Source organism: Rhinoderma darwinii, chromosome 1 (assembly GCF_050947455.1).
Source record: "Rhinoderma darwinii isolate aRhiDar2 chromosome 1, aRhiDar2.hap1, whole genome shotgun sequence".
Classification (NCBI taxonomy): Eukaryota; Metazoa; Chordata; class Amphibia; order Anura; family Rhinodermatidae; genus Rhinoderma; species Rhinoderma darwinii.
This window is the reverse complement of record NC_134687.1, coordinates 318,436,215-318,580,393: the sequence shown is the minus strand read 5'-3', so window position 1 is coordinate 318,580,393 and position 144,179 is coordinate 318,436,215. Positions and strand designations below refer to the sequence as shown.

The window sequence follows — 144,179 nt, the reverse complement described above, 5'->3', positions numbered from 1 at the left end:
AGCGGGAAAGGGAAGTCCGGTCGCTGGAGTTACCCCAAAGGAAAAAGGGGTCGAGGATATCTCCTTAACCCAAATAATTCATTCCAGCCCTCAAAGCAATGACGCCAAGAGTGTGGGTGGAAGACTCCTACAATTTTATCCCGAATGGTCGAGAATAACCCAGAACCCCTGGGTTCTAAAGATAATAGAAGAAGGATACAAAATAGAATTTTCCTCCATTCCTCCAGAGAAATTCCTAATAACCCAGTACCAAGCAAAAGATCTTCATCAGGTACTTATCCAGGACGTCCAGAAATTACTCAGATTGAGAGCCATTTCCCCAGTTCCCCACAACGAGATATGCAAGGGCCACTATTCGAAAATCTTCTTGGTCAAAAAACCAGATGGTTCCTACAGGACAATAATCAACCTGAAGTTCCTAAACAAATGGGTGAATTATCGGAAATTCAAGATGGAGTCTATCAGATCGACTATACCTCTAATAAGGGAAGAGGCATCAATGTGTACGATCGATTTAAAGGATGCGTATTATCACGTTCCTATCCACCCCGCGTACCAGAGATTCCTCAGATTCGCAATTCAGGACGGTCCTTCCATTCTCCACTTCCAGTTTGTCTGCCTCCCCTTCGGCCTTTCCTCCGCCCCCAGAATTTTTACAAAAATTATGGCAGAGATCATGGCATTCATAAGAAGTCAAGGTATAGTAATTATCCCATATCTAGACGACTTCTTGTTGACAGCAGATACTCCTGCTATCTTAGTCAGTCATCAGTCACAGGTTCTTTCCCTACTACAAAAATTGGGATGGATAATCAACTTTCAGAAGTCGAGTCTTCCTCCCCAGAAACAGAAGGTCTTCTTAGGAGTACTGCTAGACTCCTCCCTTCAACATTCCTTCCTCCCAAGAGAGAAACAAATACTCCTACTGGCAGAAGTAAGAAAATTTTGGGGGAAAGACGCCTGTTCCATAAGGGAATGTATGCGGATGTTGGGAATGATGACATCTTGCATCCAATCTATTCCATGGAGCCAATTTCACTCCAGACCCTTACAGAATCTGATCTTGTCCCGGTGGGATCGAAAACAAAACTCCCTGAATTTAAAAATGCAAATTTCCGAGACTGTGAAATCATCTCTCCTGTGGTGGCTCTGCACAAACAACATAGACAAGGGAGTCCCCTGGAGAACTTCTCCTTATGTAGTGATTACCACAGATGCCAGCAAACACGGCTGGGGGTCAGTAATCCAAGACCAACACTTTCAGGGCACATGGACTGGTCAAATGAAGATGATGTCTTCAAACTTCAAAGAACTAAGAGCTGTATGGGAGACACTTATAAGAGCTTCACCCACCATAAAAGGGAAGCATATAAGAATTTTATCGGACAACACGACAGCAGTGTCCTTTCTTCGCCATCAAGGGGGAACAAGACACACTCTTCTTCAGGGCCTCTCTGCACAAATTTTCAGTTGGGCAGAAGAAAACGTCCTATCGGTCACGGCAGTCCACCTAAAAGGCTCAGAGAACCTATCAGCAGATTTCCTGAGTCGGGAAAAAGTAGACCCAGGAGAATGGTCCCTAAACAAGGAAGTCTTTCGTTGCCTAACCCGAAATTGGGGTTATCCACAAATAGACCTGTTTGCCACGAGGAAAAACACTCAAGTAGAGACATTCTTCTCCCTAAATCTCAGAGACAACCCATTGGGAGTAGATGCATTGTCCCAACACTGGGACATGGATCTGGCCTATGCCTTTCCTCCGTTTCCTCTAATACCAATGGTATTAAGAAAAATCCAGGAAGATTTGACAAAGCTCATCATTATTCTTCCCTATTGGCCGAAAAGAAGTTGGTTTCCAATCGTACAATACCTAGCGTTGGAAGATCCTATCATGCTCCCAGTCAAGGAGAATCTTCTCTCCCAGGGTCCCTTATTCTTCCAGGGAATAGAGACTCTGAAATTGTCAGCCTGGATCCTGAAAGGCAGATCTTGAGGAACCACGGTCTGTCAGACGAGGTAATTTCAACTATCTTATCAAGTCATAAAGAAGTTACCTCAAAAATCTATCAAAAGATTTGGAAGAAATTCTGTTCCTGGCATGGAATCCCAGGACCAGATCCCTTTTCTCCCAACATTGCAAAAATCCTAGATTTTTTACAATCGGGATTCAAAAAAGGACTTAGCCCTAGTACCTTAAAGGTACAGATTTCAGCCTTAGGTAATTTTTTTAACACTCCTCTGGCTGAACATCGGTGGATCAGAAGATTCACCCAAGCGGTCTCTAAACTGAAACCTTCCCTAAAGAAATCAGTTCCTACCTGGGATTTGAATGTGGTGTTAACGACTCTTTGTGAGCCCCCCTTTGAGCCGCTCGACAAAATTAGTATGCATTTTTTAACTCTAAAAGCTGCATTCTTAGTCGCTATTACTTCAGCAAGAAGGATTGGAGAAATCCAATCTCTGTCAATCATAGAACCGTACCTAAAAGTACAAGAGGATAAGATCACCCTAAAGCTGGATCCCTCATTTATTCCAAAGGTATCTACCGCTTTCCATAGAGAACAAGAAATAATTCTACCTTCCTTTTATCCAGATCCAAAAAACCAACAAGAAGAAAAATTCCATTGCCTGGATGTCAGGCGAACAATTCTTCAGTATCTGGATAGAACCTCCTCCTGGAGACGAGATAAAAATCTATTTGTCCTATTCGGGGGAAAGAATAGAGGAAAGAAAGCCTCAAAAGGCTCTCTAGCGAGATGGGTAAAAACCACCATACAAGAAGCCTACAAGTCCCAAGGACTATGTGCCCCACAAGGCATCAGAGCCCATTCAACAAGGGCAGTCTCGGCATCCTGGGCAGAAAGAAGAGAAGCCTCTATTGACCAAATCTGCAAAGCTGCCACTTGGTCAAGCCATCATACGTTTTACAAACATTATAGACTCGATGTGCTGTCCGATACGGATTTAAGTTTTGGACGGAAAGTCCTCCAATCCATAGTCCCGCCCTGAGCATTATAATCTGGTATTGCTCCTGTAGTGCTGTCATGAGGGATGTACTGGAAAATAGCAATTAGACCTACCGGTAATTGTATTTCCAGGAATCCATCATGACAGCACCATTATATTCCCTCCCTTATTGAATTCTGATTTGTGCATTTAACATGTCAGTTATTATCCCTAGAAATAAAATAGGGTTGCATCCATCCTGGTGTAGTAATTGAAAAACACTGGCAAGTGGGTGGTGGGAGGGGCCTTTTAACCTCTCTGTCTTCCTGTCCCTACAGAGGTCAAGAGGGCAACCTCCTGTAGTGCTGTCATGATGGATTCCTGGAAATACAATTACCGGTAGGTCTAATTGCTATTATATATATATATATATATATATATATCCACATCTATATATAATATATATAGCAATAGCGGTTTATATTTTTGTTAGCGGTAGTGTGTGTGTGTGTATATGTATGTATGTATGTATATATATATATATATATATATATATATATATATACACACACACACCAGTTAGTGTAATGACAGGGATAGGGAAACAGACAAGTGAGCCCTAATCTACCCGCCACTCAGTCCCTGCCTACTTGCAACGACCCGCCCTAGGCGACGGGGTACAACTGGGCGACGGTCCCTACACTCAGTAAGTGCATGACAGACAACCAGACAAGGAAACACAGAACAAAGGGAAACGGGGCAGTTGCCCACGGCAACACCGTGAGCAACAAGAGAAGTAAACGAGCCGAGTCAAACCAGGAGAGTACGAGGTGCCAAACGCAGAGCAGGAGAGTAGTGAACAAGCCGAGTCAAACCAGGAGTGTACAAGGTACCAAACGCAGAGCAGAAGAGTAGTCAGTAAGCCAGGGTCATATGAAGCAGGGTCAAATAGTACAGAAGCTGCAGTAGGGCCAGGAAACCAACAGAGAAGAATCACAAGCAAGGAGGAACAGGAAAGGCAGGTATAAATAGACAGAGGGCGGGAGCTAGCTCCGTCTGGCCAGACTGTGATAGGCTCTCCCACTCCTAAGCCTGCCATCCTGAGTGGTGGAAGATGGAGTCAGTCTCACAGACATAGAAGCAGGTGCAGACTGATTACCTATGGGCGTGGATACAGAAGCTGTGCCTGGCAGATCCTTAACAGTTAGTTTGTGTGTTTATAAAAAAAAAAATACCAAAAAGTTTTTTTGGGGTTAGTGTTAGTGACATTATGGTGAGGAAGTTTTTTAGTGCTGAGGAGGCATATGCCATGCTGTGGTCAGAGTCTGAGACCGCAGCAGAGACACATACCTGGATTCACAGGAGAAAATTATCGAAGGCCTCATATTTGACGTTAAGAGAATGCCCCCAGTCTGGGGATGTCACGCGACTGACTGAAAGACATTTCATCACTCGCATTCCCCCAACACCAACTAGAAGCAACTCCCAGAAAAAGTGCAGCGTCTGCAGAAAAATGATAAGACTGGTTATCCACAGCACTCACTTGATTGGAAAACAGCTACTCAATTTCAGCTGGATGCAAATTCCAAGTCCAGTGATCCCTCCTGTACAATCAATTGTAGCAAAAAACTTGAGGACAGCATCCGTATGGCAAAAGTAAAAAAGTGTTTATTAACACATCCCAATATCAATAGTGCTACGTTTCAACCCCGCAGGAGTCTTTATCAAGCGTCTGCAGAAAAGACGGGCACCACAAAAATTCCCGATATTTCTGTCACTTATGTCCCTCGCAACCAGGCCTGTGCATTCACCCATGTTTTAAAAAATACCACACTGTTTTGAATTATTAGATTTTAGTTAATTAGTTGAAAATATATTTGCCCTACATTACATTTCATTTTATTTTTCCAATGATTTTACTCCAAGGGTGAGGGAGGGAATGGGTGGGGGGTGGATGTCATGTTTGCATGTTTTCTAACGTTCATCTGCTAGAGAGCTCCATTTGCATAAACCTGCAACTTCTTATTTTAGGAAACCCCAAAAAATAAATTCCCATTATACCCCTAGATTAATATTTTGGGATCTCTGCTTCAAGAGCAGATACTTTGGAAGTGTTATAGAAACTCTGAGTTTTGTAAAACCAGCTTTGAAAAAAGGTGATTTGTGAAATAGGCTTCTTCTATCGTAAGCCGTCCTAGATCTCTATGTGATAAATAAGGCCCACATATTTGGTATCCCCATGCACAGGAGAAGTGGCAGAATGTGAAAGGAGATGAACTTTGTCTGTGGTCTATACTATGTGTGAAAAATGCTAGCATAAACTGATGCATTTGCCAAAAAATGCTAATTTTATTTTGTTCCATCTTATGCAAGAAACTTTCAGAAGAAAACTAACTTTCTAAAAACATGATAAACCCCTTGAAGAAAACCTTGTGGGGTCTGCTTGTGTGAATGAAGTCGTTTCTAATGTTTCAGCAGCATTAGGCCCCCCAGAAAACCGTATGCTGCTATAAAATCAAGTGCAGAATTCCAAGACCGAAAAGGCCAAAAAGCCTCGTTTTATGCCAAGCCCTGGCACATGCCCGCACAGTGAATAAAGCACACATATTTGGTATCCCCATGCACGGGAGAAGTGGAAGAATGTGAAAGGAGATCAATTTTGTCCGTGGTCTATACTGTGTTTGAAAAATGCTAGCATAAACTGACGCAATTGCTAAATTCTTGAATTCTTTTCCAATTTTGCCCACTTTAGAGAAAAAAATAATAATGATGTATACTAACAAATGCCATTAAAACAAAGCCCTATCTGTCGTTTAAAAAGAGGGTCAAATTCAAAGAAGAAATTTATTCACCTGCAGAGTTATAATCATCTAAAGAAGCGCATAGCAAAATTGTGACATTTTCTCTGGTCATTTAGCTGTAAAACAGCCTAGTCCTTAACCGGTTAAGATTAACTCCTCCAAGTCTGAGGCTTTGAATGTATCCTTTCCACCCTCGACACTATCACTCCTCAAAAGTAATTTCCCCTTCTCCTGGCCTGCTACGGGTATAACATATTTGGGTGCATGTATAAACTCTGATCTCTCGCAACTGTTTGCCAACTTCACCCCTTTACTAGCCAAATTTCGCACAGATCTCGCCTCTTCGCATAAAAAGGAATTCTCCTGGTTTGGCCGTATTAACATGATTAAAATGTCACTCCTCCCCAGGTTGCTGCAGCTCCTGCAGACGATCCCTATCTCCATCCCATCCTCTTATTGGCTACGTATCCAACAATGTTTTGGATCCTTCATATGTCCCCGTCGGAGTAGGACAATTCTTACTCGCTCCAGGGAGACAGGTGGGGATGGTCTGCCGGACTGTCGGCTTTATTATCTGGCGTCGACTCACGCTCGTGTCCTTGACTTCTTTCATAATCATGACTCTAAACTTTGGGTTCGTCTAGCCCAACAACTCTGTACTCGTACCCTATCTACTCTGCCATTGACCCTGCCTGGGAATAGAAAGACTTCCGCCTCCTTTTTTGTTCTCCATACCCTCTTGGCACTGCGGTCCCCTGGGGTGGGGGGCTCACTGGTTGACCCACTGACCCCTATTACTGACAACCCTGCCTTTCCTGCTGGGGAGGTGCGTCTTTCCTTCCTGAGTAGGTCTCCTGCCAACCCCATGTACTTCACAAAGGTTCTAACCGATTCCTCTCTACTCCCATTGGCCAATATCTGCCCGACTGTTATGTCCTCACCACGTCACATATTTGAATACTCCCAGTTAAAACATTTCTATAGTGTTACTAAGCGCCGTGCTCACCTTCACCGGCCGCTTACTGACTTCGAGCGTTTATGTGTATCCACCCTGTCCCCTACGCACGCCAATTCCATACTCTATAAAATACTCATCTCCCAGCAATCTCCTCAACTCACATCCTTCTGCAGGGCTTGGGAGACAGAATTGAACGAGACTGTAAAGGATCTGCCAGGCACAGCTTCAGGGTTAACTTCTTTAGGTAATCAGTCTTCACCTGAGTCTATCTCTCTGAGACGGACTCCAGCTTCCACCACTCAGGCTGGCAGGCTTAGGAGTGGGAGAGCCTATCGCAGCCTGGCCAGACTCAGCTAGCTCCCGCCCTCTGTCTATTTATACCTGCCTTTCCTTTTCCTCCTTGCTTGTGATTCTTTCCGTGTGGTTTCCTGGCCCAGCTACAGCTCCTAACAATTTGATCCTGCTCCATTCTGACCCTGGCTTTCTGACTACTCTTCTGCTCTGCGTTTGGTACCTCGTGCTCTCCTGGTTTGACTTGGCTCGTTCACCACTCTGTTGCTCACGGTGTTGCCGTGGGCAACTGCCCCTTTCCCTTTGCTTTATATTCCCTTGTATGTTTTGTCTCGTGCACTTACTGAGCGTAGGGACCGCCGCCCAGTTGTACCCCGTCGCCTAGGGCGGGTCGTTGCAAGTAGGCAGGGACAGAGTGGCGGGTAGATTAGGGCTCATTTGTCCATTTCCCTACCCCTATCATTACAGAGACATTCTCTGACGCACAATGGAGAAGATGTTTTTCCCTTTCCCAGAAAGCTTTGATAGTCATACAAGCTCCGGAAACTAGCTATAAAATTATTTCTAGGTGGTATCGGGTCCCCACTGCCCTGCATAAATGGTACCCGTCTGTACCTGACACATGCTGGCATTGTGGGGCGATAGGGGGAAACATGTCCCATATTTGGTGTTGTCCCACATTGCAGCGTTTTTGGGAGACGGTTCTTCAAATTATATTAGAAGTTACTGGGGTCTCGGTCCCTAGCTCACCTGAGGCGGCCCTCTTATTTATGTTTCCTATGCCATTACCCATTTACAAACGCTCTCTACTTAGACACCTCCTCCAAGCTGCCAAATCGGTTATTCCCTGGAGGTGGCAAACGGCAGTCCCTCCACTGCTGGATGAGTGGTTTCAGGAGGTTGCCTTACTACAACGAATGGAGCACCTTCTGGCCCATTCTGCGGCTGCTTCTACCACATACACGGACACTTGGTCTCCATGGCTTATGTTCCTTTCTTCTTCCACCTACCGTAATGCGGTGACTTGAGATACACTGCATATCCTCTCCCGTGGGACTTCCTCGGGGCGGGGGCTACATACAGATGTGTGGGGATTTGCTTTCTCTACTCATGTCTCTGCAAGGTGCATGGCTGCTTCTTATTTACTTATGATAATCTGAAATCGGAGTCCAGGTTCACCATGAACCACCCCCCTCCCTCTTGCTTCTTCTTTGCCCTTGTCTGTTTCCCATTCTATCTTCTCCTTCCCTTCTTGTGTCTGTCACAAGGGGTCATTGGCTTCCTGTGTTTGCGCTCACCCACTTTTGGCATTGCATTCTAGGACGTATGAGAAGCTGAACTGTTGTATTTTTATTTTCTTTCTTAAGCAATGCTCCTTTTTTTTTTTTTTATAACATCGTTTTATTGGTTTTCAAAATAAAAAGAAACAAATGTTCAGCAGTACATTTGACAGTATAATGAAACAATCAGAAATGTCAGTATAATATCTCATATACCATCCATAAGAATATAATATGATCCCATGACCAAATTTGCCGAAGCAATTTAACAAATTTAACATCCTCCCCTCCCCTCCCCCTGCCCCTTGACATCCAGATAATGCAATATCAGGGTTATATAAAGAGAAAAAGAAAAAGGTACAGGTATATAAAAGCAACTTAGACTTAGATCACATCCAGGATAGCACCACCTACGGCCTAAGTGCGGCCTGGCTTACTCTTACTCCTTCAGAACTCCCAACGTCCCTGCCACTGCCCTCGTCAAGTACCAAGAAGTATAATAGAACGGTGTCATTAGGTCTTTAATCTCAGTGGGCTGGAAATGCTTGCATATAAAAGTTTTCCATTTTTTGAAAAAATTCAAGGAACAGGATTCTGCTGTACGTTCAATTTCCAGCCGATCCATATATATACACTTTTTCATTTGAGATATAACCTCAATAATTGATGCTACCTGTGGTTTAAGCCAAAGGGTAAGTAGGGATCTTTTGGCCACTAGAAGGAGGGAATGTAGAGCGTCTGGAATGCTCGGGATAACAGGAAATACGTGAAATAGAAGGGGTAGCGGCTCCATGTCAAGAGAACCCCCATGTATCCATAATGACCTCTACTATCTTCTTCCAATATGTAAATAATTTAGGACAGGCTCACAACCCATGGAACAGATTTGTCTTGGGTGAATGACATCTTGGGCATGCCACCAGTCTATCTGGAAAATTAGGATGAGGGGGTATGTCAAAGTCATAGATAGCCCGATGAATGAACTTGAAGTGTGTTTCTCGCCATTGTTCACAAATGACTGCTTTACGCACCTTTGCCCACCCCACAAAAAGTTGCTGCGTAAGATCTTGAGAAGGGATCTCCCTATTCCATGCTTTAAACATTGTGGAAGAGGTTGCTTTGGTAAGTGCTTCTCTCAGTTTGCAGAAAAGAAAGGACAAGGAAGATTTAACAGGTGGGGCCATAATTAAAGTATCTAAGAGGTTCCTAGAGCATTCCGGAGTAATATCATGTATCTTTGACATCAAAAAAGACATTAATTGGCAATAAGCTAATGCCGTGAGGAGACGTTCTTTGAGACTTGCAACTCTTGGAAAGTCATATAGTGATTATCAGTGGAATGTAACAAATGGCTAAGCCTGGAGATTCCCAACAAGTTTATTTCACGAAAATGTTGATTCTCCCTCCCTTGAGGAAACTCTGGATGACCCCATAAACTCATATGTTTGGAGATGTGCTGAGGAAGACCAAGAAGGGATCTAATAGACTTCCAAGCCATGATGGTATCTCGAAGTAATATACGATGTCTAACTGCCGGTACGATGTTTCTAAAAGTATGCAATAAAGAAGACAAATGCAATGGAGCCACCACCCCCGCCTCTAGAGTGTAATTAGAGTAGAAATTCGAACCTTGCAACCAATCAAGGCCATGACAGGCTAAGCAAGCTAAATTGTAGCTGCGAATGTCAGGAATATTAACCCCCCCCCATCTTTCGGGACCATAAGTTTCCTAAGGGCAATTCTAGGCCGCTTTCTATTCCAGATATAGGAGGAGAACATTGAATTCAATTTCATGATGTCAGTGTGTTTTAGAAGGAGAGGAATTGTCTGCATTGGGTAGAGTAATCTTGGGAAGCTAACCATTTTCAGAAGATGACATCGTCCCATGAAGGAAAGGGGTAAATGTTGCCAGCGCTGAAGGTCCTGATTAATTTTATTTATAACAGGTGGATAGTTGAGAGTACATAATGTATCAGGAGTGCGTCCAATATGTATTCCAAGATACTTAATGGAAGACTTGGCTATAGTAACAGGAATATTCCATGTAGACAAAGAGGGCATAATACCTTTTTTGGACAAGTCTAACAATTCGCATTTTGTGACATTAACTTTGAAACCCGAGTGACATTCAAAATCTTTTAATAAAGGTCAAATATATGAGAGAGATCGTGGAGAGGATCAGATAAGAACACCAAGACATCATCAGCAAAGTAAGACGCCTTAAGTATTTCGGTTCCCACTTTAATGCCTTTAATGTTATCATCAGCCTCCAATGTGCGGATAAAGGGTACTAAAGCAAGATTAAACAGGAGTGGCGAAAGTGGGCAACCCTGACGTGTCCCTCTAGATAATGGGATTGAGGAAGAGAGAAAGCCTGGAGTATATATTTTTGCGGACGGCTCTGAATAAAGGGCACGAATAAAAGAACGAAAATGTCCCACTATGCTTATAGAGTCCAATGTTCTACCCAGCCAATCCCAATTAACCATATCAAAAGCTTTTTCAGCATCAATAGTGAGGATAGATGGGGATGAGTGTGCAGAAGGATTGACTTTAAAGGGATCCTGTCATCAACATCTTACCTGTTAAACTCGCCTGACCCCTCAATGGCCACAGCTGTCCAGAGTTTGTTCCTGTTCTCTTCTTTCCTGAAGTCCTCCTCTGTCGGTAAATATAGTCGTTTAAACTCTTCCCGCCTTTTATGGTAATTATTTTTCCCTCTGGGATGCAGCTTCTTAACCCCGGTTACCGCCGCCACCTGTCCGGCCCTGTCTGGCTAAGGAGCTTTCAATCAAAAAGAAGGAGGTGGAGTCCACTTTGAGACGCTGGAGCAATGAAAATCTGACTCTTTTCAGATGAAGATTTGACTCTTTTCTGCTCATTTGCATACAGTTTGGGACCACTGAAAAACGGAATACTAAAGGTACAGAGCTTACTTAGAACATATTTATAGCTTAGATGACTGATTTTTCACCCACTTTCACCAGGTATTGCTGGCTTTATAGCTAAAATGCTGGTGACAGGTTCCCTTTAATGTCGTCAAGGACAGTAAGTATTTTGCGAATGTTAGACACTGCAGAACATCCCTTTACAAAACCAACTTGACTGGGAGAGATTAATCTAGGGAGTATAGTGGCTAGTCTATCCGCCATAATTTTAGAAATCAACTTTAGATCGGAATTAATTAAAGAAATAGGGCGATAAGAGGAGGCTAATTCAGGATCTTTTCCTAATTTTGGTAGAACCTTTATGTATGCAACATTGGAGGAAGCAGGAATTTTTTGTCCTGACAAATAACCATTATATAAACGAAGCAAAGAAGGTGTAATCTGATCCCTCAGGATCTTAAAATATTCGCTTGCGTAACCATCAGGACCTGGTGCTTTCTGGTGTTTCAAGGCATTAATACATGTTTTCAGTTCTGTGTCTGTAATAGGAGAATTTAAAAGCAATTTTTCCTCTTCCGTGAGAGCAGGTAGATTCAAGGACTCAAAAGCGGAAGGGAGCGAGTCTGAGATATGTGTTTGTCTAGCATATAAATCATCATAAAATGGAATTAATCTGTTGTGGATATGTATGAGATTGCCCAGCTTTATCCTTCAAAGTGGTAATATGAGACTGTGATCCAGCGGGTCTGGACAAACGGGCCAATATCTCCCTGCTTTATTACCATAACGAAACAATTTAGCTTCAAAAGCAGAACGTTTCTACTTTTCCCCCTTGTCCAGCCACAACTCATATTCCCCCTTTGCTTTCTGCCAAGCTTCTTTATACTGAGGAGTTGGAGTAACTTGAAAACGGGTGTAAGCCTGTCTTAGGGCGAGGCCAAACTCCTATTTTTTTTTGGGGTCTGATTTTTGAGTTTTGAGACAAGGTGACCTCTCATAACGACTTTTGAGGTTTCCCAAAATAATTGAGAATCTTGTGAATGAGCCCCATTAGTAGATTCAAATTCTAGCCACCATCCATTGAGTAGAGTTTGGAACGATTCATCTGATGCCAGATTGCCTGGGAACCGCCACAGAATATTCGTGCCCCTAGGGAAGCAATCGTGTATATCTAGAGTCACCGGAGAATGATCCAAAATAACCATAGGTTCAATGTCACAATGATGCACCCGCTGAAGGAGAGGGGCCGATACTAAAGTGTAGTCAATACGTGACCAAGATTGCTGAGAGTGTGAGTAATGTATATACTCCCTACCGTCCGGATGATGAAGACACCAGGAGTCATGTAAACCCGTTTCTGCGAGAAAATTTTGTAATGTGGTTTCTTTAGGCTGCACTGTTGGGAGTGAGGGTTTATGAGGATTACTCCTATCTTCTGCGGGTTGTAACACTACATTCAAATCTTCACCCAAAAGTTTAGTTGGAACAGAATCTGCCGTGAGCACATTGCTCAAAGCTTGAAAAAAATGGGGGACTACGAATATTCGGGTCATACACATTATAAATACTAATAGAATCTGAAGGACCAGTAAGTTGCACATATACCCATCTCCCCTCTAAGTCAGATGTAGTACTCGAGACCGAATAAGGAAGATTCTTACGTAGGAATATAAGAACTCTGGCCTTAGAATGTTGGGCAGGGGACCCATACACATGGCCTACCCACAGCTTTTGCATATTTTCAGTCGTTTTAGATGACGCAGAACCATCATGCGCTTATGTGGCGACCTGAGACCTTTAACGTTCCACGATACTATTCTCATAAAAAATTAGCATAAGTGGCATATCTTTGTGGATGTCTAAGAGCAAAAACCCCCCCCTTGAACCAGAAATATATAACCAAATTGGAAGCTAACAATAGAAATACATCACAACATGGTAGTCGATGTAAAATTGTACCAACCATGTGCTTGTGTCGTTGAACTTCACTTATTTCCGACATATAAAGACACATTTGTCTTACAAATAACAAAAGCAATATAGAAAAGCTGCTCCTATCTATCTAAACCGCTGGTTTGAATGTAATGTTACATAATCATGCACGGAAGGTGATAACAAAGGAAAAATCATCCAACATATGGCAGAAATGCCATGTCGATCATGCAATGTAACAGATATGACTTTTTCAAATATCTTTAACCACAGAGCAATATGATCTTATACAGTGAAAAGGATATCCTGCCCAAGTCTTGGTCTTCTCCGAAAACTTGGCCTCGTCCCAAAAAACGTCTTTCATGTAGGTTGTTGTGGGAGATTTCGAAGTCTCTGTGGTTTGGGTGTCGAAGAAGAAAAACCCTCTGATTGAGAGTTGTCAACTCTGGACATCTCATGAGGCTCAGTAACCGGACTGTGTGGAGAAGAGAGTACAGGAGATGTGGGTTTCAAGATGGCCACTGCTGCTTCCGGTGAAGAAAAGGTATCATATGAGCCATCTTTGTTAGCAACCTTGAGAACTGCTGGGTACAATAATGCAAATTTGACATGGCGTTTGTACAAGGCATTATTGTACCCAGCAGTATAAGGATTTGGGAGAAAGCTCGTCATTTTTTCGTGACTTCCGCAGAAAAGTCCCCGAAGATCAAAATGCGATGCCCTTTATAATCCAGACCCTAACGTCTGCTTTTAAAAGCCTTTAGCAAAGACATTCTGTCCGAGTAATCAAAGTATTTAACAATGACTTGACGTGGACTATTTCTCGCCATCTGCATATCCCCAGCGGCGGGACGAAGGTCACGACCGACCCTATGAGCACGTTCCACCTTACATGGCTGACTAATCTCCAAAGCTTCTGGTAAGTCTAATTCACACAAGCGCCGGAGATCTTTTGCCAACACCGACTCTGGCAAACCTAATATGCGTAGATTATTTATGCGAGACCTATTTTCTAGGTCTTCAACTCTATCCCAGAGCTTTTGATTTTCTAGTCTCGTGTCTTGAACTAGTTGGCGGAGACCTATAAATTCAGCATCCACGTGGTGCATGGCTATCTCAATAGTATCCAATCGTTCCCCCTGCTTCGTCACCGTATCTTGCAGTTGAGACAAAGAAGTGGTTACTGTCTTAGAGAGGGAGTCTTGTAAATCTGGGGATATCAGCTGTGCTACTTCAATCGCCAGTTGCTTATAATCGATGTTAAGTGTTGACTCACCAGAAGTCGAGGCAGACGAAGATTGTGGAACTTCAGGCTCAGCAGGGATATTTTGCATGGAGGGTTCGTCCACCATGATGGGTTGCTGGTCGACCACGCGGCTTTGTTTGCTCTGCGCTCTGGATTTGCCCATAATATGGACAACTCTGTCCATACACCCGCACGGTACACTCCCGTGCTGATGAAGGCAAGGTTCAGGCGTCCCAGCGGTAAGTAGTGAGATCTGGCAGAAAGATAGATGATTCTAAGACAGGAGCGCTCTCACCCGTGCGTCCTCACATGCCGAGGCCAGAACCGGAAGTCATGCTCCTTTCTTATATGCTTCCTCAGACTGCTGTAGTATTTTGCGCTTTCTATAAGATGTGATGTTCACCCTCATGTTTGGGCTGTGCCCTTATTTGTCATGTTCCTTCTATTGTGGGTACACATTTTCCCTAACTGTGTTTGTACCTGTTTGTATTAAAACCGATAAAAATTTTGAATATGAAAAAAACAACAAAAAACAATAGTAGAATTGCTGCTTTTTAGTCACCACACCTCTTAAAAATTGAATAACAACTGATGAAAAACCCCATGAAAACTACAATGAATTCCTCAAGGGCTCAAGTTTCCAAAATGGGGTCAGTTTTAAGGGGTTTCTCCTGTCCACGTACCTCAGAAGCTCTGCAAATGCGACATGGCGACCAGAAACCAATCCAGCAAAATCTACATGCCAAATAGCGCTCCTGCCTTTCTGAGCCCTGCTGTTTGTCCAACCAGCAATTTGACCACATATGGGATATTGCCGTAATCGAGATAAATTGCTTTACAAATGTTGCAGTGCTTTTTCTCCTTTATTCCTTGTCAAAATTAAAAATTTGTAACTTTTATCTGAAAAATTTGATATTCAATTGCACAGCCTAATTCCACAAAATGCAGCAAAAACCTGTGGGATCTAAATGCCCACTATACCCCTTGATAAGTTCCTTGTGGGGTATAGTTTGCCAAATAGGGTCACTTTTGGGGGGTTTCCACTGTTTTGGCACCACAAGTCCTCTTCAAACCGGTGCCTAATAAAAAGGAGGCCTCAAAATCCTCTAGGTGCACCTTTGCTTCTGAGGCCGGTGCGTCAGTCCATTAGCACACTAGGGTCACATGTGGGATATTTCTCAAAACTGAATAATCTGGGCAATAAGTATTGAGTTGCATTTATCTGGTAAACCCTTCTGTTTTACAGAAAAAAAAAATTAAAGGATTATCTGATAAAAAAATAACATTTGTAAATTTCACCTCTAGGTTGCTTTAAATTCCTGTGAAACACTTAAAGGGTTAATAAACTTTCTAAATGCTGTTTTGAATACTTTGAGGGGTCTAGTTTCTAAAATGGGGTGTTTGATGGGGGTTTCCAATGTATAGGCCCCTCAAAGCCTTTTCAGAACTGAACTGGTACCTAAAAAAAAAGAGGCTTTTGAAATTTTATTCCAAATATGAGAAATTGCTGCTTATGTTCTAAGCCTTGAAAAGTCCTAGAAAAAAAAATGTTCAAAAAAAGATGCCAACATATAGTAGACATATGGGAAATGTGAACTAGTAACTATTTTGGGTGGTATAACCCTCTGTCTTACAAGTAGATGCATTTAAATTCAGAAAAATGCTATTTTTTTTCAAATTTTCTGTAAATTTTGCTATTTTTCACAAATGAACACTGAATTTATCGACCAAATTTTACCACTAACATAAAGCCCAATGTCTTACGAGAAAACAATCTCAGGATCGCTTGGACAGGTTTAAGCATTCCGAAGTTATTACCACATAAAGTGAAATATGTCCAATTTGAAAAATGGGCTCTGAGCCTTAAGGCCAAAAGTAGGCTGCGTCCTTAATAAGGGGTTAAAAAATTACATGTAAAAAAGTCATTATTTTAATACATTTTTTTTCAAAATAGTGTATTTTAGGGTATGTTCACACAGCTTATTTTCGGGCCGTAAACGCCCCGAAAAACGGCGTTTCGGTCCGTTTTTTTACGCGGCCGTTTGAAAAAGCAGCACATAAAAAAACGCCCCGTAAAAAGAATGCATGTCACTTCTTGAGCCCTTTTTGGAGCCGTTGGAGGCTATTGTCTCAATAGAAAAACAGCTCCAAAATGTCCGATAAAAACGCATCAAAAAACGCTTGTTGCTTTAACCCCTTTCCCGCAAATGGGCGTTACTGTACGTTTTTTTTTTAGCGGTGCGTTCCCGCAAATGGGCGTACAGTAACGCCCTGAGGAAGAAGCGGGCACAGGAGCTGTGCGCGCTTCATCTTCAGCGCGTCAGCTGTAATATACAGCCGACATCCCACTGCAACGGCGGCATTTACAGTTATCTCTGATCGCCGCCTCTTAACCGCTTAAATGCCGCTGTCAATAGCGACATTTAAGTGATTGACACAGAGGGAGAAAGCTCCCTCTGTACCCCGTTGGCCCCCCATGAAAAATCGTGGGGTGCCGATGGTTGCTATGGCAACCAGGAAGCCTAACAACGGCTTCCCGGTTGCCAGGTGGAAGCCTCTTAAGTCCTGCCTAAGGCAGGACGTAATAGGCTTAACTGTCAGTTGTAAAACAACAGTTACAATACACTGCACTACACAAGTAGTGCAGTGTATTGTACTGGGGATCAGAAGATCAGATCTTCAAGTCCCCAAGTAAGTGTAAGAAAAAGTTAACAAATCGGGAGAAATTGCTTTACAAATGTTGGGGGGCTTTTTCTCCTTTATTCCTTATAAAAATTCTATGTTTTAGCAGAAAAAAAAGTAGATTTTCATCTTCACAGACTAATTCCAATAAATTCAGTAACAAAAACTGTGGGGTCAAAATGCTAACTATACCACTAGAAAAATTCCTTGAGGGGAGTAGTTTCCAAAATGGGGTCACTTTTGGGAGGTTTACACTGTTTAGGTCTCTCCAGTGCGTTGCAAACGCGACATAGCACCGAAAACCATTCCAGTAAAATCTGCGCTCCAAAATCCAAATAGCGCTCCTTCCCTTCTGAGCATTGCCGTAGGTCCAAACAGCAGTTTATTACCACATATGGGGTATTTCCGTAATCTGGAGAAATTGCTTTACAAATGTTGGGTTGCTTTTTCTCCTTTTATTCCTTGCAAAAATTTGAAAATTCAAAGTTTTTCCAGAAAAAAAGTAGATTATCATTTTCACAGACTAATTCAAATAAATTTAGCAAAAAAACTGTCTGATCAAAATGCTAACTATACCCCTAGATAAATTCCCTGAGGGATGTAGTTTCGAAAATGGGGTCACTTTTGGGGGTTTCCACTGTACTCTGTTGCTTCTGAGGCCTGTGTATCAGTCCATTAGGACACTAGTGCCACATGTTGGATATTTCTAAAAACTGCAGAATCTGGGCAATAAATATTGCGATGAATTTCTCGGGTAAAACCTTCTGTGTTACAGAATTTTTTTAATGAAAAAAGAATTTTTCTAAAAAAAATAAAATTTGTAAATTTCACCTCTACTTTGCTTCAATTCCTGTGAAACGCCTAAAGGGTTAATAAACTTTCTAAATGCTGTTTTGAACACTGAGGGGTGCAGTTTTCAAAATGGGGTGTATTTATGGGGGTTTCTAATATATAAGGCCCTCAAAACCACTTCAGAACTGAACTTGTCCCTGAAATTATAGCCTTTTGAAATTTTCTTAAAGTACAGTTAAAAATAGTGTAGTACCGTGTTAGCCAGAGACAACATGAAATGTTAAATACTTTTGTGTCAAAAAAGACAAAAGTATAATAGGTATGATACCTTTATTGGCTAACCATAAAAGTTCTATATGCGAGCTTTCAGAGCACAGAGGCCCCTTCTTCAGGCAGTTTACAAATGAATGACTTAGAAAAAAGCACAACATTTAGATGTTACACGAAGACAATCAGTACATGAGGTGATACATCATTAAGATTAGCCGGGGCAATAAAACTGAGGTTATAGGGGTGATGACTTAGGAGTTAAGGCATCTGGAGTCAGTCTGATGGGGGACGTGACGTGTGTCCATGTAGTGGCTCATAAATCCAGGTGTTAGATTGAGGCCTTGTGTCAATGACTGGAATTTTATCATCATCTTGAATTCCCAAATTTTTCTTTTTCTGTTGTTTTTAAAATGACCCTTCAGAATGAACTAAAGTTCTAAGCCCTGTAACATCCTATAAAAATAAAAGAACGTTCAAAAAACGATGCCAACATAAAGTAGACATATGGGGATGTTAATTAGTAACTATTTTTTGTGGTATTACTATCTGTCTTACAAGCAGATACATTTAAAATTAGAAAAATCAAAATTTCTTCAAATCTTCTCTAAATTTTGGTGTTTTTCACAAATAAGCAACGAATATATCGACCAAATATTTCCACTTACATAAAGTACAATATGCCAGGAGGAAACAATCATCAAATCACTTGGATAGGTAAAAGAATTCCAAAGTTATTACCACATAAAGTGACACATGTCAGATTTGAAAAAATGGGGCTTGTCCTGAAGGCCAAAATCAGCTCGGTCCTGAAGGGGTTAAAAACGGCTGAAAATCAGAGGCTATTTGCCCTTGGAAACAGCTCCGTATTTTACGCCCATTTTTAGTTTGCCGTGTGAACATAGCCTTAGAGTACTTGTGTTTTTACATGCGTTTTTTGAATGGCGTTTTTCACATTGCACATTATGAGATTAAAAGTCATGTGATTCAAAGATTGCTCCTTAGAACACATGATTTATTCTGAAAAAAATCCCACAAAAAACATAAAGAAAAACACAAGATACATTTACATGTGAATTCACAATAAGTTTTTTGCATCAGGCAAAAAAAACAACCAAAGAATGGAAATTTGTTCTTTTGTTCACTCACATGCTGTATGCTAATAAATCATGAAATCTTCTGAGTTATTGGCGGCAACCCCTACCGAACCCATCCACTCTTGATTCACATCCCCTGTAAATTACCTAAGCATCCGAACCCCGCACCAACCAACTGTTCCTGCTGCCTCCGGAAACTATGCAGGGTCGGTGCCGGAAGCAGAAGGCTCCGACCACTGTATAGCGCCGTGCTGGATTACTACAGCTCTGCTCCTATTCACTTGAATAGGAGCAGGGTTGGTGTACAGCAGCTATACAGTGCAGGGTTGCCAAACGTCTGTAAATTTACGGACAGTCTGCAAAAATAGGTGCTTTTTTCTGCCGTCCGTAGCATCTAGCAGAAGAAAGCACCGTCCAGGATTTTTCCTTATTTTCCCGGAACTTTGCACTGCGCATGCGCCAAAATGTACAAGCGCAGTGCAAAGGAAGAGTGGCCGCGGCCGTGCATATTTTCAGATTCTGCTTGACTTCTGCAGAATCTGAAATTATGCAGGCCAGCCGCAGGCAAGTGAGGTCGGTGCCGGGAGTGGACCAAGCTAGTCATCTGACCTGTCACCTGACCTGACGTCCGCGACATGAGGTCAGGTGACTTGACTGGTCCCCTCCTGGGTGGTCACCAACCCCAGTCAAAAGTGGAACACCGCCGCTGCATGACCTGACCTCCTCGGCTCCTCCTAACGGTAAATCATGTTAGGCAGAGCGGTAGTCTACCACTAAAGCTCTCCGCTCTGTTTGCAGTGTGGAGTTTTTTGTCAAGGTGGGGGGCTGTGTGGTTCTATTTTCAAGGTGGGGAGCTGTGTGGTGCTATTTTCAAGGTGGGGGCTGTGTGGTTCTGTTTTTAAGGTGGGGGGGGGTTGTGTGGTGCTATTTTCAAGGTTGGGGGCTGTGTGGTTCTGTTTTTAAGGTGGGGGGGCTGTGTGGTGCTATTTTCAAGGGGGGACAGTGGTGCTATTTTCAAGGGGGGGGGGGCTGTGGTGCTATTTTCAAGGGGGGCTGTGTGGTGCTATTTTCAAGGTGGGGAGCTGTGTGGTGCTATTTTCAAGGGGGGGCAGTGGTGCTATTTTCAAGGGGGGCTGTGGTGCTATTTTCAAGGGGGGCTGTGTGGTGCTATTTTCAAAGGGGGGCTGTGTGGTGCTATTTATAAGGGGGGGGGCTGTGTGGCGCTATCTACAAGGGGTCTGTGTGGCGCTATCTACAAGGGGGGACTGTGTGGTGCTATTTACAAGGCAGGTTGTGTGTGGTGCTATCTGCAGGGGGCACGGTTACTGTGGGGGCACTTTTATTTTGTCGAGCACTGAGGGATCATTATTAAAGGAACAGTGTCATCAGAAATTATTTTTTTATATGTTAAAGATGTTAGTGCTTTATTAAAAACTTTTATATTTATTTGTGTGTTTTGTGTTTTACTTTTTCTTATTTTTACACTTTTTCTTCCCTATGGGGGCTGCCATTTTTTGTTCCATTTCTGTGTGTGTCGATTAACGACACATACAGACATGGAATACGGCAGCCACAGTCCCATAGGGACTGCGAACGGCTGCCGTCCCATTGACTGCAGTGTACGGCGTCTGTGTGGGAACTGCGCATGCGCCGCTCCCACACAGTCCTATTCGAAATTGGCGCCGTCCGGCGCCATTTTCCTGTGGACCGGAAGTCGCGGCCGGACAGTAATATTACTACTTCCGGTCGCGGCTTCCGGATTTCTGCACTTGCACCAGCGGCAGCAAACGGAGCGGACGGGCCGGAGGGAGCCGCGGCGGCAGGAGCAGGTAAGAGATTTCAATGTATGTTCGTGTTTGTGTGTGTTTACTACTGTATGTAAACCTACTACACTGTGGGTTAGCTCAAAAAATGGCGACACACAGTGTAGGAGGTTACACCGTTCAAACCCCTCGTTTATCCCGGCACTAGCCAGGATAAAGGAGGGGGGGATGCTGAGAGCTCACTAGAGCGAGGGCTGTTAACCCAATGTTGCAATGCTGCAATTTTGGGAACAGCGCCATCTAGTGACCAAAAATGGGTAGTATTATAAATTAGAAATAATTTATAATATTTCCTGGACTCGTGCAAAAAAATAAAAAAAATTTGAACAATGTTTAACCACCCACACACTAAATGTTTAATTTTTAAAAAAAAAACATGTTTTTCTGGCAACACATTCCCTTTAAAGTCTAGAACACTGTGGGTTACGAGTTTGTTTAGAGGATGGCGTATAGGTGTGGAGGGTGCTAGAAAAGCGAGAAACCAACATAAATCGTCACAGCGGTCAGGGCTGAATGGAGAAAAAAAGGGAAAGTGAACGTCTCTAATCAGAGAAAACATCACCTGAGTTAGCGGGGAAAGCTACAAGCGGCGCTGTGATTGGTGAGTCACTCCTAGCACACTGCACACTGCACAGGAAATGATTTTGTAATTTGTCCGTAAAAACTTTGGTCTGTCCGTGATTTTTAACTCAGTTGTCCAGAAATTTCTGAAGTGGAGGTTGGCAACCCTGATACAGTGATCGGAGTTATCTGCTTCCGGCACCGACCCTGCATAGTTTCCGACGTCCAGAGGCAGCTGATCGGTGCGTGATCCGTGTGTCAAACCATATACTGATGACCTACCCACAGGATAGGTTATCAGTATAAAAAAAAACAGCCCCCAGCATGGACAACCCCTTTAATTCCTGAGTTTTGTTCACAAAACTGCATCAGTGAGATTCACTAATGTCATTGAGTCTGATGTTGACACGTCATCACTGGAGGCCATAAACAGACTAGTGAAGCATCATGGGAGCTCCGGGAGATTGGTAAAATGAGTGTACTGCTTTTTCTTATTGCAGATTTTAACTTCCCCATTGAATTCAATGGAGAAAATCGGCAACAAATCCATGCCCATTCTGCGACAGGAATTGACATGCTGCGAATTAAAAAAATCTGCACCGCAAATCAATGTCCGCGCTGAAACTTTCCGCAGCATGTGGATGAGATTTGTTAAAACGTTATCCACTTGTCCGCTACTGTTTTCTGCTGCGGACTTTGTCAGCAAATCCAGACAGAAAATCTGCAGCATTTTCTTCCCTTGTGGACTTATTTGTCCCAACACTCCTGAGAGAAAACCAAATTGTGGTGCAGATTTTCAGCCGAATCTTTACTGTGGTAACAGTGCTAGAAAAAAAAAAAAAAAAGGTTAATACTTACCCCCAGGGCGTTGTCGTAGCGACACGTCCATCTGTTGCGGGCCGTGCGGCACGGCCTCCAGGGATGACGCGCTACAGTCCATGTGACCACTACAGCCTGTGAGAACAGAGGAACACGCTACTATGACAACTCCAGTGGGGTAAGTAGTAACCTTTTTATTATTTTTAAACCAAAAAAAGTTTTTCTTTGGATTTGCAATTTTTGCGGTGGAATCGCAGTTTTTTGTAGCAGGTTTTACATCCTCATAGAATTCAAATGGGGAAAACCCGCAAAAGAAGAGCACCGATTCCGCAGCATAAATTAAAGAATTAAAGATTAAAGAAACACACCGCATGTCAATTTGTTGAAATCACATCCACACTGCTGCTACTGGACTACGCTGCGGATTGTCAGCAATGAAATCCGTTGTGGATAATCTGCAGTGCTTACTCTGTGTGTCCTAAGGCTATGTTTACACGTAGAGTCAAAAACATCTCAAAATACGGAGCTGTTTTCAATGGAAAACAGACCCTGATTTTTAGAAGTTTTTTGAGCAACTCACGTTTTTCCGCTGCGTTTTCTACGGCTGTTTTTGGAGCTGTTTTCATTGGAGTCTGAGAAAACGGCTCCAATTACGTCCCAAGAAGTGTCCTGCACTTCTTTTGACGAGGCAGTCATTTTATGCTCCGTCTTTTGACAGCGACGCATAAAATGACAGGTCGTCGGCACAGTACATCGTAAAACCCATTGAAAGTAATGGGCAGATGTTTGCCGATGTATTGGAGCCGTTTTTTCAGGCGTAATTCGAGGCGTAAAACGCCTCCATTACGTCTGAAAATAGGTCGTGTGAACCCAGCCTTACCCTCAAATAGATAGTAACTTTCAAACCATTTACGCTAATCTAATAGTAGACCTGATATATATCTACTTTGTCATTTGGGCACCATTTCAAATTTTGCTATAGGGCCCCATGGAGCGGTGTATGGAATGGGACTCTGTGTGCGGCCATACAGCCTCTGTGCTGTGTGAATGAGGCTTTAGACGCCCCCAAACCAGCCGCACCGACCCTTTTTTCAAAAAGTAATAGGACCCGACTGTATCTCTGACATTGTGATGAAGGCATCGGCTACAACAAATGGACAAGGGCCAGGCCAGGCCCGTAAGCAGTGGCTGATCCAAAGGATTTTCTTCAAAAGTGGTACCAGGTTTTACAGGTAAAATTTCTGCTCTAAACCATCAAAGTCAGAGAAGTGCAAGTGCCAGAGGAGCCGAACGAAACTACCGGAATGTGCCGGTTCCCTTGCACGATAGACACCATCGGCGCCCGAAGAAACCCATTGACTCTAATGGGTTTTGTCAGGTTTCCGTCATGGTGTTGGTGGTTTTACCGGAAACAATAGCGCAGCATGCCTCGCTATTGTTTCTGCCATTTTCGGCCGGATCTGTGACGCAGGCCTCTGATGCAGATGTGAGCACGCCTTTACAGAGAAGAGTAGACTAAATACAGTCTTTACATATTATGTCATATTCTATCACCACCTTCGTGCTGTGTGATACTAAAGAGCACCACCCAGCATTTCCTATCCTGCTAGGAGTTGTATTCTTTTGTTGGGTAGACATGTCGTAGACTCTCCTGTCATCTGCAGTGTGAGGATCAATAGCCCCGGTACAGCAACCTCTGTACGCTCCGCACCGACCTGCTCTGCAGCATTAAGATAAGACCTGGTGACAGGGGGGGCGTGGCGAGTCAAGCAACGAGTGGGCGTGGCCTGTCTCATCCTCACAATACGTTCATTGACTAGAAGCGCGCACGAGCGGCAGAAGGATGCCGCCCCTGTAAACGAAGCTGTGCAGTGCTAAACATTGACAAGTCGTTGGGTTTTTATTTTTTACTAGTCACGACCGGTGGCCACGACCTCTAGCCCGCGTTCTTCTATTATTGTTAATTCCGTGCGGGAGCGCGCAGTTACCGAACCGAAAACAACTATAATCTCGCGATATCCCCAAGCGGACGAGACCAATCAGTGCGCAGCATTGTGGCTGGCGCTTGTCCCGGCTGTCAGTACACAGGAGGAGGTCGCCTGTCTGGAGCCGCTTGTGTCTGTATTATCCTCCCGCCCCCACCCGCCGGCTCTCCTCCCCCCTGTCTGCTGTGGTACCTCTCTCTCCCGCCCCGGGTCGCTCGTCACGTCCGGTAGCTGGAGGTTGTGGAGGAGGCCGCGGCCAAGAGCAGCAGCACCCGGGGGAACCGTGAAACACAAAGAGGCCGCTGTGTGACCGAGGCCTTGGGCCTGAGACACAGGTGAGACGTGACTTGGTGCTTGAGTGACAGCTCGTATTTCTCCAGAGCCCTGCCCCCCCCTTGTATGTTTACATGCCTCTTGTATGTACATTGTATGTATTGGTGGGTGATACAAGCTTGTTGAATGTTTTAGATGTCCTGTTATCAAAGCCTGAGACACTAATGATGGACATTTCATGGACACACACGTTATATATATATATATATATATATATATATATATATATATTCGGTAAAGATGGTATAGCCGGCATCAGTGGATCTGTTCGCACTTGCGCTACGGTGTTCTGGCAGGTTGCGCCAACCTTTACGGTATTTTTAATGTCAAGAATTGCGTACTCTGCAATACTATCCTTGCCGTCAAATATATTGAAAACCTGATATGACAGTAATGTCATAGGAGATCTGTCTTGGCTCCATGGCAAATGGAAGTTCTGATGTTAGTGGGTTCCGAGCCTAAAGCTCCTTTCACGCTAACGTGTTTTTCATCAGTATTCTTTCAGGTTTGTTTTTTTGCTTTGTAATATGGCGCTAATATTAATGAGTATTTACATGAGTGTATAAAATAAGCGCGTATTTGAAAAAAACGTTTATCCGTCTTGCGGATTAATAATGCGCATTGAAGTCTACAGAGAGTGATTAAAATACGGATGCCTCCATATTTGGTCCTTGAGTAATTAAATGATTTCCCTTGAAGACAGCCCATCAGTCATAGGGACCTATAATACAGACGTACTGATGCAATATCATCCAAGTGAAAGAGGTCTTGGGCATTGTTCACATCTGCCTGGTGAATTCCATTTTTCTATTATGTCCCAAGAGCAGAAAAAGGCAATTCTAGCTGTAACGGATGGGTCGCAACACAGGGGTATAGTTAGCATTTTGACCCCACAGGTATTTTGCAATATTTATTGGAGTTAGTCTGTGAAAATGAAAATCTACTTTTTTTCTGAAAAAACATAGAAATTTGTAATATTTACAAGGAATAAAGAAGAAAACGCAGCCCAACATTTGTAAAGCATCTTCTCCCGATTACGGAAATACCCCATATGTGGTAAACTGCTGATTGGACCCACCGCAGGGCTCAGAAGGGAAGGAGCGCAATTTGGATTTTGGAACCCAGATTTTGCTGGATTGGTTTTTAGTGCCATGTTGCGATTGCAATGCCCTTGAGGGACCAAAACAGTGGAAACACCCCAAAAGTGACCCCATTTGGGAAACTACACCAATCAAGGAATTTTTCTAGGAGTATAGTGAGAATTTAGACCACACAGGTTTTTTTGCAGAATTTAGGGGAATTAGGCCGTGAAAATGAATATCAACATTTTTGTCCTCTAAAATGTTGATTTTTTTTTTTCCATTTTCACAAGGGATAAAGGAGAAAATGCCTCTCCTGAGTAGGACAATACCCCATATGTGGTAATAATAGTTTTTTTCTTTTTAATAGAAATGAATTAACCTTTGCAGGACCGATCCTGTTTTGCTTTTCCATTTTAGTTTTTCACTCCCCGCTTTCCAAACGCCATAACTTTTTATTTTTTCATCAACAGAGCGGTGTGAGGGCTTTTATTTTTTGCGGAAAGGGTTGTAGTTTCTATTGACACAATTTAAAGTACCATATAATGTACTGGGAAACTGGAAATAAAATTCTTTGCGGGTTGAAATTGGAAAAAACTGTGATTCCTCCATTGTTTTTCGGGTTTCGTTTTTACCGCTTTCACCGTGCAGTAAAAACGAGAACTTAACTTTTGTTCTGCGGGTCAATACGATTACGGTGGTAACAAATGTATATAGTTATTTTTATATTTTACTACTTTTACAAAAAAAAACGATTTGTTTAAAAAAAAATAATAATTGTTTTGTATCACATTCTGAGAGCAATAACGTTTTTTATTTTTTGGTCGATTGAGCGGTGTGAGGGCTTATTTTTGGCGGCACGAGCTGTAGTTTTTATTGGTACCATTTTTTGTACATACAACTTTTTGAACACTTTTTATTACGTTTTATTTAGCGCTAAGGTGACCAAAAAAGTGATTTTTGGCGTTTTTAAATTATTTTTCTTATGGATTTCGTTATGCGCTAAAAATTACTGTTTTACTTTATTCTGCGGGTCGATACGATTACGGCGATATATGTATATAGTGTTTGTGTTTTGCAGCGTTTGCACAATAAAATCACTTCTTTTTAAAATAACTTTCTGTGTCACCATATTCTGAGAGACGTAAGTTTTTTTTTTTTATTTTTCAGTCAGAAAATATGTGTAAGGGCTTCTTTTTTGTGGGACGGGTTGTAGTTTTTATTTATACTATTTTGGGGTACATGCGACTTTTTGGTCACTTTTTATTCTATTTTGTGGGAGGGTGGTGACCAAAAAATAGTGATTCTGGCATTGTTTTTCGTTCATTTTTTTGCGGTCTTCACCGTGCAGGAAAAATAACATTATAGCTTGGGTCGTTACGAACGTGGTGATATCAAATATGTGTACTGTTTTTTTAACGTTAATTTTTTTCCTATAATAAGAGACTTCTTATAGGAAAAAAAAAAATCTCTTATTTTTACACTTTTTTGTAAAACATTTTTATTAACTTTTATTAACTTTTTTTTTTTTTTTACTTTTTACACTTTCTTTTTTTACCTGCAGCTCTGATCGCTGCTTTAATACATTACACTACCTAGGTAGTGTAACGTATTCCAACTGTCAGTGTGACGTCACAGTCACTCTGGCAGTAAGTCTACGAGGACCAGCCAGAGTCCGGTCCTCGTAGGCTTCCATACATGGTAGACCCGATGTCCAGTGGCGATGAGCCGCTGATCGGCAACAGTGGAATGTCAGTTGTCGTGGACAGCTTACCTCCCGGTTCCCAATGCACACTATCACTGACAGTGACTTCCTGTCAATCAGGAGGCTGGTCCTGATAGGCTTCCGTACATGGCAGACACGGAGGCCATTACTTGGCCTCCGGTAGCCATCTGCAAACCTCACGATATTCATTGTGAGGTCTGCCGATGTGCTAGAAACCCCTAAAATGCGGCGATTGCAACTGATCGCCGCATTTAAGTGGTTAATTTCCGAAATCAGCGGAAATGAACCACTGATCGGCAACAGTGGAGTAGGGATGCACGGTGCATCGAAACTTCGATACTGTTTCGATACTTTGCATCCCTAAACGGTTCGATACCGCTATTTCCTGTATTTCGATACTTCGCTGCGCAGCCGCACAGCTCAGTATAGTAATACATGAATGTATGGGAGCGCGGCTGCGGCTGTGTAATTCAGCCACAGCCCCGCTCCTGAGTCCTGATAACATGTGCGCACGGTCAGGATGATGCGATGTGGCCAGCGCTGTACTTATGAGCGGCGGCACTGGAGACAGAACATGGCGGGCGCTCTGCAAAACACCCCTATGTTCTGTCCTCAGTGCCTGAACTGCCGCTCATTAGTGCAGCGCCGGCCGCTTCTCCTCATGCTGACCGCGCGCGCACTTCCTGTCAGGAGCGGGGCAATGGCTGTATTACACAACCCCGCTCTATAACGGCGGAGATCAGGGAAACCTCTAATCTCCGCCGTTATTCCCCTGAATGCTGCGATCACAGCTGACTGCAGCATTCAGGAGAAAATGAGCAGGGGGGATGCCCCTGGATCGCGTCACAGGGAATTCCTGTGACGCGATCGAGGGCCATACCATATATGGGCAGACAGCCCAGGGTCTATTGACGGACCCCAGGGCTGTCTTACCATATTTCATGTTGTTAGGACATACCCAAGTATGTCCTAACAACTGCCTGTGTGCTATTCGTCCACAGGCTAATGTACTGGCACATATCTGATATGTCAGTACATTACAGTTTAAAAATAAAGTAAAAACAAAGTATTGTTAAATGTAAAAAAAATACACCTTCACCTTTTTTACAATAAACATTAAAATAAGTCTCAATACATAAAATACACACATTCAGTAATGGCGCGGACAACAATGTTTTTGCATCATTTATGATGTGTACGCTGTAAAAAAATGAAATAAACACGGCTTTCTATCACTTATTAATGTGAGGCGCGAGGTGCGATGAATTTAACCTCCATGTTCCTCACATTAATAGTAATTAACCCCATCATGTACCTCGCACATTAACCCATTATGACTGAGAAACATGATGGGATTAATTACTATTAATGTGAGGCGCGTTCAAAATTCATCACACCTCGCGCCTCACATCAGAAAACGGAAGAATTTATTTTTTTTATTACTGTTGGCAAAAGTATCGAAATTGGTATCGAAATCGCAATACTAAACGAAGTATCGGTATCGAAGTCCAAATTCTGGTATCGTGACATCCCTACAGTGGAGTGTCAGCTGTCGGGGACAGCTGGCCTCCTGGTTACCGATGCACACTGTTGTCGACAGTGTGCATCGGGAACCACTCAGTAACTGTACGTCCTCGTGCGCTAAGACACTGACCACCAGGACGTACAGTTGCGTCGTGCTGCGCCTAGTGGTTCATTTCTGAAAGATTTGTTCTTTGTTTTGTTTATCAGATTTATCTAAATTTTGATATGTTAATGGTGGTTTAGACAGGACGATTATCGTGCAGACGAGCGCTCGTATAACGCTCGTTCACGATAATTGCCCAGGGCAAATCGGCAGTTTGCTCGATCATCTGCTGCTCATGTCGTTTTAAAAAAGTAAAATATGTGTAAACAGGGAGACGCGCTGCAGATATGATAATAATGTATGGGGAAGAGTGAACAGAGTAATGACCGCTCGTCCCCACCATAGCTCCGTGTGACAGGAGCAAACGAGCGCCGATCAACGATGTCTCGTTGATCGGTGCTCGCTGCATCGGCCGCTTGTCGGCCAGTGTAAAAAAGCCTTAAAGCTAGTCTAGGGGATGTCAGTGTGCTGATCTAGTGTGTTTTCCTACAGAATTCAGTGTATAACGTACATAAAGCTTCAAGGGGTATTCCCAACTTAACCCTTGGCTATGCCATAAATATCTGTTTTGAGAGATGCGGGTTTCACCCAACCCCAGTTCCGCCTGGTGTGGCGCCCATAAGCTGCCTATTTCAGACGAGGACTAGTGGAGAGGGGGCTACGCATGTGTATGGGAGTTACTGAGACATTGGAGCAGCATTTGCTGAGCTGTTTCCGTAACCCCCATTGAACCACCTATCCACAAGTTCTCTCCTGAAATCTACGGCCAGTGGCAGCCTCACGAGGTACATGGGGAGGTGGGGTTGAGTGACCCCCTGTTGTTGATATAGGTGCGGGTCCCAGAGCTGGAACCTGCATCTATCAGACATGTATGGCATATCCTGTGGAAATGCCATACATGTCTAAGTTGCGAAAACCCCTCTAATACAGTAACATTCTTATAATTGGACATCCTTGGGACTGGTGAGGTGTTAAAATATTGGACATTCCTAACCGTTGGACTTGTAGATTTGTGTCTATACAAACATCCACTCATACACAATGTAAACGTGTGTGTGTGTGTGTGTGTGTGTATATATATATATATATATATATATATATACTTACTTGCCTTTTCCTGGCAGTGTGGGTCAATGTCGCCTTTTTCCCTTGCCAACAGTGATGATGACATGACTGGTTCATGTTGGAGCACTGAAAAACTGATAACATGGACCAGTCCATTAGGTGCTCAAGTGCCAGTCTATGATACTGTCTTTGTCTATATCATCAGGTGCTGAATAAAAGGAATTTTACTGTACTTTAGTATTGTGGTGTTTACTGCGAGTTAGTTATTTTTCATGTCTATATAAATTCTGTGATTGAAAGGTCTAAAAAAAAAAATATCTCAACCCTTTTAGGACCAATGGTTATTGATACTTCAAAGCTGAGGTGAATGTTTGTACTTTTGGTATACATAGTGACATGTCAGAAGTTTTGATCAGTGGGGGTCTGAGCACGGAGACCCCCACTGATAGCTAAAATGAAGCCTCAGAAGCGCATAGGTGAGTGTTGTGGCACTTTGTTTCTTTTTGGCTCCGCTCGGCTTTCTTTGAAAAGCCTAGTGAGCGATGTATGGACCCAGACTTTCTATTGAGCCCATACACCACTTACTTGGCTTTCCAAGGAGAGCCGAGCAAAGCGGATCAAAAACGAAGCAGCACACCGCTCACGTAAGCACTTCTGACACTTCGTTTTAGCGATCGGTGGGGGTCTCAGTGCTCGGACCCTCACTGATCAAAACTTATGATGTGTTACTGTGAAATGTCAAAAGTTTTATGAAAGTTTAGTTACACTTGGGAAAAAATATATATATATATATATATATATATGTATTATTTTTTTTTTTGTTAAGGCCTCATGCACGCAATTACGGACCTGCCCGTTTCTATTGGTGGCGGACACCTTTCCGTAGCGCTACGGAAAGGTGTCTGTGCCCTAGAACCATGCCGGGAAATATGGAGCATGTCCTACACTTCTGATTTTTCGGTCCGTGCTCCCATACTTTGTATGGGAGTACGGCACGCAAATGCAGCCCGCGTGTGTCGGCGGCCGGTTGTGTCCGCAATCGCGGGCTGTGATTATGGGCACGGTCATGTGCATGAGGCCTGAAAGCAGAAAATCAGTATGTACATACATATATTTAAATATGCTGGCCTATTTCTTGTGTTTACAGGAACCACATATTTATAGATTTTATTAAAAATATACAGCCATGTGGAAAAAGCATTTGCCCATCACTCGATTTCTTCTATTTTTTTTCTAATTTGTCACATTTAACTGTTAGACCATTCATAATTTTATCATAAGAAAAATACAACACGCGTAATCACAAAATGCAGCTTTAAAGGGATAATTAATTTATTCAGGATAAAGATTTGTTCAAAATCTTTATCTTCCATGTGAAAAAGTAATTGCCCCCCTACACCTAATAACGCACTCGAACATTTGCGATAAGTCTTTTACATCGCTGTGGAGGAATCTTGGCCCACTCTTTGCAGAATTATTTTATTTGGCTACATTTGAGGGTTTTCAAGCATGAACTGCCTGTTTAAAGGGAATATGTAATCAGAAAATTGTTTAAGTAAAGTTTTTATGTTAAACATATTTTTAAAAGATTTGTTTGGTGATATTACATTTTTTTTATGTCATATATTAAAAATAATAATCCTAAAATCTTGCAGTTTTCACTCTGGGAACTGAGCCTCACAATAGACTGACTCTTCCTGTTCTCATTACTCAGCAGTCATCTCATTATCATCACAGGCAGGATTACAATGATAGGTAACACCTCTATATAGATAACACAGAATCCACAATTCATAATAGACTGACACTTCCTGTTCTGTATAGATCACCTCTCAGCAGTCCTCTCATTATCATCATAGGTAGGATAACAATGACCGGTAACACCTTTATATATAGATGACACAGGATCCACGATTCATAATAGACTGACCCTTCCTGTTCTGTAGAGAGAACTTCTCAGCAGTCATCTCATTATCATCACAGACATCTATATATAGAGGTGTTACCGGTCATTGTAATGCTAACACAGGGTCCACCATTCATAATAGACTGACACTTCCTGTTCTGTAGAGATCACTTCTCAGCAGTCATCTCATTATCATCACAGACAGCATTACAATGACCGGTAACACCTCTATATAGATATCACATGGTCCACCATTCAAAATAGACTGACCTTTCCTGTTCTGTAGAGATCACTTCTCAGCAATCATCTCATTATCATCACAGACCGGATTACAATGAAAGGTAACACCTCTATATATAGATAACCCAGGATCCACCATTCATAATAGACTGACCCTTCCTGTTCTGTAGAGATCACTTCTCAGCAATCATCTCATTATCATCACAGACAGGATTACAATGAAAGGTAACACCTCTATATAGATATCACATAGAGCTGGGCGGTTTTGCCCAAAAATTTAATCTAGATTTTTTTTTCAACCCTATGGCCGATTTTTCAATTTGAATCTCTAGTTTTGTTATTTTTGTTAAATAAACCAAAAAAAAAAAAACAGACACAAGTCTTGGTGTGGGGAGGTGCTGCTAGTGACAGCGAGTCACATGGTGAGTGGGGAAGATCCTGTTGGCTAGAGGTGCACTGTCCGGTACAGTGAAGCACCTGGGGCATGGAGATGTGCCATCAGGGGCCTCAAGGCACTATGTTGGCAAGGAGACGTCTGGCAGGTAGGGAGGCATTACCAGAGCTGCCAGGCACACGGTGGGTCAAAAGGCACCTGGAGGGTGGGTGAGCTACATCAGGGGCTGCGAGGTGACTATAGGGATGATGAGACAGCAGCAGAGGCACCTGGAGGTGGCGGATGAAACAAATATGAAGGAAGACAGCCATTTAAGCGCTATGTAAACCTTTTGAAAGGCTTTTATATATATATATATATATATATATATATATATATATATATATAGCTAAAACTTTATAATTAGTTTTTATTAAAAAAATTTTTACTTTTTGAGATACAGCTGTTCTGCATTCTCTATACAGAGCAGCTGTATCTAGCACTAAATCCTATCCGGTTCGCGTTACAGACGAGTTCAGTGAAATCGGGTTGACACGTAGGATTCACCTGTAATCTATGACCTCTAAATCATGAATTTAGATGTCATAGATTACAGGTGGATCCTGTGTGTCAGAGACACTGAACTTGTCAGGTCCGCGGGACTGACTGATTCAGGTCTTAGTGAACGATACAGCTGCTCTGAGATACAGCTGCTTTGTATTTTGTATACAAAGTAAAAATATTTTTACAAAAAATTCTTTAAAAACAAAAAGTAATTAGAAAGTTGCACCAATCACACTGAACTTTTTGAGATATATATATAAAAATGGTTTACATAGCCTTCAAGCTAACCTGAGGCTAACGTAAGCTGCTAGCAGGAACAGTAAGTATTAGGAGGTTAGGTGTAACGGGGATACAGTGAGGGTACTGATTTATGTGTTGGTGCACAAACACATGCTTAAAAAAAACTTCATTTTAGCTAACCTGGCCCTCTAAAGAACTCCTATAGCCACTCCAAGCCTGTAAAAAGGCCGAAAGAATTAGCCCTGCCTCCCATTCCCTTATATACAGCGAACCAGCCTGCCCACCAATCTCCGTTTCCCCCTCGATATGCCCTCGGCTGACAGCCTATGACTTCATAAGCTGCCAGGCATTAGAAGAGTAATAGCTGCAGTACTGACATGCCGTGCCAGTACTGCAGAGCATTCTGGTCAGGAAGCCACCGGAGGTGGGAGGAAACGTCATTGTTACATGCTGTAAGCGGTCTCCTCACTCACAAGTAAACATTGGAAGAGAGTGACGAGGTGGCGGGGCGGAGCTTAGTTTTGTAGCTCTGCCCGACGGCGCCATTATTAAAGGGAATGTGTTGCCAGAAAAACATGTTTTTTTTTTAAATTAAACATTTAGTGTGTGGGTGATTAAACATTGTTCAAATTTTTTTTATTTTTTTCACGAGTCAGGAAATATTATAAATTAATTCAAAATTTATAATACTACCCATTTTTGGTCACTAGATGGAGCTATTCCCAAAATTGCAGCATTGCAACATTGGGTTAAAAGCCCTCGCTCTAGTGAGCTCTCAGCATCCCCCCCTCCTTTATCCTGGCTAGTGCCGGGATAAACGAGGGGTTTGAACGGTGTAACCTCCTACACTGTGTGTCGCCATTTTTTGAGCTAACACACAGTGTAGTAGGTTTACATACAGTAGTAAACACACACAAACACGAACATACATTGAAATCTCTTACCTGCTCCTGCCGCCGCGGCTCCCTCCGGCCCGTCCGCTCCGTTTGCTGCCGCTGGTCCAAGTGCACAAATCCGGAAGCCGCGACCGGAAGTAGTAATATTACTGTGCGGCCGCGACTTCCGGTCCACAGGAAAATGGCGCCGGACGGCGCCAATTTCGAATTGGACTGTGGGAGCGGCGCATGCGCAGTTCCCACACAGACGCCGTACACTGAAGTCAATGGGACGGGAGCCGTCCGCAGTCCCTATGGGACTGTGGCTGCCGTATTCCATGTCTGTATGTGTCGTTAATCGACACAGACAGAAATGGAACAAAAAATGGCAGCCCCCATAGGGAAGAAAAAGTGTAAAAATAAGAAAAAGTAAAACACAAACACACAAATGAATATAAACGTTTTTAATAAAGCACTAACATCTTTAACATATAAAAAAATAATTTGTGATGACACTGTTCCTTTAAATCTATTCGGTCTAAACACATTCGTCTGAGTCCTCAAAGGCAAATATCACATGATCCACCATTCATAATCAACTGACCTGTTCTGTAGAGATCACTTCTCAGCAATCATCTCATTATCATCACAAGCAGGATTACAATGAAAGGTAACACCTCTATATATAGATAACCCAGGATCCACCATAGACAATAGATGATGGACACATCTTCCCTCCTATTCCTCCCTGCACAATGACCTCTGAACAGGTTACAGAGCATGCCTTGAAAACTTCCATTGAAGACAATGGGTTCCCTCCTGTTCACAGGCTCCTATCGTCCATGTGGCTGCTGTAAAGCATCTCTTAAAGAGGCTCTGTCCCCACATTATAAGTGGCCTATCTCCTACATGAGGAGATCGGCGCTATAATGTAGGTGACAGCAGTGCTTTTTATTTAAAAAAACGATCTATTTTCACCACGTTATTAGCGATTTTAGCTTTATGCTAATGAGTTTCTCATTGGACAACTGGGCGTGTTTTACCATTGACCAAGTGGGCGTTGTACAGAGGAGTGTATGACGCTGACCAATCAGCGTCATACACTTCTCTCCATTCATTTACTCAGCGCATAGGGATCATTTTAGATCGCTATGTGCTGTCTTATACTAACACATTAACAATACTGAAGTGTTTAGACAGTGAATAGACATTCCACGGGATGTCTATTCACAATCCCGACACTTCGTTAATGTTTCGGTGGTAGTTACAGCAGAGGAAGCATGATCTCGTTGTAACCTGTCATTTACAGCGTGAATGGTATGGTATGATCACGGACCGTGCACGCTGCTACAGTCGTGTGCATGAGGCCTAAAAAGGAATATACACACACCCCCCCATATACACCACCACACACCCATACATCAATCTAACATGCATATAACGAAAAAGTTTTTTCATGGTATGGACGGCTCGAGGAGTGTCATCCGCGGGCTGTCCGCAATGACGGACCGTGCACACGCGAGTTGAGAAAGTAGAATTAATACTTACCGTTAATTCGGTTTCTACGAAACCATCCATGACTGCACCCTTATTACCCTCCCTAAAAAACTTTTTAGTTATATGTATGTTAGATTGATGTATGTGTGTGTATATATACACACACGTGTGGGTGTGTGTATATGGCTGTGGGTGTGAGTATATGGGTGTGGGGGTGGGGGGGGGGTGTGTGTGTGTGTGTTGTATTTTATTCCATTTTAGGCCTCATGCACACGACTAGCAGTGTGCACGGTCCGTGATCACGGTATGGACGGCTCGAGGAGTGTCATCCGCGTGCTGTCCGCAATGACGGACCGTGCACACAAGATGTGCATGGACTTTAAGGACTTCTTAGTGTTCCGGGCTCCTGGAAATCGCACGTGTACATTGGCCCATAGAATAGAAAGCGTCCTATACTATTCGCGATTGCGGATAGTATGCGGCCACAAAACTATGGTATTTTTTTTGTACATGAAATATAGATTAAGCCATCTTGCCTGAGCTGCTGTAGATGACACTTAGAGATGCTTAACAGCAGCCTAATATAGGAGCCTGTGAACAGGCGAGGACCCTTCTATGGGAGAGTGTTCTAGACAGTCTGTGTCCTGTGCAGGGGTCTCTGTGCAGGAAGGGACAGAGGGGAGCTGTGTCCATCAACTATTGTCAATGGTGGATCCTGTGAAAGATACATAGATATAGATGTGTGTGTATAGATAGATAGATTTATTCTATTCATTAACAATGTTTCAGTCACCATTGAGAATAGTGATTCAAACGGAAGCTAAGGTTTCCTTTTGCCTTTCCGTTGAGGGGTTCCCCCAGTGGAAACCTCTGACGGAACCCCTCAACAGAAAAACCACGCTGATGTGAACACAGCCTTATCTGCCTGTGATGACAATGAGATGACTGCTGAGAAGTGATCTCTACAGAACAGGAAGGGTCAGTCTATTGTGAATGGTGGATCCTGTGATATCTATATATAGAGGTGTTACCTTTCATTGTAATCCTGCCTGTGATGATAATGAGATGACTGCTGAGAAGTGATCTCTACAGAACAGGAAGTGTCAGTCTATTATGAATGGTGGATCCTGGGTTATCTATATATAGAGGTGTTACCTTTCATTGTAAGGGCATGGCCACACGTGGCGGATTTCCTCCGCAACTGTCCGCATCAATGCCGCACAGAATCTGCGTTGCAGATTCTGCTGCGGATCTGCACAAAATGTGCAGTAAATTGATGCGGACTAGCTGCTGCGGACTGCGGTAAAAGTACTTCCCTTCTCCCTATCAGTGCAGGATAGAGAGAAGGGACAGCACTTTCCCTTGTGAAAGTCAAAGAAATTCATACTTACCGGCCGTTGTCTTGGTGACGCGTCCCTCCTTCGGCATCCAGCCCGACCTCCCTGGATGACGCGGCAGTCCATGTGACCGCTGCAGCCTGTTATTGGCCTGTGATTGGCTGCAGCCGTCACTTAGACTGAAACGTCATCCTGGGAGGCCGGACTGGAGACAGAAGCAGGGAGTTCTCGGTAAGTATGAACTTCTATTTTTTTGACAGGTTGCTGTATATTGGGATCGGTAGTCACTATCCAGGGTGCAGAAACACTTACTGCCGATCGCTTAACTCTTTCAGCACCCTGGACAGTGACTATTTACTGACGTCTCCTAGCAACGCTCCCGTAATTACGGGAGCCCCATTGACTTCCTCAGTCTGGCTGTAGACCTAGAAATACATGGGTCCAGCCAGAATGAAGAAATGTCATGGCAAAAAAGCAAGACGCATCCGCAGCACACATAACATGTGCATGACAGCTGCGGACTTCATTGCGGAATTTAGAATCTCCATTGAAGTCAATGGAGAAATTCCGCCATGAGTCCGCAACAGACAGAGCATGCTGCGGACACCAAATTCCGCTCCGCAGCCTATGCTCCGCAGCGGAATTTTACGCCTCGTCTAAACGAACACTTCTAAATAGAAGTGGAAGGCAATGGAGAAACGGCTCCGCTGCGGATTAACGCTGCGGAGTGTCCGCAGCGGAATTTAAGTGAAATTCCGCCACGTGTGAACCCAGCCTAATCCTGCCTGTGATGATAATGAGATGACTGCTGAGAAGTGATTTCTACAGAACAGGAAGGGTCAGTCTATTATGAATGGTGGATCCTGTGATATCTATATATATATATATATATAGAGGTGTTGCCTTTCATTATAATCCTGCCTGTGATGATAATGAGCTGATAATGAGCTGATGATGATGCTGAGTAGTGATCTCTACAGAACAGGAAGGGTCAGTCTACTAAGGGGCTCAGTGAACAGAATGAACAATGCAAGATTTTAGGATAAATTCTTTAGTATAGAAAATGAAGAAGAAAAAATCTTAATCTGTTTCACATAAATTCTTGTTTTAAACAAAAGATTATTTTCTGATAACAGATTCCCTTTAATGTTTCTTTTTAGCCATTCAGATGTGGACTTGCTTGTGTGCTTTGGATCGTTGTCCTGCTGTATAATTTAACTGTGCTTGAGATTTAGGTCACAAACTGACAGGTAGACCTTTTACTTCAGTATTTTATGATAAAGAGCAGAATTCATGGTTCCATCAATTATAATAAGTCATCCAAGTCCTGGCGAAGCAAAGCAGTCCCAGACCATCACACTGCCACCCTCATGTTTGACTGTTAGTATGATGTTTTTATGGTATATTGCGGTGTCCGCGTTACACCAGATGTAAAGAGACCAATGTTTTCCAAAAAGTTCTACCTTTGACCCCTCATTCTACAAAATATCCCAATAGAATTGTGGGTTATCTAGATGTTTGGCAAATGTGAGACGAGCCTTTGTGTTCTTCTTGGTCAGCAGTGGTTTGAGCCTTGCAGCTCTCCCATGGATGCCATTTTTACCCAGTGTCTGTCTTATTGTGGAATCGTGTATATTAACCTTAACTGCGGCAAGTGAGACCTGCAGTTCTTCAGATGTTCGTCTGGGTTCTTTAGTGACCTCCTGAATGCAGTGCAATTCACCCATTAAAAACGGGGATGACCTACATGTTTATCATAAAAATGCAAATGTCTAAGTACTATAGCAATCTGCTTACAATACTCCAAAATAGAAAAGTGTAATTCGCAGTATGTATATCTGCTGCTCCCAAGTTGTATCAAGGCATTGTAGGCAAAATACCATAACCCTGTGGCAACATACGACGTACTATTACTGAAATGTCGCCAAGGGGAAGTATACAGCCGACACCTCGCTCCAACAGTTGGAATCGAAGATCACTTTGATTCCGCCCGTTTAATGCCTTAAGTGCCACGGTCAATCGCGACCGCAGCATTTAAATTTTTAGACCCGGGGGGGGCGCCCCCTCAAACACGCCATTGCGGCGCAATCGGCCGGTGACAATGGTGGTCATGGAAGTCTGGGGGCCTAATGAAGGCCCACAGGTCTGCCATCTTTGTACCCATTTGAAGCCCAACGTAGACTGTCCATATCACCATATACTGCTATACATTAGTCTTGTAGTATATCATGCAAGCGATCGCTGGTTTTTAGGGGGACTAATAAACAAAGTAAAAAACTGTTAAAAAAACAAAACAAAAAACACCACTTTATGTTCCAAAAAAAAAAAAAAAAAAAAAAAGTATTAAAAGTTACAAAAAAAAAGTTTCTCATTTTGTCCCTAAATCAATGTTTATAAAAAAAAAAAAACGTTAACACAACTGGTATCGCCGCGTCTGTAAAAGTCCAAACTATCACAATATAGCGTTGTAAAACCCGTTCGGTAAATATATGAAACGTAAAAATTGCTGTTTTTTGCTCACATTAGCATTAAAAAAAATAAAAAGTGATCAAAAAGTCGCATATACCCCAAAATGGTATAGTTGAAAACTACAGCTCGTCCCGAAAAAATTAAGCCCTCACATCACTAAATTGACGGAAAAATATATTAAAAAAATGGCTCTCAGAACATGGTGACACTTTATTTTTTACATTTTTTTAGCAAATGTTTAAAAAAAAAAAAAAAAAAGTGGTAAAACACATAAATCAAAACATAAATTTGGTATCACTGTAATCGTATCAACCTGTAGAATAAGGGGCACATGTAGTTTTTACCGCCTGATGGACGCCGTAAAAACAAACCCCCCCCCCAGAAATGGCGTAATCGCTGTTTTTTTTCGCATTTCACCCCACAAATATTTTTGTGCTATAACAAAATAGAAATTGGCCCGTAAAAAACAATCCCCCATATGGTTATGTCAACGAAAAACAAAAAGGTTATGCCTTTTGGAAGGCAGGGTGGAAAAAACGAAAATGAAAAAAAATCTAATTTGCTGTGTTTCCAAGGGGTTAAAGCCAAGTAGGGAGGAAAATCACACTAAGGCCTCGTTTAAACGAGCGTGATATACGTCCGTGCGACGCGCGTGCTTTTCACGCGTGTCGTACGGACCTATGTAAGTCTATGGGGCAGTGCAGACCGTGCGTGGGTTTTATGCAGCGTGAGTCCGCTGAGAAAAACTCACGACGTCCTATATTTGTGCGCTGTTCGCGCATCACGCACCCATTGAAGTCAATGGGTGCGTGTAAATCACGCGCACCACACGGAAGCACTTCCATGGGACGAGCGTGATTCGCGCATCTTCTGTCAAACTCTGAATGTAAACCGAAAAGCACCACGTGCTTTTCTGTTTACAAACATCCAAACGGAGTGTCATAATGATGGCGGTTGCACGAAAATCACGCAGCCGCGCATTATATGCTGATGACACACGCAGCTGTTAAGTGCCTTTTGCGCAGAACGCACACGCTCGTGTAAACCAGGCCTAAAGAACAGAACAAAAAATATATAGTGGAGGATTATTCAATATTTCCCAGAAGGGTGCAAACTGTCAATGGCCGATCATGGAGTACACCTACCACACCTGATGCGCGTTTTGCCAATGACTTTGTCTTAAAACTAGTTTGATCTGAAACATTCAAATGTGACAAATATAAAAAATATTAAAAATTGTAAAGGGAAGAAACCCCTTTTTCTCAGCACTGTAGATATTTTATGGTATAATAATCAGCAATCACGTTTCTATTTTTAAAGTACATTCTAGCATGGCTTATTTTATGGCCACATAGTGTTTTTGCAAATGTGTGCTCATGTGTGAGGCTCCTATGTTCCCCTGAGTGAATATACCCCACTTGTGCACGTAACTTACTTTTCGGTTATGTAAAAGTGTACAGTTGCAAAGGCATGCTTTTTCTTCTATAAGGAGCATTCGTGATCGAGATAGGGAGCAGAATTCTCCTCTTCTATGTGTGTAGTGTATAAAAGACATGACGGCAGTTAGGCTCCGCCCACTGGCTCAGAGAAAACGGGGAATTCGAGAGTCTGCCAAAAAATGTCATAGACAAGTCATAATGGCCAGAAAGTGTTATTCCTCATGTACACACATATGACAGCTTATTCTGAAAAGTTAGGTACGCTATAAAGAGGACCTCTCATGTCCTTTGACATCTAAAACCAGCTGGATAGCTTACTGGCTGCTGCTGCACTGGTTTTCTTCTCTTCTTCCCCTGCAGTCGCTCCTGTTCGCTTTGGTGACCTGTAAGAGTTGACTGTTAAGTGGGCTGTCGATAGCGCTCAGTGTCTGACTGAGATTGACACACAGTGTGATAAATTTTAAATCATTCAACGATACACAAGATTGGCATGGACGGGCAATCAGGGCAAAAATAACAGCTACCTTGCCTAGTTTAGAGCACCTTTTCTGGGTGTATTTTTGGTTTGGGGTTATAGGAATAACTGCCAAATAGTACAAAGATTTAGTAAATTCCCGTTTTGAATTATATAAAATGCTTTTTTTTTTTGGTTTGTTTTTTTTAGCAGGCGTATGTTCTCCTTTTAACCCCTTAATGACCAAGCCATTTTTTAAGTTTTTCCATCGTCGCATTCCAAGAGCTATAACTCTTTTATTTTTGTGTCGACATAGCTGTATAAGGTCTTGTTTTTTGCGGGACAAGTTGTATTTTTTGATAGCACCATTTTGAGGTACATATTATTTATTGATTAACTTTAATTAACTTTTTTTTGGGGGGGAATAGAAAAAACCCTGAAATTTCGCCACGCTTTTTCGCGTCTTAAATCTACGCCGTTTACCGTGTGGTATAAATAACACCATAACTTTATTCAGCGGGTTGTTACGATTGCAACAATACCAAATTTGTATACTTTTTGTATGTTTTACTACTTTTACACAGGAAAAACGCTTTTTTTTCAACATTAGTTGTTTTTGTGTCTCCATATTTGAAGAGCCGTAACGTTTTTATTGTTCCGCCGATGCAGTTGTATAAGGGCAGACTTGTCGTTTTTATTGGTACCATTTTGGAGTAGATGCGACTTTTTGATCACTTTTTATAACATTTTTTTTAGTCAGGATTCACAGAAAACAGCAATTTTTCCATAGTTTTTTATTAAATTTTTTTACGGCGTTCACCGTGCGGGTTAAATAATGTAATAGATTTATAGTCGGGGTCGTTACGGACGCGGCGATACCAAACATGCGTAACTTTTTTAATTTATTTTGGTATTTTAATAGTAAAGCATTGTGTAAGGGGAAAAGCTGGGTTTTTCATTTTTTTTTCACTTTTTTTAAAATTAACTTTCTTAAACTTTTTTTTTTTTAAACTTTTTTTACTAGTCCCACTAGGGGACTTCACTATCTGATTCTCCGATCGCTATTATAATACACTGCAATACTTCTGTATTGCAGTGTATTACTGCCTGTCCGTTTAAAACGGACAGGCATCTGCTAGGTCATGCCTCCGGCATGATCTAGCAGGCATTCATGACAGGCAGACCTGGGGGCCTTTATTAGGCCCCCGGCTGCCATAGAAGACACAGACACTTGGTGATCTTATCGCCGGGTGTCGGTGGGAGAGAGAGGGAGCTCCCTCCCTCTCTCCAAAACCACTCCGATGCGGTGCACGCTATTGTGCATCGCATCTGAGGGGTTAAACGGGTGAGATCGATACTAATATCGATCTCACATCGATCTCACACGGCAGAGCAGGGACGCCCCCAGCCCTCTAGCAGCCGAGAGCAGGGAGATTTGACGGCTCCCTGCTCTGTTTACTCATCCTGATGCAGTGCCGTAAAAAGGCATATGCATCAGAATAAAGCCCGTTAGTGGCCGCCGTTAAAAGGTGTATTGGCGGTCACTAACGGGTTAAGAGTCGTATTTTTCCATAGTTTTTTTTTTTTAAATTCGGCAACATAAAAATACGCCTCCATATAAACAAGTGTATTTCCTATTGAAATCAATGGTAAACTGTTTGCAGGCGTATTTTGGAGCACAATACGCTCCAGAATACACCTGAAAATAAGCCGCGTGAACATACTCTGAGGGCTCGGTTGAAAGGAGGTCCACGCAGGATCCAGCTAATATCGATGACATCGAAGTTATGACCTTGGATGTCATCGATTGTTAGATGTATCCTATTTACTCCCGTATTTTGTATCTGCACTAATGGACAAAATACAGATAAAATATTGATCATTTGGATTCATGCACTAGACCATATGTATTAAAACAATCTCCAAGAAGACTATTTTTGTTACCATAGCAATGATTTAGAGTCCATGGGGGGATTATATAAACCGTTTTACGCCAGTTTTCCGGCGCTCAAACTAATTTACACTTACCGGATAATGTGCCAAATATATTAAGACTGGTGTTTGAAAGGCCAGTTTTAATAGCTTTTTCCAGTGCAATTTAGAAAACGAAAGCTCTATTCTGATTGGTTGATCTTCTGATCTACGTATAACCCTATGTTTACCAACCTGTAACATGGCAAGAAAAGTTCCACCTGACTGCAAGTTTTGTGTGACATGCCGCAGTTGGGCTTAATAGAAATGGACCGTGTCGGTTCATAGCAGCACAATGTTTCTCTTTGCTCCAATAGGGAGATTATAAGAATGGGCTACACTCTTGTGTCGGCCGTCACATTGCACAATGTAGCCCCGGCTTAAGAGTTTTGTATCAGAGTTTGTCTTTATGGTTATTGCTTGGTATTGTCAAATACATAATGTGTACGTCTGTTCTCATATAATGATCGCGGTTTCATTTCTTGGCACGGAGGCCCCAGTCTTGTGATTAAGCAGCCTGGAAATTCCTAACGTGGACAGACCTTTAGTCTACCTATAATTTCTATGGGCTTGAACAGATGCCTTTCACCATCATTAATGGGTATTACTTACTCTTTGTATAATACTGTACTCCTCAATCATTCTGATCTTCAATGTGTATTAATTTTACATTTGTGATTCTATATTTGTCAAGGAACCGTGCAGACAAAAAAACTAGCCGTTAGCATGAAATGCATTTTACTTTATATTGTCCAGTCAATGCTAGGATCATTCCTACATTAAATAGGATACATTTCTAGTGTACCATTATACAGTCATTAGGGTGGATTAGGCTGGGGTTACGCTGTGTGTGAGCGTGGTTTAGGAGTCACTTCAAATTTTGCCCCCCCCCAAGAGATTGAAAATAGATCTCCCCTTGTTAGTTACAGTGGTGCCTCCCCCCAGTAGTAATATTTGTGTCCTGTGTCCCCCCACTTCCCCAGTAGTCACAACAAATATCATCTGTCATTGATCAGGGTATGTTCTAGCCCTTTTGCTACCTGAGGTAAAGCATGAAATGGAAGGGATGGACTATATATCTGTCAAAATACTGCCCCCTGCAGTCAATGAAGGGTGACACCTGAGATTTTTTTTTTACCACTCCTTTCTTTTCAGCCATGTGATCTAGTTTTTGATTTTGGTTAAGGCTGTGTTCACATGTGGTGGTCAAATTGTGTTTTTTACAGAACTGCACTGTTTTCCACAAAGTGTGATGAAAGCATCAGTCATCTGAGTGGATTCCATTGCATCTCCGTACTCCCACCCAATGGCCCACAAAAGATTGCAACATTTTTTTAAGTGACAATAAAAGCCGATGTGGACTCCAAGGAGACATTACTTTTGGCCAAATGTATTAAAGGGGTTATCCGGTGATGGGTGATGTAAAATCATCCTCCGGATAGGCCATCAATATCTGATTGGTGGGTGTCTGCCGCCGGTGCCGAGAGTCGATCAGCTGTTTAAAGGGGCTCTGGCAATCGCTGATTACCTTTGTTGTTAACACCGCTCCGCACTGCAAAACGCTGACCCATTCGTAGCAGCCGGGCAGAGTATTACAGTGAATGGACAAAGCTGTAATGTTTTGCACAGCCGCTACAAATGTCAGTGTTTTGCAGTGCAGATCTGTGCTTTTTATCTTCATGTAATTTTGCTTTCATCAAAATGTGACTGATTTGACCACTTTAGAACATTACCATTCAGTTATGTACTGACATTGCATTTCTGTCTTTACAGGACCATGGATTTTCCTGGCCATTTTGAACAGACATTTCAGCAGCTCAATTACCAGCGTCTCCAAGGCCAGCTTTGTGACTGTGTAATAGTCGTAGGCAGTCGTCATTTTAAAGCTCACCGTTCTGTGTTGGCCGCATGTAGTACTCATTTCCGCGCTCTGTTTACTGTGGCGGAGAGCGACCAGAGCATGAACATGATCCAACTGGACAGTGAGGTGGTGACAGCTGAAGCCTTTGCTGCTCTGATTGATATGATGTATACATCCACTCTTATGCTTGGAGAGAGCAATGTGATGGATGTCCTACTGGCAGCATCACACCTCCACCTGAATGCCGTAGTGAAAGCATGTAAGCATTATCTCACTACAAGGACATTGCCCATGTCTTCTCCAAATGAGAGATCTCAGGAGCAGAGTGCAAGAATGCAGAGGTCGTTCATGCTTCAACAACTGGGATTGAGCATAGTTAGCTCTGCCTTAAATTCCGGTCAGGGTAACGAAGAGCAATCACAGCAGCAACAGAATTCCATGACCCCCTCAGGTCGAAATACTATGGTGGAGCAGAGGGCCACCTTTCCAATAAGAAGGCTTCATAAAAGAAAGCAATCCTCTGAAGAAAGGGCTAGGCAGCGCATGAGAACCTCCATTGAAGAATGCCTTATAACAGATGTTACCAATGAAAATGTACAGTCCATGGTTAATTCTCGTGAAGAATATTTTTCTCCTGATTCTATCAAAATGACAGACCATATGAAATCTGATTCCGCCCCTGACAACCATGATGATGGTACCCTAATATTTGATCAGTCGTACGGTAATCAAGACGACACACAAGTGCCCAGTCAGTCTGACAATGGGGGGGGAAATATTATTTCAATGGCATCACAGACATCCGTTGAAACCGGCTATGGTCGAGAGTCCTCTTGTGATAAAACTATGTATACTTCGCAGACTCACGATATTACAATGGATGATAAAGACCACATGAGAGTTATTGTTAAATCTGAGCCTTTGAGCTCCCCAGAGCCCCAAGATGAGGTAAGCGATGTCACATCCCAAGCAGAAGGAAGTGAACCTGTTGAAGTAGAGGGTGTTGCAAATGGGGAAAAGATTGAACTGAGCCCAGAAAGCAGTGATCGTAGTTTCTCTGACCCTCAGTCTAGTACTGATAGGGTGGGAGATATCCATATTTTAGATGTGACTGCCACCTTAGAGCATAAATCTTCTTTTAGTATTTCAAACTTTCTGAATAAGAACCGAAATAGCAACCTTAGCTTAAGCCAAAACAGTGATGATAACATTCCGAATACAACCAGTGATTGTAGAATGGATGGAGAGGTGTCCTACCTTGTCAGCCCGGAGTCCGGACCCAGTGGTCATTCTAATATCATGTCTCACATGGATAATCCTTTCGGTGATGGCCCAGATTCTCATTTTGCTCGTCCTATGCAGGATGTTATGAGCTTACCCTGTGTTCAGTCCTCTAACTACCGTGGAAATGACCCATTTGGAATGGATTTCCCAAGGTCTGGGTTAGGACTTCACTCTATGTCAAGATCTATCATGGGAAATGTTAGGGGCCGTGGTTTTAACTTTCCAAATTATCGCCGTATTGCCCCAAAAATGCCTGTTGTAACATCCGTACGGAGCGCTCAGTTACAGGATAACTCTTCTAATTCGCAGCTTATGATGAATGGGTCAAATTCCTCGTATGAAAATGGAAACACTTCTCAACAGGGTCCACCACAGTTGACAAGGGCTTCTGCAGATGTTCTTTCCAAGTGCAAGAAAGCTCTCTCTGAGCATAATGTGCTGGTGGTAGAGGGTGCCCGCAAATATGCCTGTAAAATATGTTGTAAAACGTTCCTGACTTTAACAGACTGTAAAAAGCACATCAGAGTACATACTGGTGAGAAGCCATATGCCTGCCTGAAATGTGGAAAACGCTTTAGTCAATCCAGCCATTTATATAAGCATTCCAAAACCACTTGCCTTAGGTGGCAAAACAGTAATCTTCCTACAACGTTGCTTTAACTTTAGCACCGGTTCTCCACAAACTTTCCAAGACCAATTGATATCCTGTTGTGTGATGTAGCAGCATCTCCTTGTACTTAACTATAAAGTAGAAAGACTCCGCGTGTGTTGTGAATGAACAAGCAAATGACTTTTGGATAACGTATCTGGTCTTGGAAGGGAACTTCAAATGGATATTTAACCTCTGTTTCGAGGTACAAGTACTTCATTTGTTTATGTATGTATTATGTCAAAGGATACTGAATACTAACATACTGTTTTACCAGACTGTGTAAACATATAATGCAGCAAAATGCATTTTTAGCCATTTTTTGGTAAGTATTGTTTCCTTCAAGTAAATTATTGAAAACTGAGTTTTTCAATTAAAAACAATATTTAAATCTTGCCAATAAAGGATCCCCGTTGCCAGTGTTCTTGTTTACTGTTGTGCAATATGGCGTCTGTGTTTTCTACTGGCTACTCTTCCGTACCTATATTTCTAATAGATTAAACAAAAAAAAAACGTTCTGTATGAATTTAATAACAATGGTATTTTAATCACTAAAGTCCCTCAACATTAGCTCCTTAACGGAATCGGTCTAGTGCTATCTGGTTACTTGTTTGTGACAACTAGGAATAAATTCTGTTTAGAAAAATCATCTTAAAGGGAGTCTGTCACCAGAATGTCCGAGTTAAACTAGTACCAGGTATTGTAGGGGAGACTAACCCGTTTCTAACGTTTATTTTCATTCTCTGCTTACGGTCTGCTTTGTAGAGAAATACATTTTATTAGCTTTATGCGAATGTGAATTTAGGTGCAATGAGGGTGTTACCATTGCACCTAAATGCTCTTACTTCGCTCCCCAGTTCAACCCCCCCCTCCCTTCTTACATTGATTGACAGGGTCCAGGCAGCGTAATCGGCGCGTTCATGCCTCGCACAATCTGTAATGCACGCGTGTCCCTGCTCTTCACTCGGCGCACGCGCAGTACGATCTTGCTCGACATTCTAATCAGCAGTACGGCGCGTGCGCCGTAATAAAGGCAGGGATGCTGCGCATGCGCAGTACTGCCGATTAGAACGTCGAGCAGAAAGATCCTACTGTGCGTACGCCAAGTGAAGAGCAGGGACGCGCGCGCATTACAGATTGTACAAGGCGAGGCATGAAAGAGCCGATTACGCTGCCTGGCCCTGTCAATCAATGTAAGAAGGGAGGGGGGTTGAACTGGGGAGCGTAGTAAGAGCATTTAGGTGCAATGGTAACGCCCTCATTGCACCTAAATGCTCATTAGCATAAACGTAATAAAATGTATTTCTCTACAAAGGAGGCAGTAAGAAGAAACCTGAAAATAAACGTTAGAAACGGGTTAGTCTTCTCTACAATACCCTGGTACTAGTTTAATACAGACATTTTGGTGACAGACTCCCTTTAAACTAGATCTGGAACCAGTACATACCCTTAATTATGCCATGTTTAGGTTTATAGCTTCTAAATGCTTGCCCCTGCTGACCACGGGGATGAGAAAAGCAGCACATATATGCGAAGTAGTATATGTGGCAGGTCCTGTGATTATTTCTCGGTCAGAAAGGGGTTGCACTTCCCACTAGTTTAGTAGTTTTTAGTGATCTACAGGTGCCCTGTTTCAAAAGGTTCTGTTTGTAAAAGTTTTTGTTTTTTAAAAAATGCTATGTACACCTTTTTGAACACTATATATATATATATATATATATATATATATATACACATCAGTGTGATTAGTGCAACTTTGTAAATTTACATTTTATAAAATTTTGACTTTTTCAGATACAGCTGCTTTGTATCTTGTATACAGAGCAGCTGTATCTAGCGCTGAAACCTGTATGTCAGGTCAGCGGCACTGACTGGTTCAGTGACTGCGGGTCCTGCGTGTCTGACACGCAGAATCGAGCTGTTATCCATCACGTCTAAGTTCATAATTGAATTACAAAGTTGCACCAATGATACATTTTTATTTAAAAAAAAAAAATAGAGATTGTTTTCAAAGGTGTACATAGCCTTTAAAGCTAGTTTCACATGGCTGTAATACACCAAAATTTTATCATCCATCTTATCTCCTGAAAAGCCGGACCCCCGGCAGTTCTCTCATCATGGGTGTTGCGGCCATAATATGGACATTTAACCCCTTAATGACAAAGCCAATGAAATAGGCAGAAACTGCAATTCCGACATTGTTTTTTGGGTTTCGTTTTTAGGGCGTTCATCATGTGGTAAAAACGTCATGTTAACTTTCTTGTACGGGCTGATACTATTAGAGCGATACTAAACTTATATAGTTTTTACCACTTTTACGAAGAAAAAACTATTACTTAAATTCGATTTATCGACATTCTGAGATCCATAAATTTTTATTTTTTTTTCTCCATCAATTGAGCGGTGTGAAGGTGTTTTTTTTATTTTACAGGGCTAGCTGTAGTTTTTTATTGCTACCATTTGGGGTACCATTTTGACTTTTTGATCACTTTTTATTCCGTATTTTAGTTTTTGTTGTTTTTCAGCGTTCACCGCGCAGGGTAAATTAAAGTTATATTGTTTGGACTTTTAGAGACGTGGCAGTACCAGTTATGTTAATTAAAAAAAGTTTTCATTGCGCTTGGGGGAAATGGGAAAGGAGTTTTTGTTTTGTTTTTTAACTTTGAAAATATATATATATATATTTTTTTAACTATGTAGCTCCATACTTTAATACTTATCACGTATGTGTAAGTTGAGGGGTTAAAATGCGGGTGTATTACAGCCATGTAAAACCTACTCATCTGAGTTTACATGTGACCAGTGTCTGATACTGGCAGAGCACATACGTGCACATTTTTTTTTTGCCATGTGTTTGACTTCTACAAATACTACCACACAAAATGCCTCATCTTACAAGAAGTAGTTACATAGAGTTCTTAGACTGTGAGCTTAACAGGAGCGAAGTTAAGTGACAAAACATTTGACTTATTGAACAGATACAGCATGCTGTGTAACATGACTACAGAATTGTTGTTGTTTTCTTCCCTTTTGGGAGAAGCCCCTTTCTGTTCCATATGATGTTTAATTGTTTTGATCAAATTACATAACTTCCGGTCTCACTGACCATGGAGTCTAGTCTGAGACAATAATTTATTAAGGTGTCTGGGAGAGAACATATCAGGAAAGCTCCATGATCCCTGTGAATCGGTTAGGCTCTGTTCACATCTGCGTTGAGGTTCCGTCTGAGCTTTCCGTCAGAACGGGATTCTGAACAGACACCAGAGGTTTCCATCACCATTGATTTCAATGGTGACTGATCCGGTGCCCATGCTTTCTGTTCTGTCTCTGTTGTGCACCGGATCCGTCGTTTTGCCAGAAGCAATAGTGTAGTAGACTATGTTATTGCTTCCGGCAAAATGACAGATCCGATGCACAACAGAGACAAACAGAAAGGATGGGCACCGCATCCATCACCATTAAAATCAATGGTGATGGAAACGGAAACCTCTGGTTTCCGTTTGTCTGTTCAGGGTCCTGTTCTGTCGGAAAGCTCAGACGTAACCTCAACGCATATGTGAACAGAGCTTTACTCTGACAGACCTATTTAAAGAAGGTCATCACTATGACCCCCCTATTAGTCCTAGAAGTGAATACAATTATGCTCCTTTAACAGACCCTCAAAATGCCCATGAGGGGGTCGCTAAAGAATCCTCGTCGTGGGGAATTGCAGCAGGTATCCCATGAACTCGATCAGTATCGATTAACAGCTCTGACTCCAAAGAAAGTAGTGAAGCCATATACTGTACCAAATGATTCTTCTCCGCCAACCAGCAGCATTGATAGATCATGTGATAAATGTTTTTTTTTTTTAGCCCCTTGTCTGGCACTTTTGTAGGGGCAATGTAATGCATTTAATTGTGCTTACTAGTATAACTCTTATGCCTTCATACTGATGTCCTTATTTTAAGGCCACGTTCAGGCGTGGTAGAATTGTCACAGATTTTCAGTGCCGATTTTGGACAGAAAACTTGTCAGTTTACATTACAATATATGTGGATAGGGTTTTCAAAACCCTGTCCACACGTAGCGAAAAATAAAAATCCGTGTAGGAACCACGGCATGCTGTGGAATTTCAAATCTGCAGCATGTCCAATCTGTTTCAACAATCTTGCAGTAATCTACATGTGAAGGCCCTCTTTACATTACGAACACAATTACGGTCCCATAGGGCTCCATTAGTCCAATGAAGGCCTAAAGTGTTGTTTTTGCCTCCGTTGGGCTGGTATACCTTTTTATTTTTATTTTTTTAAATTGAAATACCATAGTAGACTACACTATTCCAGCCTAATGGATCCTGCAAAAAAAAACGAACTACATGTGACGTCGGGAGCTTCTCCAGGGCTGGACTTCATGGGCAGAGAATCGGGAATCTCTCTGCCTGGGAAAACTCATGTCCCTGTCTATGTAGATAGATAGACAGTGACGTCAGGAGCTTTCACAGGGTGGGACTCCATGGCAGATCGATTCCTGATGCTTCCTCTGCCTGGAGACACATGCCCTGGGGAAGCTTCTGATGTCAGGATCTTCAACAGGGCCGTAGTCCCCAGGAGAGGTATAAAGTGGGGTACGTTGCAGCCTTCCATCTGATCTATTTTTCGGAGTCCTGGTTGGGTGTTCCCCATAAAACAGTAGCACGAGCTGTCCCTTTAATAGTAGATATGGCAAACTGCTTTGTCTACTTCCCACGTATCTTTGGTCAGGCTAAGATCCGTCAACAAATCTGTCAGACTATAGATTATAAAATGCTTTACCGACACAACTTTTTTTTTAACGTAGGAATGTGAGAAGGGGTTCCCCAATGGTAATAAAGTTGGGAATCACAGATCTAATAAAAAAAAAATAATAATAATTGTTCGACAATGTGTGCTGTGGTCTGGGTACATGCTGTTTTGACAACATTGGCCAAAGATTTTGCAGTAGTGAACAGGATATTACAAAATGCTCTTCACACTTAGTGGTTCAAAAAAAGAAAATAAAGTTCTAAACTCTCTTCAAACCTCAAACTAATCGATCCCTGTTTGTTTAACCTCGTTTACTTCAATCGCTATGGAAGCTGGGAGAACAGCAGAGGACATGTAATACTAGTGTGTCACGGTAATAGGCCATGTGACAGAAATTGCAGCAAGTTTTCTACTCTATTAAGGTTCTAGTGTATTGTTAGTCCTCTTCCCAGGGGAAGTAGTATGTTCTTTTGCCTACATGTAGGCACAGATATTACTGCCTCACTGTTTCTTAATAGATGTAATGTAGGAACAGATAGTACTGTCTCCCTGTGGTGAGTCCTGCTTCAGCACTTCTCTCGTTCACAACGTACCAAACAATGGAAGCAGGGTCCTTCTGACTGAGGCCATTGGAAGAGAAAATAGTTGGGCTAAGAAATTGAAAGATGAATATTTTGAAAATCATGATTTTTACTGCATGCACAGTGCATTGTTAAAAGGGATGCACGCCAACAAAGCTGTCCCTAAAACTTCATCTTGGCAATGGAATATTTTCAAGTACTCATTAGATCTGACAATTATTTTTGTATCTATGCTGGTGTAACTGTCTTCCACATGAGAAGTCCATTTATTGTTCGCTCATGTGGAACTGTTCCATTTTGGAATGTACAGAGCTGGTTACACGCACCTTAGAACTACCTAACATGGATTTTCTCGGACAAGATACAGGTTAAGCTAATAGCACAGAGAGTATGACTACACCACAGTAAGCTTCCTTCGGGGGCTAGTTTGATCTAATCTTTGGTTAGACACATTCTATATATGCTGGTGATTTGTATTTGTATCCTGTTGTAAGCATGATATATATGTATTTTAATAAAAAGCCTTGCATTTAATGAAAAGAAAAAAAATCATTCTGTTTGCAAAGAGTTACGGCTTATCTTTATTAAATTATACTTAAAGGCTATGAACACCTTTTGCCTGAACTTTTTTGTTGGCAAAAAAAGAAATTGCAAAACTAAGCAACTTTCTAAATAGTATTAATTAAAAATGTCCTACGATTTTGCTGCATTAGAGTCTGTGCAACTCCATCGAGCTAGTATCCTGCAAATTCTGACATAAGTCTGACAGCAACCATCTCCCAACCAGGGCAAAGTCATCTACTCTTAGTAGAGCGATAGTAGGAAGGGGGTGGAGAGGGAGAAAACGTCCAAGTCTTCAGGGATGGCAGATCACACAGGCTGTCCGTATCCTAGTATAGAGGGGGACTCACACAGGTTAGTGTAGAAGCTGTGCTGATACATGAGAACTAGTGAAGGCAGCAGCATCCTGAACACAGACCTTCCATCCAGCATGTATTACTGATCGTGCACACCTACACGAGAAATTCAGAAACTAGTGTCAAGTCACATTCTTATGACCACCTCCTACTTTACGTAGCCCATGAAGGAAGTGATGTGTTGTGGGCTGGCTTTGTGGGTATATAAGGTCTGCGATAGGCTGTCTGAACACACATCACTCTTTGATAAATCACCCCTTTGACCCATAGAACAGAGTTGCAAAAAGAGATGATTATTGGCTTTCGGGCCAACGATGGCAGTATTTCTCAAACCGTGCAGTTTGTGAACTGCTTATGTGCTGCTGTGGTGAAAGTGTATCGTGAGTGGACGAATAGCATCATTGGAAATAACCGACGTGAAAACTGCAGAGCACCACGTGCCATTAATGTGAGCGGTAAATGGCGGCTACGAAGGTGCGTGAGGGCCAAACAAGACGCTACAACGGAGCAGCTCACTGTGAAAATCAACCAGGGGGCTACTAGACGTGTCTAAAACAACAGTTCAGTGAACCCTACTGCACATGGGGCTACGAAGCAGACGGATGGTCACTGCTCCTATGCTAACAAAGGTGCATCGGAAAAAAAGGCTTCAATTTGCATGGCAGTATTGGAATTGGACCACCGATGATTGGCAAAGGGTTGCCTTCTCCGATGAGTCACATTTTCTGCTTCATCGAACGGATGGACGTCAGTGTGTCAGACGAGAAACATCAGGGAACAAAAACCCTGCAACAATTGCTGGCAGAACACAAGCTGGTGGCAGCAGCGTTACGGTCTGGGGAATTCTTTCATGACATTCTCTGGGCCGACTCATCCATGTGGAAGGCACTCTGAACCGATTTGGGTATGAATCCATCGTCGCAGATCACGTCCACCCATACTTGCGGTTTGTCTTCCCTGGGACAGATGGAATCTTCCAGCAATACAATGCAACATGTGTCACAGCTATAAATGTCCGACTGGTTGGATGATTAAGACTTCCAAGTATTTCCCCAGCCCCCTAATTCTCCAGATTTGAAGTCAATTGAGCATCTGTGGGACCACCTTGATTGTATTGTTTGCTCTATGGATCCTGCCCCACGCACCCTCCAGTAAGGCCCCATGCACACGACCGTTTTTTTGCGTCCGCAATTCCCCTGCAAATCCACGGGAGAATTGCGGACCCATTCATTTCTATGGGCCCATACACACTATCCGTGTTTTCACGGGTCTCCGCATGTCCGCAAATCCGTGCCGCAGAAACTCAGGACATGTCTTATTACGGGCTGCAAATTCGATGCGGACATGCCAATAGAAGTCAATGGGCCCGTGGAAATTGCGGATACACCTCCGTGTGTCATCCGCAGTTTGCGGATTTGCGGAAATGTTGCTAGGCGACGACCGGGAATGAGTTCTGTCGTCATCCTGTTTTACCTAGGCTTTTTTTTTTTTTTTCATCCGCATTTTGCGGATTACATACGGATGAACTGCGGATGACATTTCACGGAACACGGTCCTGGAATTTGCGGACCAGAAAAACACTACAGTCGTGTGCATGAGGCCTAAATGTGGGATGCACTGCAGTCAGCATGGCTCCAGATACCTGAGACAACCTACCAGCACCTTGAGTCACTCCCAGCCCGTCTATCTGCTGTCCGTGCTGCACATGGCAGTTAATCTGGATATTAGCTGGTGGTCATAATAACGTTACTCGACTGTGTAGGTGCAGCTTGTAAACGGAATATCAAAGGGCCTGAAAATAAAGATTGCAGCCTGAAACGTAGTGCAATTCTCATAACTCCAGGTAAACACGAACATACATTGTCATCACCAAATCGCTCCTGGATCGTTGGGAGAAGTTGCTATTGGAGGATGTTTCGATACCATTCTTTATTTATGGAAGTGTTCGTAGGCAAATCTTGTGAGTCAGCCCACACATGAATGGTTTCTGGATGCTTTACCACAGGTTCATGGTAGCGCTCACCTTTTTTTTCGGGACAATCTCTTTTCCAGATGTCCCAAACAGTCTGAAGGGGGCTTTATCAGAGAAAATCGTTTTACCCTAGTCCTCTGCAGTCCAATCTGTGTACTTCCTGCAGAATGTCAGTGTCCTTGATGGTTTTCTTGGAGAGAAGTGGCTTCTTTGCTGCCCTTCTTGACGCCAGCCTCCAAAAGCCTTCGCCTCACTGTGTGCGCAGATGCACTGACACCTTCCTGCTGCCATTCCTAAGCAAGCTCTGCACTGGTGTTGAACTGATGCCATAACTGAATCCTCTTTAGGAGACAGTCCTGGCACTTGCTGGACTTTCTTGGGTAGCCTGAAGAGTGATATCCTTGTCCTCATTAACACTTTCTCCTGAGCGAATGAGAAGAACACTGAACTTATGTTAGCAGGTCATTTTGTGGCAGGGCTGAAATGCAATGAAAATGTTTTTTTTGTGATTAATATTAATGGCAAGGAATGACTTTGCAATTAATTGCAATTCATCTGATCACTCTTTTTATAACAATCTATAGGTAATGCAAATTGCCACTATCAAAACTAAAGCAGCAAACTTTGTGAAAACCAAAATTTGTGTCCGTCTCGATACTTCTGGCCAGGACTATACAGAGTTCTAATATGGCATCATGGCCAGCCTTAGGGGTGTGCGACCTGTACCTTCGCACAGGGCGCATCACTTCAGCAGATGGAAGGGGGTTCTGCGCTGGCTCCCTTTCCCTGCTTGTATCAGAAGCGCCCAGGCCCGGCAACTCAGCAATCGCCTTTCCGCCCGGGCGCTTCTTCACTCAGTGCCGTCGCTACCGCTTTAGCAGCCACAGTGACTGCTAGCGGTGACACCGGGCATGAGGGCGGTGGCGCCGCTAGTAGCCACTGCTACAGCGGTAAAGACGCCACTATAGCAGAGCAGGGAAGTATCTTCCTGCTCTGCTATCTACTAGCGCCACTATAGCTCTGCTTGATAGCTCTGTCCATATATGGGCGGTGACATCAGGGGAAACTCCTGAAGTGGAATCCCCATCCACAGCGTTGCAGACACTGTGACCGGGGATTCCACTCCAGGAGAAGCCAATGACATCATTGTCCATAAATGGACACAGAAGACAGGAGCTTCTCCTGGAGTGGAATGCCCGGTCACAGCGTCTGGACGGGGATTCCGCTTCAGTAGCTCCCCCTGATTTCACTGTCCGTATATGGACCGAGAAATCAAGTGGAGCACTCCAGTAGTGGAATCCCCGGCCACACGGGGATTCCACTCTTTCAGGGAGCTACAGTGGCGCTATCTAGTAGAGGGCTGTGTGGCGCTCCCTAACGGGGCAGTGTGGCGTTCCCCACAAGGGGGCTGTGTGAAAATACCTGCGGTCCCCGTTAAGAGCTTTTTTTGCCTGCGTCTTTTGCATTAGCTTCAACGGCTTAAAAAAAAAGGTCAAACAACGCTGTGAATACAAAATCTGCTTCAAGAGGCAGATCTTTTTTTGCCTTACAAAAAAAAGTCTGAACATACCCTACGAGTGTCCCGTACTGTAATCATGTTTTCAGTACGGGACAGTAGTTCCACGGCGAGGCAGGGACTCCTAGCATCATACATAACTATGATGCTAGGAGCCCGGCTCCCTGCAGTGTGTTCGGTCCGGGACTTGCGGCTGAATTACGTTCCGTCCATTACAGACGTAACATGGTCGTGTGAACCCAGCCTAAAGACAACACTGGAAAAATAAAATGTCCTCAGGGCACCCCTACCAAAAATAGTTTCGAGACAGAAGACCACTAAAAACAAGCACTACACTCGTAGGGTATGTTCACAGACTTTTTTTTGTAAGGCAAAAAAGATCTGCCTCTTGAAGCAGATTTTGTATTCACAGCGTTAGTCCGAAAAGGTTGGGAAACTCTGTACTAGACTACAGGATCACACCGGCCTACTCAAGGATCCCGTCGTGGAGCAGCTCAGTTCGTTGTGGGAACAGGGCCTAGGTTAGTACAATTTTTGTTTTTGTTTGGGGGCACTGTCTACAAGGGGGAGGTGGGGGACTGTATAGCACGATCTACAATAAAGGAGGTGGGGGATTATGGCAGTGTCTACAGGGAGGCTGTATGGCAAAATCTCCACGGGGGCACTATACTGTGTGGGGGCCACTAAGCGAACATTATACTGTGTAGGGGTACTACAGGGGGCATAATACTGTTGGCGCAATTTGAGGACAAAATACTGTGTCCTTGAAGGGGCTGTAATATATTATATTATTATACTGTATGGGGGCACTAAAGGGGCATTATAATTTTTCTGGGCCATTTTTTTTTTAATGATGGGGGTGGGGCACCAAAAAATAATTTTGCACGGGGCTTCATCTATCCTAAGGCCGGCCCTGTATGGCATCCATAGCCTTCCGTTGTTCTTCAAAGGGTAGCTATGCCTACACAATGGGGGAATGCATACAGAGATTACTCATAATATCAGAATACTTCTACAAACACAAGAAACCTGCAGAATACATGACAGCTTTTATTACGATTGGAGCTATGAACAGAAGTTGCTGAAGGTCTGTCATGGTCATTCAAATTTCTGGCCTTTTACAAAGTTAATTGTAAAGATTTGATGATATATTAGGACAATCGTACGTCCAGGGAAAAATGAAAAGCTGACTGTATTCTAATGTGTACTGTGTGTAGTTCTTCCCCATTAAAGGGGTTTTCCCATGAGGGAAATTTGACATATCCACAGGAAATATCAGATAGATGCGGGTCCCACCTCTGGGACCCGCACCTATCTCTAGAACATGGCCCCTAAACCCCGTTCTACCTTTGTGTGTGTCGGCTGATTTCCAACCATAAAGGTGAGAACATTGTAGCTCGCTGAGCTACGCTGTTTTTGTAAGCCCCATATAACTGAATGGTCGTTACGTAAACAGCACAGCTCGCATGCTACGCTTCTTCCGTAACTACTATGGGAGTTACGGAAACAGCGTAGCTCAGTGAGACACACACAGCGGTAGAACAGGGTTTAGGGGGCCCCGGTCTAGAGATAGGTGCGGGTCCCAGAGGTGGGACCCACATCTGCCATTTATGACATATCCTGTGGATATCCAAAGAAGTAGTAGGACAACAGCACACGTCTTCAAATCATCAAAGTGGTTTTATTGTCAAGACATCCACAAACGACAAGCAACGTTTCGACCCATAGTGAGTGAAGGGCCTTTGTCAAGCCTAGATCGACTTACCTGCAAACGCTGATGCTGCTGCAGAATCAACTGTAGCCTCTGGTGCCGATGTGGCCGTCACGATGCAGGACCTGTGAGTGACGTCACAGATCTGCACTGTCACAAGCTGGGCGTTCTGAAGAGAAGAGGATGTTACTTCTCTTCAAAGCGCCCAGCTAGTAAAAGTATTAAAAACGCCCCGATGTACGCACATAATACACGCCCACTTGGACTTTTACTTTTAAACACACCCACTTGGACTTGTGCAAGCCTCATTTGCATAACTACAAAAATGGTCATAACTTGGCCAAAAATGCTCGTTTTTTAAAAATAAAAACGTTACTGTAATCTACATTGCAGCGCCTATCTGCTGCAATAGCAGATAGGGGTTGCAAAATCTGGTGACAGAGCCTCTTTAAGCTTAGCCATTTGAGCTCCAGACTTCTCCTGTCTCCAGTTTTTGAGAAGCACAACCTAAACATCACCTCATTGTTATCGCTCCTTTGCAGTCAATCACTGAGACAATACCTCCATTCTTATTGTGCAGACACATGCTTGTAACTGTAGAGCTGAATGCTCTAATAAAGATTAGTGATCTGCATATTAAAAACTATTAAACTATCCACATTTTCTGTTCTGCAGAGATCACTTCTCAACAGTCATCTTATCATCACAGACAGGATTACAATGCTGTTCACATCAGCGTCGCTTTCCATTGAGGGGTTCAGTTGGAAAGGCAAACTAAAACCTTAGCTTCTCTTTGCATCACCATTTATCTCAATGGTGACGGAAACTTTGCTAATGGTTTCCGTTTGTCAGCATCGTGACCGGGTTCTGTTGTCTTTGACTGAATCAATAGTGCAGTCGACTGAAACCTCGGAAGGATAACCCCTCAACGGGAAGCAACGCTGATGTGAACAGGCCCTAACACCTCTATTATACAGCTGGACGTAATTAACATAGGATCCACCATTGACAAAAGGTAACGGGGACAGCTCACTGTTGCAGGCTGCTCAGAGGTCATATATTTCCCCATAGAAGTCGATGAATTGTCTTCAGACCGAGGTTTGTTATATCCATGTGGTTGCTGTAAAGCGAATTTCTGAACGGCTATTCACAGCTCAGAGTAGAAGCTCAGGAAAAGTGCTGTGGGGTATAGTAAACTATTTCAAAACTATCAAATTGTGTAATTTATTTGCACATATTTTAAAGATATCCAAGGAACCGGCACGGATGATTTCCAATAGCATCTTCCTTATAATAAAATATTAATATACATACTGGAATCCTGCCACCTTTTGGGATATGCTCAAATAGGAAAAGTGCACACTATCCGGTTTAACTTCAATTTGTTCTTCTTACATATAATTCGTAAAAAATGAACATATAAAAGTAAAACCCTAAGGGATTAAATAAAAACTGTACCTTTTAATGTTTTTCTATAAATTTGTGCCTATGTATTATTTTATAGGTGTTATCTAATTAGGTGTTTCAGGTTAACAGGCGACATGTATAAATAAATACCTTAAAAGACTACTACGCATGCTTGAGAAAGGGGGTGGTCTACCGAAACGTCGCATCTGCGTGCTTGGACGCCAAACTCCACTCCAGCAGCGTCTCCATGTGGACTGAGTGCAAAAGGAAAATTCTATACATTCCATGGACTTTATACACAACGGGTGAATTCCTTTTACTATTGTTGTTGTTTATGCTACTTGTTATTTTGCTGAATTGTATATAAAAGAAACGAATTGCAAGTTACACCGGATAGTGTGCATTTTTTCTATTTTAGCATTGTCATTTGAGGATGGAAAGATCCCTTTATGTTGCACATCCGGATCACCGTTATTGCTATGCTGATATTGATCAAAACTAAATGCTTGGAATATGTTTTGGGATATTCCAGGTCTTAAGGTGCCCATACACATTAGATTAAAGTCGGACGAACCTGATGACTTAGGTGAGACTGGACGATGATCTAATGTATGTAGGGGTCTTCCAACAGGGCAGATATCGGGTTAACGAAGAATCGGGAATGTTGGATTTCAACATGCCTTATTCTTTGTTCCATAGGTGTCTAGCAGCGGTTTATTCCCCTCTCCCTATTGCAATAAACAAATGTGCTTGTTTATGGGTGCATCAGAAGAAATAGCCATTGGGCGGCAGGTATCTTACAGGCACACATTTAAAATAGACATTTTTATTTTAGAATAAAAAACAAAACTGTGTTTTGGGCAACTTTCTAAATACTTTATTAAAAATGATTTTTACTTGTTGCGATACAGCTGCTTTGTATCCTGTATACAGAGCAGCTGTATCCAGCGCTGAAACCTGTATCTGCCAGGTCAGCGGCACTGATGGGGTCAGTGTCAGCGGGGCCTGCTGTCACTGAACCAGTCAGTCCTGTGCAAGATACAGCTGCTTTATACACAGAATACAAAGCAGCTGTATCTCAAAAAGAATAATTTTGAATAAAAAGTATTTAGTATGTTGCACAAAACACACACTTTTTTAATAAAAATGTCTATCAAACACAATTTCAAAGGTGTACATAGCCTTTAAGTGTATGGGCATCTTTTGTTGTAGCTAAACCCACAAATACTAGCTGTAAGGGTCCCGGTATAATAAAATAAAGTTTCTAATCGTTCCATAATAATGGATACTTGTATATTATAGCGTAAAGCAAATGATTTAAAGAAAATAAACAAGAGTGTTTTATTACGGCCTAGACTATTAGCTTAGTTATTGAACACGTTTAATAAAACTACAGATGGAAACTAAAGGCCATTCTATAAACATGGTGTCTCCAGTAGGTCGATGTCTCCTTGCAACGTACATTTCTGTATTTCATTCAACCCATATCCTCACATCTTAAGTTCACTTGGCATCTCCTCTCCAGCCAGACCTTTCAGTAGATTATTTACTGCAAGTACAGACATGGTGTTCCGTGTACTGTAGGTGGCACTTCCAATATGTGGTAAAATAACTGAAGGCATAAAAATGAAAAAAAAATTATTATCCAGTAATACAGGGACATCACAGTCATACTGTTCTTATATGGGTATTTGCAGAATTGAGAATTATCACCTAACCACACGACCCTCACTGATCATGAGAACAGGGGTCCCAAACCCCCCTGTTCCTCCTCACTGCACCCCCTGCAGTGAGGAGGAGCTTGAAAGGAGCGGCGGTCAAGCATGTTCCAGCTTAATTCAATGTCTATGGGACTGACAGAAACAGCCGAGCGCTTGTTATTCCCATAGACATTAAATGGAACGGTCGCATACATGCTCGGCCGCAGGCATGATAGAACACCGCTTTACTTAATGTTCTTCTTACTGTGCTCAAGCAGTGAGGAGGAACGGGGGATCAACATTTTCTCAAATCGGTGGGGTCCCAGTGTTGGGGCCCCCAGCGATCACATATTTATCACCTATCCTATGAATACGTAAAAATTGTTGATTCTGTGAATAGCCCTTTAACATACTTGTTCTGCTTACTGCCTTTATCTGTCAACCTGAAATTAGCCCAACAGTCGCAGTCACACCAGTAATATGGCATTACATCTTACACATCAATCTTTCTAGAAATCTTTTCTTTTTTGGTAACTTCTAAATAATTACTATAAACTATAATGTTCACACTTGCGTTAGTTCTTTTCTGTTAAGAAAAGCGGATTAAAAAAAAACAACTAACGGCCCCATTTTGAGGGCGGATTCACACGAACGAGATTTGCGTCCGTGCAGCCCGCATGGTTTTCACGCGGGTCGCACGGACCTATGCAAGTCTATGGGGCAGTGCAGGCTGTCCGTGAGTTTTGCGCAGCGTGAGTCCGCTGCGTAAAACTCGCAACATGATCTATATTGCTGAGTTTTTCGCACATCACGCACCCATTGAAGTCAATGGGTGCGTGAAAATCACGCATGCCCCACAGAAGCACTTCCGTGGGACAAGCGTTATTCGCGCAATAACAGTAAAAGAATGAATGTATACAGAAAAGCACCACATGCTTTTCTGTTTACAAACACCCAAACGGAGTGTCATAATGATGGCGGCTGCACGAAAAGCACGTAGCCGCGCATCCATATGAACAGGGCACACGGAGCTGTCAAGTGACTTTTGCGCGCGCAAAAACATCACGTTCGTCTGAATCAGCCCTAAGGCTAAGTTCACATCTCCGTTGTGAGTTCTGTCAAAAGAGCAGATAAATGGAATTCAAGCTGTGACGCCTAATGGGGTCTGTCTGGTTCTGTCATGGCGTTTGCCGCTATTTTTTTTGTCAAACGTAACTGAATCTGCGACGGAGGCCTTCAACGAAGATGGAGTTAAAAAAAAACAAAAAAAAACCCAAAAACAAATAACAATTGATTATAATGGATTTTTCATATCCAGCATGTAACCATGGGATAAAGGAAAAACTTGACGCCAGAGTGAACAGAGCCCTACACAATCATATTTTTATTTAAAAAGAAAAAAAAGGTTAATTATGGCAACCTTTGCAAACATAAAATACATTACCACAGTTCTTTAGGCTGAGGAGTGGGTGGCTTGTTGGCAGTGGTTCGGGAGTTGTTACATCTAAACCAGCAGCTGCAATTTGCCCAGTGACAAGAGCCTGGTATAAGTCTTCTTGGTTTACAGCAGAGCCTCTAAAAAAATGTTATCCATAAACTGTTAGTATATTCATGATGTACGGTCAAAAACACCGGTTTGGCCAGATTATAAAATACACACACAGTAACATTTCCAGTATTGGGCAAACTTAGAGGCCCTGTCACGTCCTCTAACAGAAAATCATCAGGATAGCTTACCAGCCGCTGCAGTGCTGAGTGCATAGCTGCTTTTCTTTTACTGCTAGCCGCCGACTTTCACCTGCAATCGGAACTGTTTCAGTGACCTGTTAGGGTATGTGCACACACACTAATTACGTCCGTAATTGACGGACGTATTTCGGCCGCAAGTACCGGACCGAACACAGTGCAGGGAGCCGGGCTCCTAGCATCATAGTTATGTATGACGCTAGGAGTCCCTGCCTCTCCGTGGAACTACTGTCCCGTACTGAAAACATGATTACAGTACGGGACAGTTATCCTGCAGAGAGGCAGGGACTCCTAGCATCGTACATAACTATGATGCTAGGAGCCCGGCTCCCTGCACTGTGTTCGGTCCGGTACTTGCGGCCGAAATACGTCCGTCAATTACGGACGTAATTAGTGTGTGTGCACATACCCTTAAAGTAGACTCAAGTGGGTGATCATCAGCCCGGTGTCTATAACTGAAATGGACACGGAGCACTAGGGACCAACCACTTGACAGTCTATTTTTACAGTTCACCGTATCTAATGGACAGATTGTAGGGGAACCGGGCATCTAGCAGGAAAGGAAAACCAGCCCTGTATTCAGCGGCTGGTAACCTATCCAGCTGGTTTGATATGTCAGAGGACGTGTGAGCACTGCTTCCTTTTCATTCCGGTCACAGCTCCGCACTGTGGAACGCAGACAAACTTGTAGATCCAATTCACAGTTCGCGACTACAAGGGTGTCAGCATTTCACAGTATGGAGCAGTAACAGGAATGAGGGGAAAGCAGTGGTAGTGTTGTAGCCCCTTTAAAACAGCTGATCGGCAGGTGTGGCGAGTTGGACCCCCACCAATCAGATATTGATGGCCTATCCTGAGGATCGTCCATTTATTGTGAATTCCATTGTTGTACTACATCATACAAACTAAACTGACGGAGTGCTGTATCCTTTGCACAACGGACACCAATGGCGCCTGAGAAACCCCATTGTCTTATAACGGGTTCTGTTGTGGTTTCCGTCATTTGACAGGAAAAACAATGCTGCATGCTGCGCTATTCTTCCCATCAAATATGATAGAATCTGCAACGCAGATGTGAACAGAAAGTTCAGTTTTATTTAAGAGCATCTCCATCCAACTCTCACACCAGCAAAGTGTAGATGTTTGCAAGAAAGTAAACTAAATGCTGCCTACTATGCCAACTTAAAGGAGTTATACGGGTTCCCAAAAATGTTTTACTATTGGCCGCAAATTACATAAATTAACAAAAGAAACAGTAATTACCTATCCATTGTACCCAGCGATCCAGTGCTGACGTGCCGGCAGGACTCCTGGTGATTGTTTACATGCAGGCAGTATATGTTGGTAACAGCCAACCAGAGGGCTTAGTGGTGATTAATCGTATTTCTGGCATGATGCCAGAAATACAACACATGACTGCTGGGTACTGCTTGTTTTGTTAATTCATGTCATTTGCAGCCATTAGTAAAAAAAAAATCCGGGTTCCTAATTTTAACTCAACGACCGCCCACCGTCTTGACGGCAGGCAGTGCAGGTGCTTCGTCTACAGCGACGTCTTTTGGCGTTGCTGTAGAAGAGGCTGATGAGCGCTCCTGTGAGCGCTCATCTTCTAAGCAGGAGCTGTAACTAACAGCTCCTGATCTTAGAAAAGCCTGCTGAATACAGCTGGGGTCGGAAAACATTCCAACCCCAGCTGTTTAACTCTGTGGCCGTGGCATGATCAAAGAGAACTCCCCACTTTGACCTAGTCATTGGAAACCCGGTGAAGTGATCAAAGTCCAGGGAATCCCTCTGCAGTCAGCCCTGGGGACCTAGGAAGGACCCCAGGGCTCTCTGTTTAGTTTGCCTGCTGTTAGGGCATACTATGTGCTGCCCTAACAGCAGCCTGTGTCATAGTGACGCAGTGTAATGTATTCACATACAGGAGTTTACAAGTAAAAAATAAAGTTATAAATAAAGTGATCCCTTAACCCCTTAATGACCGGGCCATTTTGCACGTTAATGACCAAGGATTATTTTTTGTTTTTCCACGGTCGCATTCCAAGAGTCGTAACTCTTTTTTTATTCCGTCGACATAGCCGTATAAGGGTTTGTTTTTTCCGGGACGAGTTGTATTTTGTAATTGTACCATTTTTAGATGCTTATAACATATTGATTAACTTTTATTAACTTTATTTTAGGAGAGAATTGAAAATAAGCAGCTATTCCAGCATTAATTTTCACGTTATAAATTTACGCCGTTTACTATGCAGCGTAAATAACATGTTAACTTTATTCTATGGGTCGGCACGATTACAGGGATACCAAATGTGTAAAGGTTTTATATGTTTTTTCTACGTTTGCACAATAAAAACCCTTTTAGAAAAAAATTACTTGTTTTTGCATCGCCGCGTTCCAAGAGGCGTAATTTTTTTATTTTTCCATCGATGTGGCCGTACGTGGGATTGATTTTTGCGGGACAATGTGTAGTTTTCATTAGTACTATTTTGGGGTACATAGGACTTATAGATGAACTTTTATTTTATTTTTTATGGGGGGAATGGGAGAAAAGAGAGAATTTTGCCGTTGTTTTTTGCGTTTTCTTTGGACGCCGTTCATCCAGCGGTTTAATTAATGTGTTCATTTTATTGGTCAAGTTGTTACGAACGCGGGGATACCATATATGTGTATGTGTGATTTGTTTTGACCGTTTTATTAAATAAAACCACTTTTTGGGGCAAAAAAGTAGTTTTATTTGACTTTGACTGTAATTTTTTTTATTTTTTTTTTCACAAACTTTATTTAACGGTTTTACTTTTTTTTTTTTAGTCCCACCAGGGGACTTCACTATGCGATATGCCGATCGCATATATAATGCTTTGGTATACTTCGTATACCAAAGCATTATTGCCTGTCAGTGTAAAACTGACAGGCAACCTGTTAGGTCATGCCTCTGGCATCGCCTAACAGGCAGATGCTGAAGACAGACCTGGGGGTCTTTGTTAGACCCCCGGCTGTCATGGAAACCCGACGGCGACCCGCGATTTGTTTGCGGGGGCGCCGATCGGGAGACAGAGGGAGTTCCCCCCTCTGTCAAACACATTAAATGCCGCTGTCACTGTTGACAGCGGCATTTAATGGGTTAAACTGCCGGAATCGGCGCGTGCTTCGATTCCGGCAGTTGCAGCAGGAGCCAGGCTGTGTAGAACAGCCGTGCTCCTGCCGCTGATCGCGTGGGTAAACTGTCAGTACCCGCGCGATCACAGGACGGATATATCCGTCCTCCTGCGCGAACTAGCAGCTGCTGAGGACGGATATATCCGTCCTTCGGCGTTAAGGGGTTAATGGGATTTTTAAAAAAAAGTCCCAAAAATAAATAAATAAAAAAGTCCCAAAAAAAGTGTCATTATTTTGCATAAAATATATATTTTATTGCCCTTACATTACATAAAAACAAAAAAAACCTATACATATTAGGTATCTACATGACCGTAATAGCCTGAAGAATTAATTTAACAGGTTATTTAGTGTAAAACGTGAAGCCACATCAATGAAAATAGAAAAAAAAGTTATGGCTGCTGAAATGCAGAGAGGCAAACACAAACATTTATCTGGTCATTAAGGCCTTTTCAGGCACAGCCACTAAGAGGTTAATTTGGCTATAAATGGGTGTTGACTGACCACGAGGTTGTTCCAATGAAGTTCAGTTGAAGGTACTTATTTTTCACAGAGTTCGAATATAGGCTGACCAGTGAACTGTACTAACTTACCGACTTATGTTGATGAAAACGGATGTTTTCTTCATTTTGCTAAAGAAATCCTTGTTGCATAACCCCTCCGTCTCAGGAGTTAAAGAGCAAGACACAATAACAAAATCGGAATCTTCAGTAAGTTGTTTACAAGACACTAAGAACATAAAAATAGGAGATTACTATGTTTCAAGAATGTTTAAAAGCCACGACCAAAGACAAGTGTCCCATAGAGAGGAAAAAGGTCAATTTCCATAAAAGTACCATATTCAGCATTAACCTCTGCAGCACATTCAGGTCGAGGCTGACGTCCTGTGTACAAAAACTTTTTTACTCCAAAAGGTTTAAGGCGTTGGGCAATAGCCAGTCCTGGGAAGGAGGAAAACAAGATATAATAGATTTTATATAGAATGTTCTCATCTAAGATCATTTGTAACTTCTTTTTGAAGGTTAAAGGTTAAATTAAAAAATAGGAATTAGGGAGAGACTACAAAGTGATTTTTACAGATTAATTTCCAGATTTGAAGAAAACCGCAGTTCTAAACTGGCTCTAAATTCCATTTAATAAAAGGAATCCATCACCAATGCAGTAATATATGCTAAAACTAGCAACATAAACATCTACAATCAAAAAGGTAAAATAAAAAACATTACTATTCAACTATATTGAAGAAATCGTGTCAAAACTTGAACTGCCTTTCTACAACATACATTTAAATGATTTACCTATTCGGCCTAAACCAACGATTCCCACGGTGCTGTTAGATAGTCCATAGCCACACATCCACATTGGTGCCCAAGACTTCCATCCTCCACTTTAAAAATAAAAGTAGGAGTATAATTAAAGGGGTATTATAGTTTCAGCAAATCAGGGTTACTCATTTTAAAATAAAAAAAGTGGACAATTTTCCTCACTGACTGCAGAGAAATCTTAAGAAAGTTATACAGAATGTGTACTGGAAATTTATATAGCTTTATATTTTAACCCCTTGAAGCAATATCACGTACATGCACTTGAAAAGTATCATAGGGAAGTATGGAGGCCACTCACGGGCTGAGCGCCCTCCATACCCTGCAGGTGTCAGCTGTGTTTTACAGCTGAAAGCTCAGACTGCCGGCCGGGAACAGCGATCACGCTGTTCCTGGCCGTTTAACCCCTCAAATGCTGCGGTCAATCGCGATCGCAGCATCTGAGTCGTTATAGAGCTCCACACCACGATCGGGGGGCGCCGGTGGTTGTCATGGTAGCCCGGGGGCCTAATGAAGGCACCCAGGTCTGCCTCTGTTAAGCTGTGTCTCTGGCACGGCTTAAAGAGACTCTGTCACCACATTATAAGTGCCCTGTCTCCTACATAAGGAGATCGGCGCTATAATGTAGGTGACAGTGATGCTTTTTATTTTAAAAAACTGTCTATTTGAAACCACTTTATTAGCGATTTTTAGCTTTATGCTAATGAGTTTCTTAATGCCCAAGCGGGCGTGTTTTACTTTCGACCAAGTGGGCGTTGTACAGAGTGTATGACGCTGACCAATCTGTGACCAATCAGCATCATACACTCCTCTCCATTCATTTACACAGCAGCATCACGTTCTTACTAGAACACGATGTGCAGCCACATAAACAGAGATTAACATTAATCAAGTGTCCTGACAATGAATATACAATGAATATACATTACCTCCAGCCTGGACGTCATGTGTACTCAGAATCCTGACACTTCTGAATCTTTTCTGTGAGATGCACAGAAATGCACTATCTGGCCAAAAGTATTCTAGGCATTGCACATGGTGAGCATAGGCTCTGAGCATCTGATTGTCCTAGGAAACCCATTTCATGAAATCTCCCGACACACAGAACTTTCGCTGATGTCCCTTCTAGAGGCAGTTTAAAGTCTGTAGAAAGTGATGCAACAGAGTATAGGACATTTTTTTGCCTGGGGTAGATCTAGTAGATCAGAAATTGCACAAACGGACTTTTGGAAAAAGTGCCATCATATGACAGCGCCACATTTAAAGTCACTGAGCTCACCAGTATGACACATACTACTAGCAACGTTTGTCCATGGAGATTGCATTGTGGGTATGGGCTGAACAAAAGACCAGAACAGCGCTACATAGGGCGAGCACATTCACAAGACGATATTTAGGATAATAGTAGTTGTCAAGGCTCACCTTGTTGTGTTGTGCTAATATGTAGTCACAACACTATATTTAGGCTGGGCCCTGTTCAAGAGTTTTTTGACAAGTTTTTTTGACGTGGAAACCACGCTAAAAAACGTTGATTTGAATGGGAGGCGGACGCGTTTTTTTTTTACCGCTTACGGTAAAAAACGCTTACGGTAAAAAGAAGCATCATGACCTATCTTCGGGTGTTTACGCCTCTGACATCAATGGGAGGCAGAGAAAGCGTATTTCGTGGCGTTTTTGCCCGTGGCACTCAATGGACGCGAGTGAAAAATGCAGCGAAAATCACGGCAAACGGAATTTTGAAGCAGAATTTTTCTTCTGCAAAAAAACTCTGTGTGAACTCAGCCCAAGGGTGTTGGGCTGCTGCTGGTGCCAAAATCCTCTCTGCGAATGGTGCCCACTCTGCTGGGGGTCTGCAAACTTGTCCAAGACATGACCAGCCAGGAAACCTGTCTCAATGCTGGGAAAAAAAGCGCTTGTTTGGTGCAGCCCCCAATCCAGGTAGAAGTCACTCGTTTCAAGGTACGCAGGACCCCGTTTATCAGGTCAAAATCATGAGTACACACACTAACAGGTAGTAATTTTAAAGTTACCACTCCTCCCCTTCGATAAATATGGAGATTGCTGTGTGCTTAACCTGTTTACTATGGGTATAGCTGAAACATCTGAACTCAATAATTTGGAGGGGTGCCCACATACTTTTGTCCATATAGCATATAAAATTCTCTACAAGGCCAATTTTAAGTAGATGCCTTTTTTGAGTTAAAGAGGCTCTGTCACCAGATTTTGCAACCCCTATCTGCTATTGCAGCAGATCGGCGCTGCAATGGAGATAAGAGTAACGTTTTTTTTTTTTTTTAAATGAGCATTTTTGGCCAAGTTATGACCATTTTTATATTTATGTAAATGAGGCTTGCAAAAGTACAACTGGGCGTGTTTAAAGTAAAAGTACAACTGGGCGTGTATTATGTGCGTACATCGGGGCGTTTTTACTTCTTTTACTAGCTGGGCGTTCTGACGAGAAGTATCATCCACTTCTCTTCAGAACGCCCAGGTTCTGGCAGTGCAGACACACAGCGTGTTCTCGAGAGATCACGCTGTGTCGTCACTCACTTCCTGCCCCAGGTCCTGCATCGTATCGGACGAGCGAGGACACATCGGCACCAGAGGCTACAGTTGATTCTGCAGCAGCATCGGCGTTTGCAGGTAAGTCGATGTAGCTACTTACCTGCAAACGCTGATGCTGCTGCAGAATCAACTGTAGCCTCTGGTGCCGATGTGTCCACGCTCCTCCGACACGATGCAGGACCTGGGGCAGGAAGTGACGTCACAGCGTGATCTCTCGAGAACACGCTGTGTGTCTGCACTGCCGGAAGCTGGGCGTTGTGTAGAGAAGTGCATGATACTTCTATACACAACGCCCAGCTAGTAAAAGTAGTAAACACGCCCAGATGTAACGAACACAATACACGCCCAGTTGTACTTTTACTTTAAACGCGCCCAGTTGTAATTTAGAAAGCCTCATTTACATAAATATAAAAATGGTCATAACTTGGCCAAAAATGCTTGTTTAAAAAAAAAAAAAAAACGTTACTCTTATCTACATTGCAGCGCCGATCTGCTGCAATAGGAGATAGGGGTTGCAAAATCTGGTGACAGAGCCTCTTTAAGCCATTTCAGCCATATTCATTGCGAACGCGTACATAAAAATCAAAAATACACCACGTGCAATCAACAAAGAGCAGTAGAATGGGTTGTATAAGGAGTTAAGTGACTTTTAAAGTCCCACTGCCAGAGGGCTTTACAGTTAGTTCGTCAAGGTTCTGAGCACCTATGGATGTGATAATGGCTGTCCAGACACTCTGACCAAGTAGTGTGTGTATATATATTATCATACGGTGTACACAGACGAAAGCAGGATTCTACTTTACAGTGTATATCAAATGTGAGACCATAGTACATTTGGTCTCTGAACACAGACCAGAGTGAGGGTATGTGCACACGATGAGAGGCTTTTACGTCTGAAATGACAGATTGTTTTCAGGAGAAAACAGCTGCCTCGTTTCAGACGTAATTCCTCCTCCTCGCATTTTGCGAGGCTTCTCTGACAGCTGTAAATTTTGAGCTGTGCTTCATTGAGTTCAATGAAAAACGGCTCAGATTACGTCTGAAAGAAGTGTCCTGCACTTCTTTTGACGAGGCAGTCATTTTACGCGTCGTCGTTTGACAGCACAGTACGTCGGCAAACCCATTCAAATGAATGGGCAGATGTTTGCCGACGTATTGTAGCCGTATTTTCAGGCGTAAAACGAGGCATAATACGCCTCGTTTACGCCTGAAAATAGGTCGTGTGAACCCAGCCTAAGACTCTGTTCACTTTAAGGCATCCGTTTGACATATACGTCAGGAAATATTTCTGACTTATTCAACTGCATACAGTTGCATATTTCAAACGTATACTGCGTGATATATATATATATATATATTTTTTTGCTGCGGTCAACTGTATAGGAAAGCTCGTGCCTTCGTATACAAAAATAAAAAAAAGTATACCGATGTATACCACCCTGGCAGATAACAAAAAGGGTGGTATACACCCTTTTGTTTGGTATCCTTCGGCCTATAACTGCCTATGGATATATTTGGCGTATGTCCCGGTAGCATTTTCCCACAAATGCGCCAAATGCACACACTGAATGCAGCGTTGCCATAGCCAAATTGTATAGACTGGTAACTAAGTTGTAAAGCAGTACAAGCTACAATCTATAAACTAGTCACAGCTTCACAAAGGCAGGTCGGACAAGTGGCATAGTGATATACATTGCTTACCTTTTAACTTCTTGTATAGCTTCTGGCAGGCGACGGCAGGTAGCTAGCAGTAATGCTACACTCAGTTCTGCTGTGGCGTCAGTTAGCACATCTGGAGTATAACCCACACTGATTCCTCTATAATAGACACAGATCCTATTTATCTGAGTGTTACCATACATAAAATAGTAGTAAACATTTCAGCAGTCCTTTAACCCCTTCCCGACATTTGACGTACATGTACGTCATGGAAAGCATTGACTTCCCGCAAAATGCCGTACATGTACGTCAAACGTTTGGCACCGGCTCAGAAGCTGAGCCGGTGCCATCATCACCGGATCTCAGCTGTATCTTACAGCTGACATCCGACTGTAACGGCGGGGACCGAAATTAGCTTCGATCCCCGCCATTAACCCCTTAAGTGCAGCGCTCAAACGCGATCGCTGCACTTAAGGTGTTTGCAGCTCATCGGAGCCCCAGCAATGAAATTGCCGGGGTTCCGGTGGCTGCAATGGCAACCGGAGGCCTAATACTGGCCTCCCGGTCTGCCTAGCACCGAAGCCGGTCAAGATCCGCCCGGCGGCGGAGCCTGATCGGCTTCCGTAGCTGCCGGCAAGATGGCGCCGGGTCAGGAGCTGATCCGGCGTCATCAGCGGTGGAGGTCAGCTGTACTGTACAGCTGACATCCACCTGTAACGGCAGGAACCGGAGCTAGCTCCGATCCCTGCCATTAACCCCTTCGATGCAGCAATCGAAAGCGATTGCTGCATCGTAGCGGTTACTAGCAGATCGCCAGCCCTGACAGGCAATCGGGACTGGCGACTGCTGTTATGGCAACAGGAGACACAATGGTCTCCTGCTCTGCCATTACGGAAGCCGATTTAGGCCCCGCCGGGAGGCGAAGCCTAAACGGCTTGCTGTCAGTGAATGACTGACAGATCTAATACATTGCACTACATAGGTAGTGCAATGTATTAGAAAAAAATAAATCTGACCGTTGGACCTTCAAGTCCCCTAGTGGGACTTGAGAAAAAGTGTAAAAAAAGTATAAAAAAGTGTAAAAAAAAGTGCAAAAAATAAAAGTTTGAAAACAATAAAAGTTTCAAGTAATCAAATAAAACACAATCCCCCTTTTACTCTTATCAAGTCCTTTACTATTGAAAAATAATAATAAACCATATGTATTTAGTATCGCCACGACCGTAACGACCTGAGGTATCAAAATATTATATTATTTATTGCACGCGGTGAACAGCGTAAAAAAACGCCGTAAAAAACGTTACCAGAGTTTCTGTTTTTTGGTCACTTTGCCCTACAAATATTACAATAAAAAGTGATCAAAAAGTCGCACGTATCCAAAAATGGTACCTATAAAAACTATAGCTCGTCCCGCAAAAAACAAGCCCTCATACACGTCCGTCGACAAAAAAATTAAAAAGTTATGGTTCTCACAACTTGGCGACAGAAAAAATACATTCTTTTTACAAAAGTTATTTTATTGTGCAAAAAGTTGTAAAACATAAAAAAGTGCTATAAATTAGGTATCGCCGGAATCGTACGGACCCGCAGAATAAAGTTAACATGTAGTTTATAATGCGTGGTGAACGCTGTATAAAAAAAACGAAAAAAAGCTGTGCCAGAATTGCGTTTTTTTGTTTACCTGGCATCCCAAAAAATAGGATAAAAGGTGATCAAAAAGTCACATGTACCCCAAAATGGTACCAATAATAACTACAGCTCGTCCCGCAACAAACCAGCCCTCATACCGCTACGTCTATGAAAAATAAAATTAGTTATGGCTCCAATAAGTCAGGAAATAAAAAAATATGCAGTTGTGCCCGAGGGGAACATTTCTTCAGTTTCAAGAGGCGATTTATCAAGGACCTAAAATTAGGGAACCAGGAAGGGGAGAGCCCAAACATATCCGCTGGAAGCGACGGTGCCCGTATTATACCAGGACAACACTTCCCAGCAAAATTCCCCAAACTACAAAGGCGCGGAGTGTGGACCAAATGGGGGATAAGAAATGACACCATTTATCAGTGCGACACCGGCCTGTGCAGAAAGGATTGCTTCACAGCGTAACACACATCTATGGATTATTTTTTTTTTTTTAAACCACCTGACTATGCCCCTTATATACTCCGCCCCGCTTACATGTACCCCCACATTATAAAACACCAGCAATACTCAAACAAATATAGTACCAAGCAAAATCCGCTCTCCAAAAGCCAAATGGTGCTCCCTCGGCCCTGAACCCTGCAGCGTCCCCAAACAGCAGTTTCCTTCAACATATATGGCATCGTCATACCCGGGAGAACCCTTTTAACAATTTTTGGGGTGTGTGTCTCCAGCGTCATAAGCTGGGCATGACATATTTGCCACTGAATGGCATATCTAGGGAAAAATATACATTTTTAATTTGCACCATCCACAGCGCATTCATTTATGGAAAAGACCTGTGGGTTGAAAATGCTCACTACACCCCTTAATAAATGCCTTGAGGGGTGCAGTTCCATAGTGGGGGTCACTTATCAGGGGTTTCTTTTTATTATTTCACATCTGAGCCTCTGCAGTTGTGAACCAATACTTTGTAAATCGCCAAATTAGGCCTCCACTCCGCATGGTACTCTTCACTTCTGAGCCCTGTCATATGTCCAGACAAAAGATTAGTGCCCCATGTAGGGTGTTTCTAAAACCGGGAAACACCGCATAATAATTAGAGAGCTGTCTTGTTATGGTGGCACAAGCCGGGCACCACATATTGGCATATCTATGGAAAAAAATCCCATTTTCACTCTGCAACATTGAGCGCACACTAATTTCTACAAAACACCTGCAGGGTTAAAATGCTTACTACACCCCTTGGTAAATGCATTGAGGGGTGTAGTTTCCAAAATGGGGTCACTTCTGGGGGGTTTCCACTGTTTTGGGCCCACAGGTGCCCAGAAACCAATCCAGCAACATCTGCACTCCAAATGGCGGTCCTTCCCATCTGAGCCCTGCGGTTTGCCCAAACAGCAGTTTATGACCACATATAGGGTATTGCCGTACTCGGGAGAAATAGCTTTACAAATGTTGGGTTCTTTTTTTCCTTTATTTGTTGAGAAAATGAAAAAATTTGCGCTAAAGCTACGTCTTATTGAAGAAAAAGGATTGTTTTTATTTTCACTGCCTAATTCTAATAAATTCTATGAAACATCTGTGGGGTCAAAATGCTCACTACACCCCTAGATGCATTCCTCAAGAGGTGTAGTTTCCTAAATGGAGTCCCTTTTTGGGCGTTTTCATTGTTTTGTCCCCTCAGGGGCTTTGCAAATGTGACCTGGCCTCCGCAAACCATTCCTGCTAAATGTGATCTCAAAAAGCCAAATAGTGCTCTTTCCCTTCTAAGCCCTGCCGTGTGTCTAAACAGCCGTTTATTACCACATGTGGGGTATTGTTTTACTCGGGAGAAATTGCTTTACAAATTTTGTGGTGCTTTTTCTCCTTCAGTCCTTCTGGAAATGAGAAAAAATTAGCTAAACCTACATTTTCTTTGAAAAAATGTAGATTATTATTTTCAGGGCCTACTTCCAATAATTTCTGCAAAAAAACTGTGGTGTCAAATCGCTCACTATACCCCTAGATAATTTCCTCAATGGGTGTAGTTTCCAAAATGGGGTCACTTGTGGGGGGTTTCCACTGTTTTATCCCCTCAGGGGCTTTGTAAATGTGACATGGCCTCCGAAAACCATTCCTGCTAAATGTGAACTCCAAAAGCCAAATAGCGCTCTTTCCCTTCTCAGCCACGCCGTGTCTCCAAACAACCGTTTATTACCACATGTGAGGTATTGTTTTACTCGGGAGAAATTGCTTTACAAATTTTACGGTGCTTTTTCTCCTTTAGTCCTTGTGGAAATGAGAAAAAAAATCGCTAAACCTACATTTTCTTTGAAGAAATGTTGATTTTAATTTTCACGGCCTACTTCCAATAATTTCTGTAAAAAACCTGTGCGGTCAAAATGCTCACTACACCCCTAGATAATTTCCTTGAGGTGTCTAGTTTCCCAGATGGGGTCACTTTTGGTTGATTTTGACTGTTTTGGCACCGCAAGAGCCCTTCAAACCTGACATGGTGCCTAAAATATATTCTAACAAAAATAAGGCCCCAAAATCCACTAGGTGCTCCTTTGCTTCTGAGGCCGGTGCTTAAGTCCAGTAGCACGCTACGGCCACATGTGGGATATTTCCTAAAACTGCAGAAACTGGGCAACAAATATTGAGTTGCATTTCTCTGGTAAAACCTTCTGTTTTATAAAAAAAATTGTATTAAAAATGTATTTCTGCAGAAAAATATGAAATTTGTAAATTTCACCTCTACTTTGCTTTAATTCCTGTGAAATGTGTAAAGGGTTAAGACATTTTCTAAATGCTGTTTTGAATACTTTGAGGGGTGAAGTTTTTAAAATGGGGTGACTTTTTTGGGGTTTCTAATATATAAGGCCCTCAAAACCACTTCACAACTGAACTGGCCCCTGTAAAAATAGCCTTTTGAAATTTTCTTGAAAATGTGAGAAATTGCTGCTAAAGTTCTAAGCCTTGTGAGGTCATAGAAAAATAAAAGGATGTTCAAAAAACGATGCCAATCTAAAGTAGACATATGGGTGATGTTAATTAGCAACAATTTTGTGTGGTATAACTGCCTGTCTTACAAGCAGATACATTTAAATTGAGAAAAATGCTAATTTTTGCAATTTTTCGCTAATTTTTGGTGTTTTTCACAATTAAATACTGAACATATCGAGCAAATTTTGCCAGTAACATAAAGTCCAATGTGTCACGAGAAAACAATCTCAGAATCGCTTGCATAGGTGAAAGCATTCCGGAGTTATTACCACATAAAGTGACACATGTCAGATTTGAAAAATGAGGCTCTGTCAGGAAGGTCAAAAGTGGCTAAAGAGGGAAGGGGTTAACAAAAGTTATAAACAAAAAAACAGTTTAGATGGCTTCAAGTTACCTGTACGCCAAGCTACATACCGCTTTTTGATTTCCTCCATTTCTAGGTGGTCAAAACCAACAGACAATGTACTGATAACCTTGAGGTTTGGCCCTACAAATTTAATCAAAGACATTACAATAGGAAATGATTTACAGTGTTTGTAGGTTTTTTTTATGTCATTTTTATACATGTAAAATAGTCAATATTTTAATAATAATGGATTCTGAACGTATATGGTGAGGAAGAACTAGCTATGCATGTGTTATTAATAAAACTTAACCAAGAGGTGGCGTTATATGCTTGTGCACCATTCTCTACTTAAAGGGGTTATCCAACTTGTAAAGTTTTTTTGTTTTTAAACCGCTGCAAATATTATAAAACAAAAGAAAAAGAATCAGTACCCACCTCCTTTCCCCTGGCGATCCAGTGCGGAGTACACTCTATCTTTGTCTACGAGCGGCTAGCATGTGACTGCTGCAGCCAACCAGCATAGGACAACCCCTTTAAGTGTAAAATGGTCCAAAAAGCATATAACACCACCTCTTGGTGAGTATCTCTCCTTTCTTTATCAAACTTTTAGTATATTTTCCAAAACCCTGAAAGCCGTGTTGCTCTGGACAATTATAATGTCTATAGCACCATGAGAGGAACTTACCAGCGGTGTCTAAAACTTCTTTATCGATCTTGTCTGATAAGAGACAAAGCAAGCCATGTGCCCCAGCGACTCCTTTCAACAGTTCTGCCCTTGGCACAGGATCATCTGAATCCCACTGTTCGACAGTACAGCTAAAAGAGTAGAAGTATATGTTAAGTCTAACGGTGCTTATAAACATCATATTATATTTGTTGACTACGTGAGCTACTGACAGTCCCCTGATGGCTAATTTTGGGGAAAATATGAAATCGCATTGTATCCAACCTTTTGTTTCCGCTACAGATATGAAGACCTAGAGGTGTATGGGTCGTTTATCTTCTCTGTACTCTACTGAAAAACCTTAGATCATTGGCCAAGCCTTGTTATTGAAAGAATTGGGGACTGACAACTGATCTATGGCCACCTAAGATAATATTTTATAGCAGATCTGGACAAATCCTATACAGGTGTAGAAGACAGCAAAGACGCATTCAGATAACACATAAGACGGGTGTATTTGGCGCTATGGCCTAATATGGGGTGTACTAAAACGTCCCTCTCTTCTCTTGTGATAAGCAAATACACTGTGCGTTCTTCTGCCCACGTCATAGCTGGTGATAATGTTTCTAGGCTCCTAGACCTGGATAAGATTTCGGAGTTAATAATTTATGAATTGTGATCAAATAAAATTGCAATAAACAGGGTCAAAAAGTGTTAATTTTTCCTGGAAATCTACTACCTTGGCAGCCATTTGCAGAATTATAGCATTTTTGTCATGAGAGGCAATTCCATTTACATAGTGGATATGGGTGGCCTCTTCAATAAGCTACAGGAAGAGCAAATGAGAAGTCCCGTGTTACATGGCAGCGGTCGCCTATAGCACGAGCATCCACTGTCGCAGCAACGGGGGGGTGACAACCCGCTTGCAACCTTGTGATCAAGCTAAAGGAAGGACACACAGTTTGCAGAGGATACCCAGGCAGCGAGCACGCTTAACCATATTCTAACGCTACATAGGCATACGTATTAATACGGGTGCTATACGCCAGTATGTATCTTTAGTGTAGCACGTGCTGTATGTATTACCATCGCCACTTTTGGTAAACAAGTCACCGCGTGCCACTTGCAAGTCTTGCCCCCTTTCTTGACACTTCACAAGTATCATAGAAAGTGGTGTTGCTGGTGTGAGGATACATACATCCGGCCTGGTGCAAATGCATTGATAAATATGCCCAGTGACTTTTGGCGTGATGCCCGCTCATGCCACAGTGACAACACTTTTCTATGTATACGACCAAAGTTGTCGTGTAGCCCTAGCCATTCCATATGCTGCACAGCAAACATGTCCGCTCCCACGCCAGACGCTGCGCAGCAAATACGTATTATATGAAAGGTTACGACACTTGTCAAGTAAATAGTGCCATTCAGGAATAATAGGGGCTTATTAGAAATGTTGCAGGGCTACATTCTAACGAGAATATGCATATGTCATAAGGTTTATGCCACAACAACTCCAGACACGTACATTTTACTGAGGGGGTTTGACGATAACATTACCAATGGTTCATTGGCAGCCCTAATACAAGCGGCACTTACTTTTCAGCTTGGGCTAGGAGTTTGTGCCCTTCTGGGGGCAACCTTCTACTTACGAACACCTTCATTAGCTGCTGCGCTGCTTTCATTGCCGGCTGTGACAAGGAAGAAGCGCGCCACAAGGAGGAGTTCTTATGAGACGCTTGTAAGTCAACGCCATAGCTTTCTCATAGAAAGAGCTTAGAATGAGGCGGCAGCGCCACCTAGTGTATATCCGAGAGACATTGTGCTGCAGTGAGACAATGAGAATAATAGAATAATAGACCCATCGGTTTGGTGTTTTTTTTATGTATTTTTTTCCCTATGAAGTGTAGCTGATATTATTTTAGTTACAATAAATTATTCATTATTATTTCTTATTATTGTAAGTCACTAATCAAACTGGTGGTGATTATGGCATTCCTTACTAATACACCAAGAACACAGCTGTGACTGGGAGTCAATGAAGAAATGTCCTTCTCCTTTTGTTCTTATTGTTTGTGGTATGTTGCTTCCCCAGTTGTAAAGGTCTGCAGAATATGTTAGCAATGAATAAAGATTATTATCATTTATAAAACGTGCAGGTGTATGGTTATATTCACACAGAGTTTTGTTAAAGCTTACGAAAAGAAAATTTCAGGCCAATTTTGGATGCAGATTTTCAAATACAAAGTTTTTGATGCTTTTCTGCGCCCAAAACAGTGCCCAAGCGAGTCCTATTGTTTTTAAGGGAATTTGTGGCACGGAATCCGCTCCGATATAGGGCAGCTGTTTTTTTTGTCAGTGCTGCTAAATTGGTTTTAGTGAGGCGTTTTCCATGCTGATTATGACATTAAAAAAGCGTTGGAATGAGCGTGCAAAAAAAATCTTTGTAAACCCGGCATGTAGGTGAATGAAATGAATCCCTCGTATTAATAATTCAGCAAAGCAAATATCTTCATCTAATTTTATTGTACAAACAATTTTTTCCTTTTTCATTTTTACACTTCAAGTTCTAAATAATCCGAGGGCATAATTCTGGGTTTATCTGCTATTCTGTATCCGTTGTGCATTTGTTATTCCGCACTGTTTTTTTCTGGAGCATGTCAATATGGCATAAAGAGAAGTGAAGAAAATAGCAAAAACCACGGTGCCACATGGTGTAGGTCAATAGGTTAGGCAGGTCAGGAACAGACGTTAATATGCTCACCAAAAGCCAGAAGAAAATTCGCAATAGTGGTCCACAGGTGCTGCTGCCAGATCCGTGCCGGTTCACGTAGGTGACCGCTTGACAAGATGAGTGGATAAAATGAAAAAGAAATGGATCTTCTAGAGGCGCTGCTGCGTGGAACGGTCAAAGGAAAATCAGAGAGATTCGGTCCGATATAAACTATGTTTTATTTAGAACAGGGTGGCTATGCGTTTCGACGCTGGACTGGCGTCTTCATCAGGCAAGTGCAGTACAATGTGAACAGGGCCTTCTGCTTCCCTATAGAACAAGCACTGTCCAAATGCTCTATAGAGCCATATTGACATCATACAATATGCCGCAGCACACAGCTTGCCCCATTGATAACAAATGAACCCCAAGGATTCAGCAGCTGGATACAAGGCGTTCAGCGGATTACCTTAACATTGGTAACACTAAGGGCTTATTTACACGAGCGTGTTAAATGCCCGTGGGATGGCCGTTGAAACAGCGGCCGTCCCACGGACCTATGTAATTCAATGTGGCCGTTCACACAGCCGTTGTTTCAACGGACCGTGTGCAAATAGGACATGACCGTTCTTTTCGCGCATCACGCATCCCTCCATAGACTCTCAATTATGGGGGATGCATAACATCGCGTCCCGCAGCGCTGAGCACGGATGCACCTCAGACGTGAAAAACTGCCGTTTTTCATGTGCGAGATGCGCAGCACTCGTGTGAGTCAGGCCTAAGAGTATGTTCACACGGCCTATTTTCGTCCGTTTTTCGGGCCATAAACGCCCGAAAAACGGCCGAAAAATTGGAAGCAGAACACCTCCAAACATCTGCCCATTGATTTCAATGGGAAAAACGGCGTTCTGTTCCGATGGGCCATTTTTTTACGCAGCCGGTTTGAAAAACGGCCGCGAAAAAGAAGTGCAGGTCACTTCTTGGGATGTTTTTGGAGCCGTTTTTCATAGACTCTATTGAAAACAGCTCCAAAAACGGCCGTAAAAAACGCAGCGAAAAATGCAGCGAAAATAGGGAGTGGCTTAAAAAACGTCTGAAAATCTGGAGCTGTTTTCCCTTGAATTTTCAGACGTTTTTGAGTTTGCGAGTGAACATACCCTTAAAAGTAATACATCTGAGGGCCTGTTCACATCAGCGTCGGGTTCCATTTGGGGTTTTCCGTTCATCTATTCCATCAGTGGAACAGATGAACGGAAAGCCGAACGGAAACTATATCTTCCGTTTGCATCACCATTGATTTCAATGGTAATCCTTCCTTTGCAGTTTGTTTCCGTTCCATAAAGTTTCTGTTTTTTTCCACAGAAACAATAGAGTAGTCAACTATGCTATTGTTTACGTGAAAAAAACAGAACCTTTACGGAACGGAAACAAACTGCAAAGGAAGGATTACCATTGAAATCAATGGTGATGCAAACGGAAGCTACAGTTTCTACGATCACTAGTCCCTATGCATTATCATCATGTCGGCAGCACATCTCTTTTTTACAGAGAGATGTGCTGCCAACAACGATAATATTTTTGGCTGCATAAACTATACGATCTACCAATGAACGAGCGTCTGCTCGTTCATCGATTGACTGTTGCCCTGTTGACATAGGGCAATGATTAGGAACGAGCATTCATATGAACGCTTGTTTGCCCGATCATTGGCCCGTGTAAAAGGGCCTTTACTTTATGTGATTGGAGGTCCCTTGGGGCTGATTGTATCCAAGTGGCCGACCAAGATCCTACTAGAACATACCATACCACAGTGGCTCCTCTGCATGCTGACGGTTGGTGTGTAGTGTCTTGTAGTCGGCAGCATGAAGATTACAAAATAACTAAAGGGACTGCAATACTATACAGATGTATTATATGTTTAACCCAAGCGTTAGAACTAAAAATATAGATCGATCACATTAATTAAACCTGCTTCTTTTTTGTGTCTCCATGCAAAATTCCATCGTATGAAAATACAACAATATGCAAAGATCCATGGGATAACATGAGCATTGTATTTTGGATCCGTACTACAGCAATATGACAAAACAACACACACATGGGTATGTAAATGGCAAGGAGACTAAATAGTCACTCCAAATGGCACACAAATAAGTTTATTTAGCAACTAAGCGCACTACATAAAGTATTTAAAAGCATTTAAAACAGCCACCCTGATAAGCGGCCATTAGAGAGTACCCCGAAGAACCACCTAAATCACTCAGCATACATAGTTAATACAAAGGCATAAGAAATGTTGCATCAAACCGTAAGTAAGGTTGCGATACCAAATAGCCAAAAAAATGGGATGAAGGGGTCTGAATTCGGGATCCGCACTACAGTAAATTGGTGCAGATGCCAAATACTCTCGTGTACATGAGCCCTGAAACCTGCTTCCTTAAAGCGAATATTTCACCTCAATATGCCGCCCTAGATAAGGACAGCATATTTTAGGGACAGGTCAGTTCTCTTATTAGCCAAAAAGGCACAAAGACATTGTGCCGTTTGGCTAATAGGAGTGACCAAAGAATACACCGTAATCCTAGTTATGAGTCTGGTCTATTCATGAACAGAACGCTCCCCCACCTTCTCCCGCCTCTCTCCGCCCTCCTCACGGTGATTGATGGACTGTTGTATATGCAGAGTCGCAGCAGCCGGCCGTCAATTCCCCGCCAATGAGGGCAGGGAAGAATGGGGTGAGCAGTCTGCCCATAAATACACCGGATGCATAATGATAAATCCGCTGTATTATTGGATCACTCCTATTAGCCAAATGGCCCAATATTTTTTTGTGCAGTTTTTGGCTTTCAGGAGATTGGACTTATACCTGTAATATGCTGCCCTTACCTAGGGCAGCATATTGGGGTGACAGATCGGCCTTATTTGAAGTGGGAGTGATGACTCCAGGCAACATTACCTGTCCTTCTAGTAATCGAGCACGTAAAGTTTAAACCATTCAAGATTTAAAGAAATCAACATAAAATTATCTTTTTAGAACAAAAACATTCTTTTGTAGATAGAGACCTCCCTACTGTCAGCGCAGTAAATGTAATGTTTTTGCTAATTTTGGAATCTTCTCTTCTTAGATGAAAAATAGGGCAACATTTTAACATATATTTTTGTCTAATTAGTATATATAGCTATAATAGTCATTCAAGCTCATTACTGCAAATATAGCCACATTAATAGATATTCATTTCTGGATGCTGTGGTTGTATAGTCCAATACTCTTCATTTGCCCAGGGGTACTTCTTTGGGCATTGAGTCACCTTTCAATCCTGCCAACAAGTTATTTGCTGCAAGGGCTGCCATGGCATTCCGTGTTTCCACAGTGGCACTGGCAATGTGAGGAAGTATAACTGGAAAAGAAAGAGACACTGGGTCAGATGTGTATAACAGCAGAAGTGTGATGACTGATTTGGTGTATTCTAGAGGCCAGAGGTGGGATGAACTGTATGTTGGAATATCTGTTCATGGAGCAAATCAGCCATAAAATCGTAAATAAGCCAGGACATATTAGGGGTGAAACTAGTTTTCTCACATTTACAGTGATGGCATATTGATTATATGTTTTATAAAAAAAAAACATATAACATACCTAGCTCGTGGATCCTTCATTCTAGGCATCATTTGCTATCCCAATGGTCAGACAGCTAATCAATATGTTAATATGGAGGGCTAGACTTTTTTTTCGCTGTCTATATTAGGGCTTATTCCCACGAACGGGATAATCGGTCGTGTAACAGACGTTTTTTTTTAACGCCCGTCACATGGCTACAATAAATTGAATGCACTTCTATGGGGCTATTCACACGGCCATTTTTTTTAATGGACCACGTGAACGGGCCGTAAAAAAATAGGAGATGTCTTATTTTTGCCCGTTTTCTCGGATCTTTCAATAGAGTTAAGTCTATGAGAGATCTGTGAACTAGGGTCCCACACAGGCGCAAATTTGATTTGCTACTTGTTCCTAGGGCTACACACAGAGTATTTATCTCACTACAAAAAAAATCTGTGATAAATCGTTGTCCATAGAATTGCATTAAGTAGCCTGAAAATGTCTTCAAAATCGCTCCTGTCAAGCGATTTGCTAGCGATTGTTTTTTTTAATCGCTACATGCTGGAATTTCAGAATGACACACTGGTCTGGAGCGATTTTGAAGAGATTTTCAAGCTACTCAATGCATTCCTAAGGACAGCGAATTATCACAGCGATTTTTGGAAGTGAGATAAATGCAGTGTCTGTAGGCCTAGCCTAATGAATTTCAATGGACAGTGATTTATCACAGCGATATCACAGTGATTTTTTGTAGTGAGATAAATAGTCCTAGTTCGCTCTAATTAAATCAGTATACAAAGTGAAAAAATTCTAAGGCCCTGTTCACACTGAGTATTTTGACGAGTTTTTGGGCGCGGAAATCGCGCCGCAAAACTCGTCAAAAACCGGCCTAAAATGCCTGCCATTGATTTCAATGGGAGGCAGAGGCGGTTTTCTCCTGCGAGCGGTAAAACCGCCTCGTGGGAGAGAGAAGGGACATGCCCTATCTTCGCGCGTTTACGCCTCTGACCTCACATTGACATCACTGGGAGGCAGAGAAAGCGTATTTCGGGGAGTTTTTTGTCCGTAGTACTCAATGGGCGTGAGTGAAAAACGCAGCGAAAATCTCAGCAAACGCCGTGCAGGAAGGTCAAAATCTGCCTCAAAATCCCAAACGGAATTTGAGGCAGAATTTTCCTCCTGCAAAAAACTCAGTGTGAACACATCCTAAGGGTAGAAACACACTAGGTATATCCGAGGCGTAAAACTACACAGGGTATCCGCAGGGAATTCCGCCTGAAAAATCGTACCAAATTGTGTTGCGGTTTTTCAGTGGCATGTCCGCTGCAGAAATACTGCAGCAATAAAAAAAAAAAGTTTAAACTTACCCAGCCGTAGCCATGGCGATGCGTCTCTCGCTTCTGAGTGTAGCCCGGCCTTTTGGGATGGGGCTGTAGTCCATGTGATCGCTGCAGCAGTCACATGGGATGAAACGTCATCCCAGGAGGCTGGGCTGCCTTCAGAAGAGACAATCGCATCGCTAGGACTACGGCAGGGGGATAAGTATGAACTTTTTTATTAATTTCAAATGAAAAATACCTTCTTTTTTTTATTTGCGATATTTGTGGCGGAATTGCAGCGTTTGCAGCGAAAACCCGCAACAGAAGAGCATTGATTCCGCAGCATAAATTGACATGTTGCGGCTTCAAAAACCGCACCACAGGTCGATTTTTGAACTTTTTTTTTTGGCAGATATTTTCCGATGTGTGTGGATGAGATTTCAAATCTTACCCACACTGCTGCTACTGTATTATACTGCAGATTTTTTTTGCAATGAATTTCGTTGCGGAAAACCCGCACTGTTTCTGCTTAGTGTGTTCCTACCCTAACAATTTGGATAAATAACTATAGCAATAAACACACCATTTTATACTGCACAATGCGAAGCATATAACAGGCACAATAATCATGATATTACAGAATATTGCTTGAATAGAAAGTACACCTTTGCAACCATTTTTTTAAGTTGATTTAATGCATCTAAAATGAAAAACAAACAACTTTAGAAATAGTCTTCATTAAAAATAACCTATTGTCTTGTGTCTACAGCTCCTGTGCAGAACACAGTCAGACTGCACAGTGTTTGGTTGTTGTCTGTTACCATGGAAAGGCGGACTATAGCAATTATCAATAAAACACAGTTTTTTTGTATTCACCACAGTCTTATTATGCACATTCAGTCAAAATATGGATAATACATTTAATGAGCGTGCCTATAGATTTTTTTCTTATTTCAGATGTTGTGGTTAAAACATTGAAAGAAAGTTTAAAATACAATTTAGACATATGACATATGGTCAGAGAAAACATACCACAATTTTTTAGTTTGAAGAGAGGGTGATCTGTAGGAAGTGGCTCAGGGACTGTTACATCTAGACCAGCAGCTGCAATCTGTTTAGACGCCAAGGCCTGGTAAAGATCCTCTTGGTTTACCACAGCACCCCTGTGTGGTGAAGAGATTTTTTTTGCTTAATGCAAATAAAATACACAAATAATGTAACACACCAATACAGAAGTCCAATTAATGTAAAACAAAAATACACAAATAATACACAAATATCATTGGTAAGAAATAATGCAGGGTTCTATGTACTATTAGGATATGGTCCGACTTAAAGGTGTCCACATGTTACCGAAACCTAACTCACTTGCAGTGGCCAATGACTGGATGCTTTTGCTGGGTATTACTAGCCAAATTGTGTGGCCATTGGCCACCGCAAGTGAGTAGGGTTTTGGCCCCATGCGGAGCCGCTACGTAGGACCGTACCCTTACTAGAACTGCAGTTGACTGTGGACCGCTCTACTAGCTCATATCATAAGTATCACCTGCTGGTATTTATGAAGACAGCGCTGTCTTTCATGTTGGAGAAGAGTTGTTTGTTGCAGATCCCTTGTGTTTCAGGTGTTAATGCACAACACACAAGAAGGAAATCGGACTGCTTGGCCAGTTCAAGCAAAGACACTGTAAAAGCAACACAGTAGACTCAGTGGCTACAAATATACAGTGATGCGAAAAACATTTTCTTCCTTCCAGATATCCCCTATTATTGCATGTGTGTTACACTAATTTTTTTTGATCTGTAAACCAATGTATTGTGAGACCAAAGGGAACCGGAATAATTAGTTCACAGACTCCGATATAACCAATGTGAAAAAATAACTGACCCCTTATACGTCATAACTGGTTGTACAAACTTTCACAGGAACAGTTGTAATACAACACTTCTCATAATTTAATATCAGTTGTTTATATCAATGTTGAGAACTTTAGCCTACTCCTCAGGGGTGGGACGTGGGGTAGGCATGTTCTGCCTTTCGATTTTTTACCAATCTGGGTTCCCTTATAAATAAAAACACTAGGGATTGATATGGAAAGGAGCTTAGTGGACACTTTAATGAATGATTGTCTATCTGACATCCATCATGCTGAACTCCAGGGTGGTGAAGCACATTCTTAAACCACTGTCTTGGCACCAACAGAGTTTGTGCCGCACGTGCTACTCTTCATTGCAGAACTGTTCTAGTTGAGACACAATGGTAAACTTGAGATCATGATGTGCTCATTTCAGACTTGCCATATTTCTGTTGGGTTTAAATCAGAATTTTAAGTAGGCCAATCCAAGACATGCACCGAATAAAGAGCAGGTACGCTGCGCATGCGCAGTAGTGCCGATTAAAACATCGAGCAGAAAGGTCATACTGCGTATGCGACGAGCACAGAGCAGGGACACGCGCACGTGTTACAGACAGTACAGGGCCAGGCATGATCGTGCCGATTACTCTGCCTGGCCCCTGTCAATCAATGTAAGAAGGGAGGGAGGGGGTTGAACTGGGGAGCAACGTAGGAGCATTTAGGTGCAACGGAGATGCCCTCGTTGCACCTAAATGCTCATTAGAAAACGTAATAAAACGTATTTCTCTACAAAGGAGGCAGTAAGCAGAAACTGAAAATAAACGTTAGAAACAGGTTAGTTTCCTCTACAATACTCTGTTACTAGTTTAATACGGACATTCTGGTGGCAGACTCCCTTTAAAATGTAGCGCATGATACTGTCCAGAATTCATGGTTACATTAATAATAGTATGTTTTCTAGCTCTTTAGCAGTAAAGCCTCCCTACATCAATGTAGTAACACCACCTTGTTTGATTGTTGGGCATGAAGTTATTGCTGTCTTTAGGAACTTTTGCACGATCTCTGTTGCTTAATGAGCTCCGCTTTTGGCTAATCTGCCCAAAAAAGCTTTGGAATTATCTTGGTTATTTTTTGCAGATGTTAGATGCTCATTTATGTATTTCCCTAATAACAGAGGGTTCTGCCTTTGTTTGCTTTTCATGGATGCTTTGTGACCAGGGCCAGCCTTAGGGGTGTGCGACCTGTGCGAGTGCACAGGGCACTGCACCCTCCCAGCATGTAGGGAGCACCACTGGGCTCTGCTCTGCTCTGTCTTCAGCTCCTCGTTACACACATGGAGCAAACAGGAGCCGAGGAGCAAAAGAAGAGGAAGCTCCGCCCACAGCCAGTCCTGCAAGAAGCCTGTGATCCTGTCAGCAAGGAGAGATGGTGAGTGTCTGTGTGTTCGTGTGTGTATATATTCCAGTGTGTTTGTGTGTGTGAGCGTGCATGTGTGTGTCTTTATGTTTCTTTGTAAGTGTGTGTGTTCAATATTAAAGTAGAACAGATAAAATTAAGATATCTGTGCTGCCCCTATATACTATGCTTCACCTTATATACTTTGCTGCCCACTATATACCCTGCTGCCCCTATATACTCTGCTGCCCCTATATACTCTGATGTCTCCTATATACCCTGCTGCCCCTTATATACTCTGTGGTCCCCAATATACTCTGCTGCTCCTATATACTCTGCTGTCCCCTTATATACTCCTGCTGCCCTTTATATACTCTGCTGCCCCTATATACTCTGCTTTCCGCTATATACTCTGCTGCCCCTTATATACTCTGATGTCCCTTATATACTCTACTGTCCCCTATATACTCTACTGCTCCTTATATACTCTGCTGCCCCTTATATACTCTGGTGCCCTCTACATACTCTGCTGCTCCTTATATAGTCTGCTGTCCCTTATATACTCTGCTGCCCCTATATACTCTACTGCTCCTCATATACTCGACTGCCCCTTATATACTCTGCTGTCCCTTATAAACTCTGCTGCCCCTTATATACTCTACTGCCCCTTATATACTCTGCTGCCCCTTATATAATCTACTGCCCCTATATACTCTACTGCTCCTTATATACTTTACTGCCCCTTATATACTCTACTGCCCCTTATATACCCTGCTGCTCCTTATATTCTCTGCTGTCCCTTATATACTCTGCTGCCCCTATATACTCTGCTGCCCCTTATATACTCTGCTGCCCCTATATACCCTGCTGCCCCTTATATTCTCTGCTGTCCCTTATATACTCTGCTGCCCCTATATACTCTACTGCCCCTTATATACTCTACTGCCCCTTATATACTCTGCTGTCCCCTTATATACTCTGCTGCCCTCTATATATTCTGCTGCTCCTTATATACTCTGCTTTCCGCTATATACTCTACTGCCCCTTATATACTCTACTGCTCCTTATATACTCTACTGCCCCTTATATACTCTAGTGTGTGTGTGTGTGTCTGTGTGTACCTGTATAGGTATAGTTATCACTGTGTGTTATCTGTGGTGTTACATGGGACTGCAGGTAACATCTACTACATTATCTGTACTCCGAGTTATCACTGTGTTATCTGTGGTGTTAAATAGGACTGCAGTTAACATCTACTACATTATCTGTACTCAGAGAGTTATCACTGTGTTATCTGTGGTGTTACATAGGACTGCAGGTAACACTACTACATTATCTATACTCAGAGAGTCATCACTGTGTTATCTGTGGTGTTACATAGGACTGCATGTGAAATATACTACATTATCTGTACTGTGTATGTGTGTGCCTGTGTGGGAACATATGGTCTATATGTGAATGTGTCTTTGTGCTTGTATATATGTTCATTTTATGTATTTGTATATGTTCCTGTCAGTGTATTTACGTGCCTGTGTCTGTGTGTGTGTATATATATATATATATATATATATATATATAAAATGTGTCTGTATGTCTATATATTTACCTATATGTATGTGTGTGTATATATATATTTGCCTGCATTTCTAAATATGTCTTTATGTATTTACATTATATATGTACGTGTCTATATATGTGGTTGATTTTTGGTTTGTGGAGGGCGGCAGTAGAGAGCCACACACATGGCGCCATCCAACCTAAGGCCCTGTTTGTGACTTCCTCGATGGGTTGTCGCTGTGCCCTTGGAGTAACTTTGAGTCACTACTCTTCATTTAGAGAAAATTGCCCTAACTGTTGTTTAATGGAGCCACAGGACCTAGCAAATAGTTTTGCAATCTTTTCCAGAGTGATATGTTTCAAGAACTTTTTGCCTCATGTTTCTTATGATTATGGTATAAGCAGGGGCGTAACAAGTAACCATGGGGCCCCATAGAAAAACTTGGAATGGGACTCATTCCATCAGGACATGAAAGGCTTTTAATTATTTTGGTCATCGCTCTGTCCTCTGTGTTTTGTGCTCTCTCTCTTTGTCTCCCAGTTTTCTACATTTATTTTCCCACTATTGCCTTCCATCATCCACAGTTATGACTTACTGCATCTTAGGGTATGTTCACATGCACTGTTTTACGCCTCGAATTACGCCTGAAAAAACGCCCCTAATACGCCTACGAACATCTGCCCATTGCTTGCAATGGGTTTTACGGTGTTCTGTTCCCACGAGGTGTAATTTTACGCGTCACTGTCAAAATACGGCGCGTAAAAAGATGCCCGCGAAAAAGAAGTGCATGTCACTTCTTGGGACGTTTTTGGAGCCATTTTTCATTGACTCCATTGAAAAACAGTTCCAATATCGGCCATAAAATACCCCGCCAAAAACGCGAGTTGCTACAAAAACGTTTGAAAATCAGCTCCGTATTTTCAGACGTATTTTGCTAAGCCGTGTGAACATCCTTAGTTGCTGGGCCCCATACCATCTACTATCCCTACTAGTTGGGGTACAAGTGCTCTCTTGTATAAATTCATTGTGGAAGGGGAAATATAGCAGAGGGGAAAGCAATGTAATATATTCTATAAAATTAGTATTTTATTGATATGCATTAAAAAAAAATGTTCAATATCTAAAATATGTTTTTCTGGTCCCCAGCGGAAAAAATAATAGATGTTGTTTTATATCACATCCCCAGGAGTGGAAGGGCTGATTGTCCCCTATCATTTTCACATCAGCCCCATTTCAGAGTGCTCTTGTAGAAACTTTGTAGTGACTACTTCAGTTTTATGGTAAATTTGAATATGTTGTATGGAAATTGAAATGGTTTATGAAGGATTGATAATAAATTAGTAGTAATTTTCAACTATTGTTGTGAAAGCCGATGCAATCAGTTATTATTAAAGGGGTTTTCCAGAACCAATTAACTAATTTCTATTTCACTGCACATATAAAACGAATGTAATTTATAACATACTTACGTTTTGTTTTCATCTTCTAACACCCGATTCCAGCGCTGGTCACGTGAAGCGTCTCCAATAGCAAAATTCTTACTTCTGGCGCTAGCCCGTCCATGATCTGAGTTTTGTTTTCCGGCTGGCTCAATGTACGGGTATGCATGGCCGGCCTTAGGTACGTGCGACCAGTGCAGTCGCGCAGGGCACTACCTGCCACACTGTAAGGTGGGCGCCACCGAGTGTGCATGACCCTCACCATGGCTACTACTCGGGGCGCCAGTGGGTCAGGCGCCACTCACTTACTGCACCGACCTCAATACTGGCAGCCCCGCACCCTGGCCACCGCTCATCCGCTCACCCTGTCCTGCCTACTGAAGGACGAGATAGTCGACTATGCTATTGCTTCCGGCAAAACGACGGATACGGTGCACAAAAAAGACAAACGGAAACCACGGGCACCGGCTCCATCACCATTGAAATCAATGGTGATGGAAACGCAAACCTATGGTTTCCGTTGGTGTCAATTTGTGTCTGCTCAGGATCCCGTTCTGATGGAAACCTCCGACGGAACATCAGAACGGGACCCCAACGCAGCCGTGAACATAGCCTTATTCAATCACTATATTGTGATAATATTTGGTCATGATATAGTGGTATTATTATTCAGCAATAGTGTGGTGGTATTATTTAGTAACAGAAAGGTGGTATTATTTAATAACAGTATGGTGATATTATTCAATAACAGTATGGTGGAATTAATCAGTAACAATATGGTGGTATTATTTAATAACAGCAGAGTGGTATTATTTAGTAACAGTACGGAGGTATTGTTCAGTAACAGAATGGTGGAATTTTTCAAAGGCAAATGGTGGTATTATTCAGTAACGTGGTATTATTTAGTAACAGTATGGTGGTATTTTTTAACAACAGTATTAAACATTATTCAATAACAGTAGGGTGGTATTATTCAGTAGCAGTATAGTGGTATTATTTAATAACAATATGGTGATATTATTCAGTAACCGTATCAGTTAGGGTATGTTCACACGCAGTGACCAAAAACATCTGAAAATACAAGGCAAAAACAGCTCCTGATTTTCAGACGTTTTTGTAGCAACTCGCGTTTTTCGCAGCATATTTTACGTACGTTATTGGAGCTGTTTTTCAATGGAGTCATTGGAAAACGGCTCCAAAAACGTCCCAAGAAGTGACATGCACTTCTTTTTCACGGGCGTCTTTTTACGCGCCGTATTTTGACTGCGACGCGTAAAATAACACCTCGTGGGAACAGAACACCGTAAAACCCATTGAAAGCAATGGGCAGATGTTTGTAGGCGTAATTGAGCTGTTTTTTCAGGTGTAATTCGAGGAGTAAAACGCCCGAATTACGTCTGAAAACAGTGCGTGTGAACATACCCTTATTATTCAATAAATATGTGGTAGATATACACTACCATTCAAAAGTTTAGGGTCACTTAGAAATTTCCTTATTTTTGAAAGAAAAGCACAGTTTTTTTCAATGAAGATAACATTAAATTAATCAGAAATACACTCCATACATTGTTAATGTGCTAAATGACTATTCTAGCTGCAAACGTCTGGTTTTTAATGAAAATATCTACATAGGTGTATAGAGGCCCATTTCCAGCAACCATCACTCCAGTGTTCTAATGGTACATTGTGTTTGCTAACTGTGTTAGAAGGCTAATGGATGATTAGAAAACACTTGAAAACCCTTCTGCAATTATGTTAGCACCGCTGTAAACAGTTTTGCTGTTTAGAGGAGCTATAAAACTGACCTTCCTTTGAGCTAGTTGAGAATCTGGAGCATTACATTTGTGGGTTGGATTAAACTCTCAAAATGGCTAGAAAAAGAGAGCTTTCATGTGAAACTCGACAGTCTATTCTTGTCCTTAGAAATGAAGGCTATTCCATGCGAGAAATTGCCAAGAAACGGAAGATTTCCTACAACGGTGTGTAATACTCCCTTCAGAGGACAGCACACACAGGCTCTAACCAGAGTAGAAAGAGAAGTGGGAGGCCCCGCTGCACAACTGAGCAACTAGACAAGTACATTAGAGTCTCTAGTTTGAGAAATAGACGCCTCACAGGTCCTCAACTGGCAGCTTCATTAAATAGTACCCGCAAAACGCCAGTGTCAATGTCTACAGTGAAGAGGCGACTCCGGGATGCTGGCCTTCAGGGCAGAGTGGCAAAGAAAAAGCCATATCTGAGACTGGCTAATAAAAGGGAAAGATTAATATGGGCAAAAGAACACAGACATTGGACAGAGGAAGATTGGAAAAAAAAGTGTTATGGACAGACGAATGGAAGTTTGTGGTGTTTGGATCACACAGAAGAACATTTGTGAAACGCAGAACAACTGAAAAGATGCTGGAAGAGTGCCTGACGCCATCTGTCAAGCATGGTGGAGGTAATGTGATGGTCTGGTGTTGCTTTGGTGCTGGTAAAGTGGGAGATTTGTACAAGGTAAAAGGGATTTTGAATAAGGAAGGCTATCACTCCATTTTGCAATGCCATGCCATACCCTGTGGACAGTGCTTGATTGGAGCTAATTTCATCCTACAACAGGACAATGACCCAAAGCACACCTCCAAATGATGCAAGAACTATTTAGGGAAGAAGCAGACAGCTGGAATTCTATCTGTAATGGAGTGGCCAGCGCAGTCACCAGATCTCAACCCCATAGAGCTGTTGTGGGAGCAGCTTGACCGTATGGTACGCAAGAAGTGCCCATCAAGCCACTCCAACTTGTGGGAGGGCCTTCTGGAAGCATGGGGTGAAATTTCTCCCGATTACCTCAGCAAATTAACAGCTAGAATGCCAAAGGTCTGCAATGCTGTAATTGCTGCAAATGGAGCATTCTTTGACGAAAGCAAAGTTTGAAGGAGAAAATTATTATTTCAAATAAAAATTATTATTTCTAACCTTGTCCAATGTCTTGACTATATTTTCTAGTCATTTTGCAACTCATTTGATAAATATAAGTGTGAGTTTTCATGGAAAACACAAAATTGTCTGGGTGACTCCAAACTTTTGAACGGTAGTGTATGTGCTAAGCACGATTCATACTGCAGGAACCATGGCAGTGAGGGAAAGGGGGGGGGCAACATCGGACAAGCACAAACCAGTGAGTGTGTCCGAATATAACAAGTACATGGGAGGGTGGATTTAAGCGACCAGGTTTTACAGAACGGCCTGAGCTGAGCCCCGGGCGTAAGAGGAGGACACATGATTGGGGGAAACAGGAAGGGGAGGAGCTTGGACACGAGGCAGACAGGCGGCGCCCTGGTTTGAGCGCCAGTCTGTCCGGAAACACAGCAAGGAGCAGTAGTGTCTCCTCTGCTCTCTTCATCTTCCGGCATCCCTGCATCTCTGTGCCTCCATGGACATCCAGGTAATCCTGAAGCAGCTGCGTTCTATGGCCGGCGAGTGTGGGTCTGATTGGCTTAGGACCCAGCTCGCCGGTCTAGTCAATGGCCCGGCCGGGCCTGTCTCACCCGGTCCTGCAGGTGGGCCTGGTAGTGTTTTAGAGGCGGGGGAGGAGATTGCAGGGGGGATCGCAGGATTACGGTCCCCAGGGCGGATGGCAGCGTCGGTCGAGGAGGGCGCGCCCGCCATCCCGGTTCAGCCCAGAAGTCACTCCCCGGGTCCCGCGCAGGGTTGGGAGCCCCTCCAGGGATCCTGGAGCCTGGGGGGGCCGGGCCCTCACCTGCAGGCCGCAGGCCTTGGTCTGGCAGGAATCCCGCTTCCCAGCCGGATCCAACGGCAGCAAGTGGTTCGGTCCCCATGAGAGGGCGGACCCCACCAGGCTCCAGGTCAGTCTCTCCTGGATCGGCGGTGGGCCGGCCTGGTGATGGTCCAGTCGGGCGGCCCACCTGTGGACAAGATGGACGTCTTAGCACCAGGAGGCGGCCATGGTCGGGCAGGGTAACGGCGGTGGGCGGCCGGCCGGGGCTTTGACGGCGGTGGAGATCTTGCTCGGAGCGGGGGGTGACGGGAGTTGCCCTCCAGGTTCGTCGTCATCGAGGATTCGGGAAGAAGATGGAGGCCATCGTGCGAGACGGCTGGATTATCCGGGTCTTTCGGCTGGTGGGATCACAGCTCCTACGCAGCCCAGTGAGTCTATGTCTTTATCTTATCCCATCCCTGCCATTTTTAGGTCCCCGGGGTCGGGGGATGTATCGGTGGGGGGTGGGGTGGTTGAGTCAGGTGGTAGCGGGGTAGGATCGGGGGATAGATCGTGGTGCGGGGGTTATTGGGTAGTTTGCAGGAGTTGCTGTCATGTGCGAGCAGGTAGGGTTGTTGGTGGTGCCATCCCCGATGGCTGCTTGGAGCGGTGGCGGGGGGATTCTGCAGGGTTTGTGAGGTGTCCCAATGGTGAGGGGCGCGCAGGTGGTCCGCGACGCGGGTGTGGCTGTGTCAGTTAAGACGGAAAAGGATGGGGAGGTGGATCGGGTGCGGTTGGATGATAGGGCCAAGGCGGAGATGTATGTGTGAGGGGCCGTTGCGGGCTCATTTAAAGTTGGAAGTCAAGGTAAAGATCTGGAAGGATGAGTATGTGGAGATCTTTTCGCTGCTCCCCTTGGAGAATTTCAATTTAGATAAGCCCAAGCGGATTGAGAGCAGAAAGGAGGAGGAGGAAAAACTGAGGTATAAGCTGATACCTCAGACGTTTCCTAATTGGTTGCAGGCGTTTGCCATCTTGGCGAGTGTGATTGGGGAGAAGGCACCGGATAATTGCTCGGGCCTGTTTTGTTTTATGGACGCCATTGGGGAGGCTTACAGGGTGTATGGAGGTATGACGTGGCTTAGGTATGATGAGCAGTTCCAGCAAAGGAAGGCGGTCCGCCCGACTATACGGTGGGACCAGAAGGATATTGAGTTATGATTAAGGGTTATGGCGCCGGTGCGTTTTGGGAGGGAGTCCTTTCCAGGGGTGGCCGAGGGGGTCCGGCCATTTTAGCCAGCAGGGGCTGGGGCACAGTCAGGGAATCCCTCAGGTGGCAAGTCAGGCCTGTGTTGGCAATTTAATGAGGGGCAGTGTAAGTTTGGAGCGGGGTGCAAATTTAAGCACTCCTGTTTGGTCTGCAGTGGGGCAGCCCATGGGGTGTCAAGATGTTTTAAGAAAGGAAAGGGGAGAGGCAGCTCGGCAGGAAGCCATGGGGGCGACGCCAGTAAAGTTGGGAGAGATGCTGCTGTATCTAAATAGGTACCCTGACAGGGAGAAGGCGAGTTTGTTGGAGGGGGGGTTTCGAGTCAGTTTCCAGATCCCTCCCTCTTCGCACGTTGTCCCTTTTTCGTTACGAAATTTAAAATCTGCGCGGGACTACCCATCGGTTGTGTCCGAGAAATTGAGTAAAGAGAAGCGGCTGGGGAAAATGGTGGGTTCTTTTGTTGACACGATAGTTTCTCCATTGGGAGTCGTGCCTAAGAAAGAGCCTAATAAGTTTCGGTTAATACATCATTTGTCGCATGGCAAAAACGGACGTGGAGTCCGCTTTTCGTTTGCTTCCAGTGCATCCCGAAAGTTTTCGGTTGTTGGGCTGTTACTGGGAGGGTTCGTATTTTGTTGACAGATGTCTTCCGATGGGCTGCTCCATTTTATGCGCCTATTTTTAAGCCTTCAGTTCATTCTTGGAATGGGTGATTTGTGAGGTGGCGGGAGTGGCCTCCGTCATCCATTACTTGGATGATTTCCTTTGCACAGGGCCGGTGTGCTCACCTGTTTGCGGGAACTTGTTGGCAACGGTGGAGTGGGTTGCTGGTCGTTTTGGAGTGCCACTTGCGCCAGAAAAAACGGAGGGTCCGAGGTCGGTGGTAGTGTTTTTGGGAATCACAATTAATTCCGAGTGTATGGAATGCTGGCTCTCCTAGGAGAAATTGGAGGATTTGAAGTTGTTGGTGGGCCGGGCGTGCTACCTGAGGAAGATTAAGTTGCAGGGCTTACAGTTTCTCCTGGGGAAGCTTAACTTCGCTTGTCGCATCATGCCTATGGGGAGGGTTTTCTGTAGATGATTGGCGAGGGCTACGGCGGGAGTGAAGGCCCCACATGATTTTATTCGGTTGGGGGAGGAACATCGGGAGGATTTGAGAGTGTGGAGTGACTTCCTGGGGCTGTATAATGGGAGGTCGATCATCATAGCCCCGGTGGTTGAGAATATTGATTGGGAATTGTTCACGGATGCTTCAGGGAGCGTGGGCTTCGGGGCCTATTGCGGGGGCAGTGGGGCGTGGGTCAATGGCCGGTTAAGTGGGTGGAGGTAGCTTTGGTACATAACTTGGCATTTTTGGAGTTGTTACCTATTGTGGTGGTGGTGGCTATTTGGGGGGACAGGTTTAGGAATAAGAAGGTACGTTTCCATTGTGATAACATGGGGGTGGTGATGGCAATTAATAATGTTTCAGCGTCATCTCCCACTGTTGTTTGTTTGTTTGTTAAGGCCTCATGCACACTTCAGTCTTTTTCTTCAGGGTGCTAGCCGTTTTTCTGACGGCTAGCACCCTGACCCATTCATTTCAATGGGGCCATGCACACTTCAGTTTTTTTGACGGTCCCATTGCTCCGTTCCGATCAAAAGTAGAGCATGTCCTACTTTGGTCCGAGATTCCGTGACCGTGAGGCCCATGCAAGTCAATGGGGCCATCAAAAAAACTGAAGGCACACGGAAAGCATAGCAACGGCCGGGCGGGCAACAGTACATTACAGATATATTACACTTATCGGCAGCCACTTGTCTCTATCAATCACTGATAGAGAGAAGAGGCTGCTGATAAAAATAAAAAGCAGTTCATACGTACCCGGTCGTTGTCTTGGTGACGAGCCCCTCTTCTTCCCCCAGTCCGACCTTTCTGTATGACGCGGCAGTCCATGTGGCCGCTGCAGCCTGTGATTGGCTGCAGAGGCGGTCACGTGGGATGAAGCATCATCCCTGGAGGCCGGCCTTCTGACATCATCCTGACTTGCGTGACCGCCACTACAGCCTGTGATTGGCTGTAGCTGTGACATGGGATGAAACGTCATCCCTGGAGGCCGGACAGGAGGAAAGTAAGTATGAACTTATTTTTTTATTTCATTAAAATTGGATTTTGCGAGCGCCGAGCATGGTCATTCTAAAGCGCTAGTCACTGTCCAAGGTGCTGAATGAGTTAACGATCAGTGCAGCCCATTAACACTTTCAGCACCCTGTACTGTGACTAGCGCTGAACAACCATGCTCTTTCAGCACCCTGGACAGTACCATGCTCGGCGCTCAGAAACGGAAACACGGAGTGCACACGGAAATCACACGGCCGCTAAAACGGGCACACGGATCCGTCAAAAACGGCCGTGAAAACGGTGATGGAAGTGTGCACGAGGCCTTTGACATTTGGTCCTTCTTTGTCTCTGATTGAATGCTTGGGTTACGGCTGTTCACGTCCCGTGAGTGGATAACTCAACTACAGATTCTCTTTTTCGCCTGCAGTGGGATCGGTTTCGACAGTTGGTCCCGGAGGCAGATGCGATAGGGCTCTCATGCCCTCAGCACTTGTGGGAGCTGGTCTAGAGGCAGCGAATCGACTGATCCGGTCTTCATTGGCTCTGGGGACGTGGACTGCTTATGAGACGACCTGACGCGAATGGGAGGCTTGGCTGGAGGTGTTGGATGGTGTGGTTTCTTATGAGGATCAAGTAGTGGCGTTGTTGCCATTTTTGGGTCATGTATCTGCTGTGGGCTGGTCGGTAGCGAAGGTTAATTGCTTTGTGGCAGCCCTAGCATTTGGTTTTAAATGGAGGGGTTTACGGGACACCACAAAGGAATTTTTGGTAGGCCAGGCCCTGAGGGGGTTCCGACGGGGGCCGGTGACGCCTGATAGGCGGCGCCCGGTATTGTTTGGGGTGTTGGAAAAATTGGGGTTGGCAAGGAATGTGCTGTGCATGTTGGTGTATGAATCGGTTTTATTTCAGTTGGGCCTTTTTTGGTGCGCTGCGGGTGGGGGAATTGGTGTCACTCAGCAGGGTGCGGCCAGGGGGGTTGTTGACGGATGATGTGGTGCACTTGGGGGATCGGGTGGAGTTCTGGATTCGTTGTTCCAAAACGGATCAGAGGGGGAGGGGGCGGCAAGTGGTGTCTAAGCAGGTTTGCTTGTTTACGGCTTATTTCGGGTATGGCCGGTTTAGGGGTGGGCCTTTGTTATGTCATGCGGATGGTAAGCTTTTGTCGAGGTATCAATTTACCATGGTGTTCCGGAAATGTTTGTCATGCGTGGGTTTGGATGAGATGGCTTTTGCGCCGCATTCGTTTCGGATAAGGGCCGCCACGGAAGTGGTTAGGTGGGGTCTTGGGCCTGTTGCAGTGCGAAGTATAGGGAGGTGGGAGTCCCAATGGTTCAGGCTGTATGTTTGCCCCCATCTTGTTTGAGTGTAGGGGCGGGGTGGAGAGTAGTTAGGGGGTGTTATGTTAGTAAGGATGGCGCGGGGCAATGCTTCAGTGTTGTTCTTACGTGTATATATTAACGGTGCTGATTTTTACTTTCAGATCCCTCCCCGTGTCTGGTTTGGATTTTTGGGCATTCCTATGTCCATTGGGGCGCGTTGCGGGCCAACGTTCATCCGGATGGGCGGCAGCTGGGGTTTTCCAGGGTGACGTCTGTCGTGCGCTGGCTTGGTTTTCATGGTATGTCTTGGGAGAGGGTTCCGCCAGAGTTTCATCGCTTTGCATTGTTGGACCATGCTCCTGATGTTTTGGTCCTACATATTGAGGGGAATGATCTGGGGGTACGGCCATTTTGGGAGTTGATCCGGGATGTAAAGTATGATCTCCTGCGGATGTGGGCGGTTTTCCCTCGAGTAACGGTAGTATGGTCAGAGATGGTGCATCGGCGAACTTGCATACTTGAGGTGGTCAAAGTATGCTTGTCGTGGTGGGTTTTGGGGTGTCCTTGGAGTTGGCAATTTTGGTAGGGGAGGGATTCAAACTGGTAATGGTCCCTCCCAGATTATACATGGTGGGGGATCTGGTTTATTTGGGCTCCTGCTGGGTGGGGTCCCAGGGAGCAAAATGGAAATGCTTTAGCCATCTGCGGTTCGCATGCTGCCCCTGAGCCTGTTGCAGGATGGCTGGGGGTAAAAAAATAAAGATATGGGCAGAATGGCGCCAGATCCTTCTTATTAGCTCCAAGGACCTTCCCAATTTTCCGTATGGGGGTGTATGATTTTCATGTGAATGATGTTTGTATGGGGGGTTTGCGTGGAAAGGTTATTAAGTTATGGTTATTTATTTGGTATTTGTTGCTGGTATTTATTAATGCGTTGTTTTTTCTGTTTTTGTTAATAAAATGGCTGCTGTGGCCAATTCATTCCAGCTCTAAGTCTCAATGTCATCATTTGGTGAAAGAGAGGTAAAGGGTAGTTTAAGGGAGTTGGGAATGTCACACGCAGTTAATGTTTTAATGGTTACGGAACCGTACTCTGATTATCCCATGGTCATGCCCTATTTAGTGAAACGCAAAACAAAAACCTGGTACAAAAAAGTGGCCATTTATCTGTTACAGGTGGCAATCCACAATTCATTTGTGCTCTATAAAATAAACAGAGGCAGAGACACATACCTGGATTTCCAGGAGAAAATTATTGAAGGCCTCATATTTGACGTTCAGGACACCAGAGAATGCCCCCAGTCTGAGGATGTCACGCGACTGACTGAAAGACACTTCATCACTCGCATTCCCCCAACACCAACTAGAAGCAACCCCCAGAAAAAGTGCCGCGTCTGCAGAAAAGACGGGCACCGCAAAGATTCCCGATATTTCTGTCACTCACAACCAGGTCTGTGCATTGACCCATGTTTTAAAAAATACCACACTGTTCTGCATTATTAGATTTTAGTCAATTAGTTGAAAATATATTTGCCCTACATTACATTTTTATTTTTCCCCTGAGGGAGGGAATGGGTGGGGGGTGGATGTCATGTTTGCATATTTTCTAAAGTTCAACTGCTGGAGAGCTCTATTTGCATAAATCTGCAATTTCTTACTTTAGGAAACCCCAAAAAATAAATTTCCATTATACGCCTAGATTAATATTTTGGGATCTCTGCACCAAGAGCAGATATTTTGGAAGTGTTAGGGCATATTCACACGTGGCGGAATTGCTGTTGAATTCCGCTGCGGACAGTCCGCAGTGGAATTCTGCAGCAGCCGTTTTTTACATTTGTTTCTATACATTTTTATGAAAGTTAGTTCAGACGTTGCAGAAAATAACTGTGCCCTTCTAGAAACTCTGCTGAGTTTTGTAAAATCAGCTTTGAAAAAAAGTGATTTGTGAAATAAGCTTCTTCTATCGTCCACCCTCCTACTTCTCTATGTGATAAATAAGGCCACATATTTGGTATCCCCATGCACGGGAGAAGTGGAAGAATGTCAAAGGAGATTAATTTTGACCGTGGTCTATACTGTGTGTGAAAAAAGCTAGCATAAACTGACGCATTTTCTAAAAAAAATGGTAATTTTATTTTGTTTCATCTTATTCAAGAAACTTTCAGAAGAAAACTGGACTTTCTAAAAATATGATAAACCCCTTGAAGAAAACCTTGTGGGGTCTACTTGTGTGAATGAAGTCATTTATGGGGTGATTCTAATGTTTCAGCAGCATTAGGCCCCCCAGAAAACAGTATGCGGCTATAAAATCAAATGCAAAATTCCTGGACCGAAAAGGCCGAAAAGCCTCCTTTTATGCCAAGCCCTGGCACATGCCCACACAGTGAATAAAGCACACATATTTTGTATCCCCATGCACGAGAGAAGTGGAAGAATGTGAAAGGACATTAATTTTGTCCATGGTCTATATTGTGTGTGAAAAATGCTGCCATAAACTGACGCATTTTCTAAATTCTTGAATTTTTTTCCAATTTTGCCCACTTTAGAGAAAAATATAAAAATTATGTATACTGACAAATGCCACTAAAACAAAGCCCTATCTGTCCTTTAAAAAGAGGGTAAAATTCAAAGATGGACTTTATTCACCTGCAGAGTTATAATCATCTAAAAAAGCGCATAGCAAAATTGTGCCATTTTCTCTGGTCATTTAGCTGTAAAACAGCCTAGTCCTTAACCGGTTAAACAGAACGGACACTGATGTTCATAATGTAAAATATATTACTAATAATAAAGATTCTTTAATATTCGTCTCTGTCTCATCTGAACATCATCTGTAACATCTGACTATCTTAATAAAAATCTTGTTGAATAAATAAAGGAATTTTGTCATTGAACTAACATCTTTGATTAAAAGAGATCTGAGGATGTATAAATATTAAGTCGTTTTCTTAAGCTACAAAGGCAAACTCCTGTTAAATCAGTAGTACCCCCCAACACCACCCAGTTTTTGGTGACTACCATTTATATCAATTTTGAGGCAGACCTGTGAGTGAGATTATTCCTATATTTTATTAATATAGGGTACTTAGCATGGTATTTAGTGCATTAAAGGGAATGTGTTGCTAGAAAAATTTGCTGTTGCCACTGCAAAGACATGTATAAAAGTGCAGTGCTCATCAATTAAGCATATATATATATATATATATATATATATATATATATATATATATATATATATATATATATATTATACACTCAATTTCAGCCCAGTCTTGTCAAGAAATATTTCAAACACATAAGAGCATAGTACTATTACTCTAGAAGCCACTCTTACCATATTCCGCTGAGATCTTTTCTGCTAAATCATGTCTGGGCGCAATATCATTATATAAGAATCTCCTGACACCAAAAGGTTTCAAACGATTCACAATGGCTTCACCTACAGGAAATATGAAAATGTTACCAGGTTCCTTTGTCTAATATATTTTTTTTTAATATAAATCAAAAGCTATAACAAAACAGGGACACCTCTGAGAATCATAATTGCCATCTTTCAAGAACTGCTGCCAAGGAGATGTTGGTTGCGGTGGGCAAACATTTTCTTGCACCCCCCCCCCCCCCTAGAAGTGATCACAGTCTTAGGCCGGATTCACACGAGCGTGTGCGTTTTGCGCACGCAAAAAACGCTACGTTTTTCGTGCGCAAAAGGCACTTAACAGCTCCGTGTGTCAGCCCCGTATGATGCGCGACTGCGTCATTTTCGCGCAGCCGCCATCATTATGACACTCCGTTTGGATGTTTGTAAACAGAAAAGCTCGTGGTGCTTTTCTGTTTTCATTCATAGTTTGACAGCTGTTGCGCGAATCACGCGTGTCCCACGGAAGTGCTTCCGTGTGGCATGCATGCTTTTCACGCACCCATTGACTTCAATGGGTGCGTGATGCGCGAAATACGCTCAAAGAACGGACATGTCGTGAGTTTTAAAATGTCGTGAGTTGTAAAAATCATGCAACTGTCTGCACGGCCCCATAGACTAATATAGGTCCGTGCGACGCGCGTGAAAATCACGCGCGTTGCACGGACATATATCCCGTTCGTCTGAATAAGCCCTTATAATGACAGCAAAAGCACCCCCATTAATAGAGCCTGAGTGACATCATTAACAAAGCCAGAGTGCTCTTTCAAAAGTGCCATCTACAGTGCCGCTATAAACAGTACCAGAAGGGGGTGTCCCCATAAACATTGCATGCTGTGTAGTTATTTGCTCCTCAGTTATGCATACATAGTACTCTACTTTTAACTCCTTAATGACCGGGCATGTTTGTACCTTAATGACCAAGCCAGATTTGTCAAATCTGGTATGTGTGACTTTATCAGAGAATAACTCTGTGAAAGTTTTGAATATCCAAGTAATTCTGACATTGTTTTTTCGTCACATGTTGTTGTACTTTATTTTAGTGGTAAAAGTAGACTGATACGATTTGCGGAAATTAATTAAAAAATAGAGAAATTGAAGAAATTTTGTAAAAATTATAATTTTTCCCTATTTTTAACGGCAATATGTCACATATGTACACACATACTGCACAATTTTTTTAATTAAATATATATTTCCATCTCTTTACTCTATTTTGTCAGCACTTTTGAAATTTTTTTTATTTTTTTGAGCAATTTGGAAGACTTACAAATTTAGTAATCATTTTATACATTTTGAAGTACATTTTGTTTTCCTGCACCAAGCCAGGTTTTCAGAGGCTCATAGGTGTCAGAATGGTGGAAACCCCCACAAGTGACCCCATTTTGAAAACTACACCCCTTAAGGTATTTATTAAGGGGTGTTGTAAGTATTTTGACCCCACAGTTTTTTTGTAAGAATTCATGCAAAGCAGGCGTAAAAAAATATAATTTCACTTTTTTCATAAAAGTATCACTTTAAGACCGATTTCTGTGTAAAGTGACCATGAGAATGAAGAAACACACCCCAAAATATATCACCCTGTTTCTCCTGTTTTCAAAAATGCCCCCATTGTGACCCTAATGCATTGCTTGGACACACGACAGGGCCCGAAAGGGAGGGAGCACCCGGAGGCTTTCAGGACTCATATTTTGCTTGAAAATGTTTTAGGCCCCACTGTACATTTGGAGAGGCTTTGAGCTGCCAGAACGATAAAAACTCCCCATAAACTACCCCATTTCGAAAACTAGACCCCATAACGTAATTATTTAGGTGTATAGTAATTATTTTGACCCCACAGTTCTTTGCTAAATTTAATGCATATCAGGTGAAAAAAAAATATAATTTCACTTTTTTCATAAAAGTATTTGTTTGAAGACCGATTTCTTTGTAAAGCGAACATGAAAATGAAGAAACACACCCCGAAATCTATCACCCTCTTTCTCCTGTTTTCAAAAATACCCACATTGTGGCCCTAATGCGTTGTTTGGACACACGGCAGGGCCCCAAAGGAAGGGAGCACCCGGAGGCTTTCAGGACTCATATTTTGCTTGAAAATGTTTTAGGCCCCACTGTACATTTGGAGAAGCTTTGAGCTACCAGAACGATAGAAACTCCCCATAAACGACCCCATTTCGAAAACTAGACCCCTTAAGGTATTTATCTAGGGGTATAGTTAGCATTTTGACCACACAGGTTTTTCGCTAAATATATTGGAATTAGTCTGTAAAAATTAAAATGTACTTTTTTTCTGAAACATAGAAATTTTTATTATTTACAAGAAATAACGAAGAAAATGCACCCCAAAATTTGTAAAGCAATGTCTCCCGTTTACGACAATACCCCATATGTGGTAATAAACTGCTGTTTGGACCCACAGCAGGGCTCAGAAGGGAAGGAGCGACATTTGGATTTATGATATTGCTGGAATGGTTTTCGGTGCCATGTCGCATCAGCAATGCACTGGAGGGACCAAAACAGTGGAAACCCCCCAAAAGTGACCCCATTTTGGAAAAACCTTCAAGAAATTTTTCTAGGGGTATAGTGAGCATTTACACCCCAAGGGTCTTTTGCAGAGTTTATTAGAATTAGGGCGCGAAAATTAATATCAAAATTTTTTCCACTAAAATGTTGCATTTTCTCATTTTCACAAGGGATAAAGGAGGAAAAAAACAACCATTTTTTATAAAGCAATTTCTTCCGAGTACGGAAATACCCCACATGGGGTCATACGTTTTTTCATTAGAAATGAATTAACCCTTTCAGGACTGATCCAGTTTTTGCTTTCTTATTTTATTTTTTCCCTCCCCGCTTTCCAAGAGCCATAACTTTTTTATTTTTCCATCAATAGAGCGGTGTGCGGGCTTATTTCTTGCGGGAGGAGCTGCAGTTTTTATTGGTACCATTTTTTGGTACATAAAAAGTGATTCAAAAGTTGTATTACATTTTTTTTTTAGAGCGAAGGTGACAAAAAAAAAAAAATGCGATTTTGGCGGTTTCAATTATTACATTTTTTTAAGGTGTGCACTGTGCAAATTAAAAAATGGGATATTGTAATAGATCGGACTTTTATGGACGTAGCGATACCAATTATGTTCATTTTTTTTACATTACTTTAGAAGAAAAATGCGAAAAGGTGTTTTGTTTTTTTAACTTTAAAAAAAAAAATTCTCACTACTAATAACTATAATTCTTCTACACATTTTATTAATCAATCCCCTTAGGGGACTTGATCCAGCGATCATTGGATCACTGGTACAATATGCAGCAATACTAATGTATTGCAGTATATTGTTATTCTTACAGGCTTCTGTAACAGAGCGATCGCTGTACCTGTCCGTTAGTACCGAGGGGGCCTGCTGTAATACATAGCCGACACCCGCAGCGTATGGAGCGGGCTCAGCACGTGAGCCCGCCCCATACATCAACCCCTGCACCATGACGGGCAATTAAGTCATAGTGCGCAAAGGGGTTAATGCACAGCGGATAGTTCAAAGTGAAAATTGCAATTTTCCACTGATATGCCATTTTAGTGCATAATATGTTGTGCCCAGTTTGTGCCACAGAAGACAAATACCTCATAAAACGTTAAGCGGGTTCTCTCGGGTATGGCGACGCCGTATGTGTGGCCTCAAACTGCTGCTTGGGCACGCTGCAGGGCTCAGAAGGGAGGGACGCCATTTTGCTTTTGGAGCGCAGATTTTGCTTGGTAGTTTTTCTGATTTGGGTTTCGCTGGTATTTCAGTTTATAATGTGGGGGGCATATGTAATCTGTGAGGAGTACATCAGGGTATATGTAATCTGTGCGGAGTACATCAGGGTATAATAAGAGGGTATAATAATGGGGTAAATAAATAATAATTCATAGATGTGTGGCCAGTGTCGCACTGATAAATGGCGCCCGATCTTATCCGCTTTTGGAACATTTTGCATCGCCATATTCTGAGAGCCAGAACTTTTTTATTTTTTCACCACCGGAGCCCTGTGAGGGCTTATTTGTTGCGGGACAATCTGTAGTTTTCATTGGAATCATTTTGGGGTACATGCGATTTTTTTTTTTAGCACTTTTTGTTCCATTTTTTTGCAATCCTGAGCAAAAAACAGGAATTCTGACACCGTTATTTATGTTTTCTTTTTGCGGCGTTCACCGTACGCTATAAGTGACATTTTTACTTTATTCTGCGAGTTGGTACGGTTACGGCGATACCATATGTATATAGGTTTGGTCCTTTTTTTTAGCGTTTGCACAATAAAATGACTTATTTATAAACAAAAAAAAATTCTGTGTCACCATATTCATAGTCAAAAAAGCTGTGTAAGGGCTTGTTTTTTGCGGGACGGATAGAAGTTTTTATTGGTACTATTTTTGGGAACATGCGACTTTTTGATCACTTTTTATTCTTTATTTAGAGAGCGGTGGTGACCCAAAAAATTGCGATTCTGTCGTAGTTTTTTATTGATTTTTTTTGGCGTGTTCATCGTGCGGGGAAAAGAACATTACAGTTTTATAGTTGGGGTCGTTACGAACGCGGTGATACAAAATATGTGTACTTTTTTAACGTGTTCATTTTTTTTCTATAATAAAAGTCTTATTATAGGAAAAAAAGCATTTTGTGTTTATATCACTTATAACTTTTATTTTTACACTTTTTTTAAAACATTTTTATTACTTTTTTTTACTTTTTTCACTTGTCCCACTAGGGGACACTTAGACTTGCAGCTTTGATCGCTGCTAGAGTACATTACACTACACACGTAGTGTAATGTACTCTAAGGGTATGTTCACACGGCCTATTTACGGACGTAAATCGGGCGTTTTTGCCCCGAATTACGCCCGAAAATAGCGCCTCAATAGCGCTGACAAACATCTGCCCATTGAAAGCAATGGGCAGACGTTTGTCTGTTCACACGAGGCGTAAATTTACGCGCCGCTGTCGAATGACGGCGCGTAAATAGACGCCCGCGTAGAAGAAGTGACCTGTCACTTCTTTGGCCGTAATTGGAGCCGCTATTCATTGACGCGGCGTTCAAGCGCCTGCACATGCCGGTACGGCTGAAATTACGGGGATGTTTTCAGGCTGAAACATCCCCGTAATTTCAGCCGTTACGGACCCCCGCCGTGTGAACATACCCTAACTGTCATTGTGACGTGACTGTCACACTGACAGGAAGCAGAGGAGGAACGGCCGGAGGCTGTTCCTCCGAGGCTTCCGTACATGGCAACCCGGAGGTCATTATCTGACCTCCGATTGCCGTGACAAGCATCGGTAGCCCCCACGATCACTTCGTGGGGGCTGCCGATATACTTCAAACTACTTAAATGCGGCGACGGCAATCCGTCGCTGCACTTAAGGGGTTAACTGCCGAAAGCAGCGGCGATGGTCCGCTGTCCGGCGAGACTGATGTCTCAGCTGTCTAGGACAGCTGTCAGCGCGGGTCTGTCACTCTGTGTTTACACAGAGTGACAGTTTGAAATGCGGACGAAAATGCACGTCCTGGTGCGGGAACTAGCAGCCGACCAGGACGTGCATTTTCGTCCTTGGTCGTGAAAGGGTTAAAGACAGAATTACTTTGCAGTCAGCCTAAGGCCTCGTTTACACGAGCGTGATATACATGCGTGCGACGCGCGTGCTTTTCACGCGTGTCGTACGCACCTATATTAGTCTATGGGGCAGTGCAGACAGTCCGTGAGTTTTGCTCAGCGTGAGTCCGCTGAAAAAAACTCACGACATGTCCTATCTTTGTGCGCTGTTCGTGTATCATGCACCCATTGAAGTCAATGGGTGCGTGAAAACCACGCATGCCGCACGGAAGCACTTCCGTGCGAACTGCGTGATTCGCGCAACAGCTGTCAAACTCTGAATGTAAACAGAAAAGCACCACGTGCTTTTCTGTTTACAAACATCCAAACGGAGTGTCATAATGATGGCGGCTGCGCGAAAATCACGCAGCCGCGCATCATACGCTGATGACACACGGAGCTGTTATGTGCATTTTGCTCACACAAAACGCCGCGTTTTTTGCGTGCGCAAAACGCACACGCTCGTGTAAATCAGGACTAAGAGTATGTTCACACGGCAACGCCAATTACGTCTGAAATTACGGAGCTGTTTTCAGGCGAAAACAGCTCCTGAATTTCAGACGTTTTTCGCGGGGTCTTTTACGGACGTAATTGGAGCTGGTTTTCATTGGAGTCAATGAAAAACGGCTCCAATTACGTCCCAAGAAGTGACAGGCACATCTTTGAGGCGGGCGTCTTTTTACGCGCCGTCTTTTGACAGCGTTGCGTAAAAAAAAGCCTGTCTGCACAGAACACCGTAAGACCCATTGAATTCAATGGGCAGATGTTTGCAGACGGTTTGGAGCCATTTTTTCGGCCGTAATTCGAGGCGTAAAATGCCTGAATTACGTCCGTAAATAGGGCGTGTGAACATACCCTTATGTTTAAAAGAATGCATAGAAAAAGCAGAAGTGTTATCCATAGCAACCGATCAGATCACCTGAAAGCTGGAACCTGATTGGCTGCTCTTTTAGTGTGTATATGAGGACACCTATCACACAATTTGATTTCAGTGCTTGATTTGAATAACTTTAGAGAAAAACCCCCCAAAAAACCACAGATTTTCGGTGTGGATTTTCTGGGAATGGGCACTCTCTCTAACTGCTTTTATTGTACATTATTCACTGACCCTTTTTGGCCACTTTTTGTCCTTGATTATTTCAGAGACTCCTTATGTCCATAAAAACAAGAAGGACATATTGCCCAACTTTATACTCTAGAATTTGAAAGTTTGAAAACCGTATTGTTATAGTTTATAGTCATGCAATATATTTATTAATGTGGTCATTTATCTCATATAGGACTATTTGGGGCTCCTACCTACTTTTATCTGAATACAACACTAATAGCACAATGTTTCGCCATGGAACCTGGTCAGGGGGTCTCCAGAAGACAGCAGCAAGAGCTGTCACTATTAGGCTGTGTTCACACAGGGCGGATGACGGGTGACGTTTCATCCCAGAAGACCACTGCAGCGGCGGTCACATGGGATGAAGCGTCATCCCAGGAGGCCGGCCCTCTGATGTCATCCAGGCTGGCCTCCTGGGATGATGTTTCATCCCTGTGACCGCGGCTACATCCTGTAATTGGCTGCAGTGGTCACATGGGATGAAACGTCATCCCAGGAGACCGTGCTGAAGGGAGAAACATAGACTTTTGGGTAAGTATGAGGGGTTTTTTCTAAGTTGCGTTTTTGCGGCGGTATCGCTGCGAACCCCCCGCAAAAATGCAATAACTGCTATTTGTTGCGGGATTTACCTCCCCATTGAATTCAATGGGGAAAACCGCAGGTCAATTTCTGAGTGTTTCTTCCGCTCAGTATTTACACAGCGTGTGGATGAGATTGGTTTTATCTCATCCACTTTGTTGCTGCTGTATTTGCTGCGGATTTTCCACAACTAATTCCGTTGTGGAAAAACGGAAGTATTTATGCAATGTGTGAACTGACCCTTACAGTGGGGATGGCAATCTGATTTTAGCCTAATAGATGCTTAGTATGGGGGCGGGGAAAGCAGTCAACAAATCTCAGCCATAATATAGAATTATAAAATACATTACACTACACCAAGTTCCTTTGAGATAGAAATAAAAGTATGTTTTTTTCTTTTATGGTTTCCTCATCGTGAAAAAGGCTGTCAATTTCGGCTATATCTGCTTTAAAAGATTTTGTTACCCCAGCCATTTTACTAACCTATTCGTCCCAAGCCAAGGATTCCGACAGTACTAGCAGAGAGTCCACTCCCGCACATCCATAGGGGTTTCCATGTGCCCCATCCCCCACTAAGTAAAATATCAAATGTGAGTTATTGACAAAAAAAACATTAGAAAGTGGCTCTAAATGTACAAAAAAAATGATTTGAATTGACTTATCTTATAAATTCAGTGCAGTTTTCCACCATTTTTAGTTGTCATCGCATCACGATGATGTGTTGTCTGGCGCTACATGATCACAGCAGCCAATTGATGGCTCTAGTGGTGACATATTGTCTAGTGACATCACTGTTTTGGCCAGCAATTTGCTGCCTTGGTCACCCGGCTCTGAACAATACACTTTTGCGCAGCAATGACAACAAAACATGGAGGGACATAAATGATGCTCAGCTGCTTCTTTATCTTTTACATGCATTACGGCTGTTGAAATTGATTTCAGTGCTTATAAAACTGACGCAAAAACTGCATAAAAGCTGCGTGTGTGATCGCGTCCTAAAGGCGACACATTTAACAAGATGTAATGAAATATAGAATTCATAACAAAGGAAAAGGAGATTAGGGGAATGATAGTGGCATGCTTTGGACTTGCATACTACATGATGATCACATATTGCTGCCCTCTTGTAAGCTTGTTCTTGTTACCTCCTTGCTTCATCCACAGCCTCTATTAGTCTTCGAGACGTTGCCAGCAGAAGTGCCACTGTAAGCTCAGCCACAGCTTCTGTTAAAACATCAGGAGTAAATCCAATTCGAATGCCTCTGGAAAGCAAAATATTAAAGATTAGAAATGACAGAAAACCCACAGACACAATCTAGTAATAAACATTTCTAATAAATGAAAAATGGAAAAATGATTAGCTCAAGGTCATAATGCTTTCTGTTTGAATACAAGCAATACATTTTTTTCTCTAAAAGCAAAATAAATTGCCGACAGGTTTTGTGAAATCTGCAAACATGTGGCAGGATTCAGAATGCAGATTTAACAAGTTTGTACACTAAGGCCAGATTCACACGAACGTTGCGTTTTTGCGCGCGCAAACAACGCAGCGTTTTGCGAGCGCAAAAACCATTTGACAGCTGCGTGTGTCATGCGTGTCTGATGCGCGGCTGCGTGATTTTCGCGCAGCCGGCATCATAGAGATGAGGCTTGTCAACGCCCGTCACTGTCCAAGGTGCTGAAAGAGCTAAATCTTTCAGCACCCTCGACAGTGAATGCCGAACACAACAGCGAAAAACCTGTAAAAAAAAAAGATAAAGTTCCTACTTACCGAGAACTTCCCGGCCGTTGCCTTGGTGACGCGTCCTTGGTGACGCGTCCTTGGTGACGCGCCTCTCTTGACATCGGGCCCCACCTCCCTGGATGACGCAGCAGTCCAAGTGACCGCTGCAGCCTGTGATTGGCTGCAGCCTGTGCTTGGCCTGTGATTGGCTGGAGCTGTCACTTGAACTGAAGTGTCATCCCGGGAGGTCGGACTGCAGGAAGGAGACAGGAGTGATCGGTAAGTTAGAACTTCGGTTTTTTTTACAGGTTAATGTATTTTGGGATCGCAAGTCACTGTCCATGGTGCTGAAACAGTTTAACTCTTTCAGCACCATGGACAGTGACTATCTCCTGACGTCGCGTACCGATAATTTTTTTGCCGGGATCGGCCAAAACGAGTTTGGCCGAACCCGGTGAAGTTCGGTAGGCTTGTCCGGCTTCGCTCATCGCAAAGACACTCCGTTTGGATGTTCGGAAACAGAAAAGCACGTGGTGCTTTTCGGTTTTCATTCATCCTTTTCACTGCTGTTGCGCGAATCACGCTCGTCCCACGGAAGTGCTTCCGTGTGGTGCGCGTGATTTTCACGCACCCATTGACTTCAATGGGTGCGTGATGCGTGAAATACGCAGAGTTATTGAACCTGTCGCGCTTTTTGCGCAGCAGACAAACGCTGCGCAAAAAGCACGGACTGTCTGTACTGCCCCATAGACTTGTATTGGTCCATGCGTGCCGCGTGAAAACCACGCGGCCTGCACGGACCGAATACACGCTCGTGTGAATCCCCCCTAATAGATACAATATATAACTGCAGGGCCAGGATAAATAGGGAGGCAATGAAAGGGGTTATTCCAACATAGAAATGTATGTACAGTATATAGTTAGGTTATTGGCTTACAAGTTTCTGTATTTCCCATAGACATGAATCCATTAATTCTGGATACAAGTTTTTAGATGCCGATCAGTTGTAACATTAAAACTACTGAAAGGTGAAGAGAATAACATTGGTTATCTCAGTACAATAGCGCCTGACAAGGGGAGGGATATATTAGGCAACAAGTAAACAGTCAATTCTTGAAGTTGATGTGTTGGAAGGAGGAAAAATGGGCAAGTGACAAGGGCCAAATTGTGATAGCTAGAGGACTGGGTCAGAGCATCTCCAAAACGGCAGGTTTTGTGGCGTATTCCTGGTATGCAGTGGTTAGTACCTACCAAAAGTGGTCCAAGGAAGGACAACTGGTGGACCGGCTACAGGGTCATGAGTGCAGAAGGCTTATTGATCTGGGTGGAGAGTGATGGCTAGCCCATCTGATCTGATCCCATAGAAGAGCTAGGCCATGTTCAGACGTGGCAGAATTTTTCCGCTGTAAATGTTGGTGCAGATTCGGGGCAATTACACAACGAATCTGCACCAACATTTGCATATTTGACAGGTAATTCAGACGTTGCAGATATCACAGCGGACTTGCCACAGATTTCAGTTTTTGCATTGCAGACGCTGAAATCCACGGTGAAATTCTACTTCTTCTCCGCAATATAATGATCATGCTGCGTGGGGGAAAATTCTGCAGCGCAGCCTGATTTCCGCACAGTTATATTCCACAATGTCTGAACTAAGTTTCCTAAAAATGTATAGAAAGAAATGTAAAAAACGGCTGCTGCGGAATTACACTGTGGACTGCAGCAGAATTCAACAGCAGTTCTGCCACGTCTGAATGTGCCCCTACTGTAGCACAAATTTCGGAAAACATCAATGCTGGCTATAATAGAAAGGTGTTAGAACACACAGTAAATCGCAGCTTTCTGTATTTGGGGAGGCGTAGTCGCAGAATGTTCAGAGTGCCCATGCTGACCCTTGTCAATGGTTGAGAGCCAACAATGGGCAAATGAGCATCAGAACTGGACCATGGAGCAAAAGGAGAAAGTGGCCTGGTATAACGAATCACCTTTTCTATCACATCACGAGGACGGCCAAGTGTGTGTACCCTACTTACTTGAGGAAGAAATTGCACCAGGATGCATTATGGGAAGAAGGCAAGCCGGAAGAGGCAGTTTGATGCTCTGGGCAATGTTCTACTGGGTAACCTTAGGCTGGGTTCACACGACCTATTTTCAGGCGTAATGGAGGCGTTTCACTCCTCGAATTATGCCTGAAAAAACGGCTCCAATACGTCGGCAAACATCTGCCCATTGCTATCAATGGGTTTGCCGATGTACTGTGCCGACGACCTGTCATTTTACGCGTCGCTGTCAAAAGACGACGCGTAAAATTACAGCCTCGTCAAAAGACGTGCAGGACACTTCTTGGGACGTTTTTGGAGCCGTTTTCTCATAGACTCTATTGAAAACAGCTCCAAAAGCGGCCGAAAAAACGCTGCGAAAATGCCGCGAAAAACGCGAGTTGCTCAAAAAACCTTCTGAAAATCAGGTGCTGTTTTCCCTTGAAAACAGCTCCGTATTTTCAGACGTTTTTGGCTTAGCGTGTGAACATACCCTTAGGTTCTAGCATTCATGTAGATGTTACTTTGACATGTACCACCTACCTAAACATTGTTGAAGACTAAGAACACCACTTTATGACAACAGTATTCCCAGTATTCCGACTTTCAGCAGGATAATGCACCAAGCCATATTGCAGAAATTGTTCAGGAATGGTTTGAGAAACGTGACAAATAGTTCAAGGTGTTGACATGGCCTCCGAATTCCACAGATATCAATCCAATTGAGCATCAAGCCAAAACCAGGAGTGTAAAGTAAACAGAAAAACTCAACTCGGTGTTCAAAGCGTATCCGCCCTGAACACCGCAGGGAATGCCGTCCGGAAAATGGCATTACATTGTGATGCATTTTTCGGGTGGAATTTCCGCTGCGAAGGGGCGCTGGAAAAATAAAAAAAAAACTGTTCATACTTACCCCCTCCCTCTTCTCGGCGCGTAGTCCGGTCTCCTGGGATGACGTTGCCATGTGACGCTGCAGCCTGTGATTGGCTGCAGCGGACACATGGCCTGCAACATCATCCCGGGAGGCCGGACTGGAGAAGAAGCAGGGAACTCTGGGTAAGTCTAACTATATTATTATTTTTTTCTTACTTGCGATTTTTGCGGCGCATCGCTGTGATTCCGCCGCAAATATCGCAACACACACTGCTTTATTGCCGGTTTAAGCACCCCATTGAATTCAATGGGTAAACCCGCGACAGAAGAGTTGCGTATCTGCAGAATTAATTGACGTGCTGCAGTTGAAGTAACCGCACCGCAGGTCAATTTATGTGCGTTTTTTTGGCCGGATCTTTACTGCAGTGTGGGGACGAGATTTGTTGATATCTCCCCCACACTGCTGCTACAGTTATATGCTGCGGATTTTCCACAATTTATCAGTTGCGGAAAATCCGCAGTGTTTACGCTGTGTGTGTTCCTACCCTCAAGGTGGTTTTTGCATGCGTTTTTTTGTAGTTAAAACTATAGATGGATCCAAAAAATTGTGACTGTCTGTTTGACACGCAAACTCAAAAACTTCTGAAAATACGGAGCTGTTTTCAAGCGAATTTTCAAGGCCGTTTTTGGAGCTGTTTTCTAAGGAGTCAATGAAAAACGGCTCCAAAAACGTCCCAAGAAGTGACCTGCACTTCTTTTTCGCGCCCGTTTTTTTACGCGCCCGTTTTTCAAAACAGCCGTGTAAAAATACGGCCTGTCGTAACAGAACGCCGTTTTTCCCATTGCAATCAATGGGCAGATGTTTGGAGGCGTTCTGCTTTCGAAAATAGGCCGTGTGAACATACCCTTATACTCAATTCCAGCTTCTGGATAAAAACCGCAAAAAAAAAAAAATGCACCAAAACTGAACTTGGAAAATATATGGCTATTCCCTCATGTATTTTCCAGGTTCTGCTCTTGAGATAATTATCTATTGTACTTCTCTGTTTTTCTCCAGATTTGTTTGCACTTATGAAGCATTACCGTATTTTTTGAGAACCTAAGAAACCTTTTAATTTGAAAAAAAAATATATATATATATATGGTTGTTTTCAAAAGGGCAGTTTCGGACATATTTTTGCATGCTTTTTTTTAATCACAACCAGGAGTGAGTCTTAAAGGGGACAATTGTAAAGCACAGTTTCGTTCCTCTTTTATGATCCATCACAAAAACATACAATAATTGCACCAAAACTGCACTGCATAGACACACACGTAGACAGACACAGATGTGGTATGGACTTGTAGGCACTATGTGTGCTGCTGTATGGTGCCTCTGCGAGGCACTGTATTCTTTCTTAGAAGTGACGCTTTTAGGGTAAAATACTTCTGCAACACAGCATGCAATGGAGCATGCCGCAATTTTCTTTTTCATTTGAAACCTCTGATAAAAAGAAACATGCAAGTGTCTCCATATAAAATTGGGGGCACACGGGTGTACAGTATGAACACATATGTATAAAAACAAAAAAAGCCGGACCAAACAGAATATTTTAGAGTTAAAAGGACATACAGTTGTTGGTTTGTTTCTTAGTGTTATCCACCACAAATCTGCCAGGAATTAAGTATACTCTGGTTGAATAGAACTAAAGCGGGAATTTAAAGGGAACCTGTCACCAACATTTTACCTATTAAACTTTACTTATCCCTCACTGGCCGCTGCTATCAAAAGTTAATTGCCATTATCCCCTCTCCTAAACTCCTCCTCCGACTGTAAATAACGGTCTGCAAACATTTTGCGCCTTTTATCGTAATAATCCGGTGTCCCTTTGTGCGCACACACCAGAAGAGGACATCAATGCACAGGTGCGGGATTTTGTGTGCTGGGGGAAGGCGAGGAGCTGTCAATCAAAGGTAAGGAGGCGGGATTAACTCGGAAAGACTTGAGGAATGACGATATGTCTTTTAAAACGAAAATTTGACTCTTTTATGCTCATTAGCATACGGTGTGGGAACACTAAAAAACTGAATACTAAAGCTACAGAGCCGACTAAGAAGACAATTATAGGTTATATAGAAATGATTTTTCACCCACTACCACCAGGTATTGCTGGTTTAATAGGTGAAATGCTGGTAACAGGTTCCCTTTAAGAGTGTTCTACCATACTACGTTGCTTGGAATTCATAAAGTGGCCCACTTAATTTTTAGATGGTGTGGTATACGGAGTACTGAGTGTTCCTAAGACAAGACCAGGCACAGACATTTCCATAATGCTATTTTCTCCAGATGTCAAAGACTTATTAATTGTAGCCAGTTAAGGTCCATTTACGCTGGACAATGATCTTGTGAACGCGCTCCTGATCGTTGCCCTATGTAAACCATGTAAAAAGTATGGGGACCGAACAATTGTATTAATGATCCTTTGACCCCATTAAGTTTACGTTGGCTTGTGTAAAGTTCCTTTAAACGAGCTCCTATCAACCCTGTATTTATCGGCGATCTGCCCTTGTTATGGGCACATATCTACCTGTATAAACCCCTCTAAACACATTAGGCCTCATGTATAGAAACTTTCCTAGTGAAAAAGTGTTTATGTTTACCACAACATCCACATGCTCTGATACATGAGGCCCATTGTGCTAAGACATCATCAGTTTTCAGATATTGAAATCTTACCGTTTTTTAATTTCTTCCAATGACAAATGGTCATAACCCACAGACATGGTGCTGACAACTTTCAAGCTTGGACCTGTAGAAGTAGATCGATGCTTTGTCAGTGTTAATGGATAGGTCTAAACAAAATATATAATGTGTATGATTTGGTCAATTTTATGCTGCAGGCATTTAATATAAGGTTTTCACAGATGTTGGGAAATGTTCTAGATACTAAAAAGTAGTGCTGAATGTATGACTGATCACCAGGGATGAGATGCAGAATGTTCCAATGACCACCATGCCTCAGATTCTTATTGTGCCACTAGGATCAGATGATAAATGTTACATGGGGTACCACAAGCTGAAGACTGGCACAGATTGCTACTTAGTTGTTGTCCTCAAACTGGGCACAGCTATGCCTCTATACATATGATTATTGTACTGTACTCAGTTCAGTACGTCGACTCTGCTCTTTCTGTATATCTCCTATAGACTTCAATGGAGAATGGTAGGGCATACACTACCGTTCAAAAGTTTAGGGTCACTTAGAAATGTCCTTATTTTTTAAAGAAAAGCACAGTTTTTTTCAATGAAGATAACATTAAATTAATCAGAAATACACTCTATACATTGTTAATGTGGTAAATGACTATTCTAGCTGCAAACGTCTGGTTTTTAATGCAATATCTACATAGGTGTATAGATGCCCATTTCCAGCAACCATCACTCCAGTGTTCTAATGGTACATTGTGTTTGCTAACTGTGTTAGAAGGCTAATGGATGATTAGAAAACACTTGAAAACCCTTGTACAATTATGTTAGCACCGCTGTAAACAGTTTTGCTGTTTAGAGGAGCTATAAAACTGACCTTCCTTTGAGCTAGTTGAGAATCTGGAGCATTACATTTGTGGGTTCGATTAAACTCTCCAAATGGCTAGAAAAAGAGAGCTTTCATGTGAAACTCGACAGTCTATTCTTGTCCTTACAAATGAAGGCTATTCCATGCGAGAAATTGCCAAGAAACTGAAGATTTCCTACAACGGTGTGTACTACTCCCTTCAGAGGACAGCACAAACAGGCTCTAACCAGAGTAGAAAGAGAAGTGGGAGGCCCCGCTGCACAACTGAGCAACAAGACAAGTACATTAGAGTCTCTAGTTTGAGAAATAGACGCCTCACAGGTCCTCAACTGGCAGCTTCATTAAATACTACCCGCAAAGCGCCAGTGTCAACGTCTACAGTGAAGAGGCGACTCCGGGATGCTGGCCTTCAGGGCAGAGTGGCAAAGAAAAAGACATATCTGAGACCGGCTAATAAAAGGAAAAGATTAATATGGGCAAAAGCACACAGACATTGGACAGAGGAAGATTGGAAAAAAGTGTTATGGACAGACGAATCGAAGTTTGAGGTGTTTGGATCACACAGAAGAACATTTGTGAGACGCAGAACAACTGAAAAGATGCTGGAAGAGTGCCTGAAGCCATCTGTCAAGCATGGTGGAGTTAATGTGATGGTCTGGGGTTGCTTTGGTGCTGGTAAAGTGGGAGATTTGTACAAGGTAAAAGGGATTTTGAATAAGGAAGGCTATCACTCCATTTTGCAACGCCATGCCATACCCTGTGGACAGCGCTTGATTGGAGCCAATTTCATCCTACAACAGGACAATGACGCAAAGCACACCTCCAAATTATGCAAGAACTATTTAGAGAAGAAGCAGGCAGCTGGTATTCTATCTGTAATGGAGTGGCCAGCGCAGTCACCAGATCTCAACCCCATAGAGCTGTTGTGGGAGCAGCTTGACCGTATGGTACGCAAGAAGTGCCCATCAAGCCAATCCAACTTGTGGGAGGGGCTTCTGGAAGCATGGGGTGAAATTTCTCCCGATTACCTCAGCAAATTAACAGCTAGAATGCCAAAGGTCTGCAATGCTGGAATTGCTGCAAATGGAGCATTCCAAGACGAAAGCAAAGTTTGAAGGAGAAAATTATTATTTAAAATAAAAATCATTATTTCTAACCTTGTCAATGTCTTGACTATATTTTCTAGTCATTTTGCAACTCATTTGATAAATATAAGTGTGAGTTTTCATGGAAAACACAAAATTGTCTGGGTGACCCCAAACTTTTGAACGGTAGTGTATGTGGCAAACTCTTCACTAGGAATGGGGGAGTGGGCACCCCAGGTTTAGAGAACGGCAGGGGTCAAACACGCACAGATCAGTCAAACTAATATGCCATAAATGTTGTTCATGGTAAACCCCCTTTAATGTTGCAGAAAGTGATGTTTAGAAAGCTCATTGTAAATTCTGTTTAAGAATGTTTATCGACAGGACATATGTTTACACATTTTGGATAAACCAAGACCATAATTTGTTAGATATAAGCATGCACTCTTTAATGTTGGCTTTGATACCACTGCAATAGCCCCATTCATGTACAAATTTCTGTGATGACAACTATTAAAATTTTCCTCAATTTATTATTCAACAATAGTACAATAGGGCATATTTACCAAAACTGTGTACCACCCAGAAGTACACCAGCAATTGAGCAATAAGCCACAGTCACTGAGCTATGCCAGATTGTACATGGCATCGCTCAACACCACTTTTCTGCATGGTATTCTTTTGTTAGTAGTTTACATGGCATGCCACCCCACATCCTTTTTCTTGTAAAAAATTTGTACGTTAATGAGAAAGCGGCAGTGAGCTTCATCCACAGGGCATTCAGCCTAAACACTATTCTTTTCAATGCAATTACACCAGAAAACTGGCATGATCACATTAATAAATGAATTGTTATTGTGTTATATAATTACATAGTATGGATGAAAGAAGACAAATGCTTATAATGTTAAACCAGGGGAGGGGGGGGGGCATGGATAAAAGAAAGGGGGAAGAATACATTTAAGAGCATACAGTAGTTTCCTCCTATTAATCAGAAAAAAAAAAAACAACAACAACAACCATAAAGCATGAACTAATCTGCCTGATCCAAGTGGAGATTAGGCTGGTTAAATATTCAAAAAAGTATCCTATACATTCTCATAATTTTTTATGTTGTTTTGTTTCAAGAAATAATCTAAAACGTCCTTGAAGTCATCAACTGTTTCTGCTAAAACTAGTTTTACTGCTAAAAACAGCTTTACCACTTTTACAGTAAAGAAGCCTTTCCACCTCTGGGGATTGTGCACATGTATCATGCCCCACCCCCTTTAGGCATCTCTTCTAAAGACTAAATTAATTTCATTGTTGTAATCTGTACTCATAACTAAGATTATCTATGCCGCTTATCAGTTTTATTGCTTTTTTTTTGTACCATTTCTAACTTCATGGCATCTCTTTTATAAACTGATGCCCAGAATGCAACTCAATATACTAGATGAGGCTGCACTAATGTTTTACAAAACAGTAAGATGATGTCCCTGTCCCGCAAAACCAAGACACAAAAGTATCCTGTTGGTCTTAGAAGTATCTGAATGACATCGCATGCTGTTCTTTAGCCTATGTTCTTCAAGACCATACCGATTATTTCCTACTAGTGCCTCTAAAATTGTCCTTTTTAAACATTTTCTGTTTTGGCTCTTCCAGACTGTTTGCTTTTAACAGTTTTGGCAAAATGAAATTATAATTGTGTCACTGTTACTAAGGTTTTTTTTTCCAAAATTGACATTTCAATAAGCTCTGAATTGTTAGACATTACCAAAAGAGGATCACTTCTAGCAGGGTCTTCTGCAAACTGGCCCCTAAAATTATCCTGCAACAAATTGATGGGTTTTCTCCTTTGCTGTTAAAGCAAAACCATGACAGTCAGTAGTGAGTAGTTAAAGGGGTTTTCTATAATTAAATATGTCTGCTTTCCTCAAAAAACAGTGCCACATCTGTCCATGGGTTGTGTCTGGTATTGCAGCTGGCTACATTAAAGGGGTTGTCCTAGAATCGACAATTATTACCTATCCACAGGGGTGATAATTGTCTAATCGCTATGGGAGCCCCACCGCTGGGACCCCTACTAATCACAAACCACCGTTCCTCTTCACTGCACTCCCTGCAGTCAGAAGGATCTTGAATTGAGCAGCGGTCGAGCATGGAAGTATACATTTAATGTCTAAGGTTACAGCGCTCGGCTGTTTCCGTCATTCCCATAGACTTTACATGAAACGGCAACACTCATGCTTGACTGCCGTTACATTTAAAGTCTTCCTCACTGCGGTCGAGCAGTGAGGAAGAACGTCGGGTTCGGGACCCCGATCTCGCAGTTGGGGAGGTTCGCAGAAGTGGGGTCCCCATCGGTCAAACAATTATGACATCCTGTGGATAGGTGATAATTGTCAATTCTGGGACAACCCCTTTAAAGTAAGTGGGGCTGAGCTGCAATACCACACAAAACCTGTGGACGGGTGTGGCACTGTTTTTGGAAGAAAACAGCCATGCTTTTCTAATCCTAAAAAAACAACTTTAAAGGGAATGTGTCGCTAGAATTTTTATTTTATTTTTTCAGTTAAACAGTTAGTATTTAAGTGATTAAACATTGTTTTAATTTTTTTTCATTTTTTTCACAAGTCAGGAAATATTATAAATTAGATTCTAATTTATAACATTTCCATGTGCTGGTCACTAGAGGGAGCAATTCCCAAAATTGCAGCATTGCAATGTGGTAAAGCAACCTCATTGCTTTATGCTGCAAATTTGGTGTAGACACACTCACTCTAGTGTGCTCACAGAATCCCCCCTCCTTTATCCTGGCTAGTGCCAGGAGAAGGAGGTGGTTGAATCTTCTAATCCTCCTACACTGTGCATTCGCTCAGAAAATGGCGGCACACAGGGTAGGAGGATTACATACAGTAGTAATCAGACAGTATAACACGAACATAATACACACACCACATACACAAACATAACTTACCTGCTCCTGCCGCCGCTGCTGCCTCCAATCCTACTCCTCACGTCTTCGCTGCCTGGAACATATGTCCGGAAGCCGCGACCGGAAGTGGTCATCTTACTGTCCGGCCGCGGCTCCTGGTCTACAAGAAAATGGCGCCGGATGTCGCTCAGCCGAAGACCTTCCTTTTGGACTGTGTGGGAGCGGTGCATGCGCCGTTTCCACACAGACGGCGTACACCATAGTGAATGGAACGGCTCCCGTTCGCATTCTCTATGGGGATGTATGTGCCGTGTTCCATCTCTGTATGTGTCGTTAATCGACACATACAGAGATGAAAAAAAAAATGGCAGCCCCCATAGTGAAGTAAAAGTAATAAAAAAGAAAAAATTACAACACAAAAACACAAATAAATAAAATGTATTTTAATCACATACTAAAAGATAATTTATGGAAAAAAAAATTTTTCGCGACACCTTTCCTTTAAAATCCTACATTATTACCACTGTACAAGACCGTGCAGCCCTTTCCATTTGTTTGTGTAGCTGACAATCTATTGTCTCAATGATGTTAGGGTTCTATAGATAACAACAAAAATGTTTTTCAGTGTTTATCTCAATTTGTAGTTCCACTAAGAAGGCTTAAACATCCTCACAATCTTCATCCAATATTTCTCAGTGAGAGTGTACAGCCATGAACAGTCATATTTTAGCAACACCAACTACACCAATGTGTTCCTTGAGCGCCAAAGCCTTAAGCTCCCCCATTTTGCTTGTTAAACTTCTGCCATTCTTCAAAGTACATCTTCAGGGTTGATGTAACGCAATGTCATCTGGCCCTTTTCTAACCTATCTAGCCCTGTATTTTCTGTTAAAATATTTCAGAATGTATAGCCTGCACTAGTACCAGATGACATTAAAATGTAATCGTTTGAATCCCTCCCTTGCCCTCGCCAACGATGAAAAAGCAAAAACAAAAATCCCTACCTGCAGCATCTAGCAACTCCTTGTCAATCTTCTCCGTTAACAGACAGTACAATCCTTGAATTCCAACAACCTTCTTGAGAAGTTCAGAGCGTGGTATAGGATCATCAGAGTCCCACTGCTCAATATCACAGCTGGCAGTAAAAACATACAAAATAAATTCTACAAAGTTTATGCAGGCTAGGGAAAGAACAGCTAAGAAATTGGTCAGCTGAATATGCAAAAAAAACACACCAGTTAATATAAACTAATGCTTATACAAGTTGGAGCAGTTGCTCATAGTAACCAATCAGATCTTTTCTTGCATCTTCCTTTTTGCATCCGTAATATGGCCGCAACCCCCGAACCCCCTGCAGTTCTGCAGAGCCAAACCTAGATCTCCATAGATTTGGTGAGTTAAGTTTGGTTCAATAGCCTACAGGGGTTCTGGGTGTTGCGGACGTAATATGGATGCTAAAATGTGGTCTAAGAAAAACACATATTTCACTATGTAAACATAGCGAACAAATGTCTGTATATGTTCAATTGTTTATTAGGAAATTGCATCAACAACTTCTTAGATTCTGAAAAATTGCATTTCCAATCTGTATGAGTTAGGGTATATTCACACGCTAGACTAAAAACGGCTGAAAATATGGAGCTGTTCTCAAGCGAAAACAGCCTCTGATTTTCAGCCGTTTTTTAAGCAACTAGCGTTTTTTTGCGGCGTTTTTTACGGCCGTGTTTGGAGCCATTTTTCTATTGAGTCAATGAAAAACGGCTCCAAAAACGGCTCAAGAAGTGACATGCACTTCTTTTTACGGGGCGTCTTTTTACATGCCGTTATTTGAAAATGAGCCGTAAAATAACGCCCCGTCGCAACAGAACGCTGTATTTCCCATTGAAATCAATGGGCAGATGTTTGTAGGCATTCTGCTTGCGATTTTTCAGCCGTTTTTTGGGACGTTTACAGCCCGAAAAATGGCTGAAAATAGCCCGTGTGAACATACCTTTACACTTCATCTTACATTTTTTCAATTCATATATTTAGTGCCAATGACAGAAAAGCTTTGAGAAAGGCTTTCCTAATCTCTCAGGGTATGTTCACAAGCTAGCTGGCTTTTACGGCTGAAATGACAGGCTGTTTTCAGAAGAAAACAGCTGCGTCGTTTCAGCCGTAAATGCTCCTCCTCGTATTATGCGAGGCGTCTGTGACGCTCGTATATCTTGAGCTGCTCTTCATTGAGTTAAATGAAGAACGGCTCAAATTACGTTGCAAAGAAGTGCCCGGCACTTCTTTGCCGAGGCAGTCAATTTACGCGTCGTCGTTTGACAGCTGTCAAACGACGACGCGTAAATTACAGGTCGTCTGCACAATACGTCGGCAAACCCATTCAAATGAATGGGCAGATGTTTGCCGACGTATTGTAGCCCTATTTTCAGACGTAAAACGAGGCATAATACGCCTCGTTTACGTCTGAAAATAGGTCGTGTGAACCCAGCCTTAGGATGGGATCCGATCCGGTCATTGGTATAAAATATATAAATAGCCGTAATACAGCTATATGCAAGCAGCATAAAGTATAATAGACCGAGTGTAAACTCCGAATCAATAATTAACTCTGCTTTCTCCTTATTAATACAGTCCAGTAGATAAACCTGTGTCCTCATCTCAGCAACATATTAACAAAATAATGCCTAACATTGGACTTTATACATTGTAGCAACCCATCTCAAAGTGCAAGATAAATGTCAGTGCAGGAGACCTAATAGTTCTTGATGTCTGGGGTACGAAATGCGTTTCAATGTAGCGTGAAGTTTCTTCGTGTTCTCTCTCATATCACATTGCAGGCACATTTATCACTAGTGTTGTAAGAAAACCAAAAAAGGAAACAAGACCATTTTCATCAAAATCTCGCACGCTACTATTAGCACAACTAAAGGCATACCTAGATACACTTCATTTTCTTACACTAGTTCATATACAGTATGTCAAATATGTATGCTAGAATTTTGCGTTATAAAATAGCGCAAGTTAATAACTTTGATACAAATATCACCATAAGTTTCTTTTTTAAATTTCTTGTTAAAGTTACTGAAAAAAATGAAAAAAACTAATAAATACACATTTGATAAATATTGAGCTCGCCCTGTTAATTAACTCTTATAAGGGCTTGTCCACGCGTAGCGGAATTGCTGCGTATTTTCCGTCCATCCGGAAAATACGTAGAAGAATACAGTAGCAGTAAAGTGGGTGAGATTTAACAAATCTCATCAACACGCTGCGTAAAAATTCTGTCCAGAAATTGACCTGCGGTGCGTATTTTTCGTACTGCAGGTCAATTTCTGATGCGGAAAGTGGACTGAATTGCTGCGTTTTTCAGAGGAGATGTCACCATCTCCCAACATTGAGAAAAACACAGCAAAATATGCCCAATTTTCTGCAGTAAAAAACGCTGCAATATCCACAACATTTTCTCAAGTAAAAAATGCAGGAAATGTTTTTTCCCGCAAACGGAATGTCTGCAACTTTCAACGGAATTGCTGCAGAAATTTTCTGCAGTAATTCCGTTATGTGTGAACAAGCCCTTACACTACTTTTCATTTGATAAATGTGTCCCATCGAGTCACAAAAGTTGTAGTATAGCACATGTTGTACAAAATGCTGCAAAATGATATGTAAACTACTTCTGTCTCCTACTTGTGCATGGTCATAAAAGAAAGTGTGAGTCAGGAATGACTATAAAACAAAAAATTGTGATGATATATAACATCTCTCACCATCCTGACTGCCGAAGAATCTTGATACCATCTGGTGGAATCCTTCTGGTTACATAAACCTTTGGTAAGTGTTTTCCCGAAGCCTTCATTGCTTGTGACCTGCAGCAAGTGTGAAGATCTGAAGCTAATGTCCTCAGCAGAACTTTCAACTGACTGGAAATCCACATAGCAGGTATGATATTAACACAAGTTCTGATGGACTTTGGATCTCACACATGCCAAATGACCAGGTTTGGGAACTTGAGTAAACAATGAAAGTGGGAGGAAAGTGAATTTTGTAGCCAATGAAAAATTTCCATGTGCCATTTACACTCCTGACTTCTTTACAGTGCTGGTCGATGATTAATCAGCTATTGTACAAGAATCTGTTACATTCCTTAATTTTATCCTGTAATATACAACGTATAATTTGTAGGATGTGTAAATATATAGTATTAGATACACATATTACCACTTTAAATACAACATTTCTCACAATTTTAAGACAACACATTCAAAAGAAAATACCACATGGCATGCTGTATAAAAAGTCCTTGTAGTAAGCAGTAAATGGGTTCCTTGAACTAGTGTTTAACTTGGAAGCACATCAAGACATATGAAAATGTTATTAGATATGTCAACTCTACAAGCATTATTGTTTCACATCCCCAAATCACTCCATGTTCACAACACTTGCCCATGCATTCAGGGGCATCATGCACCAATGTGCCCCTCAAAATCGTACCTTAGGAATTTTCATACATCCCCAGAACTTCAGCACCTGCATGGAACACTTGCATGATCTGTTCTGAAATCTGAATAAAAATGTACAAAGGTCAAGGAACACTTATGGCACATTTACATGTCAAAGCCATAAGCATTGACCTTATACAATGGAATACCAGGAGTCCCTACAAGTCTACAGGTCCTTCTCAATGAATTAGAATATCATCAAAAAGTTAATTTATTTCAGTAATTCAATTCAAAAAGTGAAACTCATATATTCTATAGATTCATTACATACGGAGTGATCTATTTCCAGCATGTTTTCTTTTAATGTTGATGATTATGGTAACAGTTAATAAAAACCCAAAATTTAGTCTCTCAGAAAATTAGAATATTGGGTAAAAGTTGAACATTGTAGACTCATGGTGTCACACTCTAATCAGCTAATCGACACAAAACACCTGCACAGGTTTCCTAAGCCTTTAAATGGTCCAACAGTCTGGTTCAGTAGGCTACACAATCATGGAGAAGACTGCTGACTTGACAGTTGTCCAGAAGACAGTCATTGACACCCTCCACAAGGAGGGTAAGCCACAAAAGGACAGTGCTAAAGAAGCAGGATGGTCACAGAGTGCTGTATCCAAGCATATTAATGGGAAGTTGAGAGGAAGGAAAAAGTGTGGTAGAAAAAGGTGCACAAGCAACAGGGATAACCGCAGCCTTGAAAGGATTGTAAGGAAAAGGCCATTCAAGAATCTGGGGGAAATTCACAAGGAGTGGACTGTGGCTGGAGTCAGTGCTTCAAGAGCCACCACACACAGACGTATCCAGGACATGGGCTACAACTGTCGCATTCCTTGTATGAAGCCACTCATGACCCAGAGACAATGTCAAAAGCGTCTTACCTGGGCTAAGGAGAAAAAGGACTGGTCTGTTGCTCAGTGGTCCAAAGTCCTGTTTTCAGATTAAAGTAAATTTTGCATTTCATTTGGAAATCAAGGTCCCAGAGACTGGAGGAAGAGTGGAGAGGCACTCAATCCAAGTTGCTTGCGGTCCAATGTGAGGTTTTCACAGTCAGTGATGGTTTGGGGAGCCATGCCATCTGCTGGTGTTGGTCCACTGTGTTATATCAAGTCCAGAGTCAACGCAGCCGTCTACCAGGAAATTTTAGAGCACTTCATGCTTCCCTCTGCTGACAAGCTTTATGGAGATGCTGATTTCATTTTCCAGAAGGACTTGGCACATGCCCACACTGCCAAAAGTACCAATACCTGGTTTAATAACCACAGTATCACTGTGCTTGATTGGCCAGCAAACTCGCCTGACATAAACCCCATAGAGAATCTATGCGGTATTGTCAAGAGGAAGATGAGACACCAGACCCAACAATGTAGACGAGCTGAAGGCCGATATCAAAGCAACCTGGGCTTCCATAACACCTCAGCAGTGCCACAGGCTGATCACTCCATGTCACGCCGCATTGATGCAGTAATTCATGCAAAAGGTGCCCCGACCAAGCATTGCTTGCATATACTGTACATACTTTTCAGTAAGCCTACATTTCGGTATTAAAAATAATTTTTGAAATTGGGCTTATATAATATTTAAATTTTTTGAGAGACTAAATTTTAGGTTTTCATTAACTGTTAGCCATGATTATCAACATTAAAAAAAAATATGCTGGAAATAGATCACTCTGTGTGTAATTAATCTATATAAAATATGAGTTTCACTTTTTGAATTGAATTATTTTATACATGCATATGAGAAAAACACCAGAAAAAATGCCATAACCAGAGCATGCTGCATTTGGAAAAAAAACAAAACAAAAGAATGCCACAAAAACCTAACATACCAAAACTCTTTTTATGTGGCCTTTCAATATTTCACTATAGACTTTATAATAACATCTGGCCGCAACATTTTTTACCTGAAAAAAAAAAAGTGAAAAATGCCGGCTGAAAATACAGCACCAATACCATGGACACCCTGGCGGAAATCCAATGGCAGGGGTGGCATTCAAATTTTTAACAACAGGTTCTCTGTTTTGCCGACAAAGACATACACACCAGAGGGGGGTCGCAGTGTTTTGCGGTTTATCACGCCATGGAAACTTATTCTAATAATCAAATAAAAAAATGACAATATTCCAAATACACCCTATATTAAAGTGAACTCTAAATAAAGAAATTCCCTGCCCAGAATGTTTAACTGGATTTCCACAATATGTATATAATCACATAAGCATACATACACTACCGTTCAAAAGTTTAGGGTCACTTAGAAATTTCCTTATTTTTGAAAGAAAAGCACAGTTTTTTTCAATGAAGATAACATTAAAGAGGCTCTGTCACCAGATTTTCAAACCCCTATCTCGTATTGCAGCAGATTGGCGCTACAATGTAGATAACAGTAACGTTTGTTTTTTTTTAAAAACGAGCATTTTTGGCCAAGTTATGAGCATTTTTACATTTATGCAAATGAGCCTTTCTTAAGTACAACTGGGCGTATTTAAAGTTATGTCCAAGTGGGCGTGTATTGTGTGTGTACATCTGGGCGTTTTTACTTGTTTTACTAGCTGGGCGTTGTGAATGGAAGTGTATGATGCTGACGAATCAGCATCATCCACTTCTCTTCGTTAACACCCAGCTTCTGGCAGTGCACAGACACACAGCGTGTTCTCGAGAGATCACGCTGTGACGTCACTTCCTGCCCCAGGTCCTGCATCGTGTCGGACGAGCGAGGACACATCGGCACCAGAAGCTGGGTGTTAACGAAGAGAAGTGGATGATACTGATTCGTCAGCATCATACATTTCCATTCACAACGCCCAGCTAGTAAAACAAGTAAAAACGCCCAGATGTACACACACAATACACGCCCACTTGGACATAACTTTAAACACGCCCAGTTGTACTTAAAGAGGCTCTGTCACCAGATTTTGCAACCCCAATCTGCTATTGCAGCAGATAGGCGCTGCAATGTAGATTACAGTAACGTTTTTATTTTTAAAAAACGAGCATTTTTGGCCAAGTTATGACCATTTTTGTAGTTATGCAAATGAGGCTTGCAAAAGTCCAAGTGGGTGTGTTTAAAAGTAAAAGTCCAAGTGGGCGTGTATTATGTGCGTACATCGGGGCATTTTTACTACTTTTACTAGCTGGGCGTTCTGATGAGAAGTATCATCCACTAGCAATAGCAGATAGGGGTTGCAAAATCTGGTGACAGAGCCTCTTTAAGAAAGGCTCATTTGCATAAATATAAAAATGCTTATAACTTGACCAAAAATGCTCGTTTAAAAAAAAAATATGTTATCTACATTGCAGCGCCGATCTGCTGCAATACGAGATAGGGGTTTGAAAATCTGGTGACAGAGCCTCTTTAAATTAATCAGAAATACACTCTATACATTGTTAATGTGCTAAATGACTATTCTAGCTGCAAACGTCTGGTTTTTAATGCAATATCTACATAGGTGTATAGAGGCCCATTTCCAGCAACCATCACTCCAGTGTTCTACTGGTACATCGTGTTTGCTAACTGTGTTAGAAGGCTAATGGATGATTAGAAAACACTTGAAAACCCTTGTGCAATTATGTTAGCACCGCTGTAAACAGTTTTGCTGTTTAGAGGAGCTATAAAACTGACCTTCCTTTGAGCTAGTTGAGAATCTGGAGCATTACATTTGTGGATTCGATTAAACTATCCAAATGGCTAGAAAAAGAGAGCTTTCATGTGAAACTTGACAGTCTATTCTTGTTCTTAGAAATGAAGGCTATTCCATGCGAGAAATTGCCAAGAAACTGAAGATTTCCTACAACGGTGTGTACTACTCCCTTCAGAGGACAGCACAAACAGGCTCTAACCAGAGTAGAAAGAGAAGTGGGAGGCCCCGCTGCACAACTGAGTAACAAGACAAGTACATTAGAGTCTCTAGTTTGAGAAATAGACGCCTCACAGGTCCTCAACTGGCAGCTTCATTAAATAGTACCCGCAAAATGCCAGTGTCAATGTCTACAGTGAAGAGGCGACTCCGGGATGCTGGCCTTCAGGGCAGAGTGGCAAAGAAAAAGCCATATCTGAGACTGGCTAATAAAAGGAAAATATTAATATGGGGAAAAGCACACAGACAATGGACAGAGGAAGATTGGAAAAAAGTGTTATGGACAGACGAATCAAAGTTTGAGCTGTTTGGATCACACAGAAGAACATTTGTGAGACGCAGAACAACTGAAAAGGTGCTGGAAGAGTGCCTGACGCCATCTGTCAAGCATGGTGGAGGTAATGTGATGGTCTGGGGTTGCTTTGGTGCTGGTAAAGTGGGAGATTTGTACAAGGTAAAAGGGATTTTGAATAAGGAAGGCTATCACTCCATTTTGCAACGCCATGCCATACCCTGTGGACAGTGCTTGATTGGAGTCAATTTCATCCTACAACAGGACAATGACCCAAAGCACACCTCCAAATTATGCACGAACTATTTAGGGAAGAAGCAGGCAGCTGGTATTCTATCTGTAATGGAGTGGCCAGCGCAGTCACCAGATCTCAACCCTATAGAGCTGTTGTGGGAGCAGCTTGACCGTATGGTACGCAAGAAGTGCCCATCAAGCCAATCCAACTTGTGGGAGGGGCTTCTGGAAGCATGGGGTGAAATTTCTCCCGATTACCTCAGCAAATGAACAGCTAGAATGCCAAAGGTCTGCAATGCTGTAATTACTGCAAATGGAGCACTCTTGGACGAAAGCAAAGTTTGAAGGAGAAAATTATTATTTCAAATAAAAATCATTATTTCTAACCTTGTCAATGTCTTGACTATATTATATTAAACTCACACATTACATATAGGCCTATATGCGCAATTAGGCTGTGCACTGTGAGAAGGGTGGAGGACAGTGCGGCGTGCGCAGTAAGCCGAGAAAAATCTCCCAGCTAATGCATAGATACGGTGCCAAAACCAAGCTCAGTGCATAAATACAACAGCAGAACCAAGCTCTGGCATATATACAGCACCAGAACAAAGCTCAGTACATATATACAACACCAGAACCAAGCTCAGTGCATACAGTATATACACAGCACAAGAACCAAGCTCACTACATATATACAGTACTAGAACCAAGTTCAGTACATACAAACAGCTCCAGAACCAAGCCCAGTACATATATACAGCACCAGAGCGAAGTTTAGTACATACAAACAGCACCAGAACATAGCTCAGTACATAAATACAGCACCAGAACAAAGCTCAGTACATAAATACAGCATCAGAACCTAGCTCACTACATATATACAGCACCAGAACAAAGCTTAGTACATAAATACAGAAAACCATGCTCAGTACATAAATACAACAAGCTCTACATATATACAGCACCAGAACAAGGCTCAATACATATATACAGCACCAGAACAAAGCTCAGTACATAAATACAGCATCAGAACCAAGCTCAGTACATATATACAGCACCAGAACCAAGATCAGTACATATATACAGCACAAGCACAAATATAGCTCAGTACAGAGATCATTTACAAATTCAGTTTAACCCCTGCCATATAGGTTTGTACGGCATAAATCTACAGCTCCCAGTATAGCCTGAACAATGGTAAGGATATGCTGGGAGTTGCTGTTTCACAAAAAACAATGATACACCCATCATCTCGCTGCAGATCATATAGTGACAACAGTACTGATCAGTCACAGGGAGAATAAACATTTACATTTAGTGACTCACAGGTGACATCTTCTCAGATTGGAGTCGTTCTTATTCTCTTTTCCAGCCGGTCCAGACCTCCATGACGAAGCCTCCTGGCCACGACCCATTTCTGCAGAGTTTGCCGCTCAGATGTTTCCGGAAGCTCACTTTTCCAACATTTCCGCACCTATAAATGGTGCCACACTCTATGCCCTGAATATAATAGCATCATACACTGTGCCCTAAAAGTAATAGTGCTACACACTGTGCCCCTGAATATAATAGTACCATACTGATGGGGGTAGGGAAACAGACAAGTCAGTCCTAATCTACCCACCACTCAGTCCCTGCCTACTTGCAACGACCCGCCCTAGGCGACGGGGTACACAGTAGCTAAGGGAAATGGGGCAGTTGCCCACGGCAACACCGTGAGCAACAAGAGTGGTGAACGAGCCGAGTCAAACCAGGAGTGTACGAGGTACCAAACGCAGAGCAGGAGAGTAGTCAGTAAGCCAGGGTCAATATGAAGCAGGGTCAAATAGTTCAAGAAGCTGCAGCAGGGCCAGGAAACCAAACGAGAAGAATCACAAGCAAGGAGGAACAGGAAAGGCAGGTATAAATAGACAGAGGGCAGGAGCTAGCTCCGTCTGGCCAGGCCGTGATAGGCTCTCCCACTCCTAAGCCATCCTGAGTGGTGGAAGACGGAGTCAGTCTCACAGACATAGAAGCAGGTGCAGACTGATTACCTATTGGCGTTGACACAGAAGCTGTGCCTAGCAGATCCTTTACACATACATTGTGCCCCTGAATATAATAGTACCATACACTGTGCCCATGAATAGAATTGTGTCAAACACTGTAAAGTAAAGCACCACACTCACCTAGTGCCCCCTGTAGATAGTGCCACCCAAAATTCCCCCTGTAGATCATGTCCCTCATAGAGCCCCCTGTAGAAAGTGCTCCCCATAGTGCCTCTTGTAGATAGTGCCCACATAAACCCCCCTGTAGATAGTGCCCCCATAGGGTCCCCTGTTGATAGAGCTACCCATAGACTCCACTGTATATAGTGCCTGTAGATAGTGGCCTCTGTAGAGTCCCAAGTAAATAGTGCCCCCTGTAGTCCCCTGCACATAGAGCCCCCTGTAGAATCCCCTATAGAGAGGGTCCCCTGTAGATAGGGCCTCCCTGTAGAGTCCCCTGTAGATAGGGTCAACTTTTTTTTTTGTCCCACTAGGGGACTTGGGGTCCTGCCCCTCTGAACTTTACTCTGCCATTACAGCATGGTGTCAGTAGTAACATACAGCTGACACCAGCGGCTGATGTCGCAGGCTCAGCTTCTGAGCCAGCGCCATCTTGAAACTGCGGCCAGACGCCTTTTAGGCCTCGCCTCTGGGCGGGACCTAGCAGGCTTCCGGTCTAGGCCGGAGCAGTCATCGGAACCCCGCAATTTCATTGCAGGGTTCCGATCTGCTTGTAAACACCATAGATGCAGCTCTCGGTTTTGAGGGCTGCATCTAAGGGGTTAATCGGCCGGATCGGTGACTAGCTCTGGTCCTGGCCTTGAAGCAGTAATAGCATTAAGCTATCACTGCTTTAAAACTATGTCTGCAGACGCGTCTGCTGACACAGTACCCTGTTAATGCTGTGACATAATAGTCCGTCAGTTTGCGTTAACAGGACAACTCATGTGACGGACTATTACGTCACATAGCGTTAAGGGGTTAACAACTGGTTCGGGAGAACAGGGGCAAACCGGCTGGATTCCAACCCTGTTCAACGGAACACATCAAAGTCAATTGGATTCATCGGTCGTGGATGGCGGCACTTCCGGTATTTACGTTATTCTGCTCCTCTGAAGGAGCAGAACCATGGAAGAACTGACGCAGATGTGAACAAGAGCTTACTCTTGCTGAAATTGTTAGAATATTGACACTATGTATGGTTGTTACTATACACTATGCATGTAATGTTTTTTTTTACCTACACAATGTGTTTGTTGGTTTCTTGGAGGTGTGATTTCTGATTCTCAGTACACAGGGCTTTGTCATCCTATTCCTATTTTTCTCCTCTGTTTTAACTGATTGTATTACTGTCATTTATTGTTTTGCTATTGTATGTGTTAATAAATTGGATACACATATTTATACGATTTTGGGCATTTGCATTACGTCTGGTCTTTTGTTGATTCAACTGTATTGTCATAATAGTCTAATGTTCTATCTATATTGCAAGTGGCATAATAAACATTCCCAATATTAGTATGCCAATGACAGCCTCTCCTCAGTAATTATGGGCCAGGCATGTGCTTACCAAGATTACATTCTGTACAATGCAGTCTTTGTGATGAATACTATGGCAAGCATCCATGTAACAACAAAATAATCACAATGGATGTGAATGCTGTTATTGGCTTTTCTTACTAACTAAAACAAGAACAATTACAATTCTACGCTTGTAAAACATAAATATCCCGCATGTTCCCTTGCGATCTGCACAGAACTATGGAGCTCTACACTGTTTGCCGGAGTTTTCCACTTTCCATGATACAAATAATATTGGAGTAATTTATTCATCTACTCCATTGGGCCTCATAATAGTTACAGATGAGCAAAATTTGGGCAATAATCAACATTTTAGAGATTTCAGCTATTTGATGCTCCTAAAAATGTTCTAAAATGGATGTTTCCTTTCATTTAAAATGTTTGCAATTAAATTGTATTTAATAATGGGTATTATTATTTTGCTGATTTATCATAAATCTTGGCATCAACTGTTTTATGGTTATCAACCCACTTGGCACTTCACTATATTTTTTCCACAGCAGTGCAAAAAAATTATCTAGATGTTACATAAATGCACAGGGGCCCTACAGGCAGGTTCAGACTGGCCCACCAGAGTACTAGAAGATTCTCTGGTGGGCCCTGGCTATGATACAATAATAAACCCCAAAGGCCCAGCAGTAAATAATCCCATTTGGAGCTGACATTATAGCCAATAATAATCCACTTGTGTTTATTTCTCATGGGTTTATTCACAAATAACCTATTAGATCTCATTTTCATATGTCCCATGTACGCAACGAAAGCAATAAAATGTATGATGCAATTGAAAGTTGACGTGCGCATGTTTTGTATGTCGGAATGGGACCTCAGAATAATTTCCTCTGGTGGGCCCAAGGAACCCCAGTCCAGCACTGCCTACAGGCAAGTGGGAACACTGCTAACTTAACAAAATAAAACTGTCTATAAGGTTACATGGGGCTATGCTCCTTCCTTTCAATATGTCTCACAATTACTGGTAGATTAGCACAGCAGTGCAGAATTTTCTGGAGAGCCATAAATGAGGTGGTATATGGCTAGCACCCCGCTGTCATTGAATTAGCAGTTGGAAATCAAAGAGGCTATATGCTGTACTTGCACAGGGTGTCTCTTTTGTTCGTGTCTGCACCTCGGTAAGATACTGTACTACTGTGATATTACAAGTGTATTTTAGTCAAGTAAGCTGCTGTGACCTCACAACTGTGTTTCTGTTAGGTGAGTGGTTGCAACATCACAAGTTGGTTTTTCGTCAGGCAAGCTGCTTTGACATCACAAGTGGGTTTTAGTCAGGTGAGTAATGAAACATCATAACTGTGTTTCTGTGAGGTAAGCTGCTGTGACATCACAAGTGGATTTCAGTCCAGTATGGTATGGTGACTTCACAAGTGGGTTTTAGTCAGGTGAGCGCTGAAACATCATAACTGTGTTTCTGTCAGGTAAGCTGCTGTGACATCACAAGTGGGTTTCACTCAGGTTTGCTTTTGTGAGATCACAAGTGTGTTGATGTTAGGTAACTGGCTATGACATAACGAGTGGCTTTCCATCAGGTAAGCTGCTGTGACATCCCAAGTGAGTTTCAGTCAGGTGTGCTGCTGTGACATCATTACTGTGCAGTAAGCTGCTGAAACATAAGTATATTTTAGCCATGTAAGCTGCTGTGACTTCACAACTGTGTTTCTGTTTGGTGGGTAGCTGTGACATCACAAATGAGTTTGACATCACAAATGGGTTTCTATTAGGTATGCTGCTGTGATATCACAACTGTGTTTCTGTTAGGTGAGTGGTTGTGAAATCACAAATGGGTTTCCATCAAGTTGCGTTTCAGTCCAGTCGCGTTTCAGTCCAGTAAGCTGTTGTGACATCACAAGTGAGTTTCTGTCAGGTAAGCTGCTGTGACATCACTAGTTTGTTAAAGTCCGATAAGCGAATGTGACATCACAAGTGGAATTTAGTCAGGTAAGCTGCTGTGACCACACAACTGTGTTTCTGTTAGGTAAGTGGCTATAACATCTCAAGTGGCTTTCCCTTAGGCAAGATGCTGTGACATCCCAAGTGAGTTACAGTCAGCTATGCTTTTGTGACATCACAAGTGAGTTTCAGTTAGATGAGGTGCTGCGACATCTCAACTGTTTCAGTCATGTAAACTATTGTGACATCACAAGTGGATTTTAGTCGGGTAAGCTGCTGTGATCTCACTAGAGTGTTTCAGCTAGGTGAGTGGAGGTGACATCAAAAGTGGGTTTCAGTCAGGTATGCTGTTATGACATCAAAAGTGGGTTTCAGTCAGGTGAGCTGGCACAATTGATAAGATACTGTGTTAACACAAGTGGAGTTCAGTCAAGAAAACAACATGAAAGCTTTCCCTCTGAAGTTTTGCACATGAAAATTGTAGTCTTTATATTTCGCACTGAACATGTTCTGACGTGGATAAAAACCTAATTCTACCATAGTACATGTAGTATTTAACAAATTAGAATTTTATTCTATATGCTTGAATTGACTGCAGGAGATGTTAACCCCTTAAGGACGCAGCCACTTTTGGACCTTATGTCACAGCCTCATTTTTTAAATCTGACATGTGTCACTTTATGTGGTAATAACTCTGGAAAGCTTTTACCTATCCAAACGATTCTGAGATTGTTTTCTCGTGACAATGTGAAAATGTGCAAAAAATTAGCATTTTCTAAATTCAAATGTATCTGCTTGTAAGACAGATAGTTATACCACACAAAATAGTTACTAGCTAACATTTACCATATGTCTACTTTAGATTGGCATCGTTTTTTTAACATCCTTTTATTTTTCTTAGGACGTTACAAGGCTTATAAGTTTAGCAGCAATTTCTACAATTTTCAAGAAAATTTCAAAAGCCTATTTTTTTAGGGACCAGTTCAGTTCTGAAGTGGCTTTGAGGGCCTTATATATTAGGAACCCCCACAAATCACCCCATTTTAAAAACTGCACCCCTTAAAGTACTCAAAACAGCATTTAGAAAGTTTCTTAACCCTTTATGCGTTTCACAGGAATTAAAGCAAAGTGGAAGGGAAATTTGCAAATTTCATTTTTTTTTGCAGAAATTCCATTTTAATCGATTTTTCCTGTAATACTGAAGGTTTTTACCAGAGAAACACAACTGAAAATGTATTGCCCTGATTCTGAAGTTTTTAGAAATATCCCACATGTGGCCCTAGTGCGCTACTGGACTGAAACACCGGCCTCAGAAGAAAAGGAGTACGTAGAGGATTTTTGGGCCTTCCTTTTCTTAAATTATATTTCAGGCACCATGTCAGGTTAGAAGAGGTCTTGTGGTGCCGAAACAAAGGAAACCCCACAAAAGTGACTCCATTTTGGAAACTATACCCTTTGAGGAATTCATAGATTTCATTAGAATTGGGCAGGTAAAATGAAAAATTACATTATTTTCCAATAAGATGTAGCTTTACCTCAAAATTTTTATTTTTTTCAACAAATAAATGAGGAAAAGCACCCAAACATTTGTAAAGCAACTGCTCCAGAGTACGGAAATACCAAACATGTGGTCATAAACTGCTGTTTGGGCAAGCGGCAGGACTCGGAAGGGAAGGCACGCCATTTAGCTTTTGGAGCGCTGATTTTGCTGGATTGATTTCTCTGCACCATGTCGCATTTGTAAAGCTCCTAAGGTACCAGAACAGTGGAAACCCCCCAAAAGTGACTCCATTTAGGAAACTACACCCCTTGAGGAATTCATCTAGGGGTGTAGTGAGCATTTTGACCCCACCGGTGTTTCATAGATTTCATTAGAATTGGGCAGTGAAAATGAAAAATTACATTATTTTCCAATAAGATGTAGCTTTACCTCAAAATTTTTATTTTTTTCAACAAATAAATGATGAAAAGCACCCCAACATTCGTAAAGCAACTTCTCCAGAGTACGGAAATACCCAACATGTGGTCATAAACGGCTGTTTGGGGAAGCGGCAGGACTCAGAAGGGAAGGCACGCCATTTAGCTTTTGAAGTACAGATTTTGCTGGATTAATTTCTCGGCACCATGTCGCATTTGTAAAGCTCCTAAGGTACCAGAACAGTGGAAACCCCCCAAAAGTGACTCCATTTAGGAAACTACACCCCTTGAGGAATTCATCTAGGGGTGTAGTGAGCATTTTGACCCCACAGGTGTTTCATAGATTTCATTAGAATTGGGCAGTGAAAATGAAAAATGACATTATTTTCCAATAAGATGTAGCTTTACCTCAAAATTTTTATTTTTTTCAACAAATAAATGATGAAAAGCACCCCAACATTTGTAAAGCAACCTCTCCAGAGTACGGAAATACCCAACATGTGGTCATAAACGGCTGTTGGGGAAGCGGCAGGACTCAGAAGGGAAGGCACGCCATTTAGCTTTTGAAGTACAGATTTTGCTGGATTAATTTATCGGCACCATGTCGCATTTGTAAAGCTCCTAAGGTACCAGAACAGTGGAAACCCCCCAAAAGTGACTCCATTTAGGAAACTACACCCCTTGAGGAATTCATCTAGGCGTGTAGTGAGCATTTTGACCCCCCACGTGTCTCATATATTTTATTAGAAATGGGCAGTGAAAATGAAAAATTACATTATTTTTGTTAGGGATCTGCCAGGTACTACGTCTAGGTATACTCCTGGGATTAATCAATCCACACCTGAGGCCAGACCTGTTCGACTGACACCCTCTCCCACCAACCAGGGTGGCAGGCTCAGGAGTGGGAGAGCCTATCGCGGCCTGGTCAGTCGGAGTTAGCTCCGCCCCCTGTCCTTTATTACCTGCTGTGTTCTCCTCCTCAGTTCTTGTAATTGTTTTGGATTCCTGGCCCCACTGCTGCTTGCTCCAGCCTGCTTCTGCCTTGCTGCTGTTCTGCTTAACCTGCTTTGCTTTGCCTTCGGCTTGCTTCCTCCTCCGTGCTCTCTAGGGTATACTCCACCTTATCCTGGTCCTGACTACTCATTCACCGCTCCGTTTCCTCGCGGCGTTCCGTGGGCTACTGCCCCTTCCCTTGCGTGTTCCCTGTTTGTTTTCCCGTGCACTTAGACAGCGTAGGGACCGCCGCCCAGTTGTACCCCGTCGCCTAGGGCGGGTCGTTGCAAGTAGGCAGGGACAGGGCGGTGGGTAGATTAGGGCTCACTTTCCCTTCACCTCCTTCCTGCCATTACATAATTACAAGCCCCTTACCTAGTCTACCATTTCCCCTACGCTGACGCTATCATGGACCCCCTTGAGACCCTGACCCAGCAGATGCAGGGCCTCTCCCTACAGGTCCAGGCCCTGGCCCAGAGGGTCAACCAGGGTGACGCTGCCGTAGTAGTTCCCCTCACCTCACCTCTAGAACCTGACCTCAAGTTACCTGACCGGTTCTCAGGGGACCGTAAGACGTTTCTCTCCTTCCGGGAGAGTTGCAGACTGTATTTCCGCCTTAAACCCCACTCCTCAGGTTCCGAGAACCAGCGGGTGGGTATCATCATATCCCGACTCCAGGAAGGGCCCCAAGAGTGGGCCTTCTCCTTGGCTCCTGACGCCCCTGAACTTTCCTCTGTTGATCGCTTTTTCTCTGCCCTCGGACTCATTTACGACGAGACTGACAGGACTGCTTTAGCCGAGAGTCAGCTGGTGACCTTACGTCAGGGTAGGAGACCGGTTGAGGAGTACTGTTCTGATTTTAGAAAGTGGTGCGTAGCTTCTCGGTGGAACGATCTGGCCCTAAGGTGCCAGTTTAGGTTAGGATTATCTGACGCCCTGAAGGATCTGCTGGTTAGCTACCCCTCTTCTGACTCCCTTGACCAGGTTATGGCCCTAGCAGTACGACTTGACCGACGTCTCAGGGAACGTCAGCTTGAACGCTTCAATGTGCTCCCCTCTGACTTTTCTGCGATCCCCCCCGAGGTCCCGTCTCCTCGCCCCTCCACGGAGGACTCGGAGGTACCTATGCAACTCGGGGCCTCCATGTCCCCTCGACAACGTAGGGAGTTTCGCAGAATGAAGGGTCTCTGCTTCTACTGTGGGGACGACAAGCATCTTCTGAACACCTGTCCCAGGTGCAAGAATAAAAAGCCGGAAAACTTCCGCGCCTAAGTGATCATCGGGGAGGTCACTTGGGCGCACAGGTATTTCCCGTTAATGTGAAACGCAATAAAATTTTGCTTCCCTTTCAGGTCTTGTTTGCTGGTCGGTCTGCCACTGGCAGTGCCTTCGTGGATTCTGGCTCATCTGCTAATATCATGTCTGTGGAATTTGCTATGTCTCTAAAAATGCCTTTTATTGATTTACCTTATCCTATCCCTGTAGTAGGTATCGACTCAACTCCCCTTGCTAATGGTTATTTTACTCAGCATACTCCTGTTTTTGAACTCCTGGTTGGCTCCATGCATTTGGAGCAGTGCACTGTACTGGTGATGCAGGGATTATCGTCTGATCTGGTATTAGGTCTTCCCTGGTTGCAGTTGCATAATCCCACGTTTGATTGGAATACTGGGGATCTCACCAAATGGGGTAATGAATGTCTTCTGTCATGTCTTTCTGTTAACTCTATTTCTCCCCGGGAGGAGGTAAACACGCTTCCTGAGTTTGTTCAGGACTTCGCCGATGTGTTTTCTAAGGAGGCCTCCGAGGTGTTGCCCCCCCATAGAGATTACGATTGCGCCATCGATTTGGTGCCTGGTGCCAAGCTTCCTAAGGGTAGGATATTTAATCTTTCATGTCCTGAACGTGAAGCTATGAGGGTGTATATCCAAGAATGCCTGGCCAAGGGTTTCATTCGCCCCTCGACTTCTCCTGTAGGTGCTGGCTTCTTCTTTGTGGGGAAGAAGGATGGTGGTCTTAGGCCGTGCATTGATTATCGTAACCTGAATAAGGTCACCGTAAGGAACAAGTACCCACTTCCTTTGATTCCGGATCTTTTTAATCAGGTTCAGGGAGCCCAATGGTTTTCTAAGTTCGATCTACGGGGGGCATATAACCTTATCCGCATCAAAGAGGGGGATGAGTGGAAAACTGCGTTCAACACACCCGAGGGTCATTTCGAATACCTGGTCATGCCCTTTGGGTTGTGTAATGCCCCTGCTGTCTTCCAGAATTTTATTAATGAAATCCTGAGAGATTACCTGGGTAATTTTCTTGTTGTGTACCTTGATGACATACTGGTGTTTTCCAAGGACTGGTCCTCCCATGTGGAGCATGTCAGGAAGGTGCTCCAGGTCCTTCGGGAGAATAATCTGTTTGCTAAGACTGAAAAATGTGTCTTTGGGGTACAGGAGATACCATTTTTAGGGCAAATCCTCACTCCTCATGAATTCCGCATGGACCCTGCCAAGGTTCAGGCTGTGGCGGAATGGGTCCAACCTGCCTCCCTTAAGGCGTTACAGTGTTTTTTAGGGTTCGCCAACTATTACAGGAGATTTATTGCCAACTTCTCAGTCGTCGCTAAGCCTCTTACGGACCTAACTCGCAAGGGTGCTGATGTCCTCCATTGGCCCCCTGAGGCCGTCCAGGCCTTTGAGACCCTCAAGAAGTGCTTTATCTCGGCCCCCGTGCTGATTCAGCCCAACCAAGAGGAGCCATTTATTGTGGAGGTTGACGCATCCGAGGTGGGAGTGGGGGCCGTCTTGTCCCAGGGTACCAGCTCCCTCACCCATCTCCGCCCCTGTGCTTACTTCTCTAGGAAGTTTTCGCCCACGGAGAGTAACTATGATATTGGCAACCGCGAACTTCTAGCCATTAAATGGGCTTTTGAAGAGTGGCGGCACTTCCTGGAGGGGGCCAGACACCAGGTAACGGTCCTTACGGATCACAAGAATCTGGTTTTCCTAGAATCGGCCCGGAGGCTTAATCCTAGACAAGCTCGGTGGGCACTATTCTTTACCAGATTTAATTTCTTGGTTACCTATAGGGCTGGGTCCAAGAATATTAAGGCTGATGCCCTGTCACGTAGTTTCATGGCCAATCCTCCTTCCGAGAAAAATCCTGCTTGTATTTTACCCCCTGGTATAATCATTTCTGCCACGGATTCTGATTTAGCTTCTGATATCGTGGCTGATCAGGGTGCAGCTCCCAGGAACGTCCCTGGGGACAAACTGTTTGTTCCCCTGCAATACCGGCTAAGGGTACTCAGGGAAAACCATGACTCCGCTCTATCTGGTCATCCTGGCATCTTAGGCACCAAACACCTCATTACCAGAAACTATTGGTGGCCTGGGTTGCCTAAAGACGTTAGGGCTTATGTCGCCGCTTGTGAGGTTTGCGCTAGGTCCAAAACCCCTAGGTACCGACCTGCGGGCCTACTACGTTCCTTGCCCATTCCCCAGAGACCTTGGACCCATATCTCCATGGATTTTATCACCGATTTGCCTCCATCTCAGGGCAAGTCGGTGGTGTGGGTGGTAGTAGACCGCTTCAGCAAGATGTGCCACTTTGTGCCCCTTAAGAAGCTACCTAACGCCAAGACGTTAGCTTCTTTGTTTGTGAAACACATCCTGCGTCTCCATGGTGCCCCAGTCAATATCGTT

The 144,179-nt window shown here is 42.8% G+C and overlaps 3 protein-coding genes across 3 annotated transcripts; 1 reads left to right on the top strand and 2 right to left on the bottom strand.

The window, feature by feature from the left end:
- Positions 1 to 24,207: 24,207 nt before the first annotated feature.
- Positions 24,208 to 47,779, top strand: ZBTB5 (zinc finger and BTB domain containing 5). Its single transcript, XM_075851402.1, has 2 exons — positions 24,208 to 24,703; positions 45,337 to 47,779. Exon 2 carries the CDS (start codon positions 45,341 to 45,343, stop codon positions 47,366 to 47,368), a length of 2,028 nt encoding a protein of 675 aa, XP_075707517.1. The 5' UTR covers positions 24,208 to 24,703; positions 45,337 to 45,340; the 3' UTR covers positions 47,369 to 47,779.
- A 13,772-nt stretch (positions 47,780 to 61,551) lies between these two features.
- LOC142649839 (glyoxylate reductase/hydroxypyruvate reductase-like) lies at positions 61,552 to 79,768 on the bottom strand. The gene is made up of 9 exons (XM_075825558.1): positions 79,608 to 79,768; positions 78,033 to 78,163; positions 77,416 to 77,488; positions 72,415 to 72,531; positions 68,125 to 68,213; positions 67,663 to 67,767; positions 67,420 to 67,555; positions 63,369 to 63,499; positions 61,552 to 61,836 (listed from the first exon to the last, which is right to left on the bottom strand). The coding sequence occupies exons 1-9, from the start codon at positions 79,691 to 79,693 to the stop codon at positions 61,715 to 61,717; spliced, it is 990 nt and encodes a 329-aa protein (XP_075681673.1). The 5' UTR covers positions 79,694 to 79,768; the 3' UTR covers positions 61,552 to 61,714.
- A 3,093-nt stretch (positions 79,769 to 82,861) lies between these two features.
- Positions 82,862 to 127,124, bottom strand: LOC142649823 (glyoxylate reductase/hydroxypyruvate reductase-like). Its single transcript, XM_075825557.1, has 9 exons — positions 126,942 to 127,124; positions 124,185 to 124,315; positions 118,341 to 118,413; positions 112,135 to 112,251; positions 111,473 to 111,561; positions 103,602 to 103,706; positions 87,185 to 87,320; positions 86,671 to 86,801; positions 82,862 to 84,119 (listed from the first exon to the last, which is right to left on the bottom strand). Exons 1-9 carry the CDS (start codon positions 127,106 to 127,108, stop codon positions 83,992 to 83,994), a joined length of 1,077 nt encoding a protein of 358 aa, XP_075681672.1. The 5' UTR covers positions 127,109 to 127,124; the 3' UTR covers positions 82,862 to 83,991.
- Positions 127,125 to 144,179: the final 17,055 nt, after the last annotated feature.

What these genes read in the sequence shown, in the direction of transcription:
- ZBTB5 (XM_075851402.1), top strand. Translation starts at nt 45,341, where the DNA reads ATGGATTTTCCTGGCCATTTTGAACAGACATTTCAGCAGCTCAATTAC.
- LOC142649839 (XM_075825558.1), bottom strand. Translation starts at nt 79,693, where the DNA reads ATGAAAGCAGCGCAGCAGCTAATGAAGGTGTTCGTAAGTAGAAGGTTG. An exon ending in AGAAGTTTTAGACACCGCTG is followed by an intron (nt 77,489 to 78,032) that starts GTAAGTTCCTCT and finishes TTAAATTTGTAG; the next exon opens with GGCCAAACCTCAAGGTTATC. An exon ending in ATGGAGGAAATCAAAAAGCG is followed by an intron (nt 72,532 to 77,415) that starts GTATGTAGCTTG and finishes TGTCTATTATAG; the next exon opens with AGGAATCAGTGTGGGTTATA.
- LOC142649823 (XM_075825557.1), bottom strand. Translation starts at nt 127,108, where the DNA reads ATGTGGATTTCCAGTCAGTTGAAAGTTCTGCTGAGGACATTAGCTTCA. An exon ending in TTGGAAGAAATTAAAAAACG is followed by an intron (nt 112,252 to 118,340) that starts GTAAGATTTCAA and finishes TTTGCTTTCCAG; the next exon opens with AGGCATTCGAATTGGATTTA. An exon ending in GTCTTCATAAATACCAGCAG is followed by an intron (nt 86,802 to 87,184) that starts GTGATACTTATG and finishes TTCACCACACAG; the next exon opens with GGGTGCTGTGGTAAACCAAG.